At 43.8% G+C, this 115,047-nt stretch overlaps 7 protein-coding genes, 7 long non-coding RNA genes, 1 other non-coding gene and 2 pseudogenes across 16 annotated transcripts; 5 read left to right on the top strand and 12 right to left on the bottom strand.

Moving 5' to 3' along the window:
* The first annotated feature begins 1,026 nt into the window (after positions 1-1,026).
* On the top strand, positions 1,027-13,203 carry LOC120718432 (annotated as a pseudogene).
* Positions 13,204-15,261: 2,058 nt separating this feature from the next.
* On the bottom strand, positions 15,262-18,208 carry LOC120718495. The gene is made up of 2 exons (XR_005692506.1): positions 16,435-18,208; positions 15,262-15,480 (listed from the first exon to the last, which is right to left on the bottom strand). It is a non-coding gene; the product is annotated as an uncharacterized LOC120718495 (long non-coding RNA).
* Positions 18,209-18,271: 63 nt separating this feature from the next.
* LOC120718440 lies at positions 18,272-22,220 on the bottom strand (annotated as a pseudogene).
* A 6,251-nt stretch (positions 22,221-28,471) lies between these two features.
* On the bottom strand, positions 28,472-30,531 carry LOC120718443 (E3 SUMO-protein ligase ZBED1-like). The gene is made up of 2 exons (XM_040006994.1): positions 29,548-30,531; positions 28,472-28,999 (listed from the first exon to the last, which is right to left on the bottom strand). Exons 1-2 carry the CDS (start codon positions 30,389-30,391, stop codon positions 28,818-28,820), a joined length of 1,026 nt encoding a protein of 341 aa, XP_039862928.1. The 5' UTR covers positions 30,392-30,531; the 3' UTR covers positions 28,472-28,817.
* Positions 30,532-30,967: 436 nt separating this feature from the next.
* LOC120718448 lies at positions 30,968-39,117 on the bottom strand. The gene is made up of 2 exons (XR_005692495.1): positions 38,464-39,117; positions 30,968-31,413 (listed from the first exon to the last, which is right to left on the bottom strand). It is a non-coding gene; the product is annotated as an uncharacterized LOC120718448 (long non-coding RNA).
* LOC120718438 lies at positions 31,308-35,418 on the top strand. The gene is made up of 4 exons (XM_040006989.1): positions 31,308-31,419; positions 31,511-31,675; positions 32,184-32,279; positions 32,361-35,418. The coding sequence occupies exons 3-4, from the start codon at positions 32,190-32,192 to the stop codon at positions 34,299-34,301; spliced, it is 2,031 nt and encodes a 676-aa protein (XP_039862923.1). The 5' UTR covers positions 31,308-31,419; positions 31,511-31,675; positions 32,184-32,189; the 3' UTR covers positions 34,302-35,418.
* Positions 38,967-39,039, bottom strand: trnak-uuu. The gene has a single exon. It is a non-coding gene; the product is annotated as a tRNA-Lys (tRNA).
* A 969-nt stretch (positions 39,118-40,086) lies between the features above and the next one.
* LOC120718446 lies at positions 40,087-42,946 on the bottom strand. The gene is made up of 2 exons (XR_005692493.1): positions 41,259-42,946; positions 40,087-40,305 (listed from the first exon to the last, which is right to left on the bottom strand). It is a non-coding gene; the product is annotated as an uncharacterized LOC120718446 (long non-coding RNA).
* Positions 42,947-43,109: 163 nt separating this feature from the next.
* LOC120718439 (tripartite motif-containing protein 16-like) lies at positions 43,110-46,709 on the bottom strand. The gene is made up of 2 exons (XM_040006990.1): positions 45,974-46,709; positions 43,110-45,476 (listed from the first exon to the last, which is right to left on the bottom strand). Exon 2 carries the CDS (start codon positions 45,274-45,276, stop codon positions 43,579-43,581), a length of 1,698 nt encoding a protein of 565 aa, XP_039862924.1. The 5' UTR covers positions 45,277-45,476; positions 45,974-46,709; the 3' UTR covers positions 43,110-43,578.
* A 3,109-nt stretch (positions 46,710-49,818) lies between these two features.
* LOC120718444 lies at positions 49,819-53,954 on the bottom strand. Its single transcript, XR_005692491.1, has 2 exons — positions 53,685-53,954; positions 49,819-52,861 (listed from the first exon to the last, which is right to left on the bottom strand). It is a non-coding gene; the product is annotated as an uncharacterized LOC120718444 (long non-coding RNA).
* Positions 53,955-58,046: 4,092 nt separating this feature from the next.
* Positions 58,047-86,678, top strand: LOC120718436 (mucin-5AC-like). Of its 2 annotated transcripts, XM_040006988.1 has the most exons (7): positions 58,047-58,452; positions 58,721-58,838; positions 58,930-59,094; positions 59,599-59,694; positions 59,776-60,360; positions 82,923-84,151; positions 84,923-86,678. In XM_040006988.1, the coding sequence occupies exons 4-7, from the start codon at positions 59,605-59,607 to the stop codon at positions 85,500-85,502; spliced, it is 2,484 nt and encodes an 827-aa protein (XP_039862922.1). In that variant the 5' UTR covers positions 58,047-58,452; positions 58,721-58,838; positions 58,930-59,094; positions 59,599-59,604; the 3' UTR covers positions 85,503-86,678. The 2 variants fall into 2 exon arrangements, with proteins under 2 accessions (XP_039862922.1, XP_039862921.1); XM_040006987.1 differs by lacking the exons at positions 82,923-84,151; positions 84,923-86,678 and having other exon boundaries at positions 59,776-63,405.
* LOC120718447 lies at positions 64,423-67,809 on the bottom strand. The gene is made up of 2 exons (XR_005692494.1): positions 65,587-67,809; positions 64,423-64,640 (listed from the first exon to the last, which is right to left on the bottom strand). It is a non-coding gene; the product is annotated as an uncharacterized LOC120718447 (long non-coding RNA).
* Positions 67,872-70,702, bottom strand: LOC120718441 (tripartite motif-containing protein 16-like). Its single transcript, XM_040006992.1, has one exon. The coding sequence runs from the start codon at positions 70,032-70,034 to the stop codon at positions 68,364-68,366; it is 1,671 nt and encodes a 556-aa protein (XP_039862926.1). The 5' UTR covers positions 70,035-70,702; the 3' UTR covers positions 67,872-68,363.
* On the bottom strand, positions 76,266-79,030 carry LOC120718442 (E3 SUMO-protein ligase ZBED1-like). Its single transcript, XM_040006993.1, has 2 exons — positions 78,090-79,030; positions 76,266-77,541 (listed from the first exon to the last, which is right to left on the bottom strand). The coding sequence occupies exons 1-2, from the start codon at positions 78,931-78,933 to the stop codon at positions 76,910-76,912; spliced, it is 1,476 nt and encodes a 491-aa protein (XP_039862927.1). The 5' UTR covers positions 78,934-79,030; the 3' UTR covers positions 76,266-76,909.
* Positions 79,447-80,108, top strand: LOC120718445. Its single transcript, XR_005692492.1, has 3 exons — positions 79,447-79,575; positions 79,846-79,963; positions 80,055-80,108. It is a non-coding gene; the product is annotated as an uncharacterized LOC120718445 (long non-coding RNA).
* Positions 86,679-87,754: 1,076 nt separating the features above from the next.
* LOC120718475 lies at positions 87,755-90,632 on the bottom strand. The gene is made up of 2 exons (XR_005692501.1): positions 88,925-90,632; positions 87,755-87,972 (listed from the first exon to the last, which is right to left on the bottom strand). It is a non-coding gene; the product is annotated as an uncharacterized LOC120718475 (long non-coding RNA).
* A 13,470-nt stretch (positions 90,633-104,102) lies between these two features.
* Positions 104,103-112,211, top strand: LOC120718450. Its single transcript, XM_040006995.1, has 6 exons — positions 104,103-106,762; positions 107,659-107,729; positions 108,001-108,118; positions 108,210-108,374; positions 108,874-108,969; positions 109,051-112,211. The coding sequence occupies exons 1-6, from the start codon at positions 104,609-104,611 to the stop codon at positions 111,442-111,444; spliced, it is 4,998 nt and encodes a 1,665-aa protein (XP_039862929.1). The 5' UTR covers positions 104,103-104,608; the 3' UTR covers positions 111,445-112,211.
* The last annotated feature ends 2,836 nt before the right edge of the window (positions 112,212-115,047 follow it).

Here is a 115,047-nt window from a genome sequence, read left to right on the forward strand (position 1 = left end):
CATAAAATTAAGGAAACAAAATTTCAAATGTGGGATTTTTGCTTTCTCGTTTTAGGGCTTGTTGCTTAGAAAATCCCATTTTAAAAGTATGTCCAGAGCATGTTACTAAAACTGTTGTTAATACATCTGCAAACTCTGTGACATCATGTTGCATTTATAACAGAGTGTAAAAATATGTACAAGGAAGTTCTACTGGTGGGATGATCTGACAGAACACGCCTGTCCAGTTTATTCAGCTCACTCAGTCAAGAAACGGTTTTCATGAACTCTGACATCAGAATTTCAGTCTTTTTGTGCTTGGCCTAACTGTGAAAGTGTGCTCTGTACTCATTGAACAAATTGAAGGTTTCAGCGAAAAATACAAAAACTGGATATAAAATAGGAAAATCTCAAGTTTATGGAATTCCTCATGACCTTGAAAGCAGCTTTGCACAATAACTCTGTGCAAGAAAGTTTCTATCTCCTGACAACAGGACAATAAGTTAAATTTTGAGTTTTTGAGTTTCTCTTCATCCACTGTGTAGGTTAAAATAAACTGGATGTGTATCGGCACTGAAGTTAATTACTTAAAGAAGTTATTTTGTCCATTTTATTTTACTTGAAGTAACAGGGAAGGTGCTTCCAGTCAACAGAAAAATAACTATAAATGTCGTCTCAGGCTAATTCCTGAATGAATATATAACATTGTTTCAATGTTGAAAATGAAATTATCATTTAAAAGCAAATGGTTGGAGTTCACAAAGTGATAAAACTGTGTCTTAAATTATTCATTTTCTTGTTTGAATTTTAACCTGACAGAGTGAACTGAGTGTACCTTGTACGTGTGCAGATGGTAATTAAATCTCTGTGGGGGGAAACCCAGATCAGCTTAGTGTAATGTTATTTTGATGCCATTTTAATTCTTAACTTCAGCACAACGAGTGTTGTGTTTGTTTTTTATATCGCTGCTCACACTAAATTTAAACATCTTCTTCCTCCAGGTCCAATGAGACTATAGTAGATGAAATCTGCCATGGCAACAGTGAGGCTTTGGGGTGGAGCGTCTGAGAGAAATGCTGAAACTGCTGCCAGAGTCTGAAGAGGTGACACACACACACACACACACACACACACACACTCTGATGTGTTTTTTTTTATCTGATCCATCTTTTTGCACTCATGAAGGTGAAGAAACTGAAGGCACACCGCGGCGAAGTCTCTCAGCTCTCATTGGCCGATTCCTTCATGTACCGGCTGATTCAGGTGCCCAGGTGAGCGCTGAACTTTACTTAGTTATTCAGTTTTATGCTGCGTTCAACTTTCACTGCAAGTTTCAGAAATTAGAATTAAACCTTTATGTTTTTTTTTTAACATTTCCGATATTCATGCAAGATCCATGAAACAGTTTTACACTGAAAATACTTCCACTGTCTGTACAGTTTCACCGTTGCATTCACTGCAATACTGCACCAAAAAAGTACATTTTTGTTGTACTTGTATATTTACAACATTAAACATAAATACTTTTACTGGCTGTACAGTGGTTACTTTGAATTTTTACAGTGAAAACATGATGCACTGGTGTGAAACAGTGTTGGGTAAAAGTGGCCTGTGTACCAGCTCTAGCTCTAAGTGGGGGAAAATGTTTTTGTATCACTAAACAGGACCTTGTGACAGTTAACAGAGCTGACTCACAGTGACTCAGGAATCATAACCGTTAATGCATCAATTTGTGCTCAACAAAACAAACAAATGTTAGTAAGTAGCTGCTGCTGGAGCGCTGGTAATGTGACATCTGCCTTCAGATCATTTCAAAAACATCAAGCTGAATCAATTGCATGCCTGCAGCTCCCCCACACACCAATAACAACATCTCCTTAATGAGATGCGCTAAAAATAGTCCCACAGTTCAAACTAATTGCCAGCTGCTGGTATACAGTTACTACGAGAGTATGTAAAGTAGTAGCATTAGCTGTATTTAGTGATGTGTACCAGCTTGGACGCAAAATAAAAATGTATTAATCAATTCATTTTCACCTCTCTCTCTCTCGGTCTGCAGTTACACAGTCCGCATTGAATCCATGCTCTTAAAGGAGGATTTTCCGGCAGCGTGCGAGGCCATGAAACGGGACATTAAGATCCTTCGCGCCGCCATCAAAGGTAACACGCTCGCAGCATCAGGCGGCACGGATGAGCTGCTCTCTGCATGCAGCCGCTGTTGGGAGCTCACACAGGCCACAGCTCTGCTTTCTCTTCTCTTACTTATTGTCTCAGTGTCAACGCAGAGCAGAGAAGGACCAGAACCAACACTGAGTGTGTTACAATGTTTTATTCCTTACCACAAGCAAATGTGCTGCAGGAGGCAGGTAGAGATTATGTGGCCAGACTGCTTCTATCTGTGTTGTATGAACTGAAATTACTGAGAGAATGGCATGAACACCAACGATGGTGGTGGAGCTGTAAAACTTTTTAGAGCAAACTCATCAACTTTTTAAAATTAATTTTACATTTTTAAAAAAAGTAACGTTGACTCCTGACACTGGGATCAGGGCACTGAGGTAAAGTGGGGTTTGGTCAAATATACAATAAATAATAGGTGTTAAAAGTTGCATAGAGCATGTTTATAGTTACACTCTGAGATGCAGCTCATTGCTGCTGATGACCTTACTCTGTGTCTCGGCAATGAACAAACAACAAAGAAATCACACCGACTCACATCCATCAAAAACATTAAAAACCTCCAGAAAAGTTATTTTTCTTGACTCCAAACATAAGGTTCTGTTTGGGGTCGTCATCAGTGATGACATCGATCTCAGAGGATTCATTTAGCTTCAGAATCACCACGCAGAGGTGTAACCAAGAAGCTTCTAGAAACACTTTCACAGATTTAGCAGATTCTGTTACACAGATTGTGTTACAGTGTCTCAGAATCAGTACTTTCACCTTTAAGTGAAGGAGTGAGCCGTTTGATTCAGAAGTTGTAAAAAAATAAAGAAAGAAAAGAGATCTGTGTATGAAACTCTGGAATATTTTTAACAAAAATAAAATAATAATAAAAAAGATGAAAAGAAATAAAACACAATAAATCTGGACTGAATGTCGTTGGTGCAGAAATACCTGCAGTAAAGCCTTCTCCTCGTTTACACCCTCCACCCAATACAGACTAACACCTTCAGTATTTTTAGCAGTGTGTGTGTGAACTTGATAACTGCCTGAACTGTTAACTAACCTTCCACATGCTAACACTGCATGTGATAATACAGCAAACCCAGTGGGATTTTAGCACCATAAGCTTATGTTATCTGTATCTTTACTGCACAGGTTTGTGTTTTTTCTCTCTTTACTCTCTTTTTACACAGTTATTTCCAGCAGGTGATGCTTTTGCATTAGTTTATCCTTTATGTACTGACACAAATGAAGACATCATTTCTTTTACTTGTCTCCGTCCTCCAGAATTAATGTGTTGCGAGGAGCTCCATGCTGTTCTCCACCTGGTGCTGCAGGCCGGAAACCTCCTTAACGCTGTGAGTAGGAAAAAAAACATTGTACAGCATCAATGAATAATTAGATGAGGGAGAAAAAAGTGGATAGATGGTGGAAGAAGAAAAAGAAATACAAGAAGGAAGAAGAGGCAACAAAAGGCTTTTTAGTTTACACCCTTTATTTCCGTGACAATAAGTTAATATTAGAATTCTGGTTTATTCCTGTTTTCTGTACATAACCTAAAACTTTGCACGGAAACTTTTTTTTTAGAGTGAGTCAAGATGAAAATCAGACGTAATATACTCTTTTTAAAAACACTCACAATATTAATACGAGTGTCAAGTGGTCACTGGAGGCTGGCTCCAAAATTGAGTCAGTCCCAACAAAAACTCATGTTTTAAATGTTCAACTTTAGATCAGAATTAAACATGTTTACTGTGTGCTACAAATAGATTTAGATTCATATGTACAGTTTAACCATGAGATTAACTGTAACTTTGGCTACGTTCACACTGTAGGTCTTATTAATGCTCAACTCTGATTTTTTTTGATCAAATCTGACTTTTGTGTCTGCTTGTTCACACTGCAGATAAAATCTGACAGCAAACGCGCTCTAGTGTGAACCCTCAAAGCGGCCCGCTGTGCAAAAGAAGACGTCACACACAATGCGCTCTGTTTAGACCCAGACTGAACAGTATTGTTTGACTGTTGGCCCTTAATATAAAGACTTGTTTCAGACTTTACGTTTCCCAATTTTGCTTTAAATTATAAAGTTATTGTGTTATTTACATATGGCCTAATAATGATCCTTATTGCTGTTTTAGAGGAGCGCTGCTTCAAAGGATACTTGCAGATTTCTCTCAGAATCTGCAGGTTATACAGTACAAATAAAATGTTCACGTTTCTCCAACGTTGTCTGCCCAACAGTTTCTCTGGATGGACAGGAAGTGTTCATGATGTCTTCTCTGGCGCTGATAATTGGCGTCTGTCTTGTGTTGGTGACGTAAAAGACGGATTTAATGCGACGTGGCCGTTCAACAGCAGTCGCTTTCTGAAACATCAGATATGTATCGGATTCAGTACCACATACGAAAGTGACCTGGGTCGGATTTGAAAATATTAGATTTGTGCCGTTCACACTGTCATACCATGATCGGATATGGGTCGCAGAGGGTCGGATTTGATGCGCTTTCGCCTGCAGTGTTAACGTAGCCTTAGACTTCAAGTTATCATCCAAATATAGGCTCTTGTTTTAAAAACTGACATGATGGCGGCCAAAACCATGCGTGACAGCATGGTGGCTAAATCCATCATTTAATTACAGTCAGGGTATCACTATGAACAATTTATCACTCACAAATTGATTGGAAATAATATAGTGTCTTCTAAAGGTTTTAAATTTCAAAATGATTTGTTTTTAATTCATAACTGTTGGTTGTCTTATACACAGTGTGGACCAATGACATGCATTCATTGGTGAACAGATGCAGAAATCAGACTCGTGCAAAATGTAACAGTGACTGAAAATGATGAAAGAAAATCATACAAAAACTATTTATGAATCTGAGTAAAAGTTCAAATTGTGGATCTAAATAAAATTTTATGCATAAAACAGGTTGGTGCACTAAATTAAGCAGCCTCCAAAGAGGATATTTAAATCAAGTTATTAAATTTGAACGACATGGAAATAACGATATGACCAACACAGCTACACATTAATTAATAAAATCAGAGTATGCTGTATGTATATGTAGGTATAATTAAAGGCGAAAGAAAATTAGATCCCAAATAACTGCAAATTCATTAATGAGCATAAAAAGCTGCATTTATCAATGTAAAAAACTCAAAGCAAGCTGTTTCTTGAACTGATTGATTATTTCAACAAACACAAATATATGTAAATGTAATGAAAATTGTCTTTGTTCAAACAAAGTCAGTTATTAATTAGACAATAAATGATAAGATATCAAAATAGTATCTGTAAAGTGTGACTGACAGGAAACTGCACAACGATGAGTGCTCTGCAAAAATGTGGAGACCAAAGAAACTGCAAACTAAAACAGACATTTTAACCAACATTGTTTTGTAAGTAAATCAACATTTCACTGCATAATAATGAGAATATGCCCACATGCTATCCACTCTAATAATAATGCCTAAGGGAAGCATGTACATGTACATGGACTAGTGTAGAGATGGATCCCATGTCAGAGGCAACAAAGTGGGCATTAGTGACAATGTGGTCTGAGCAACAATGAGGAGACCAAAGGAAAGTCAAAACTAAATCGCATTTTAATCAACTATCCCTCAGTGACATTTATTTCAGTTTAATGAATTCTGCAGAGACGCCCTCAAAAAATAAAAGTCCAGCATAGAGCGGCTGAGTGAATGTGGTCTGGACTCTGTGGAGGAGAGTCATGGTTTCAGAGACTCTGTAGAAAGACAGAATACCTGCTCTGTGATCCAGGTACACTCCTACTCTGGAGGACCGAGGACCTGAGAGGACAGTTTGGAGATTGTTGTGCCAAAATGTATAACTGCTTGTGTCACAATCTAATGCCCAAGATTTTCATTATATCCAAAAAAACATTCATTGCCAAACCCTGCTCTGCTGATATTCTTGTATGCGACTGCTACATAAACTCCTCCCCCTCTCCACTCCACCTCCCAGTAACAACGTCCAGTCAGACTTTCTCTACTCAGGACCTGATAACATCCAGTGAATCTGTCTGGATGATCAGAATAAGACTGTCGTTGTTCCATAAATGTTGCTTTTCTGTTTCCTTCAGATAATAACAGACGTGTGTTTGCTGTGTTTGGATCCAGTGTGATTTCATGTGAATATTTTAAGAATCCAGCTCTGGTCTTTGGCTCTGCTGGTGACAGTAAAACATCCTCTTCAGTGACTGTCAGTGAGATGTTTGTCCATTCCTCTCTCAGAATGTTCTGTAGTTTATCTCTGGTCTCTGACACAGCTGCTGTCACATCCTCAAAGTAGCTCAGAGGACGAATATTGATGCTGGATGAGTGTGTAGACTCACTGAGTGCTGACAGTGAGGGGTAGTTGTGTAGAAACTGGTTGTGATCCTCTGTGTGTGAGAGCTGCTCCAGCTCGCCGTCTTTCCTCTTCAGCTCAGCGATCTCCTGCTCCAGCTTCTCCTGAAGCTCTTTGACTCGACTCACTTCAGTTTCCTGCTGGGCTGATCTGACCTGCTGCTTCACATCAGAGCTTCTTTTCTGGAGGAGACGGATCAGCTCAGTGAACATCTTCTCACTGTCCTCCACTGCTTTATCAGCAGAGCCATTGATGGCCTCCACCTCCTGTTGAAGCAGCTTCACATCTTTCTCTCGCTCCTGGATTCTCTGCTGGATGTTTAGTCGTCTCACCTCGAGCTCCTTCTGCTTCTCAGTCCTTTCTGCTGCAGCTGGGACTGTTTCATGGCCTTTATGTTCATCCATCAAGCAGAGATAACAGATACTCTGCTGATCAGTACGACAGAAAATCTTCATCACCTCATCATGACGAGAGCAGATGTTGTCCTGGAGCTTCACAGAAGTTTTAACAGCTTATGCGTTCTAAAAGTTTGAGATTCATAGTGAGGTTGGAGGTGTTTCTCACAGTAAGAGGCCAGACAGACTAAACAGGACTTGATGGCTTTCAGCTTCCTCCCAGTGCAGACATCACAGGCCACATCTTCAGGTCCAGCATAGCAGTGATCAGCTGGAGCAGCTTGGAGTCCAGTCTTCTTCAGCTGCTCCACCAAAGCTGCTAACATGGTGTTTTTCTCCAGGACAGGCCTCGGTGTGAAAGTCTTCCTGCACTGAGGGCAGCTGTGGATTCCCTTCCTGTCCTCTTCATCCCAGAAACTTTAATACAGTTCCTGCAGTAGCTGTGTCCACAGGCTGTAGTCACCGGATCCTTCAGTAGATCCAAACAGATGGAACAAGAGAAGGTTTCTCGGTCCAGCTGAACTCCTTTCTGTGCCCATTTCTCCTCTCAGTGTCAGTGACTGTGTGAGTTTCTCTAATACTGATGCAATACAGGAAAAGATTTGGGTGTTTTTCATAAACAGGAAGTGGGAGTGGTTATGAGGCCTTGACTTATTCCAAGAGGAGAAGTGGTTTCAAGCAGACGGCGTGTGGTCATTTTTCACACAGCAGAGCACATTTAAAAATGTTTGTCTGTGTTAAATTGTTCGGAGGTTGATCTGCAGTTTTAATCACAGCCAGTCACTCTGCTGTTGAAGTACTACTTTTATTTCTGACGGTTTAGATTGCTAGTTTGAGCAGAAGTTGTATTTTAGTGTTACATACTAAGATTATGTAAATAAGCTGTCATTTAAAATCTCAGGGTCTGATTGCATGAGCTCATTTGACTGTCATGACACAATGATTGCAGAAAAAGTGTATTTATGTTCATTTAATTGATAAATGTTTAACAGAATGAGCTGATAATTGGGCGATACATGTTAGGTGTACAGTCAAACTGGAGACTTGCTGTCTCTACTCTCTCTTATCAGGTAGACTATGGAGACCAACTGCTTTGTGGGAAATGTATTTTTATAGTTTCAGATTCTGTTGTGCAAGTGTTTGAATGTTCACCACTATGAGTTTAATTTCTGTTCTATGTGCGTTGCAGGGAGGGTATGCAGGAAACGCAGTAGGCTTCAAGCTGTCGTCCCTCCTGTCTCTGGCTGACACCAAAGCTAACAAACCAGGCATGAACCTGCTGCACTTTGTCGCTCTGGTGAGTAACGTCATTGTTCATTTCATTTTTGCACATACACCAGTGTGGCTGAAGTCACAAAAACAGTTAAAGTGCTCTTTGGTTGTCAGGCACCATTGGTGAATGAGATTCATCTGAATTTGATCAAGGTTCTGGATGTAGTCGGCTGTGCTGGTTGGCACTCATTGGCAGGAGGTCAGGGACACTACTTCCGAATGGGTAGGCTGGAGATGTGGTCCCTCTTTCTTTTTTTTTTTTTTTAGGGAGGAAGACCCTAAAGACCCTATTTTTATGGGGAATCACACCTTTAGAGTTTCCAGGGAAGATCTATGCTATGATGTGGTTGTCATCCTGGTGTTGCTTTGGGTGTTTGCCATTGTTACAGGCTACTTGGTACCTGGACAACTGCAACCAGAGCTTGGTTCACATTACAGTCAATAAGTCATAGTTATTCCTGGAGAGTGGTGGACTCCGCCACTGCTGGTTTTGTACAGACTCTTTCAGATCTGGTGGTCTCAGAAACACGTCTCTCCTTTTTGCAGATGATACAATCCTTTTTTGATTAATCTATTAATGAAATCAGCTCTTGAGACAGTTTGAGAGAGTTTGAAGCTCAGTGTGAAGTGGTTACAATGAAAATTAGCAGATCCACGTCTTAATGGTTTGAGTGGTGAAGAGAGACTGAAGCTGAAGGGGAAGCTGTTGAGTAACTAGTTGATATAAATTCGAACCCTCAGAATAAAATTGCAGATACAACAGGTGGAAATTAGTTTATTCTGACAAGTTGTTGGTTCAGCTTCAGAGAGTGAGATGCTCAGTAGTTCAGGGGCTCAGAATAGAGCTGCAGGCAAGTCCTACTGGTAGAAGGCCTAAACATGCTGGTGAGATTGTCTTTAAGGTGATTTCATGCAATGTCTACCAGAAGGGGACCCTGGGGCAGAGAATGGGTCTCTTTATGTGGATTGAGAGCACCTCTGTACCACCAAAATGAGCAAGAGGAGGTAGCTGGAAAGAGGGGGTCTCATGTTTTGTTTTTTTGTTTTTCTATAGGAAGCCCATAAAAAAGATGAGAAGCTCTTGGAGTTTCCTCTCAAGCTGAGTCACATCCAGGCTGCAGCCAGGTCAGACATCACTTCATATTATTCACATTAAATACTACAGTTGTCCACATACACCACTACATTTCTCCATCAACCTGTTGGTGGGGATTTATTTATTATACTCCCTTTCCATCATTTTATTACATCTCTACAGAATCTGAGTGAACACCGCCCCCTGCTGGTTTCTTTTCAGTCCTTCATTTGATACTTAAATTACACCAGACACAAAATGAATGAAACCAAAGCAGAAATGAGGCTACATGGATTTGTTTTCCTTCCTTTGGTAGGATCTCATTGGAAACATTGGATGCTGAGCTGCATTTGCTGACATCTCGCACACACTCAGTGGAGGAGAGCATCCAGAGAGACACAGAGCTGCTGCAGCAACTGGACAGCTTTCTGCAGGTAACACACATAGCAGTATTTTAGTTTTATATAATCTTTAAATAAGTGTGTAGTTTAAAAAATATTTTGTGCCTATTATGTTTGTCTCAGCATGCCACATCATCTCTCTGCTCACTCCGCGGCAGTCGGCAACAGCTAAAGAGGGGGCAGCGAGCTGATCGACTTTTTCTGCGAGGACAGAGACACTTTCAGGCTGGACGACTGTTTCAGCATCTTCCACACCTTCTGCTCCAGGTTCACAAATGCTGTCAAGGTACAACTATGAATGCAAATCCATTACACGAGCTGTACAACAATCCACACAAGATCCAGTAGATGTGGTTAAAACTGTTGGTATACTTCAACTGATACATTAGTCTTCATCCCATATTTCATAACACTTCTGATTTACAGTGAAACATATTAGTTTCTAAACCTTCGTTTTGTGTGATTGCCAACAATTTCACCATTGTTGGCTTTTTGGCTCAAGTGTGTGTCCATTGCCTCTGAGTAGTTTGAATTCCCAAACCCTTCTCTCACGATGAGCTGTTGACAGAGACACAAATACCAGACCATAAATCAGGCATAAGAGGAGAAGCTGCATTTAAGGCCCAAGGGTTCACAGTTTGTTTTATTTTTTTGATTTGTTTTGTTTTTGCTTTGATTGTGCATCAGGATCTGATGCACACAGGAATTTTTTTTCAACATGCATAATATCTGTAGGCTATGGAGGACCAGAAGAGTCACGCGCATCAGGAAAATAACTTCTTTCCTTTTTGAAGGAGAACATGGAGAGGGAGGCGAAGGAGGCGGCTCGTCGTCAGCGGCTACAAGAGCTGGAGGAGAAGAAGAGGGCACTCTGGGGCTGGAGGAGAAAAGGTAGGATGACGTACGCAGACACTGTAAAACAAAGTCAATCAAAGATGTCTAACGATGATCCACTCTCTGTTCCCGTTATAGGTGGATGGAGTCTTTGGGCTGCGCTGCCACAGTGAGCTTGAACTGTCCACTGCTTTGTCGCGGCATGACGAGGCCGGACTGTTGATGGAGCCTCCTGACCCTAGGTCCCACCCTCGCCTCACCAGTGAAACAACTCCACAGTCCTCGGGACGTGCTGTGAGCTTACGTCGTTCCCGAAAGTCTCCATCCTGCTCACCATCTATTGCTGCTGAGCAGGAAATAAGCACTTTCCTGGAAAGGCGACTGATCGCAAAACATTCAGCAAAGAGGCAAAGGGAGCAGTTTTCCATCTCCCTCAAGTCCAGGATTCCCAGTGTCCACCCAGACGGGCACCACAAAAATCCTCATCAACCTTCCAAAAGGAGTCCAAAAAACAAAAACCATGCAACTGCCACTTACCCTCAGCCAAAATGCTACCCAGACGTGTGCAAATGCCACTAATCCTGCAAATGAACTTGCAGTCAAACCTACCTCTGACTCAAACCAGCAATCTGAACACAACAACAAAAGCAGCAGTGATCAACCTGGCATGGGTTTAAGCAGCCATGCAACACTTACAACAAGCAAACCAAAAGATGTTGAACTGGTTTTAACTCAGCAGACTGACTGCACTGATAAGAGCTTTCAGCAGAGCACCACTGCTACAGGAAACATGGTGGTGGTTTTAGACAAATGCACGTTGGTTCTGAGCTAAAAGTGTTTGGCAGTGGCGACACCCTCACAAGTCATAGCGAAAACAGACATGTTGGTCTTCATCAAGATGATGTGACAATCACAGATTTGGAAGAAGGGGATGAATTGCAAGTTGATAAGGTGCATAATAATGGCCAACTGATTGTAAATCCAAAACAATCTGATGAGCAAGTCTGTGAGCTCAGCTCTTCTTCAACACCAAGAGAGGGCGATGAGGGGCAAGAGGATAAGGTGGTTGTATGGTGTGTGACGGGTGTGTGCGAGGCTACAAGTGACACACAAAGCACCTATGCAGAAACTGAAAAAGATCAGCATAAGGGTGACAACCAAGGAGGAAACAAACTAACTTCCTCTGCTTTAGCAATGACATGCCTTCAGAACCTCAACCGGCCAATGAAAAACCAGTGCCTGTACCCATCAGCAGCCAACCAGTGCCTGTCCCCCGCTGTGATGACACATCACTGCTTGTTTCTTCCTCTGTGTGGCACCTGAAAGAACCTCCAACACCTAATGTAGTGCCTGCTCTCACAGCAGATGCTTCTGAGAAGATAAAGAACTGGAGGAAGAAGCAGAAGTGTCCACCAACAGGAACAGTGATGGAGTGACCGTCTCAAAACAATCAACAGAAGAGAAAAGCAAAAACAACATGGCATCTAAAGACTCAACCAGTAAAACTGCAAAAGCAGCTTCCTCCACCAAAGTAAAAGCAGAACCAGCAACTCCATCTAAACTACCCAGCAAGAGCCTTCCTACGTCTAAAGTCCAAACTAATGGGAAGAAACCTACCCCAAACACTATCTCTGCATCTGGCAAATCCACAATCTATCCGGACCCTCACAACCTCCGAGAACAAGGACATGAGGAGGGTTGTGCCAATATCCAGGACCAACAGAAGTCCATCCAGAATCAAACATACAGAGAAGAATCGAGGCTCCTCCAGCACCGCAGTGCCCACCAGTCTGACTCCCTCAAAACGAAGCAGTGCTTCCCCTCGACGAGTAGCGAGGCCTGCAAATGCTCCTTCATCCCGACAATCTGGGATCCCCAAGACTTTGGATCCAAAGGACTCAAAGAACCAGAATGTTTCAGGTACTCAGCCATCTGCCCGAGAACAGAACAAGGACTTTCAAGGAAAGATGTCCAGCCAAAAGCCCTTAATGAAACCTAAAGCCCAGCAGGAGGAGAAGATCTGTCGCTCCACACTGCGGGCACTCTCTCAGGGTGGAAGAAGTGGAGCAGGAGGCAGCGTCAGTGCTCCTGCCACTCCTTTGCGCAAAGCCACTAGCTCTTTGTCATCTGTGTTTCCGGGTTTTGCACGGAGCACAGCCTCTTCTTCTTTCAGACGTACTCACACCAACCTTGCTGTTCCTGCTGCTTCCCACTCCCCCAACATTGGGTCAGACCCCTCCCCCAAACCTTCTTCCAAGACCTCCTCCTCTGTTACCCCATCCAGCACCTCCTTGCCTATTACGCGATCAAGATCACTAAGAGTCCATGCGTCAGCAAGATCCTCAGATGTCCAAAACTCTCCCCCTCCTCACAGAGGAAGTCTCAGAGCGTCAAATCATCTCCTCGTGCATCGCGCCACGACTTGCTGGCTCCCCCTAAAGGCCACAGACGGAATGACAGTGACAGTGACAAGTCCGCTCATTCTCAGGACTCGGTCTTGCCCACAAGGCCGCGCTGGAGATAAACTCTTGGTTGTTTTGTTTTGAGGATTTTTTCCTAATCACTCCTCCTTCAGGAAAGTCAGGAGATACACTCCATTATGAAATGTAGATACCTTTTAAAATGTTCAAGTTTAATTTGAGTAACAAAGGAAGATACAATGAGATTGTCTCGTATGGATTTAAATCTTGTTTGTTACCTTGTTTGTTTGTTATTATAGGTTTAAGTGCAGCGGAGCTGAAAGTTCACTACGTTTTCTTTGTACTATATTGTCCTTGTAATGTACTTTAAACAACCACAGAGGGGAAAACAACTTGTTTTCAAGGTATATTTGTATTCTTTCTAAATCTATTAATTGAGAGTACATTCCAAGATTAATGACAATAATGACCTCTCCTCACGACCTCAGGAAAGCCGATGTCTTATCAGAAATCACAGACCTTTTTGTTTTGGTCAGAGTGAAGCTCTGAGATCTCTGGATGAGTCGGGAAATGACTACAGCCTGTGACGTGATTGCTAACAAGCTTTCAGTCAAAACCACACTAACACTAGCAGTTCTGAATAATTTGGTGGCCGTAGCCATGACTTGATCTCTCCTATTAGGCCTACAGACACTTGAGTCAGTCTGTCTGTTAATCCACAGACTAAAGGCTCCTACTATGAGAGTAAGGGGTACGCCGTATTGTATGAAAGAAACTATTACAACCAACATACAAACTGCAAATTTAAACACTGAATTGAAAAGAGGGGAGCTAAAAAACAGAGTGAATAAAATCTAATTTCATTTTATTTGTACTCCCTTTGATTTATTCCTGTGGTACTTTTTTTCCTTTTTGAAAGAGAAATATCTGCAGCTATAAAGATGTACATCTTTGGAGTATCCTGAAAATTCTGCAGTTTTTAAAGGTCATGTGACTGAATGCCTTTTCGATTCACAAGCACCTTTAACTGCACGAACCGTGCTGCAGAATCTCTTTAATCCAGGCTGGACTTCTATAGAAATAATAATATTACTACAATACTAATTGTGTTTTTATAAAGCCTGACATAACTAATCTTTGAGAGCGGTGGTGTCTTTTTTTAAAAACATGATCAGTTTAAACAAGGAGATATTTATAACTCTGATTAAAAACAGACACTTTCTGACTGACTTGGAAAATTCAAGTTGTGTTTTCATATGAGGACATTTTTATGTTTATCTGTCTTTATTTATGTATGTATGTAATGTTTCCCTACTAATTAATAAAGCATTGTTCCTCAGTCACTCTGCGCACTTCATTCAAAGACTGTATTGCACTTTTTTCCTGCCAGAAGACAATGTTTTAATTGAAATAGACTGAAATATCTCGCTTCAAGTGGATGAATGTCTGGAAACATTCACTTTAAAACCAAGCACATTTGAAACTATATACACATTTCCTATTCTTACAGCTGCATTTTGTATCTAATCTTGAGCAGAACGTCTGTGTGTCTGCACCTCTCATTAATTCTGGTCTTGTATCATATTTAAAACAGAGAAACTAAAGCAGTCGAGACCATCATCAATCTCAAAATCATCCATTTTTATAGTTCTTAGAGTTCAAGAAACAAGCACAAATGTGTTTTTGCTTCTAGGTTTTCTGTAGTGATGTAACAACGCTGAAGCTAAAGTAACTGTAGTGATTTGTGTAGAGGAAAACGTCTCTGTGGTATCACTGCCAACGTGTTCATCTTGAATGTGTTATTAGAGTTAAAAAAAACCTTTACAAGTATCTTTGATTTCTTTTAAACACTGTAATAAGAATTGTGCTTTCAGGCGTTACTGCTGTTCTCTGAATATTTGTCAAGTCTAAAACCTTCTCTGTAACCCCTACAGATGGCTGTGTGTAGAAAATCCCAGTAGTTTCTGAAATACTCAGAGCAGCCTGTGTAATACCAACAACCAAACCTGTTAAACTTCTTTTCCATATCTACGTCCATAAATGCGTGGAGCTACTGCTATGTGATTGGCTAATTAAATATTTGCATCGGTGAGCAGTTGTACATATTTGAGTTAATGTAATTGTGCTTCAGGATCCGTTTAGTCTCCATGCAGGAAATGATTTCTCTTTCACAAACACAGTGTGGTGATCAGCAATAGGTGAAAAGATGGTGTGGAAAGCTGCATCTCATCAAAAAAACACACCAAATGAAATCAAGGGTTACAGCAAGAGGAAGGAAGTAATGAAGTACAAATACTTTGTTACTGTAATGATGTCACCGTTCACTGAGGACTCACACGCAGGACTCTTCACTTTGAGGAGAAATAGTTTATTACAGCAGGTATGTGTACAGACAGTGCAGGGAATTGTGCTATATACAAGTGTGACGGGGTCCAGGCTCCAGGAAATCCAAGGTGGGGAGGACAGGGAAAGCTTCTCTTCGCTCACTCACTGCTCGCTATAGCCACTCTCCAATCATTCAAAACTAAGGATCTGCTCCGGGAAAACAGGGCCACGTCCAGAGGAACTAAACACAGAGTGTACACATTAGAATGAAGGCACAGAAATAGCAAGAGTCTAATGCTAAGAGACCTTTAGGAGACCTTCATTACTTTAGGTTTAACACCTTTAAGGGGAGTTATTATTTTGTCACTGCGAGCCTCAAATCAAACTGCTTTGAGATTAACAGTAACACATGGAATTCATTCCTGTTGGTGTATTAATCACCAGCAATATCACAGAAAAAGAAATAAAAGTGGCAAAACTATGTGTCATAGTCAGGGCTTAAAGTGTTTCCTTTTTCTTGCTTTTGGCCCAACGACTGATTGTAAAGCTCACATGTAAGTCTTCATGTTTTTAAATCAGATATTGGTTCTGTACATGTGACATTATGTTTTTTTCATATCCTGAAACGTGCTGCTAAACAAACTGAGGCAGACTAACTGTGCTATTTAAAGGTTGCAGGTTAGTGCAGGATAAACAGGTTAGTTTGCTGCAGAACAGTGTGTGACTGCTGCACAGTGGCTGTGGTTTCATGCTCAGAGTTTGGTTACATCAAGTGTAGCAGAGATGAATTTGAAGTTAAGATTCACTGAATTTCACCTTCATACCAGCTGGATAGTGTCTAATAAAAAGAGCATAAACAGTTTACAGTCAGTGTAGAGGATGGAAATCAGTTCAACTAATGAAACATCAGCTGACATCTGGTTGAATTCACTTGTGTAAATCCACAAAGAGCAGCAGGTCAGCTGATCACAGCCTGTACATTCAGAAAATCTACTGGAGCTCTCAGCAGTAATTATACTGAGTCGTGAATGTTTTCCCCACACTGAGCCGTTGCAACTGATTTTAGGGTTCCTCCACCTGCTGAATCCACTTTAACCCCTGACTGCCCATTTTACTGTTTAGAGACAAAGTCACCTTCTACAATGTAGGCAACAAAAAATAGAGCCTTTTTCCTAGTGTAAGTCCAGAAACTCACCTCAGGCATGTTGTACTTTTCCTCACTCCACCGCAATCCTGGAGAAACGCCCCTCTCTGTAGCTTTGCTTCAGCATTTAATAGTGAGTGAGTCCTGCTCCCGTGTCATTCCCTCCATGTCTCGCCTCGACCTTCATGATCCCTGCTATAAATCAAGTTTTCATTCAAATCAAACAAACATGTACTGAGTCAGCTTTTGGCTCCAACCTCTTTACACCGGCTGCTCGGCCTTGACAGCACAAGGTCCTGGACCACGTTTATACGTCTTCATAAGTTAACAGATGTGAAGTATTTTCACATACGGCCCTTAAAGCTTCTGTTAAAACGTTCCACAAAACTTGGTTTAATCAATGTGTGATGTTAAACTGAACCATCAGCTGATGGAAATGTTTATTATTAAACTCCTCGCCTTCATCTGTTTGAAGTTTAACAGGTACACATCCTTCACTCAGAACATCCTGAAAAGCAGATGCAACAGATGCTGCTGCCTTGGTTTGAAGACACCTGCATGCATACTTGGAAAATCCATCTGTACATGTCAGTAAGTGTCTCACATTATCATTATCTGCTCAATATTCACCCATATCAGCCAAATCAGCCTCAAACTGTTTGTCAGTTCCACTAATCAAAACTCTGTTTCTGGGGGAAAAGTCTTCTTGCTGGTTAATAACAAAGAAATAAACTGTTGGTAGATCCACTTTTTACAACGAATCATCCATCAATAAAAATCTAACTCAGTTCCAAAACAACAAATTCAACATTCATATAAAAAATCCAACCCTGCAGGGATCAAACATCTGATCAAACACCAGGGTTGGACACAGACTTTCTAATCTGACATCACAAAGTTATTCTGAAGCTGTAAATCTAATTAAAAACTCCCCAAAACTACTAAGAGAAAACCCTTAAAAGGTTCAGTGATAGAAGGAAAATCCTTTACATGTAAAATCAACAGAGGTTCCTGATAAACAGACTAATAAATGAAGAATAACTGAACAGTTTCTGTGTCATGAGTGAAATTTTCAGTGAGTATGAATCATCTCCAGGAGGTAAAAAGGGTTGGAGCTCAGCATCAGTCAGAAGAGGAAGATGAGGTGATGAAGAAGAGAGTGTTCAGTGGAAAAAGGCCAGTGAGTTCATGTAAATGCTGCTTCTGCTGTAAGACAGACGTAAAAATGCATAAATGCTTCATGATTCTCATTTCTATCCATCATCTTGAACACTGACTATAAATGTGTTCACTTCATTATTGTGTGATTTGGTTTCTTCACGTGTCTCCTTCAGTGCAAATAAAGGACTGTTAGAGTGTGTGCTGTGTGTTTGTCTGAAGCATGACAATCCTTTCCAACAAGTATTTCCAGCTGTTTGTCTCCACTCTGCACTTTAGTCTTTCTTCCTGTCATGTCTGTGTTTGTCCACCAGGTGTCTCCCTCAGCTCATTTTCTCCAAATCAGAAGCTTCAGATTTGTGGAGACGCTCTGCCTGCCAGACACAGCTCAGGGCAAGAAACATGTCTATCCTCCACAATATACAGGCCTGTGTCATTTAGTTCAACAGTCCCCAACCTTTTTGTGTGTCACCGACCGGCTATTAAGGTGTTGTTGATAAATACAACAAAATAAAACCAGTATCGGTACAAAAAAATGTTTTCTTCTCTTGCTGCCTGGTCTGTCTGGGGCCCGGGGGTTGGGGAACACTGATTTGGTTTTTTATATTTAAATGTAGAAATAAGTGAGTGTGATCAAGCTTTTCATCTCAAAAAGACATTAAATGTCATCACACATACAATAATCATACAATAATAATAATAATAATAATGATGATATAATATGAAAAACCTCAAGGATTAATTTTTTTGTTTCATTTTAAAAGTTCAAACCTCAAAGACATTAAGTTTACAGTCATATATGATCAAGAAAATCAACAATCTTCACATTTCAGAAACTGGAAGCAGTTTTAAATGTGACTAAAATAATGATAAAACAATCAATTCTCTAATCATTGACTAACTGATGAATCACTGCAGCTCCAATATATTGTTGCATTTGACAACCCACTACAGCAACTACAGAATAAAACCACTAACCAGACTGATGACAGATTTCAAACATGCTGAATATGAAGAGTAGTATCATTTAAACTCACATGATTATCAGCCATAAGAACAAATTCAGATTTATATTGATGTAAGGTATATAAATGTAAGTACAGTTTGAATCAGTACAATATTATTTTCACACATCAATGGACCACTGAACTTCTCAGCTTCTAAAATGTAAAGCCTCATTTAGAAACTACACAAGTACATATAATGGTCAGGGATCAACATGAACCTGTCTTCTCTAGTTGACTTTAATCAACTCTGCAGTGGCTCCATCAGAGTAATAAGGAAAAAGTCCAGCATAGAGCGGCTGAGTGAATGTGGTCTGGACTCTGTGGAGGAGAGTCATGGTTTCAGAGACGCTGTAGAAAGACAGAATACCTGCTCTGTGATCCAGGTACACTCCTACTCTGGAGGACCGAGGACCTGAGAGGACAGTTTGGACAAAGTTGTGCCAAAATTTATAACTGTTTGTGTTACAGTTTAATGCCCAAGATTTGTCATTGAATCCAAATACACATTCATCGCCCCCCCCCCTGCTCTGCTGATATTCTTGTATGCGACTACTACACGAACTCCTCCCCCTCTCCACTCCACCTCCCAGTAACAACGTCCAGTCAGACTCTCTCTACTCAGGACCTGAGACCATACAGTGAATCTGTCTGGATGATCAGAATAAGACTGTTGTTGGTTCATCAATGTTGCTTTTCTGTTCCCCTCAGATAATAACAATTCTCTGTTTGCTGTGTTTGGATCCAGTGTGATTTCACATGAACATTTTAAGAATCCAGCTCTGGTCTTTGGCTCTGCTGGTGACAGCAAAACATCCTCTTCAGTGACTGTCAGTGAGATGTTTGTCCATTCCTCTCTCAGAATGTCCTGTAGTTTATCTCTGGTCTCTGACACAGCTGCTGTCACATCCTCAAAGTAGCTCAGAGGACGAATATTGATGCTGGATGAGTGTGTAGACTCACTGAGTGCTGACAGTGAGGGGTAGTTGTGTAGAAACTGGTTGTGATCCTCTGTGTGTGAGAGCTGCTCCAGCTCGCCGTCTTTCCTCTTCAGCTCAGCGATCTCCTGCTCCAGCTTCTCCTGAAGCTCTTTGACTCGACTCACTTCAGTTTCCTGCTGGGATCTGACCTGCTGCTTCACATCAGAGCTTCTTTTCTGGAGGAGACGGATCAGCTCAGTGAACATCTTCTCACTGTCCTCCACTGCTTTATCAGCAGAGCCATTGATGGCCTCCACCTCCTGTTGAAGCAGCTTCACATCTTTCTCTTGCTCCTGGATTCTCTGCTGGATGTTTAGTCGTCTCACCTCGAGCTCCTTCTGCTTCTCAGTCCTTTCTGCTGCAGCTGGGACTGTTTCATGGCCTTTATGTTCATCCATTGTGCAGAGATAACAGATACTCTGCTGATCAGTACGACAGAAAATCTTCATCACCTCATCATGACGAGAGCAGATGTTCTCCTGGAGCTTCTTGGAGGGGGCCACCAGCTTGTGTTTCTTTAATGGAGCTGCATCATAGTGAGGTTGGAGGTGTTTCTCACAGTAAGAGGCCGGACAGACTAAACAGGACTTGATGGCTTTCAGCTTCCTCCCAGTGCAGACATCACAGGCCACATCTTCAGGTCCAGCATAGCAGTGATCAGCTGGAGCAGCTTGGAGTCCAGTCTTCTTCAGCTGCTCCACTAAAGCTGCTAACATGGTGTTTTTCTCCAGGACAGGCCTCGGTATGAAAGTCTTCCTGCACTGAGGGCAGCTGTGGATTCCCTTCCTGTCCTCTTCATCCCAGAAACTTTTAATACAGTTCCTGCAGTAGCTGTGTCCACAGGTTGTAGTCACCGGATCCTTCAGTAGATCCAAACAGATGGAACAAGAGAAGGTTTCTCGGTCCAGCTGAACTCCTTTCTGCGCCATTTCTCCTCTCAGTGTCAGTGACTGTGTGAGTTTCTCTTCCTTATAACTGAAACTAGTCTGAGCTCTGATCTCAACAACATGTTTCTGCAGTGAATGGAGCCTGTCAGCTCTTACACGTCACCACATGTTGGTTACACCCATCTTCAAAGTGCAGATCTGAAGGGGAGGGAACGAGGAAACATGTGCACAGAGAGGAGGTGCTGTGTTTAAGAGCAGGAAGAAGAGGGAGGGTTATCAGGCTGTGCTTCACTCCAGGAAGAGGAGCAGTTAGAGAGTGAAACTGTGTGTTTAACCCTTTTATTTACTGCTTCTTCTATATAAATAATTTTTAAAAATCCAGCTTTAATGATCACTGGACAGAAATGTCTCAGGTAACAATAACCGTCAGAACAGCAGAGGCTGCTGACCTAATCAAAGCATATGTAGAGAGCAGGGTTAGGTTAGCAGACATATGCTGGTTGCTTTTATTTATTTATTTATTGCTTTTATAGGCAGTAATCGATGTTGCTGTAACAGGATGAGAACTAGATAAATGCCACTGCATTGCTTTGAACAGTCAGCAGAGTCTGCACATATAATTACAGATATTCCTGCAAAAAGTTAATTACTCAAAAGAATCTTGCATTTTAGTTTTGCATTTATAACAGCTGCTGCAACAGAAATAACCATGTTCTTTACATTAAAATAGCAACAAACCTTTCTGGAACAACTTTCAAGGTTCACGGCGAAGACAAAGATCTAATGACATGAAGACTCCAGTGAAACTTAAAGTATTAGGAACCAGTTTTAATGCGTGACCAACACATTTCCCCTTGTGGCCTTCACCAGGGTCATTGCTAAATACCCTTGTGATTGTGAAAAGACTACTGGTCAAGTCAAAAAGGAGTGTATGGTAAAATGACCAATGACCATGTGACAAGATCAAGCAAGCATTTTTCTGATCTCTTCACCGCTCAATGGTTTGTTGTCATATTGAACAAAATATTAGGTTCTCTTTGTATATTACACTCAGGCATCAGGAAAGAGTGGTAACTAGTTTATAGTTTTTAGCTAATGACATGTCAATCACAAGACATTGCTCAGAAAACGTGCAGATTCTCAGCTAGATCCACCTTCCACTCTTTACTTACAGTTTCAAAACAGCAAACAAACACAAATAAGTTGAAGTAATTGTTTCCTGTATGACTTCACTGGTCTCGCATCAGTAAGGACTTTTGCTCCTTGTTGCTTGAGTTCATTGAGGTGGTGAGCATACATTTATCCCCAGACATGTCCATGTACACAAACATTAAACAACTTCTTTCTGACTTGTTTCACACTTTTGCACCACTTCAGAGGAATCCCCTTAACCTCAAATCACTGTTTTCTTAAGGTATGACTTACCTTCACAGCTGTGTGGATTACGCATCATGTCACAGAAGGTCCACAAGCATAGATGCACGTGTGTGTTCATGTCTGTAAGCTATTATTGTTTCATCTCACTGAAAGCACAAATGCCATCCTCTCTCTCTCTATTTTTATATGAGGATGGGGTGGACAAAATAACAGGAACACCTCACAACAGTGATGGCGCTGAGTTGCAAAGCTGCCTGAGCTGCATTAGAGACTGCGCTGGTGTTATTCACCTATAACGTGCTACAGTTCGTGCTTCCCTGTGTGTGTCGCTTACAAGAAGGTCAACAAACACACCGCAGTGCTGCAGGCAGAACATACATAATCAATCAGCCCTCAGTGCAAGCTACAAAAATAAAATATGGGTCACACACACACACACACACACACACACACACACACACACACACACACACACACACACACACACACACACACACACACAGAGTCATGTTTTCATATCCTTCCCTAGATGTTTATCCTAACACTAACCCAGTGCTTCCCAAAAACGGTGCCGTGGCACATAGGTGTGCCGTAGAAGATTATCTGGTTTCACCTGATTAGTACTCCAAGTGACCGCAGTGAGTAACGGCCAGAACAATTACATTCTCTTCCACTAGAGGGCGGTACAACCACCTGTTCTAATTAAGTTGGTTGTCAAACAGAAGAAGATATTACATAATAGTCATGCTGTGAGAACACAGCACGTAATAGCAATAGATAAATATTTGAAGAGACAAAGCAGTCAGTCTGGGTCGTGGAGAAAATTCCAGCCCACATGAAGGCCCTCATGAGTGGTGGTCAGAAGAAAGCAAAAAGGTATACTGGGGACAAACTGAGCCTATTTTACTAAGATAAATGATCAAAATGCTTTTTGAGACATTTTGTTTGGTGGTGCGCTGTTTGATTTTTCTAATGTGAAATATGTGCTGTGGCTCCAAAAGGTTGGGAAACACTGGTCTAACCTATTTTCTGTGCCCATAAGGGCTGTTGGTCCCCACAAGTATGGTAAACTTCCAATTTTTGTGTCATGGTCCGGGTGAGTACGGGGTTTTTCCACTCCGCTGGGCTCCACCTTCAGGCAGAGACTCCAATCAGCTTCCACACCTGGTTCCAATCAAGTCACCAGCATATAAGACCAGCATTCACAACAGACCTCTGCCAGATCTTCTGCTAACTCATGTTAGTGCTAGGCCGCCAAGCCCTTGTGAGAACCCTTAACTACTGCTTTTCTCCTCACCGTGTTTTCTTTGTCATAGGACCCACCTGGCTGTCGCGATTCCCAACCCAGACTACTCACATCTCCGCCTGGACGCTGGTTCCATCATCTGGTTGCTCCCTTTCCATCGTCGGACTACACCTGCCTGCCTCTCTGCCAAGCCCCTCACTCCAAGCATATTCTGGATCCTCTCTGGACACTCCTCACCCGGAACCCCCTGGACACCCCCTCCTCGCATGACACTTTAAACCTGCAACGCGTAAGCCCTAACCACCATAGTCTAATCCTCCAGCTGTGATTCACTAAGACTACCACTGACTACTTTTCTCCTCTCATCATAGTGACTGCACACCTCCATCCAAGCCGCTGCCCCCTTTTTCCATTCCCCGGATCCATCCGTGAAATCTAGCACTCAGAGTTTCATGTTCACAGTTTTGCCTCACAGTTCTCAGTTCCTAGCTTCCACAGTTTTCTGCTCTGTAACTTCACTAGGCTCTGTAAATAAAGCACTGTGTTCACGCCCGTTTTGCCTCCCTCTGTGTCTGCATTTGAGTCCACACCCACAGCCTGGCCCTCCCGGCCGTAACATTTTGGTCCCCACACAGGTATGTAAACATGGTGTACACACACACACTTTTTCCTAGGGGTACATGTGTGTGCATTTAGCCGTATTACTATTTTAGTGGGGACGTTTCTATGTCGTCACCCTTTGGGGACAGAAAAACAGGCCCCTGTAATATAAATCATTAAATCATAGGATGGAGTCTGAGTTTAACTCTGTCTTTTAGTAGATCTCCAACTTTAATTTGTCATGTAAATATCACAGAATTCAATCTTAAGGCGATTAATTAGTTACTTTAATTATCTGGATACAAATTATAGCACTATGTTGGGCTGGTGTTCTGACTCCAGAGTGGATAAGCAGAAGATGGATAGATGACTTCTTCAGTCTCAGCTGAAGCCTCCACGGCTTTTCATTTGCTTTCTTTTATTTACCTTTTCCTTACTTTGCATCCTATTCTGTGTTTTATAACCTCTTTGTCCTTATTTACTTTATTTTTCTTCTTTCCTCTTTTGTTTCTTTTTATCCTTCACATTAATGTACTTTTGTTTCTTCATCTTATTCCACTTTCCTTTGTCTTCGGTGTTTCCATCATTCCTTTTTTTTTTTTTTTTTTTTTTTTGGCCTGTCCCATTTGGCTCTTTTGCCATCAGAATTGTTGTCTAAAGGCAAAGAAAGATGCCCAACGGATTTACTTTACCAAACTGACCATCCCAGCCTTGCCGTAATGGTCCATTTGATTCATCTTTTATTGTTTATTTTATTTTCACTTACTGAATACGGGACAGACTTGACTGGGGGAAAGAAGGGGAGAAAGAAAGAGGGAAAGAGAAACAGCTGAGAAGAGGGACGGGGGAGAAGGGCAAAAAACAAAAACCAACAGAATGAGCAGAAAAAAAAAAAAAAGAAATAAAAAATCCATATATCAATCACCTGGATCACCTGCTGAGAAAGAAAAAAGAAAACAAGCAGAAGAGAACAAGAGTAATAGAATAAACAACATCACAATCATATATGGGAATATGACAGTAAATACTAAATATTAAACATTATTGTGCAGCACATAAGATCAACAGAACACAGTGTGCTTTGAGGTAGGAGCCAAAAAGGGTGTAGTTTGTGGGTGTGATCACCCGTGTGTACACCTGTGAGCATGGACGCGCTTGATTTTTTTTTTTTTAAAGGTTCCTTCATGTAATGATCTGCTAGAGGGTGTGGGGGGGCCACAGCCCCGTCCTCCAGGGCATGAAGCAGGTATGGAGGAGATCAAAACTCCAGACATCCAGAGGCCCCCAGAACACAAGAGACCAAGGAAGACCAACAGAGGGGCAGCCGCGCCACTGTCCCAGAAAGAGCTGAGGAGAGTCCCAGATGAGGGCTCACTCAGCAGCCGCGGAGCAGAAGCCAGGGGGAGTTGCAGTGACGCGCCCGTGAGCTCCGCCGGCAGCCAGCTGTGCCAGAGTGACCGAGTCTCAGGCCGAGAGGCCGGGGGCACCCCACCTCCGAAGTGGCCCGAGCGAGCCCCGGGCTCCAGGCCCCGATAAGCGGCCGCCAAGGAGTGAGCCGGTGTGTACCTGGACGCCCACCCCCGGACACAAAGAACCACCAACGCACCGACACCTGAGGGAGTCTGCCACTGGCAGGGGAAGTGGTGCTGGGTGGAGATAGGCCTCCAAACCTTGGAGGGCCTGAGATGTCCCCAGATAGGTGGCGCCTGACACCCAACCTGACATATAGACACAGACATACAGGCACACACAGACACAAACATCCATTCCCACCCTCATGCTCTCATATGCACTTACTCCACACTCAACCAACGTGGAGACAGACATAAAGAGACGCTGTACACACGATCACACTCCCCAAGCGTATGTAGCCGCTAAGACTGGTGGACCTAAATCTTCACCACCACCACCACGTCTGGTATACATACAAGCGAAAAAGGGGAGTGGGTGGGTCAGCGCTCGGGGCACAGAAACTAAGCTGGCTTCAAACATCATTTATTTCCATAATAAAAAATAAAACACAGCCAGAGTCACAAATACAAGACAAAATTCCCTGTATACAATAAAAGTAGTGTTGCAACGCGCTAAAAACCCTGCCGGCAGAAATAACTATACACTGTTAAAACAAGGCTAGAACATGTTTTCCATATACTAAAATTACCCTCCCATAGTCCCATAATCCCACAGTCCAGCCACACATGGGCGAATGGTCCTTATATGAAAGAGACAGGAGAGGAACTTCTCTTCCAGTATGATAAAACTCGTCAGCAGCAGACCATGGAGGAGGCTCCTATCGCAGACCTGTCTCCTCCTGACAGCGCGTCGCCGCACAGTCCCGCCCCACTCCACACCTGAACACGGCCTCCCTCGTCTCACCGTCAGATGCAGGCAGAGGGGCATCCCTGCCCTGTCGTGCATTGCAGCCATCTCCACCCACTGTTGCTGTTCCTGCCGTTAGAACTGGATCGCCGAACAACTCGCGGTGCCCCACAGTTAGGCAGCAGTTCGTTCCACACACGTGCGGGGTTGCACGCATTCCTTTTTCGCCTCCTCACCCTTCGTGCGTCACTCCTCTCTCTCTTTGTCTCTGCGCTCACCATCCCCTTTAACAGGTCAACCTGGTGGCTGATAGGCCACCTTGGGGAACGCCCCCACCTCACAGGTGCCTACAATTATCTGTTTAGTCCACAGTGGGTTAAAAGGAACATGGTACAACATTAACACAAATATAAATATGAGGATAAAACCATGCAGTATAAATATAAATAAACAAACATGCAATATAAATATCACAATAAAATCATGCAAATAAAATCAACACTATGTACCAATACACAGATTGATAAAACATAAAAACACAAATTTCCACTGTGTGACACGTACTCTACAAACCGGGTCTAGGTACCCTTACCCCTGGAGGGGGAACTGCACCCAGACCCAGGTGGTGTTACCCTTTTCCCTGCGGTGGGGAGAGGCAGACCGCCCCGACTCCGCAGCAGCAGGGAGGCCCCACACTCCAGACCGCAGTCGGACGGCCAACTCCTCCTCCTAGCCCCCCCGCTCCAGCAGGTCGCAGAGAACGGGGGTGAGAGAAGACTCCAAACCTCCCTCCACCCGCTCATTGTAGTGTTGATGCATGTGTGTTCTAAGGTGCATTTAAAACCCAGGAGGGCATGGAGCTACCTGCCAGAGAGCAGCAGGTAAGCGCATAGTCCCTCCTGCTAGCCCTCAATGTCTACGTGTATTTAACATTGAGAGGTGGGCAACGATGCCAGGGGTGAGGTGTACACCCTGATGGTACTTTGGATTCCGTGTATCGTGCCCACCCCCAAGATCCTATATGTATGTGTAATGAGAGTGTGAGTAATGTGAATGTCTAAGTTGTGGGATAAAATTGAGGCAGAGGCAGCCAGAAGGGGACAGAGGGGGGGGTAGCCTCCTCTGCACCCTGGTGACATACCCCTACTCCAAGGTCCTGCATGTGTGGGTGGTTGTGGTGGAGCGGGAAGAGGGAGGCAGCTGGAGATGGGGAGGGAAGGAAGGGAGGGGCAGGTGACCCCTCCCTGGGGCCAGCTCCCCCGCTGACCCCAGTAGGCACCCCCATACTCTGCAACCCGCCAGGGAAAGGGGGCCCAGGCCCATCTAGACCGGGGCCCAGTGCAGCAGCGCCTCCCGGCCCCACAGAGCCCGGGACAGTCCACCCAACCCCACCACAGAGAAAACTGCACCCACCCCACCATCCACTCATCTTCCAGACTACATAAGACAATAAACACCCAGGCTGAGATCTTCCTCCACCTCTCCTGTATCTCCCCCTCCTGCAGAGAGAGCTCCCGAGGAGAGGAAAGCTCCTGCAAGGTGTGACAATGTTTCCATCATTCCTGCTTCCACCTTCATTTACTTAGCTTGTCTTCATGTGTTTTTCTCTTTGCTTTATTTCCTTCCTCACTTGTCCTTCCCTATATTTCATTTGTTTCTCCTCTTTGAATTGTTTTTCTTTCCTTCATCTTTCTTTTGTATCCTAATCAATGTTTTCATTCCTTCCTTCCATTTCTGCCTCTTCTGTTTCCTCTTCCCCTCTGCCACTTTCTTCCCTTCATTTCCTTCGTCTTTTCTTCTTTCCCATCTTTGGTCTTTCTGGTTCAGTTTTTTTCACTCTTCAGCTGGTTTTGCTCTCTTTGTTTGTGATTTTGCAGTCGTCTGCCTGTTGTTGTGTCGGCTGGCGGTACGTTATCAGGCTACTACAAACACACATCAAACCTGCTGCACAGCTTAGATTTAATTCATTAGTTTTATCAATGAAGCTCAGAGAAAAGGAAAAAAAACACCTACATGCTTCAGTTTTCCTCGTACGGGGTGTTGCAGCCAGTTCTGGTTGCATAATATTATCTGCTCTCCTACAAACTCCCACATACTGAAGCAGAAAGCTCGGTGCGAGGCTCAGACAGGAGATGTGTGGGAAGACAGAGATTCAAAGTCAGAGTTCGTCTCATCCTGGTTGAGAATAAATAAGCTTCCTTTAAACGGATTCTGAGTGTAGTAGAGTCTACTCCAAGACGCTGCTAAAATAAACTCGACTCATTAAAGTCTGGGTTTCCGCTGCTTTAATGAAGCGCAGTTTCTACATTCCTCCACGGAGATCAGATTCAGTCTCGTACCAGTGAAGTTGGTCCAAAAAACCTCAAGCTGACGTTAGAGCTCGCTACATTTCCAAGTTCAACGTGGCTTTACGTTCACTTCCATCTGTCAGAGCTGAGCAGAGACTCTGCCTCCAAAATGAGTTTATGTTTTAGTGCATTAATCTTCTCACTAGGGATGTATTTCGCCCTGAACCGTGGACCCACAAAAGAAGCCATGTCCAACAGGTCACTGGTGGATGGATCTGCATATTTATTGTTGAGGTAATCCACAATGCGGGTCTTGATGGATTTACACAGCTCACTATCCTCCTCTCCAGGTGCCAGGAGACTAGTGTTAAACAGGTGTAGCACAGGTCTGACATAGGACAGGGTCACATACTTCTCTCCTGAAAGTGCATCAGTGAAGTCCTGACAGGGTTTGAGAGCTTTCTGAACTGCATCCAGGACCTCTATGTCCTGCCAAGTAGGGACTAGAGGTCTGGCTTTCATGTCAACAGAGAGGACTTTAGAAAGTGCTCTTTCCTGCTCCAGAACTCTCTCTATCATGAGAAGCCTTGATCCCCAGCGAGTTGTTGCCTCTGTGAGTAGCTGGTGACTTGGAAGACCCAGCTGTATTTGCACTTCAGCCAGCTCTCTTCTCTTCCTCCAGCTGTAGGAGAAGCTGCTGATGACTTTCTTACAGGAGAAATAGCCCGGGTAATGCGGGCATCATCCATAGCATGTCCTGTGACACACAAAATACAAACTTTTAAAATCACTTTAATTGTTATGTTAAGATGCAAATCACTCAAAGGCAAATTAACATCCATCTCAGTTGTATAGAATGTGATGCATAAGACTTAACAATATTTGCAAAATGTGTCGTGTATTGTATAACCTAGAAATTAAACTATCTTGGTAAAATCACCAGATCACCAAATGATTAGAACATGTGGGGTTTTTTTTTGTTTTTTTTACACCTTTTAATCTCACTATGTATTTAAAAATGTATCCCTGTCTTGTCTCAGCTGTGGTCCTTATTTAGTGTCACAACTCAATCTAATACAAAGACAAATACACCCCAATACGTTTATTGGATTTAATAGGGATAGTTTATTTATTTATTCAACTAACTTTCGATTTCTAAGTGATAGATGTATATGCTGGCTATGACTTATAAAAATATTTGTCTTGTGGTCCATAGGCATGTTTAGCTCTACAAGAGACTCTATACACTTTTCATTTATTAGCGTTTTTTTTTTTCCAAATCAAAAAATTCAGTATTGCACTCACCAATGGCCAGATGAAGCCTGTGACCAAAACACTGGATCCTCGACCACTTGTTCAGTTGAACCGCCTTGACAATATTAGCCCCGTTGTCAGTTGTTATAGCAACCAGTCCTGTCGGGTTGAGCTTCCAGGTTTTGAGCACATCCTGCAGGGCTTCAGCTATATGCTCTCCGGTGTAGTCTTGAGGAAAGTAGCTGGTCTGGAGACAGGCAGTTTTCAGTTCCCAGTCTTCCATGAAATGTATAGTCACACTCATATATGGCTCGCATGTCCTGCTGGACCACATGTCGGTTGTCAGTGTGAAGTGAGACACTTTGGTGAGCTGGGCAGCGAGACTCTGTCTAACATCAGTATACATTTTTGGCAGTGCTTCTCTGGTGAAGTATTTCCGGCTAGGTAACTGGTATCTTCGGTCAAGAGTTTTTAGCAGCTGTATAAAGCCCTCTTGTTCCACAGTTGAGATGGGGACCATGTCTTTAGCAATATGATAGGCCACTGCTTTAGTAATTTCCCCCCACTTCTCACTTTTTGTATCATATGGCACAGCACGAGTATATGAGTGTTGTAAGGTGGTCTGTTTCACGGCAGGAACCTCGGAAGACTTTGCGGTCTGGGCTACAGCACGCAATTTCACACACTCTTCATACTGCACTTCATGGCGCAGTTGTAAATGGTGGTAAAGATTAGTGGTGCTCGAACCTTTCGTTGCGACGCTTTTTCGACATTCTCTACAGAATACATTATTCTGCTGCTCATCTGACACTTTGAACCCGAACCATCTCCAAATAATTGAGCCATTGGTTTTCTTTTTTCCGACGAGCTCCTCTTCGCTAGCTCCTGTGTCCATCTTGTTGCCAACTGGAGGTGTAGCGATGGGGGAGGGGGTTTGTGTTCAGTGAGGGTGAGAGGCGGGGCAAACAAACCCAGACGAGAGAGAGGCAAAATAGCGGCTCCACAAGTGTAATTATAACGCAACATAGACTATATCGATATAAACGATGTCACAGCTTATGTCTTGTATAAAAATATATCGATATTTTTAAAAAAATCGATATATCGCCCAGCACTAATGCAAACTAATAAATTCGAACCCTCAGAATAAAATTGCAGATACAACAGGTGGAAATTAGTTTATTCTGACAAGTTGTTGGTTCAGCTTCAGAGAGTGAGATGCTCAGTAGTTCAGGAGCGGCTCAGAATAGAGCTGCAGGCAAGTCCTGCTGGTAGAAGGCCTAAACATGCTGGTGAGATTATGTCTTTAAGGTGATTTCATGCAATGTCTACCAGAAGGGGACCCTGGGACAGAGAATGGGTCTCTTTATGTGGATTGAGAGCACCTCTGTACCACCAAAATGAGCAAGAGGAGGTAGCTGGAAAGAGGGGGTCTCATGTTTTGTTTTTTTGTTTTTCTATAGGAAGCCCATAAAAAAGATGAGAAGCTCTTGGAGTTTCCTCTCAAGCTGAGTCACATCCAGGCTGCAGCCAGGTCAGACATCACTTCATATTATTCACATATTAAATACTACAGTTGTCCACATACACCACTACATTTCTCCATCAACCTGTGTGGGTTAGATTTATTTATTATACTCCTGCTTTCCATCATTTTATTACATCTCTACAGAATCTGAGTGAACACCGCCCCCTGCTGGTTTCTTTTCAGTCCTTCATTTGATACTTAAATTACACCAGACACAAAATGAATGAAACCAAAGCAGAAATGAGGCTACATGGATTTGTTTTCCTTCCTTTGGTAGGATCTCATTGGAAACATTGGATGCTGAGCTGCATTTGCTGACATCTCGCACACACTCAGTGGAGGAGAGCATCCAGAGAGACACAGAGCTGCTGCAGCAACTGGACAGCTTTCTGCAGGTAACACACATAGCAGTATTTTAGTTTTATATAATCTTTAAATAAGTGTGTAGTTTAAAAAATAATTTTGTGCCTATTATGTTTGTCTCAGCATGCCACATCATCTCTCTGCTCACTCCGCGGCAGTCGGCAACAGCTAAAGAGGGAAGGCAGCGAGCTGATCGACTTTTTCTGCGAGGACAGAGACACTTTCAGGCTGGACGACTGTTTCAGCATCTTCCACACCTTCTGCTCCAGGTTCACAAATGCTGTCAAGGTACAACTATGAATGCAAATCCATTACACGAGCTGTACAACAATCCACACAAGATCCAGTAGATGTGGTTAAAACTGTTGGTATACTTCAACTGATACATTAGTCTTCATCCCATATTTCATAACACTTCTGATTTACAGTGAAACATATTATTTTCTAAACCTTCTGTTTTATGTGATTGCCAACAATTTCACCATTGTTGGCTTTTTGGCTCAAGTGTGTGTCCATTGCCTCTGAGTAGTTTCAATTCCCAAACCCTTCTCTCACGATGAGCTGTTGACAGAGACACAAATACCAGACCATAAATCAGGCATAAGAGGAGAAGCTGCATTTAAGGCCCAAGGGTTCACAGTTTGTTTTATTTTTTTATTTGTTTTGTTTGCTTTGATTTGTCCATCAGGATCTGATGCACACAGGAATTTTTTTTCAACATGCATAATATCTGTAGGCTATGGAGGACCAGAAGAGTCACGCGCATCAGGAAAATAACTTCTTTCTCTTTTTGAAGGAGAACATGGAGAGGGAGGCGAAGGAGGCAGCTCGTCGTCAGCGGATACAAGAGCTGGAGGAGAAGAAGAGGCACTCCTGGGCTGGAGGAGAAAAGGTAGGATGACGTACGCAGACACTGTAAAACAAAGTCAATCAAAGATGTCTAATGATGATCCACTCTCTGTTCCCGTTATAGGTGGATGGAGTCTTTGGGCTGCGCTGCCACAGTGAGCTTGACATGTCCACTGCTTTGTCGCGGCATGACGAGGCCGGACTGTTGATGGAGCTCCTGACCCCTAGGTCCCACCCTCGCTCACCAGTGAACAACTCCCACAGTCCTCTGGGACGTGCTGTGAGCTTACGTCGTTCCCGGAAGTCTCCATCCTGCTCACCATCTATTGCTGCTGAGCAGGAACTAAGCACTTTCCTGGAAAAGGCGACTGATCGCAAAAACATTCAGCAAAGAGGCAAAGGGAGCAGTTTTCCATCTCCCTCAAGTCCAGGATTCCCAGTGTCCACCCAGACGGCACCACAAAACTCCTCATCACCTTCCAAAAGGAGTCCAAAAAACAAAAACCATGCAACTGCCACTTACCTCAGCCAAAATGCTACCCAGACGTGTGCAAATGCCACTAATCCTGCAAATGAACTTGCAGTCAAACCTACCTCTGACTCAAACCAGCAATCTGAACACAACAACAAAAGCAGCAGTGATCAACCTGGCATGGGTTTAAGCAGCCATGCAACACTTACAACAAGCAAACCAAAAGATGTTGAACTGGTTTTAACTCAGCAGACTGACTGCACTGATAAGAGCTTTCAGCAGAGCACCACTGCTACAGGAAACATGGTGGTGGTTTTAGACAAATGCATGTTGGTTCCTGAGCTAAAAGTGTTTGGCAGTGGCGACACCCTCACAAGTCATAGCGAAAACAGACATGTCGGTCTTCATCAAGATGATGTGACAATCACAGATTTGGAAGAAGAGAAAGGGGATGACTTGCAAGTTGATAAGGTGCATAATAATGGCCAACTGATTGTAAATCCAAAACAATCTGATGAGCAAGTCTGTGAGCTCAGCTCTTCTTCAACACCAAGAGAGGGCGATGAGGGGCAAGAGGATAAGGTGGTTGTATGGTGTGTGACGGGTGTGTGCGAGGCTACAAGTGACACACAAAGCACCTATGCAGAAACTGAAAAAGATCAGCATAAGGGTGACAACCAAGGAGGAAACAAACAAACTTCCTCTGCTTTAGCCAATGACATGCCTTCAGAACCTCAACCGGCCAATGAAAAACCAGTGCCTGTACCCATCAGCAGCCAACCAGTGCCTGTCCCCCGCTGTGTTAACACATCACTGCTTGTTTCTTCCTCTGTGTGGCGCCCGAAAGATCCTCCAACACCTAATGTAGTGCCTGCTCTCACAGCAGATGCTTCTGAGAAAGATAAAGAACTGGAGGAAGAGGAAGAAGTGTCCACCAACAGGAACAGTGATGGAGTGACCGTCTCAAAACAATCAACAGAAGAGAAAAGCAAAAACAACATGGCATCTAAAGACTCAACCAGTAAAACTGCAAAAGCAGCTTCTTCCACCAAAGTAAAAGCAGAACCAGCAACTCCATCTAAACTACCCAGCAAGAGCCTTCCTACGTCTAACGTCCAAACTAATGGGAAGAAACCTACCCCAAACACTATCTCTGCATCTGGCAAATCCAAATCTATCCGGACCCTCACAACCTCCGAGAACAAGGACATGAGGAGGGTTGTGCCAATATCCAGGACCAACAGAAGTCCATCCAGAATCAAACATACAGAGAAGAATCGAGGCTCCTCCAGCACCGCAGTGCCCACCAGTCTGACTCCCTCAAAACGAAGCAGTGCTTCCCCTCGACGAGTAGCGAGGCCTGCAAATGCTCCTTCATCCCGACAATCTGGGCTCCCCAAGACTTTGGATCCAAAGGACTCAAAGAACCAGAATGTTTCAGGTACTCAGCCATCTGCCCGAGAACAGAACAAGGACTTTCAAGGAAAGATGTCCAGCCAAAAGCCCTTAATGAAACCTAAAGCCCAGCAGGAGGAGAAGATCTGTCGCTCCACACTGCGGGCACTCTCTCAGGGTGGAAGAAGTGGAGCATGAGGCAGCGTCAGTGCTCCTGCCACTCCTTTGCGCAAAGCCACTAGCTCTTCATCATCTGTGTTTCCGGGTTTTGCACGGAGCACAGCCTCTTCTTCTTTCAGACGTACTCACACCAACCTTGCTGTTCCTGCTGCTTCCCACTCCCCCAACATTGAGTCAGACCCCTCCCCCAAACCTTCTTCCAAGACCTCCTCCCCTGTTACCCCATCCAGCACCTCCTTGCCTATTACGCGATCAAGATCACTAAGAGTCCATGCGTCAGCAAGATCCTCAGATGTCCAAAAACTCTCCCCCTCCTCACAGAGGAAGTCTCAGAGCGTCAAATCATCTCCTCGTGCATCGCGCCACGACTTGCTGGCTCCCCCTAAAGGCCACAGACGGAATGACAGTGACAGTGACAAGTCCGCTCATTCTCAGGACTCGGTCTTGCCCACAAGGCCGCGCTGGAGATAAACTCTTGGTTGTTTTGTTTTGAGGATTTTTTCCTAATCACTCCTCCTTCAGGAAAGTCAGGAGATACACTCCATTATGAAATGTAGATACCTTTTAAAATGTTCAAGTTTAGTTTGAGTAACAAAGGAAGATACAATGAGATTGTCTCGTATGGATTTAAATCTTGTTTGTTACCTTGTTTGTTTGTTATTATAAGGTTTAAGTGCAGCGGAGCTGAAAAGTTCACTACGTTTTCTTTGTACTATATTGTCCTTGTAATGTACTTTAAACAACCACAGAGGGAAAAACAACTTGTTTTCAAGGTATATTTGTATTCTTTCTAAATCTATTAATTGAGAGTACATTCCAAGATTAATGACAATAATGACCTCTCCTCACGACCTCAGGAAAGCCGATGTCTTATCAGAAATCACAGACCTTTTTGTTTTGGTCAGAGTGAAGCTCTGAGATCTCTGGATGAGTCGGGAAATGACTACAGCCTGTGACGTGATTGCTAACAAGCTTTCAGTCAAAACCACACTAACACTAGCAGTTCTGAATACTTTGGTGGCCGTAGCCATGACTTGATCTCTCCTATTAGGCCTACAGACACTTGAGTCAGTCTGTCCGTTAATCCACAGACTAAAGGCTCCTACTATGAGAGTAAGGGGTACGCCGTATTGTATGAAAGAAACTATTACAACCAACATACAAACTGCAAATTTAAACACTGAATTGAAAAGAGGGGAGCTAAAAAACGGAGTGAATAAAATCTAATTTCATTTTATTTGTACTCCCTTTGAGTTATTCCTGTGGTACTTTTTTTCCTTTTTGAAAGAGAAATATCTGCAGCTATAAAGATGTACATCTTTGGAGTATCCTGAAAATTCTGCAGTTTTTAAAGGTCATGTGACTGAATGCCTTTTCGATTCACAAGCACCTTTAACTGCACGAACCGTGCTGCAGAATCTCTTTAATCCAGGCTGGACTTCTATAGAAATAATAATATTACTACAATACTAATTGTGTTTTTATAAAGCCTGACATAACTAATCTTTGAGAGCGGTGGTGTCTTTTTTAAAAAACACGATCAGTTTAAACAAGGAGATATTTATAACTCTGATTAAAAACAGACACTTTCTGACTTACTTGGAAAATTCAAGTTGTGTTTTCATATGAGGACATTTTTATGTTTATCTGTCTTTATTTATGTATGTATGTAATGTTTCCCTACTAATTAATAAAGCATTGTTCCTCAGTCACTCTGTGCACTTCATTCAAAGACTGTATTGCACTTTTTCCTGCCAGAAGACAATGTTTTAATTGAAATAGACTGACATATCTCGCTTCAAGTGGATGAATGTCTGGAAACATTCACTTTAAAACCAAGAACATTTGAAACTATATACACATTTCCTATTCTTACAGCTGCATTTTGTATCTAATCTTGAGCAGAACGTCTGTGTGTCTGCACCTCTCATTAATTCTGGTCTTGTATCATATTTAAAACAGAGAAACTAAAGCAATCGAGACCATCATCAATCTCAAAATCATCCATTTTTATAGTTCTTAGAGTTCAAGAAACAAGCACAAATGTGTTTTTGCTTCTAGGTTTTCTGTAGTGATGTAACAACGCTGAAGCTAAAGTAACTGTAGTGATTTGTGTAGAGGAAAACGTCTCTGTGGCAACATCACTGCCAACGTGTTCATCTTGAATGTGTTATTAGACTTAAAAAAAACCTTTACAAGTATCTTTGATTTCTTTAAACACTGTAATAAGAATTGTGCTTTCAGGCGTTACTGCTGTTCTCTGAATATTTGTCAAGTCTAAAACCTTCTCTGTAACCCCTACAGATGGCTGTGTGTAGAAAATCCCAGTAGTTTCTGAAATACTCAGAGCAGCCTGTGTAATACCAACAACCAAACCTGTTAAACTTCTTTTCCATATCTACGTCCATAAATGCGTGGAGCTACTGCTATGTGATTGGCTAATTAAATATTTGCATCGGTGAGTAGTTGTACAGGTTTACCTAATATAATCTTTCATTATCTCGTTTACAAACCCATCAATCTACATCATGTGTGTCAAACCCGAGGCCTGCGGGCCACATCTGGCCCAACGTACGTTTATATCCGGCCCGCGAGATCATTTCTATATAGATTCAGAGTCGACTGCAGAGGTGCCCATTGTGTCCCAGTCAAACAGTGCTCAGCAGTTATTAGGTAAGATGACGTCTTTCTGTAGTTCATTATTCTAACAAGCAAAAAGTATTAAAGTGATGTTTACGTTGTGTATTTCAGACAGTGAGATGCAGAAACTGCAGGCCACAGGAGAAATGTAGTTTTCTGTAGTATACACTGAGATGTTATGCTTGGAGAAAACTCTCCTGAGTTTTTCTGATACACCGGCTACATAGGGGATGACAATGTTGTTGCGTCTGTCCGTCTTATCCTCCCTCGCTGGTGTCTGGTCTTCTTTTCTGTGCCTCTTTGCTGACTTTAAGAACGCCCATTTAGGATAGCCGCACGTTTTGAGTGCTTCCTTTACATGTGTGTGTTCCTTCTTTTTTCCTTCAGGCTTAGAGGGAGCATGACATCCCAGTGTATTTCAGACCCAGCAACACGCTCAGACAAAAACTGGTTCACCCGAAAGACAAAACGCCAAAACACAAACTTAACAATGTGGTGTATGCTGTACAGTGCAGAGAGGAATGCTCGGACCTCTACATTGGAGAGACCAAACAGCCACTTCACAAGTGCATGGCACAACACAGAAGAGCCACCTCCACAGGACAAGACTCAGCAGTCCATCTGCATCTTAAGGATAAAGGACACTCTTTCGAGGATGCCAATGTTCACATTTTGGACAGAGAGGACAGATGGTTTGAAAGAGGAGTGAAAGAAGCCATCTATGTCCACTGTGAGCGACCATCTTTGAACAGAGGCGGGGGTTTACGACACCAACTCTCTGCCATCTATAATCCAGTTTTGAGATCCCTTCCCAGACGCCTTAACGCCCACTCACATCCTGGGCCATCTGATCTCAGGAATTCGCATGATAAGGTGGGGCCAGGTTTCACAATGAACACACCCAAAACTCTGGCTGATTGGGACCCACACCCAGTTTCCCACCTTGGCTCAGGCGATTAGAGGATCATCAGGGGGTCCTTTTGTCCCTCTGTGGGGGGAAACTCCCACTAGGTTTATATCTGGGACTCTCCACCATTTGACCTTAGAACTGAAGAAGCTTCTCGGATGAGAGGTGAAACGTCTTCAAGCAACTTAAAGAAGTCCAGACGCTTTTCTTTGCAAGCTCCTTTGACTACGATGACCTGGATGACTGAGAACCTTCACAGACACGTGAGCTTGAGTAGAAATACGGTTGCTGATCGGGTTTGTGAGATGGCCACTGATTTAAGAACACAGTCGTGTGAAAGAAGCAAATACTTTATAGCTTACTGTCTTGCTGTGGATAAAAGTACAGACATGATGGACATTACACAGCTGGCCATCTTCATCCGTGAAGTGAACTCCAATATGCCCGTTTCAGAGGAAATATTGGACATTAAATCGATGCAACGACAGGAAAAGACATGTTTGAAAACTTATGACAGTTATTAGAAGTTATTCTTTATTCTAAGTGTATTTATTCTGAAACAATATTCCTGTCTGTTTTTATTCATATTTATGTTCAAAAAACATTGTTTTAGTGTTTTCAATAAATGCTTACCCTGTTTGGCACCTCTGATCTACAGCAGCTGCATCCTTCACAGCCTTTGTGATACTGACTCTCCCTGGTGACCAGAAACAAGAGTCCTTCACCAGTCCTGTAAACCAATTGCAAATCATTTTGGATCCACCTCCACCAGAAAATCAACAACTGCAAATCATAGCATACTGGGGGGAAAGCAAAAAGAAGTCAACTAGTACTGCATTGCCAGTGGCACATATTCAGACTTCAGTGGCAAAAGCACCATTTTCCATTTTAGTTCATCAACTAATACAACATGCATGTGTTTAGACAGATTTGAAAGAAACAACAAGGCATGTTTAGTCCAGCAGGAAGCTGAAAGGGCATTACAGTTTTCAAAGACCTGACACGGTGCTTTGACAACTTGGCAATCATGTCAAATATTTGTCACTATAAGAATTTCCCCCCTACATTACACAAGATAAGATAAAACTTTATTAATCTCTCGGGTGGGTTCCTCTGCGAAATTCAGTAAAGATTGGCACCCAAACAGGGACTTGAACCCTGGACCCTTAGATTAAAAGTCTGATGCTCTAGCGACTGAGCTATCCAGGCTCAATAATTGCTTATTAATGTAATAGTCTGAGTCTGCAATGTATAAGCAGCCATAGTCAGCCAAGTCATAATGAAAGCAACAAACAACTCGTGTTTTGATGAAACTGCAAACCCTCCTGGTCAATAATCACATAAGCTGTACATGCAGGAAACAAAGGCTGATAAAGGAGCAGGCACAACATTCAGACAAATCCAAGACATAATGAAATGAACCACAATAACTGTGTATGCATAAATCAGGTGTCAGTGAACACGTAACGATCACAGATCTTTAGAACCACAGCCAATTTTTCCCCAAATAAATGTATAGATTTTAGCTAAATATATATTATAGAATCAACACCATGGGCATTTCAGATTTCACACAGGTGGTTGTTACACTCTGAAAATGTGAGTGTTATGGACCCTCTGTGTGTGCGTGGGGTTAAAATGATGCCACCTTAAAATGAAACTGAGAATAATTAACACGAAAATGTTGTATCGAAAGGGGAAAAAATGAAACTGAAAAAAAGGTGAATTGAAACCGTAAAATGTGTGAATAAATTATTTTTTCTATTATTAACTAAGTTTTGAAACCTACAGCTTTGTGTTTTTTTTGCTTACATCTTTTTTTCCAATTTCAGTTTGCTGGCAATGTTGCTGTACGAATGAGTATTACGGCCACATTAAGAGAAACTATTATAGATAAGATTGAAAATAAAGTTTCAATTTTGAGATTAAAATCATAATTCAATTGAGAAAAAAGTCCAGATGTGGAGATTACAGTTGTTTCAAGACAAACTGCAACAGTTGCTGTACCCTCTGAGTTAATGTAATTGTGCTTCAGGATCCGTTTAGTCTCCATGCAGGAAATGATTTCTCTTTTAGCACACAAACACAGTGTGGTGATCAGCAATAGGTGAAAAGATGGTGTGGAAAGCTGCATCTCATCAAAAAAACACACCAAATGAAATCGAGGGTTACAGCATGAGGAAGGAAGTAATGAAGTACAAATACTTTGTTACTGTAATGATGTCACCGTTCACTGAGGACTCACGCGCAGGACTCTTCACTTTGAGGAGAAATAGTTTATTACACCAGGTATGTGTACAGACAGTGCAGGGAATTGTGCTATATACAAGTGTGACGGGGTCCAGGCTCCAGGAAATCCAAGGTGGGGAGGACAGGGAAAGCTTCTCTTCGCTCACTCACTGCTCGCTATAGCCACTCTCCAATCATTCAAAACTAAGGATCTGCTCCGGGAAAACAGGGCCACGTCCAGAGGAACTAAACACAGAGTGTACACATTAGAATGAAGGCACAGAAATAGCAAGAGTCTAATGCTAAGAGACCTTTAGGAGACCTTCATTACTTTATGTTTAACACCTTTAAGGGGGTTATTATTTTGTCACTGCGAGCCTCAAATCAAACTGCTTTGAGATTAAACAGTAACACATGGAATTCATTCCTGTTGGTGTATTAATCACCAGCAATATCACAGAAAAAGAAATAAAAGTGGCAAAACTATGTGTCATAGTCAGGGCTTAAAGTGTTTCCTTTTTCTTGCTTTTGGCCCAACGACTGATTGTAAAGCTCACATGTAAGTCTTCATGTTTTTAAATCAGATATTGGTTCTGTACATGTGACATTATGTTTTTTCATATCCTGAAACGTGCTGCTAAACAAACTGAGGCAGACTAACTGTGCTATTTAAAGGTTGCAGGTTAGTGCAGGATAAACAGGTTAGTTTGCTGCAGAACAGTGTGTGACTGCTGCACAGTGGCTGTGGTTTCATGCTCAGAGTTTGGTTACATCAAGTGTAGCAGAGATGAATTTGAAGTTAAGATTCACTGAATTTCACCTTCATACCAGCTGGATAGTGTCTAATAAAAAGAGCATGAACAGTTTACTGTCAGTGTAGAGGATGGAAATCAGTTCAACTAATGAAACATCAGCTGACATCTGGTTGAATTCACTTGTGTAAATCCACAAAGAGCAGCAGGTCAGCTGATCACAGCCTGTACATTCAGAAAATCTACTGGAGCTCTCAGCAGTAATTATACTGAGTCGTGAATGTTTTCCCCACACTGAGCCGTTGCAACTGATTTTAGGGTTCCTCCACCTGCTGAATCCACTTTAACCCCTGACTGCCCATTTTACTGTTTAGAGGAAAAGTCACCTTCTACAATGTAGGCAACAAAAAATAGAGCCTTTTTCCTAGTGTAAGTCCAGAAACTCACCTCAGACATGTTGTTCTTTTCCTCACTCCACTGCAATCCTGGAGAAACGCCCCTCTCTGTAGCTTTGCTTCAGCATTTAATAGTGAGTGAGTCCTGCTCCCATGTCATTCCCTCCATGTCTCGCCTCGACCTTCATGATCCCTGCTATAAATCAAGTTTTCATTCAAATCAAACAAACATGTACTGAGTCAGCTTTTGGCTCCAACCTCTTTACACCGGCTGCTTGGCCTTGACAGCACAAGGTCCTGGACCACGTTTACACGTCTTCATAAGTTAACAGATGTGAAGTATTTTCACATACGGCCCTTAAAGCTTCTGTTAAAACGTTCCACAAAACTTGGTTTAATCAATGTGTGATGTTAAACTGAACCATCAGCTGATGGAAATGTTTATTATTAAACTCCTCGCCTTCATCTGTTTGAAGTTTAACAGGTACACGTCCTTCACTCAGAACATCCTGAAAAGCAGATGCAACAGATGCTGCTGCCTTGGTTTGAAGACACCTGCATGCATACTTGGAAAATCCATCTGTACATGTCAGTAAGTGTCTCACATTATCATTATCTGCTCAATATTCACCCATATCAGCCAAATCAGCCTCAAACTGTTTGTCAGTTCCACTAATCAAAACTCTGTTTCTGGGGAAAAGTCTTCTTGCTGGTTAATAACAAAGAAATAAACTGTTGGTAGATCCACTTTTTACAACGAATCATCCATCAATAAAAATCTAACTCAGTTCCAAAACAACAAATTCAACATTCATATAAAAAATCCAACCCTGCAGGGATCAAACATCTGATCAAACACCAGGGTTGGACACAGACTTTCTAATCTGACATCACAAAGTTATTCTGAAGCTGTAAATCTAATTAAAAACTCCCCAAAACTACTAAGAGAAAACCCTTAAAAGGTTCAGTGATAGAAGGAAAATCCTTTACATATAAAATCAACAGAGGTTCCTGATAAACAGACTAATAAATGAAGAATAACTGAACAGTTTCTGTGTCATGAGTAAAATTTCAGTGAGTATGAATCATCTCCAGGAAGTAAAAAGGGTTGGAGCTCAGCATCAGTCAGAAGAGGAAGATGAGGTGATGAAGAAGAGAGTGTTCAGTGGGAAAAGGCCAGTGAGTTCATGTAAATGCTGCTTCTGCTGTAAGACAGACGTAAAAATGCATAAATGCTCCATGATTCTCATTTCTATCCACCATCTTGAACACTGACTATAAATGTGTTCACTTCATTATTGTGTGATTTGGTTTCTTCACGTGTCTCCTTCAGTGCAAATAAAGGACTGTTAGAGTGTGTGCTGTGTGTTTGTCTGAAGCATGACAATCCTTTCCAACAAGTATTTCCAGCTGTTTGTCTCCACTCTGCACTTTAGTCTTTCTTCCTGTCATGTCTGTGTTTGTCCACCAGGTGTCTCCCTCAGCTCATTTTCTCCAAATCAGAAGCTTCAAATTTGTGGAGACGCTCTGCCTGCCAGACACAGCTCAGGGCAAAGAAACATGTCTATCCTCCACAATATACAGACCTGTGTTATTTAGTTGAACAGTCCCCAACCTTTTTGTGTGTCACCGACCGGCTATTAAGGTGTTGTTGATAAATACAACAAAATAAAACCAGTATCGGTACAAAAAAATGTTTTCTTCTCTTGCTGCCTGGTCTGTCTGGGGCCCGGGGGTTGGGGAACAATGATTTGGTTTTTTATATTTAAATGTATAAATAAGTGAGTGTGATCAAGCTTCTTATCTCAAAAAGACATTAAATGTCATCACTGTAGATACAATAATAATAATAATAATAATAATAATAATGATGATGATAATATAATATCAAAAACCTCAAGGATTAATTTTTTTGTTGCATTTTAAAAGTTCAAACCTCAAAGACATTAAGTTTACAGTCATATATGATCAAGAAAATCAACAATCTTCACATTTCAGAAACTGGAAGCAGCTTTAAATGTGACTAAAATAATGATAAAACAATCAATTCTCTAATCATTGACTAACTGATGAATCACTGCAGCTCCAATATATTGTTGCGTTTGACAACCCACTACAGCAACTACAGAATAAAACCACTAACCAGACTGATGACAGATTTCAAACATGCTGAATATGAAGAGTAGTATCATTTAAACTCACATGATTATCAGCCATAAGAACAAATTCAGATTTATATTGATGTAAGGTATATAAATGTAAGTACAGTTTGAATCAGTGCAATATTATTTTCACACATCAATGGACCACTGAACTTCTCAGCTTCTAAAATGTAAAGCCTCATTTAGAAACTACACAAGTACATATAATGGTCAGGGATCAACATGAACCTGTCTTCTCTGTTTGACTTTAATCAGCTCTGCAGTGGCTCCAGGTCCAAGCCAAAGTCCAGCATAGAGCGGCTGAGTGAATGTGGTCTGGACTCTGTGGAGGAGAGTCATGGTTTCAGAGACGCTGTAGAAAGACAGAATACCTGCTCTGTGATCCAGGTACACTCCTACTCTGGAGGACCGAGGACCTGAGAGGACAGTTTGGACAAAGTTGTGCCAAAATCTATAACCGTTTGTGTCACAATATAATGACCAAGACTTGTCATTGAATCCAAATAAACATTCATAGTCCCCCCCTGCTCTGCTGATATTCTTGTATGCGACTGCTACACAAACTATTCCCCCTCTCCACTCCACCTCCCAGTAACAACGTCCAGTCAGACTCTCTCTACTCAGGACCTGAGAATAATCAGTGAATCTGTCTGGATGATCAGAATAAGACTGTTGTTGGTTCATCAATGTTGCTTTTCTGTTCCCCTCAGATAATAACAGATGCGTGTATGCTGTGTTTGGATCCAGTGTGATTTCATGTGAATATTTTAAGAATCCAGCTCTGGTCTTTGGCTCTGGTGGTGACAGTAAAACATCCTCTTCAGTGACTGTCAGTGAGATGTTTGTCCATTCCTCTCTCAGAATGTCCTGTAGTTTATCTCTGGTCTCTGACACAGCTGCTGTCACATCCTCAAAGTAGCTCAGAGGACGAATATTGATGCTGGATGAGTGTGTAGACTCACTGAGTGCTGACAGTGAGGGGTAGTTGTGTAGAAACTGGTTGTGATCCTCTGTGTGTGAGAGCTGCTCCAGCTCGCCGTCTTTCCTCTTCAGCTCAGCGATCTCCTGCTCCAGCTTCTCCTGAAGCTCTTTGACTCGACTCACTTCAGTTTCCTGCTGGGATCTGACCTGCTGCTCCACATCAGAGCTTCTTTTCTGGAGGAGACGGATCAGCTCAGTGAACATCTTCTCACTGTCCTCCACTGCTTTATCAGCAGAGCCATTGATGGCCTCCACCTCCTGTTGAAGCAGCTTCACATCTTTCTCTCGCTCCTGGATTCTCTGCTGGATGTTTAGTCGTCTCACCTCGAGCTCCTTCTGCTTCTCAGTCCTTTCTGCTGCAGCTGGGACTGTTTCATGGCCTTTATGTTCATCCATCAAGCAGAGATAACAGATACTCTGCTGATCAGTACGACAGAAAATCTTCATCACCTCATCATGACGAGAGCAGATGTTCTCCTGGAGCTTCTTGGAGGGGGCCACCAGCTTGTGTTTCTTTAATGGAGCTGCATCATAGTGATGTTGGAGGTGTTTCTCACAGTAAGAGGCCAGACAGACTAAACAGGACTTGATGGCTTTCAGCTTCCTCCCAGTGCAGACATCACAGGCCACATCTTCAGGTCCAGCATAGCAGTGATCAGCTGGAGCAGCTTGGAGTCCAGTCTTCTTCAGCTGCTCCACTAAAGCTGCTAACATGGTGTTTTTCTCCAGGACAGGCCTCGGTGTGAAAGTCTTCCTGCACTGAGGGCAGCTGTGGATTCCCTTCCTGTCCTCTTCATCCCAGAAACTTTTAATACAGTTCCTGCAGTAGCTGTGTCCACAGGTTGTAGTCACCGGATCCTTCAGTAGATCCAAACAGATGGAACAAGAGAAGGTTTCTCGGTCCAGCTGAACTCCTTTCTGCGCCATTTCTCCTCTCAGTGTCAGTGACTGTGTGAGTTTCTCTTCCTCATAACTGAAACTAGTCTGAGCTCTGATCTCAACAACATGTTTCTGCAGTGAATGGAGCCTGTCAGCTCTTACACGTCACCACATGTTGGTTACACCCATCTTCAAAGTGCAGATCTGAAGGGGAGGGAACGAGGAAACACGTGGACAGAGAGGAGGTGCTGTGTTTAAGAGCAGGAAGAAGAGGGAAGGTTATCAGGCTGTGCTTCACTCCAGGAAGAGGAGCAGTTAGAGAGCGAAACTGTGTGTTTAACCCTTTTTATTTACTGCTTCTTCTATATAAATAATTTTTAAAAATCCAGCTTTAATGAACACTGGACAGAAATGTCTCAGGTAACAATAACCGTCAGAACAGCAGAGGCTGCTGACCTAATCAAAGCATATATAGAGAGCAGGGTTAGGTTAGCAGACATATGCTGGTTGCTTTTATTTATTTATTTATTGCTTTTATAGGCAGTAATCGATGTTGCTGTAACAGGATGAGAACTAGATAAATGCCACTGCATTGCTTTGAACAGTCAGCAGAGTCTGCACATATAATTACAGATATTCCTGCAAAAAGTTAATTACTCAAAAGAATCTTGCATTTTATTTTTGCATTTATAACAGCTGCTGCAACAGAAATAACCATGTTCTTTACATTAAAATAGCAACAAACCTTTCTGGAACAACTTTCAAGGTTCACGGCGAAGACAAAGATCTAATGACATGAAGACTCCAGTGAAACTTAAAGTATTAGGAACCAGTTTTAATGCGTGACCAACACATTTCCCCTTGTGGCCTTCACCAGGGTCATTGCTAAATACCCTTGTGATTGTGAAAAGACTACTGGTCAAGTCAAAAAGGAATGTATGGTAAAATGACCAATGACCATGTGACATGATCAAGCAAGCATTTTTCTGATCTCTTCACCGCTCAATGGTTTGTTGTCATATTGAACAAAATATTAGGTTCTCTTTGTATATTACACTCAGGCATCAGGAAAGAGTGGTAACTAGTTTATAGTTTTTAGCTAATGACATGTCAATCACAAGACATTGCTCAGAAAACGTGCAGATTCTCAGCTAGATCCACCTTCCACTCTTTACTTACAGTTTCAAAACAGCAAACAAACACACAAATAAGTTGAAGTAATTGTTTCCTGTATGACTTCACTGGTCTCGCATCAGTAAGGACTTTTGCTCCTTGTTGCTTGAGTTCATTGAGGTGGTGAGCATACATTTATCCCCAGACATGTCCATGTACACAAACATTAAACAACTTCTTTCTGACTTGTTTCACACTTTTGCACCACTTCAGAGGAATCCCCTTAACCTCAAATCACTGTTTTCTTAAGGTATGACTTACCTTCACAGCTGTGTGGATTACGCATCATGTCACAGAAGGTCAACAAACACACCGCAGTGCTGCAGGCAGAACATACATAATCAATCAGCCCTCAGTGCAAGCTACAAAAATAAAATATGGGTTACACACACACACACACACACACACACACACACACACACACACACACACACACGCACAGAGTCATGTTTTCATATCCTTCCCTAGATGTTTATCCTAACACTAACCCAGTGCTTCCCAAAAACGGTGCCGTGGCACATAGGTGTGCCGTAGAAGATTATCTGGTTTCACCTGATTAGTGCTCCAAGTGACCACAGTGAGTAACGGGCAGAACAATTACTTTCTCTTCCACTAGAGGGCGGTACAACCACCTGCTCTAATTAAGTTGGTTGTCAAACAGAAGAAGATATTACATAATAGTCATGCTGTGAGAACACAGCACGTAATAGCAATAGATAAATATTTGAAGAGAAAAAGCAGTCAGTCTGGGTCCTGGAGAAAATTCCAGCCCACATGAAGGCCCTCATGAGTGGTGGTCAGAAGAAAGCAAAAAAGGTATACTGGGGACAAACTGAGCCTATTTTGCTAAGATAAATGATCAAAATGCTTTTTGAGACATTTTTGTTTGGTGGTGCGCTGTTTGATTTTTCTAATGTGAAATATGTGCTGTGGCTCCAAAAGGTTGGGAAACACTGGTCTAACCTATTTTCTGTGCCCATAAGGGCTGTTGGTCCCCACAAGTATGGTAAACTTCCAATTCTTGGTCCCCACACAGGTATGTAAACATGGTACACACACACACACTTTTTCCTAGGGGTACATGTGTGTGCATTCAGCCGTATTACTATTTTATTGGGGACGTTTCTATGTCGTCACCCTTTGGGGACAGAAAAACAGGCCCCTGTAATATAAATCATTAAATCATAGGATGGAGTCTGAGTTTAACTCTGTCTTTTAGTAGATCTCCAACTTTAATTTGTCATGTAAATATCACAGAATTCAGTCTTAAGGCGATTAATTAGTTACTTTAATTATCTGGATACAAATGATAGCACTATGTTGGGCTGGTGTTTTGACTCCAGAGTGGATAAGCAGAAGATGGATAGATGACTTCTTCAGTCTCAGCTGAAGCCTCCACAGCTTTTCATTTGCTTTCTTTTATTTACCTTTTCCTTACTTTGCATCCTATTCTGTTTTATAACCTCTTTGTCCTTATTTACTTTATTTTTCTTCTTTCGTCTTTTGTTTCTTTTTATCCTTCACATTAATGTACTTTTGTTTCTTCATCTTATTCCACTTTCCTTTGTCTTCAGTGTTTCCATCATTCCTGCTTCCACCTTCATTTACTTAGCTTGTCTTCATGTGTTTTTCTCTTTGCTTTATTTCCTTCCTCACTTGTCCTTCCCTATATTTCATTTGTTTCTCCTCTTTGAATTGTTTTTCTTTCCTTCATCTTTCTTTTGTATCCTAATCAATGTTTTCATTCCTTCCTTCCATTTCTGCCTCTTCTGTTTCCTCTTCCCCTCTGCCACTTTCTTCCCTTCATTTCCTTCGTCTTTTCTTCTTTCCCATCTTTGGTCTTTCTGGTTCATTTTTTTCACTCTTCAGCTGGTTTTGCTCTCTTTGTTTGGGATTTTGCAGTCGTCTGCCTGTTGTTGTGTCGGCTGGCGGTACGTTATCAGGCTACTACAAACACACATTAAACTCTACACACACTTTCACGCTGCACCTTTCATTTCCAGCAGGTTGTAAAAATAGAAAGCCCATAAAATCTGACTCTTTCATGTCGGAGCATTAGGCAGGAAGAAAACCATCCACATGTGCAGAGCACTGATGAGCAGCAGCACGGACCTGCTGCACAGCTTAGATTTAATTCATTAATTTTACCAATGAAGCTCAGAGAAAAGGAAAAAAAAAACACCTACATGCTTCAGTTTTCCTCGTACGGGGTGTTGCAGCCAGTTCTGGTTGCATAATATTATCTGCTCTCCTACAAACTCCCACATACTGAAGCAGAAAGCTCGGTGCGAGGCTCAGACAGGAGATGTGTGGGAAGACAGAGATTCAAAGTCAGAGTTCGTCTCATCCTGGTTGAGAATAAATAAGCTTCCTTTAAACGGATTCTGAGTGTAGTAGAGTCTACTCCAAGACGCTGCTAAAATAAACTCGACTCATTAAAGTCTGGGTTTCCGCTGCTTTAATGAAGCGCAGTTTCTACATTCCTCCACGGAGATCAGATTCAGTCTCGTACCAGTGAAGTTGGTCCAAAAACCTCAAGCTGACGTTAGAGCTCGCTACATTTCCAAGTTCAACGTGGCTTTACGTTCACTTACATCTGTCAGTCTCTTCTCCTTCCTTTCTCATATTTTTCCTTTTACTCTCTTCTTTCATCATTTCCTTCCTTTTTCCCTCCTCTTCCATTTTTCCTTCCTTTTCCCTCTCCCATCTTTTCCTTCCTACTTTCCTTCTCTCCCTCCTCTCCTTGTCCCCCTTCTAGCCAGTTTCTTTTCCTCTTGTTGAATATGAGCGTTTGCAGTAAACAAACATTAAAAGGACCAAGGAAGGAAGGAAGAGAACGATGTGTGCTTGTCAGCATTCAGCTCACCTGTAAATTTCAAGTGACGACTTCATTGAGGTCGTATGAGCCATTCTTTTACTTTGGTAAACCAGAGTTTACCTCAAAGCAGCTCTGTGTACACGGCATTTGGCCGTCTTTGTGAGGACATTCATCAACATCAGTGGGTTTCCCCGTGTATTTAGGAAGTACTACTAAGTGCTTAACTAAAACTCTGACCACAGCCTCATTTAAAGTGGGTTTTTTTATTGTTTTTTAAAAATAAATTATTTGGTTTCAGTGGCAGACACCTTCAGCTCACTCATGTTTGGACATTTGGTGCTCTCCTCTTTATGATCAGCTGCAGGTGAAACGTTTAGAGGACATCTGTAAATTGCAGACACATAACCTGCAGTGTTAATACAACACAGGTGTGCATCAAGACTGAAATCCAACTACCATAAAACTGAGTTACAAATTCTTCTGGGTCACTTTGGTTTGAGTTTTTCATAATAAAAGTCAGAGGAGCTGTAAGAAAAGCAGCAGAAAACTCCCATCACATTTCAAAAGCAATGTTTAAAACACAAAAGACAAGCAGTCAGCACTTTATAAAACTCATCTTTATTGATTCAGAGTCATCCCTCCATCCTCGACAATATTTTCTCTGCTGTGTTCTTATAAAAAGCTGAATATGTACATCCTCTTTGTATTTACATTATTTTACATAATTACATCGTCAGAGAGCCTCACACCTGCAAAAAGGTCAACTCTCCTGCCTGAAACGTATCACCTGTTGTCAGGGGAAATGAACAATAGAGCAACTTGCTCGTGGGTTGTTGCCTGGCAACAGCAGCTTATCGGATTAATATCGGTAAAGAGGAATTGTTTTTAATTATTTATCTTATTTTTCTAAATATTTCACAAGCTTAGAAAAACATGCGGAGTGACCCCATGTGCTGCGGCAGGGGGTGGGGAAAAAACACAACTTAAAAAAAGTAATGGAACATATAATGTAGTGCAATGCAAGTTTCTAATGTGAAGTCGTGACGAAAGTACAAACTAATGACAATAAAGTCGATGCACGTGAAAGAGTTTTTGTGCACTTTACATAAACACACAGTCTGAGGAAAGTTTAACAACAAAAACTGTAGCTAACACTAGGCTGCTAAACATCTCCTCATCAATCAGCTTAGTCCTGCACAAGAAGGTGAGAGGGGAAAATGATACAAAATACAGGGTGGAAAAATGTCCTAAAAAATATACACAAACCACTGATCAGACTTAATGCTGATTATCTGATAAATCATAGAAAGACATCAAAAGGTGGCTGGAAAACATAATGTGGAGCGCAGACTCAGAGCATAAATGTGGCTCTTTAAAACCTGCTTTGCTTCTCTAATGAGAAACAAAACAGGTTTTATTTTATGTCGGTAATATGACTTAAAGTAAAAGCACATAATTACTTAGGTATAAAAAATTTTATCCATGGAGGCAGAAAATGTTCACCGAGGTCATGTGAAGTGTTCAAGGGTTGTTTTCACTTTTCTCTTCTTTATTTTAAAAACTGTGTTAATGCTAATGTTAGCAGCTATGTGTAAAGGCGGGAGAGGCCCCAGTCATTCAGGTCTTAGAGAGTGGTGTGCGATTCCGTGGCAATTACTGGTCGCTATGGAAAAATGTGTATTCCCAGACTCGTTGGAGAGTAGTTTCTAGCAACTGCCTGTAGTTTGCAAGGAAGGCGTCGCCTTGTCTGCAAACATCACCAACTATGCAGCTGTTAAACTGAGAAGCACAACACAAACTGGAAACAGAGATAGTTCACCTTCAAAATAAAAGTTGAACCTTTTGAAATGTACGTAGTAAGAAGCAAATTTTCTGTTTTGTGTTGGGGAGCAGTTGGCTAGTGTTTGCAGACAAGTTGGCAACTTCCAAGCGAACTACGGGTGACCACAACAATTTGCTAGCAACACAGTCACAAGGTGGTGCAGCTCAGCCTTCGCGATCAATTTCACAACAGGTAAGTGGTTCATAACCTCTGCACACCTGAATGAATGACAGGTGTGCAGAAGGAAGAAAAATGATACATATAATAAAATAGTACCTAGCAGCAGTCAGCAATCACTTAGCAACCGGTCAGGGGAATATGCAATTTCCCCTAGCAACCAGAGGTTTCCATAGTATCAACAACTGCTCTCTAAGCCTGCGTGACCGAAGCCTAAGCTTTTAAAACATTCAAGACACTCTCATTAATACTGAGCAGAAAAAAGGCCTCTCTCACACACAGAATGAGTTTAACAGCAACAATAACTCCGTACTTACAAAAGCTCGTGTGTGCAGCCCCCACCCCCTTCAGCCCTGACGGCGAGTAAATAACCACAACCCTGAAACTGAAGGCGCTAAATGGAAGTCAGCCACCTTTTGAACTGTTAACTCCTGTGCTTTCCCCACTTTAATACTTCAGTGTCTCAACAGAAACAGGCTAATGCCAGAGCTGAGCAGCAGCCGGTGCCACCCCTTTGAAAATGTTTAGGTTTTTGGCAGAAAGTTGTTGCACTACAAGTAAAACTGCGGCATAAATCATTTGGACATGTGCGTCTGCGAGTGATTTAGCGTGCAGTAAACCAGAGTAATCGCCTTTCTCTCTTTAAAAATAATGTTTCTGTAAAGCTTGACAAAGTTTCCAGTGTTACAACCATTGCAGATGTGAGGCTCTGCCTGTGGCCAACATGTTTCGAGGGTTTAGTCTTCCCTCTTTTTAATGATGGGAAAAGAAGCTTTAATTCCCGAATTTCACCGTTTCCAACAAATTCCAAGCACCAAGCATGTAACTCTACCGCAGGATCAAAACACGCTGTTTAGAGGCAACAGAGATGAAGAATTTGGCTCAGCTGCTGAGAATAAATGTGAAACAATGTGATGGTTTAAAAAAAATACTGACTAAATGTGAGGTTTGGTTTATATGCTGTGACATCGCTCATCGCTGTTGCCTCTAAAAGTTGCCCGTGTCTCTCCAGCTGCCAAGATTTGGTACATTTGCATTGGTTAAACAGAATCTTTGATCTCCTTGTTGGTTCAGCAGCAAAACAAACAAACAAACAAAAACAAATTGTTTGCCCTCGTTCTTCCTCTCATTGGATACATTCAAGAAATCCAACACTTCTCTTACAAGCCGTCCTCTCTGGGCCATTTTGATTGAAATAAATGCACTTGTTTGTCCATTTACATCCATGTTTTTTTGTCCTTGTGGATTTATCAGTCACACTGTTTGAATTATCCACACTGGGTTCATCCACCCGCCTCTGCCAGCCAATCAGGGACGAGCTGTAACATTCACATCAGTTTGACTGACGAGAAGAGTCGGATCCAGTCAGGACTTTGGTCAAAAAAGTCAAAGTGTGATGAGTTTCTGTTACTTTTCTTTAAAAAAAATGAAATAAAATAGCCGACCCCCAAATCCTTAAAAAAAAAAAAAATCTGGGCTTTAACCGCGTTTGATGATGTCACTTCCTCCTCAGTCCGTCTCTTTCTTCTTTTCGTCCAGGTCAAAGTCCAGCACGAGAAGTTTGGTCTCCTCAGTGCCGTTTCTGCTGCCGGCGGCGCACACCAGGCGAGTGTCGGACGCTCTGATTCGCCACACGACTCCACCTGGATCAAAGACGTGATTGGTTTAGCCACAGACATGTGATAACAGGTGAGGACATAAATAAAGTTCAGGTACTTATATATTTATTCTTAATATTTAATAACAGAGTGAATACTGCATCTACCTGCACCATTACTGTTCATTTAGCGTCTTTTCTACTGAAATGTGAATGTATTTAATCTGTTTGTTAGTTCTACATTAAAATGTTGACACTACAAAAAACCACATAATATATAATTGAGTCAGTTACTAAAAATATCTTCTTTGTATCATTTTATATGATGATGAAGTTGAGAATTTATTCATTTTTAATTTGTATATTTTTTGGACTGGGAAACACCGGTTGCTATAGAAACGTGTACTTTCTGACAAGATTGGGTGAAACTGATCCCAAAGAGGTGTATGAGCTACACCGAACACCACACTGTGACTTTAGTTGCTAGCAGACCGCCACGGTAACCTGTAATCTGCATGGAAGGCAAACCACTCACCAATCACGAGTGAAATTGTGAAAAGTGCAGTGCGAATGGGATACAGGCTGCTTGCTTACAAATTAAACGTTGTGCTGTCATGCACATTTCCAGCTGTGCAGGATGGAAGAAGTGACTGACTGCCTTCAAAGTGAAAGAAACCCCTGTGTTTGCAGTTTGTGCATTTTCAAAATTTCACTACAATTCAGTGAATGGCAATCACAGCAGTCTTCAGGCAAAAAAACAACAAACAGAAAAGCAAGCACCACATACCTCTTTGCAAATGAATTGACTCAGTAACAGCCAGAAAAATACATTTTTCCCCTAGCGACCTAAGGTGGCGCGAACTCTTCACCTGATCCTCGGCTCTGCAGCGCCACCACGTCCCGCAGCCAAGCTCCGGTCCGCAGGTCCCACAGTTTGACCGTCCCATCGTCAGAGCTGGACAGGACCAAGCCACGACAGAACTGCAGGCACGTCACCGCCGACTGGTGCTTGTTGGGACCTGAAAAGTACGCATCATTACACCGTGACCCTTGACCTCAACCAGTTGTCTTTACATGAGCAGCCTTTCTTCTCAGCGGTATCACTTTATGCATCCTTTCTTATATGCGCGTCAGCATGTGCATCTCAAATCAAATCAAATCAAATCACTTTTATTGTCACATCACATGTGCAGGTACATTGGTACAGCACATGTGAGTGAAATTCTTGTGTGCGAGCTTCACAAGCAACAGAGTTGTGCAAAATACAATAATGTAAACAAGCAAAATACAAGAATGGCTACATCTGAAACTAATAAATATATGTACAATATATAATAGTATATGCATTTCTGGATGTGTATACTAAATATTTTTCTACGTGTGTGTGTGTGTGTGTGTGTGTGTGTGTGTGTGTGTGTGTGTGTGTGTGTGTGTGTGTGTGTGTGTGTGTGTGTGTGTACACATATTTTCCAAATTAAATAGAGTAAACAATAAATAAAATATATAAAAATATACAGAGTTGAGACATGTGCAAAACAGTGGCATTACTGTACAGTGTGGAGTGCATAATGTTAAAGTTCCAGTAGTGAAGCTGAGGTGTCTATGACGTGTTCAGCAGTCTGATGGCCTGGTGGAAGAAGCTGTCTCTCAGTCTGCTGGTTCGGGACCGGATGCTGCAGAACCTCCTTCCTGATGGAAGTAGTCTGAAGAGTTTATGGCTGGGGTGACTGGAGTCCTTGATGATCCTCCCCGCTTTCCTCAGGCACCGCTTCCTGTAGATGTCTTGGAGGGAGGGAAGCTCACCTCCAATTATCCGTTCAGAGCACCGCACTACTCGCTGGAGAGCTTTGCAGTTGTAGGCGGTGCTGTTGCCATACCAGGTGGTGATGCATCCAGTGAGGATGCTCTCAATGGCACAGTGATAGAAGGTCCTGAGGATGCGGGGGCCCATGCCGAATCTTTTCAGTCTCCTGAGAAAGAAGAGGCGCTGCTGCGCCTTCTTCACTGTTTTGTTTGTGTGTACTGACTATGTAAGATCCTCAGCCAGGTGTACGCCAAGGAACCGGAAGCTGCTCACTCTCTCCACAGCAGCGCCGTTGATGGTGATGGGGGTGTGTACATCTCTGCACCTCCGGAAGTCCACTATCAACTCCTTTGTCTTTGCGACGTTGAGGGTGAGATGGTTGTCTTGACACCAGTGGGTCAGGGCGCTGACCTCCTCCCTGTAAGCCGTCTCATCACCATTGGTGATAAGACCCACCACTGTAGTGTCGTCCGCAAACTTCACAATGATGTTGGAGTTGTCGGTGGCTGTGCAGTCGTAGGTGTAGAGTGAGTACAGGAGAGGGCTCAGTACACACCCCTGTGGAGCACCAGTGTTCAGTGTGATGGGGGATGAGGTGATGCTGCCCAGTCTGACCACTTGGCGTCTGTCAGACAGGAAGCTAAGGATCCAGCTGCAGAGGGAGCTGCTCAGTCCTAGATCCTGCAGTTTCCTGTCCAGCTTCGAGGGAACGATGGTATTGAATGCTGAGCTGTAATCTACAAACAGCATTCTCACATACGTGTCTCTCTTCTCCAGGTGTGACAGGGCAGTGTGTAGTGTCAGGGCTATGGCATCATCAGTGGACCTGTTGTGGCGGTATGCGAACTGTAGAGGATCCAGTGAGTCGGGTAGTGCAGAGCAGATGAAGTCCCTGACCAGCTTCTCGAAGCATTTGCTTACGATGGGGGTCAGGGCTACAGGTCGCCAGTCGTTCAATGAGGAGATGGTGGAGGATTTGGGTACAGGGACGATGGTGGCCATTTTGAAGCAGGCTGGGACTACAGACAGAGAGAGGGAAAGGTTGAAGATGTGCGTGAACACTCCAGCCAGCTGAGCCGCGCATGACTTGAGGACGCGGCCGGGAATCCCGTCCGGACCAGTAGCTTTGCGTGCGTTCACCTTCCTGAAGCACCTCCGCACATCCTCCTCAGACACAGTGTGCGCACTGACGTCATCCGCGGTGCGCACACTGTCCGGTCTCATGGTGTTCGCTGTGTCGAATCTAGCGTAGAATACGTTTAGATCCTCACACAGAGAGGCCGTGGTCTGCGGTGTGCTGGTTTTCCCTCTAAAGTCTGTGATCGTGTTTAGTCCCTGCCACATACTCCGAGGGTTGTCAAACTGTTGCTCCACCCTGTCCCTGTACTCACGTTTGGCTGCTTTGATCGTCTTCCGGAGTTGGTAATGTGCGTGTTTGTAGTCCGATGTGTTCGCGGAGGCAAAGGCGGTGTTCCGTGCCGCGCGAACATCTCCGTTAATCCAGGGTTTTTGATTTGGGAAGGATTTAACTGTTCTGGATGGGACGACATCTTCCACGCATTTCCTGATAAATCCGCAGACTGAGTCTGTGTACTCGTCAATGTCCCTAGCAGCCACGTGAAACATTTCCCAGTCCGCGTGATCAAAACAGTTCCGCAGCGCAGACTCCGATTGGTCCGTCCAACAGTGCACCGCCCTCCGGGTTGGAGCTTCCTGTTTCAGCTTCTGCCTGTAGGCGGGCAGGAGCAGGATGGAGCGGTGATCTGATTGGCCGAATGGGGCGCGGGGGAGGGCTTTGTACGCATCCCGGAAAGAGGTGTAGCAGTGGTCGAGTAGCCGATCTCCACGGGTGTTAAAGTGGATGTGTTGGTGGAGTTTGGGTGAGACTTTCTTCAGGTTTCCCTTATTAAAGTCCCCGGTCGTGATAAACGCTGCCTCTGGGTGTGCGGTTTCCTCGCTGCTGATCGCGCTGTACAGTTCCCTGAGTGCTCGGTCAGTGTCAGCTTGTGGGGGAATGTAAACAGCCGTAATAATCACTGCTGTAAATTCCCTCGGTAGCCAGAATGGCCGGCACTTAATCATCAGGTACTCCAGGTCCGGTGAGCAGAAGGATTTGACCGGGTGCACGTTCGCATAATCACACCAGCTGTTGTTGATCATGAAACATACACCACCGCCTCTGCTTTTCCCAGTAAATCTTCATATAACACCTGATTTCACTGAGTTGTAAATTCTCATATTGAATCATTTCCTCCTCCTTTGGCTCTAAAATATTTGCTGCTTAAAATATTCACTGCTGGACAGATTTCCAAAAAGAAAAAAAGAGAGAAAGTACATGGACATTTACAGTCCCTGAAAATAAAGTTCAGTACCACTGGCAGCGAGTCCAACTTTTCATCCAGTCACCAAAAACCCTTGAAACCACTCACATTCCCTTTAGCTGTACTTTCTGGCTAAATCCATGTGGCTCGAATTGCCCGCACATGTGAGCTTAACAGATGAAAAGCAAACGCTGTGAAATCCACAACTCGTTAAACCAACCATAAAAGACTAAACAGGCCGTCACAGACTTTGCATGAAAGTATCCTCAGAACTCGTAGCAACAAACACCCTGTGGTTTGTTTTATTTCTCACGAGTCTGACCACAGCTCAGGTTCACTTTCTGCCTCAGACCTTAATGTAGCCTGGGAAATGGTTAGCCACGCAGGACACAGTTACTGGGGTTCTAAATGTGCAGTTTTATTGTCAATGATGACTGAACAAACCAAAAAAATGTCCTTTGACCTTCACTTTTGTCAAACAGCGGCCATATGGACTTGTACTGAACATCTACAGCACGAGAGGCAACGTGGCAAAGTAACAGAATAACCTATTAAACAAAGATGCGCCACTACAATACGAGGAATAAAAGAAATGAAATGAAATACAAAACACAAAAATACGGCAGTGGCCTCTGTATTCCACAGAAATCTCAGCTCACTTGCAATACTGGAGCACACAGACGATCTCGCAGCTTATCCCTAAAATGGCCGCTCCACGCTGCACATACAGGTCCAACAATTTAACTCCTTCACAACATTCCCGTTTCTTTTTTGGAAAACTGCAGTTAACCCTTAAGCACTGCCCCCCCCCCCCCAGTTTGATGTCTGTGTTTGCTCTCCTGCATGCAGTAATTTCAGTAGCTTGGCCACAGCTGATTGTGTTGCAGATTTTATTAACAGAAAATTCCACCACAGATGAAATTTTAGTTAATGCTTCAGAGCAGGGAGCAGAAAAACATCTACTATCACACAACATTGTGTTTAACTTAGACATGAAAACATAACAGTCTTAATCGTTTGAATACATTTCACTGAAAGCACAACTTATAAACACTGTGAAGAGAGACCTGAAGCTGCAGGGGAAGCTGTTGAGAAACTAGTCGATATAAATTCGAACCCTCAGAATAAAATTGCAGATACAACAGGTGGAAATTAGTTTATTCTGACAAGTTGTTGGTTCAGCTTCAGAGAGTGAGATGCTCAGTAGTTCAGGAGGGGCTCAGAATAGAGCTGCAGGCAAGTCCTACTGGTAGAAGGCCTAAACATGCTGGTGAGATTATGTCTTTAAGGTGATTTCATGCAATGTCTACCAGAAGGGGACCCTGGGGCAGAGAATGGGTCTCTTTATGTGGATTGAGAGCACCTCTGTACCACCAAAATGAGCAAGAGGAGGTAGCTGGAAAGAGGGGGTCTCATGTTTTGTTTTTTTGTTTTTCTATAGGAAGCCCATAAAAAAGATGAGAAGCTCTTGGAGTTTCCTCTCAAGCTGAGTCACATCCAGGCTGCAGCCAGGTCAGACATCACTTCATATTATTCACATGTTAAATACTACAGTTGTCCACATACACCACTACATTTCTCCATCAACCTGTTTGGTGGGGATTTATTTATTATAGTCCTTCCCATCATTTTATTACTTCTCTACAGAATCTGAGTGAACACCGCCCCCTGCTGGTTTCTTTTCAGTCCTTCATTTGATACTTAAATTACACCAGACACAAAATGAATGAAACCAAAGCAGAAATGAGGCTACATGGATTTGTTTTCCTTCCTTTGGTAGGATCTCATTGGAAACATTGGATGCTGAGCTGCATTTGCTGACATCTCGCACACACTCAGTGGAGGAGAGCATCCAGAGAGACACAGAGCTGCTGCAGCAACTGGACAGCTTTCTGCAGGTAACACACATAGCAGTATTTTAGTTTTATATAATCTTTAAATAAGTGTGTAGTTTAAAAAATTATTTTGTGCCTATTATGTTTGTCTCAGCATGCCACATCATCTCTCTGCTCACTCCGCGGCAGTCGGCAACAGCTAAAGAGGGAAGGCAGCGAGCTGATCGACTTTTTCTGCGAGGACAGAGACACTTTCAGGCTGGACGACTGTTTCAGCATCTTCCACACCTTCTGCTCCAGGTTCACAAATGCTGTCAAGGTACAACTATGAATGCAAATCCATTACACGAGCTGTACAACAATCCACACAAGATCCAGTAGATGTGGTTAAAACTGTTGGTATACTTCAACTGATACATTAGTCTTCATCCCATATTTAATAACACTTCTGATTTACAGTGAAACATATTAGTTTCTAAACCTTCTGTTTTGTGTGATTGCCAACAATTTCACCATTGTTGGCTTTTTGGCTCAAGTGTGTCTCTATTGCCTCTGAGTAGTTTGAATTCCCAAACCCTTCTCTCACGATGAGCTGTTGACAGAGACACAAATACCAGACCATAAATCAGGCATAAGAGGAGATGTTGTATTTAAGGCCCAAGGGTTCACAGTTTGTTTTATTTTTTTGATTTGTTTTGTTTGCTTTGCTTTGATTTGTGCATCAGGATCTGAATTTTTTTTTCAACATGCATAATATCTGTAGGCTATGGAGGACCAGAAGAGTCACGCGCATCAGGAAAATAACTTCTTTCTCTTTTTGAAGGAGAACATGGAGAGGGAGGCGAAGGAGGCGGCTCGTCGTCAGCGGATACAAGAGCTGGAGGAGAAGAAGAGGCACTCCTGGGCTGGAGGAGAAAAGGTAGGATGATGTACGCAGACACTGTAAAACAAAGTCAATCAAAGATGTCTAACGATGATCCACTCTCTGTTCCCGTTATAGGTGGATGGAGTCTTTGGGCTGCGCTGCCACAGTGAGCTTGACATGTCCACTGCTTTGTCGCGGCATGACGAGGCCGGACTGTTGATGGAGCTCCTGACCCCTAGGTCCCACCCTCGCTCACCAGTGAACAACTCCCACAGTCCTCTGGGACGTGCTGTGAGCTTACGTCGTTCCCGAAAGTCTCCATCCTGCTCACCATCTATTGCTGCTGAGCAGGAACTAAGCACTTTCCTGGAAAAGGCGACTGATCGCAAAAACATTCAGCAAAGAGGCAAAGGGAGCAGTTTTCCATCTCCCTCAAGTCCAGGATTCCCAGTGTCCACCCAGGCAGCACCACAAAACTCCTCATCACCTTCCAAAAGGAGTCCAAAAAACAAAAACCATGCAACTGCCACTTACCTCAGCCAAAATGCTACCCAGACGTGTGCAAATGCCACTAATCCTGCAAATGAACTTGCAGTCAAACCTACCTCTGACTCAAACCAGCAATCTGAACACAACAACAAAAGCAGCAGTGATCAACCTGGCATGGGTTTAAGCAGCCATGCAACACTTACAACAAGCAAACCAAAAGATGTTGAACTGGTTTTAACTCAGCAGACTGACTGCACTGATAAGAGCTTTCAGCAGAGCACCACTGCTACAGGAAACATGGTGGTGGTTTTAGACAAATGCACGTTGGTTCCTGAGCTAAAAGTGTTTGGCAGTGGCGACACCCTCACAAGTCATAGCGAAAACAGACATGTCGGTCTTCATCAAGATGATGTGACAATCACAGATTTGGAAGAAGAGAAAGGGGATGAATTGCAAGTTGATAAGGTGCAGAATAATGGCCAACTGATTGTAAATACAAAACAATCTGATGAGCAAGTCTGTGAGCTCAGCTCTTCTTCAACACCAAGAGAGGGCGATGAGGGGCAAGAGGATAAGGTGGTTGTATGGTGTGTCACGGGTGTGTGCGAGGCTACAAGTGACACACAAAGCACCTATGCAGAAACTGAAAAAGATCAGCATAAGGGTGACAACCAAGGAGGAAACAAACAAACTTCCTCTGCTTTAGCCAATGACATGCCTTCAGAACCTCAACCGGCCAATGAAAAACCAGTGCCTGTACCCATCAGCAGCCAACCAGTGCCTGTCCCCCGCTGTGATGACACATCACTGCTAGTTTCTTCCTCTGTGTGGCGCCCGAAAGAACCTCCAACACCTAATGTAGTGCCTGCTCTCACAGCAGATGCTTCTGAGAAAGATAAAGAACTGGAGGAAGAGGAAGAAGTGTCCACCAACGGGAACAGTGATGGAGTGACCGTCTCAAAACAATCAACAGAAGAGAAAAGCAAAAACAACATGGCATCTAAAGACTCAACCAGTAAAACTGCAAAAGCAGCTTCCTCCACCAAAGTAAAAGCAGAACCAGCAACTCCATCTAAACTACCCAGCAAGAGCCTTCCTACGTCTAAAGTCCAAACTAATGGGAAGAAACCTACCCCAAACACTATCTCTGCATCTGGCAAATCCAAATCTATCCGGACCCTCACAACCTCCGAGAACAAGGACATGAGGAGGGTTGTGCCAATATCCAGGACCAACAGAAGTCCATCCAGAATCAAACATACAGAGAAGAATCGAGGCTCCTCCAGCACCGCAGTGCCCACCAGTCTGACTCCCTCAAAACGAAGCAGTGCTTCCCCTCGACGAGTAGCGAGGCCTGCAAATGCTCCTTCATCCCGACAATCTGGGATCCCCAAGACTTTGGATCCAAAGGACTCAAAGAACCAGAATGTTTCAGGTACTCAGCCATCTGCCCGAGAACAGAACAAGGACTTTCAAGGAAAGATGTCCAGCCAAAAGCCCTTAATGAAACCTAAAGCCCAGCAGGAGGAGAAGATCTGTCGCTCCACACTGCGGGCACTCTCTCAGGGTGGAAGAAGTGGAGCAGGAGGCAGCGTCAGTGCTCCTGCCACTCCTTTGCGCAAAGCCACTAGCTCTTCATCATCTGTGTTTCCGGGTTTTGCACGGAGCACAGCCTCTTCTTCTTTCAGACGTACTCACACCAACCTTGCTGTTCCTGCTGCTTCCCACTCCCCCAACATTGAGTCAGACCCCTCCCCCAAACCTTCTTCCAAGACCTCCTCCCCTGTTACCCCATCCAGCACCTCCTTGCCTATTACGCGATCAAGATCACTAAGAGTCCATGCGTCAGCAAGATCCTCAGATGTCCAAAAACTCTCCCCCTCCTCACAGAGGAAGTCTCAGAGCGTCAAATCATCTCCTCGTGCATTGCGCCACGACTTGCTGGCTCCCCCTAAAGGCCACAGACGGAATGACAGTGACAGTGACAAGTCCGCTCATTCTCAGGACTCGGTCTTGCCCACAAGGCCGCGCTGGAGATAAACTCTTGGTTGTTTTGCTTTGAGGATTTTTTCCTAATCACTCCTCCTTCAGGAAAGTCAGGAGATACACTCCATTATGAAATGTAGATACCTTTTAAAATGTTCAAGTTTAATTTGAGTAACAAAGGAAGATACAATGAGATTGTCTCGTATGGATTTAAATCTTGTTTGTTACCTTGTTTGTTTGTTATTATAAGGTTTAAGTGCAGCGGAGCTGAAAAGTTCACTACGTTTTCTTTGTACTATATAGTCCTTGTAATGTACTTTAAACAACCACAGAGGGGAAAAAAAACTTGTTTTCAAGGTATATTTGTATTCTTTCTAAATCTATTAATTGAGAGTACATTCCAAGATTAATGACAATAATGACCTCTCCTCACGACCTCAGGAAAGCCGATGTCTTATCAGAAATCACAGACCTTTTTGTTTTGGTCAGAGTGAAGCTCTGAGATCTCTGGATGAGTCGGGAAATGACTACAGCCTGTGACGTGATTGCTAACAAGCTTTCAGTCAAAACCACACTAACACTAGCAGTTCTGAATACTTTGGTGGCCGTAGCCATGACTTGATCTCTCCTATTAGGCCTACAGACACTTGAGTCAGTCTGTCCGTTAATCCACAGACTAAAGGCTCCTACTATGAGAGTAAGGGGTACGCCGTATTGTATGAAAGAAACTATTACAACCAACATACAAACTGCAAATTTGAACACTGAATTGAAAGGAGGGGAGCTAAAAAACAGAGTGAATAAAATCTAATTTCATTTTATTTGTACTCCCTTTGAGTTATTCCTGTGGTACTTTTTCCTTTTTGAAAGAGAAATATCTGCAGCTATAAAGATGTACATCTTTGGAGTATCCTGAAAATTCTGCAGTTTTTAAAGGTCATGTGACTGAATGCCTTTTCGATTCACAAGCACCTTTAACTGCATGAACCGTGCTGCAGAATCTCTTTAATCCAGGCTGGACTTCTGTAGAAATAATAATATTACTACAATACTAATTGTGTTTTTATAAAGCCTGACATAACTAATCTTTGAGAGCGGTGGGGTCTTTTTTAAAAAACACGATCAGTTTAAACAAGGAGATATTTATAACTCTGATTAAAAACAGACACTTTCTGTCTGACTTGGAAAATTCAAGTTGTGTTTTCATATGAGGACATTTTTATGTTTATCTGTCTTTATTTATGTATGTATGTGATGTTTCCCTACTAATTAATAAAGCATTGTTCCTCAGTCACTCTGCGCACTTCATTCAAAGACTGTATTGCACTTTTTCCTGCCAGAAGACAATGTTTTAATTGAAATAGACTGAAATATCTCGCTTCAAGTGGATGAATGTCTGGAAACATTCACTTTAAAACCAAGCACATTTGAAACTATATACACATTTCCTATTCTTACAGCTGCATTTTGTATCTAATCTTGAGCAGAACGTCTGTGTGTCTGCACCTCTCATTAATTCTGGTCTTGTATCATATTTAAAACAGAGAAACTAAAGCAATCGAGACCATCATCAATCTCAAAATCATCCATTTTTATAGTTCTTAGAGTTCAAGAAACAAGCACAAATGTGTTTTTGCTTCTAGGTTTTCTGTAGTGATGTAACAACGCTGAAGCTAAAGTAACTGTAGTGATTTGTGTAGAGGAAAACGTCTCTGTGGCAACATCACTGCCAACGTGTTCATCTTGAATGTGTTATTAGACTTAAAAAAAACAACCTTTACAAGTATCTTTGATTTCTTTAAACACTGTAATAAGAATTGTGCTTTCAGGCGTTACTGCTGTTCTCTGAATATTTGTCAAGTCTAAAACCTTCTCTGTAACCCCTACAGATGGCTGTGTGTAGAAAATCCCAGTAGTTTCTGAAATACTCAGAGCAGCCTGTGTAATACCAACAACCAAACCTGTTAAACTTCTTTTCCATATCTACGTCCATAAATGCGTGGAGCTACTGCTATGTGATTGGCTAATTAAATATTTGCATTGGTGAGCAGTTGTACATATTTGAGTTAATGTAATTGTGCTTCAGGATCCGTTTAGTCTCCATGCAGGAAATGATTTCTCTTTTAGCACACAAACACAGTGTGGTGATCAGCAATAGGTGAAAAGATGGTGTGGAAAGCTGCATCTCATCAAAAAAACACACCAAATGAAATCGAGGGTTACAGCAAGAGGAAGGAAGTAATGAAGTACAAATACTTTGTTACTGTAATGATGTCACCGTTCACTGAGGACTCACACGCAGGACTCTTCACTTTGAGGAGAAATAGTTTATTACAGCAGGTATGTGTACAGACAGTGCAGGGAATTGTGCTATATACAAGTGTGACGGGGTCCAGGCTCCAGGAAATCCAAGGTGGGGAGGACAGGGAAAGCTTCTCTTCGCTCACTCACTGCTCGCTATAGCCACTCTCCAATCATTCAAAACTAAGGATCTGCTCAGGAAAACAGGGCCACGTCCAGAGGAACTAAACACAGAGTGTACACATTAGAATGAAGGCACAGAAATAGCAAGAGTCTAATGCTAAGAGACCTTTAGGAGACCTTCATTACTTTAGGTTTAACACCTTTAAGGGGAGTTATTATTTTGTCACTGCGAGCCTCAAATCAAACTGCTTTGAGATTAAACAGTAACACATGGAATTCATTCCTGTTGGTGTATTAATCACCAGCAATATCACAGAAAAAGAAATAAAAGTGGCAAAACTATGTGTCATAGTCAGGGCTTAAAGTGTTCTTGCTTTTGGCCCAACGACTGATTGTAAAGCTCACATGTAAGTCTTCATGTTTTTAAATCAGATATTGGTTCTGTACATGTGACATTATGTTTTTTCATATCCTGAAACGTGCTGCTAAACAAACTGAGGCAGACTAACTGTGCTATTTAAAGGTTGCAGGTTAGTGCAGGATAAACAGGTTAGTTTGCTGCAGAACAGTGTGTGACTGCTGCACAGTGGCTGTGGTTTCATGCTCAGAGTTTGGTTACATCAAGTGTAGCAGAGATGAGTTTGAAGTTAAGATTCACTGAATTTCACCTTCATACCAGCTGAATAGTGTCTAATAAAAAGAGCATAAACAGTTTACTGTCAGTGTAGAGGATGGAAATCAGTTCAACTAATGAAACATCTGCTGACATCTGGTTGAATTCACTTGTGTAAATCCACAAAGAGCAGCAGGTCAGCTGATCACAGCCTGTACATTCAGAAAATCTACTGGAGCTCTCAGCAGTAATTATACTGAGTCGTGAATGTTTTCCCCACACTGAGCCGTTGCAACTGATTTTAGGGTTCCTCCACCTGCTGAATCCACTTTAACCCCTGACTGCCCATTTTACTGTTTAGAGACAAAGTCACCTTCTACAATGTAGGCAACAAAAAATAGAGCCTTTTTCCTAGTGTAAGTCCAGAAACTCACCTCAGACATGTTGTTCTTTTCCTCACTCCACCGCAATCCTGGAGAAACGCCCCTCTCTGTAGCTTTGCTTCAGCATTTAATAGTGAGTGAGTCCTGCTCCCGTGTCATTCCCTCCATGTCTCGCCTCGACCTTCATGATCCCTGCTATAAATCAAGTTTTCATTCAAATCAAACAAACATGTACTGAGTCAGCTTTTGGCTCCAACCTCTTTACACCGGCTGCTCGGCCTTGACAGCACAAGGTCCTGGACCACGTTTACACGTCTTCATAAGTTAACAGATGTGAAGTATTTTCACATACGGCCCTTAAAGCTTCTGTTAAAACGTTCCACAAAACTTGGTTTAATCAATGTGTGATGTTAAACTGAACCATCAGCTGATGGAAATGTTTATTATTAAACTCCTCGCCTTCATCTGTTTGAAGTTTAACAGGTACACGTCCTTCACTCAGAACATCCTCAAAAGCAGATGCAACAGATGCTGCTGCCTTGGTTTGAAGACACCTGCATGCATACTTGGAAAATCCATCTGTACATGTCAGTAAGTGTCTCACATTATCATTATCTGCACAATATTCACCCATATCAGCCAAATCAGCCTCAAACTGTTTGTCAGTTCCACTAATCAAAACTCTGTTTCTGGGGAAAAGTCTTCTTGCTGGTTAATAACAAAGAAATAAACTGTTGGTAGATCCACTTTTTACAACGAATCATCCATCAATAAAAATCTAACTCAGTTCCAAAACAACAAATTCAACATTCATATAAAAAATCCAACCCTGCAGGGATCAAACATCTGATCAAACACCAGGGTTGGACACAGACTTTCTAATCTGACATCACAAAGTTATTCTGAAGCTGTAAATCTAATTAAAAACTCCCCAAAACTACTAAGAGAAAACCCTTAAAAGGTTCAGTGATAGAAGGAAAATCCTTTACATGTAAAATCAACAGAGGTTCCTGATAAACAGACTAATAAATGAAGAATAACTGAACAGTTTCTGTGTCATGAGTAAAATTTCAGTGAGTATGAATCATCTCCAGGAAGTAAAAAGGGTTGGAGCTCAGCATCAGTCAGAAGAGGAAGATGAGGTGATGAAGAAGAGAGTGTTCAGTGGAAAAAGGCCAGTGAGTTCATGTAAATGCTGCTTCTGTCACGATCTGGTACAGGGATTCAAACGCAGAGCGGTAAGGTATCTCCAAGGTGTAGTTTATTTACAGTGCCAGTGCAATATATGTACAGTGAAGGGATCCAAAACTCCGGGGGAATCACAGGGTAACTCGCTCACGTCTTCTTCGCTCACACTCACACACGTTCCCGCAGCAGGGAGGTCGCAGGTCCCGGGGGGGAGATGTTAGGGGTACAATCATCCAGCGACGAGAGGATCTGTGTTCCAGCCTCAAATAGTGCTCCCGGTGATGATGGGTGAGTGTTGTCAGGTGTGTGTGTGGGCCAAGGGCAGGAGCCCACAGTGAGCTCCGCCCAGGCAGAGAGGGAAAGAACAGAAACAGCAATTGTAGCCTTGTAGGGCCGACCGGGCAGGCACGGATACCATGACAGCTTCTGCTGTAAGAAACAGACCTAAAAGTGAACAAATGCTTCATGATTCTCATTTCTATCCATCATCTTGAACACTGACTATAAATGTGTTCACTTCATTATTGTGTGATTTGGTTTCTTCACGTGTCTCCTTCAGTGCAAATAAAGGACTGTTAGAGTGTGTGCTGTGTGTTTGTCTGAAGCATGACAATCCTTTCCAACAAGTATTTCCAGCTGTTTGTCTCCACTCTGCACTTTAGTCTTTCTTCCTGTCATGTCTGTGTTTGTCCACCAGGTGTCTCCCTCAGCTCATTTTCTCCAAATCAGAAGCTTCAGATTTGTGGAGACGCTCTGCCTGCCAGACACAGCTCAGGGCAAAGGAACATGTCTATCCTCCACAATATACAGACCTGTGTTATTTAGTTCAACAGTCCCCAACCTTTTTGTGTGTCACCGACCGGCTATTAAGGTGTTGTTGATAAATACAACAAAATAAAACCAGTATCGGTACAAAAAAATGTTTTCTTCTCTTGCTGCCTGGTCTGTCTGGGGCCCGGGGGTTGGGGAACACTGATTTGGTTTTTTATATTTAAATGTATAAATAAGTGAGTGTGATCAAGCTTTTCATCTCAAAAAGACATTAAATGTCATCACTGTAGATACAATAATAATAATAATAATAATAATAATAATAATAATAATAATAATAATAATGATAATATAATATGAAAAACCTCAAGGATAAATTTTTTTGTTGCATTTTAAAGGTTCAAACCTCAAAGACATTAAGTTTACAGTCATATATGATCAAGAAAATCAACAATCTTCACATTTCAGAAACTGGAAGCAGCTTTAAATGTGACTAAAATAATGATAAAACAATCAATTCTCTAATCATTGACTAACTGATGAATCACTGCAGCTCCAATATATTGTTGCATTTGACAACCCACTACAGCAACTACAGAATAAAACCACTAACCAGACTGATGACAGATTTCAAACATGCTGAATATGAAGAGTAGTATCATTTAAACTCACATGATTATCAGCCATAAGAACAAATTCAGGTTTATATTGATGTAAGGTATATAAATGTAAGTACAGTTTGAATCAGTGCAATATTATTTTCACACATCAATGGACCACTGAACTTCTCAGCTTCTAAAATGTAAAGCCTCATTTAGAAACTACACAAGTACATATAATGGTCAGGGATCAACATGAACCTGTCTTCTCTATTTGACTTTAATCAACTCTGCAGTGGCTCCATCTTTGCAAAGAAAAAGTCCAGCATAGAGCGGCTGAGTGAATGTGGTCTGGACTCTGTGGAGGAGAGTCATGGTTTCAGAGACGCTGTAGAAAGACAGAATACCTGCTCTGTGATCCAGGTACACTCCTACTCTGGAGGACCGAGGACCTGAGAGGACAGTTTGGACTTTGTTGTGCAGAAATATATAACTGTTTGTGTAACAATATAATGCCCAAGATTTGTCATTGTATCCAAATAAACATTCATAGCTCCCTGCTCTGCTGATATTCTTGTATGCGACTGCTACATAAACTCCTCCCCCTCTCCACTCCACCTCCCAGTAACAACGTCCAGTCAGACTCTCTCTACTCAGGACCTGACAATATACAGTGAATCTGTCTGGATGATCAGAATAAGACTGTTGTTGTTTCATTCTTGTTACTTTTCTGTTCCCCTCAGATAATAACAGACATCTGTTTGCTGTGTTTGGATCCAGTGTGATTTCATGTGAATATTTTAAGAATCCAGTTCTGGTCTTTGGCTCTGCTGGTGACAGTAAAACATCCACTTCAGTGACTGTCAGTGAGATGTTTGTCCATTCCTCTCTCAGAATGTCCTGTAGTTTATCTCTGGTCTCTGACACAGCTGCTGTCACATCCTCAAAGTAGCTCAGAGGACGAATATTGATGCTGGATGAGTGTGTAGACTCACTGAGTGCTGACAGTGAGGGGTAGTTGTGTAGAAACTGGTTGTGATCCTCTGTGTGTGAGAGCTGCTCCAGCTCGCCGTCTTTCCTCTTCAGCTCAGCGATCTCCTGCTCCAGCTTCTCCTGAAGCTCTTTGACTCGACTCACTTCAGTTTCCTGCTGGGATCTGACCTGCTGCTTCACATCAGAGCTTCTTTTCTGGAGGAGACGGATCAGCTCAGTGAACATCTTCTCACTGTCCTCCACTGCTTTATCAGCAGAGCCATTGATGGCCTCCACCTCCTGTTGAAGCAGCTTCACATCTTTCTCTCGCTCCTGAATTCTCTGCTGGATGTTTAGTCGTCTCACCTCGAGCTCCTTCTGCTTCTCAGTCCTTTCTGCTGCAGCTGGGACTGTTTCATGGCCTTTATGTTCATCCATTGTGCAGAGATAACAGATACTCTGCTGATCAGTACGACAGAAAATCTTCATCACCTCATCATGACGAGAGCAGATGTTGTCCTGGAGCTTCTTGGAGGGGGCCACCAGCTTGTGTTTTTCAAAGGCAGGAGACTCCAGATGAAGCTGTATGTGTTTCTCACAGTAGGAGATCAGACAGACCAAACAGGACTTGATGGCTTTCAGCTTCCTCCCAGTGCAGACATCACAGGCCACATCTTCAGGTCCAGCATAGCAGTGATCAGCTGGAGCAGCTTGGAGTCCAGTCTTCTTCAGCTGCTCCACTAAAGCTGCTAACATGGTGTTTTTCTCCAGGACAGGCCTCGGTGTGAAAGTCTTCCTGCACTGAGGGCAGCTGTGGATTCCCTTCCTGTCCTCTTCATCCCAGAAACCTTTAATACAGTTCCTGCAGTAGCTGTGTCCACAGGTTGTAGCCACCGGATCCTTCAGTAGATCCAAACAGATGGAACAAGAGAAGGTTTCTCGGTCCAGCTGAACTCCTTTCTGCGCCATTTCTCCTCTCAGTGTCAGTGACTGTGTGAGTTTCTCTTCCTTATAACTGAAACTAGTCTGAGCTCTGATCTCAACAACATGTTTCTGCAGTGAATGGAGCCTGTCAGCTCTTACACGTCACCACATGTTGGTTACACCCATCTTCAAAGTGCAGATCTGAAGGGGAGGGAACGAGGAAACACGTGGACAGAGAGGAGGTGCTGTGTTTAAGAGCAGGAAGAAGAGGGAGGGTTATCAGGCTGTGCTTCACTCCAGGAAGAGGAGCAGTTAGAGAGTGAAACTGTGTGTTTAACCCTTTTATTTACTGCTTCTTCTATATAAATAATTTTTAAAATCCAGCTTTAATGAACACTGGACAGAAATGTCTCAGGTAACAATAACCGTCAGAACAGCAGAGGCTGCTGACCAAATCAAAGCATATGTAGAGAGCAGGGTTAGGTTAGCAGACATATGCTGGTTGCTTTTATTTATTTATTTATTGCTTTTATAGGCAGTAATCGATGTTGCTGTAACAGGATGAGAACTAGATAAATGCCACTGCATTGCTTTGAACAGTCAGCAGAGTCTGCACATATAATTACAGATATTCCTGCAAAAAGTTAATTACTCAAAAGAATCTTGCATTTTATTTTAGTTTTGCATTTATAACAGCTGTTGCAACAGAAATAACCATGTTCATTACATTAAAATAGCAACAAACCTTTCTGGAACAACTTTCAAGGTTCATGGCGAAGACAAAGATCTAACGACATGAAGACTCCAGTGAAACTTAAAGTATTAGGAACCAGTTTTAATGCGTGACCAACACATTTCCCCTTGTGGCCTTCACCAGGGTCATTGCTAAATACCCTTGTGATTGTGAAAAGACTACTGGTCAAGTCAAAAAGGAGTGTATGGTAAAATGACCAATGACCATGTGACAAGATCAAGCAAGCATTTTTCTGATCTCTTCACCGCTCAATGGTTTGTTGTCATATTGAACAAAATATTAGGTTCTCTTTGTATATTACACTCAGGCATCAGGAAAGAGTGGTAACTAGTTTATAGTTTTTAGCTAATGACATGTCAATCACAAGACATTGCTCAGAAAACGTGCAGATTCTCAGCTAGATCCACCTTCCACTCTTTACTTACAGTTTCAAAACAGCAAACAAACACACAAATAAGTTGAAGTAATTGTTTCCTGTATGACTTCACTGGTCTCGCATCAGTAAGGACTTTTGCTCCTTGTTGCTTGAGTTCATTGAGGTGGTGAGCATACATTTATCCCCAGACATGTCCATGTACACAAACATTAAACAACTTCTTTCTGACTTGTTTCACACTTTTGCACCACTTCAGAGGAATCCCCTTAACCTCAAATCACTGTTTTCTTAAGGTATGACTTACCTTCACAGCTGTGTGGATTACGCATCATGTCACAGAAGGTCCACAAGCATAGATGCACGTGTGTGTTCATGTCTGTAAGCTATTATTGTTTCATCTCACTGAAAGCACAAATGCCATCCTCTCTCTCTCTATTTTTATATGAGGATGGGGTGGACAAAATAACAGGAACACCTCACAACAGTGATGGCGCTGAGTTGCAAAGCTGCCTGAGCTGCATTAGAGACTGCGCTGGTGTTATTCACCTACAACGTGCTACAGTTCGTGCTTCCCTGTGTGTGTCGCTTACAAGAAGGTCAACAAACACACCGCAGTGCTGCAGGCAGAACATACATAATCAATCAGCCCTCAGTGCAAGCTACAAAAATAAAATATGGGTTACACACACACACACACACACACACACACACACACACACACACACACACACACACACACACACAGTCATGTTTTCATATCCTTCCCTAGATGTTTATCCTAACACTAACCCAGTGCTTCCCAAAAACGGTGCCGTGGCACATAGGTGTGCCGTAGAAGATTATCTGGTTTCACCTGATTAGTACTCCAAGTGACTGCAGCGAGTAACGGGCAGAACAATTACATTCTCTTCCACTAGAGGGCGGTACAACCACCTGCTCTAATTAAGTTGGTTGTCAAACAGAAGAAGATATTACATAATAGTCATGCTGTGAGAACACAGCACATAATAGCAATAGATAAATATTTGAAGAGAAAAAGCAGTCAGTCTGGGTCGTGGAGAAAATTCCAGCCCACATGAAGGCCGTCATGAGTGATGGTCAGAAGAAAGCAAAAAGGTATACTGGGGACAAACTGAGCCTATTTTACTAAGATAAATGATCAAAATGCTTTTTGAGACATTTTGTTTGGTGGTGCGCTGTTTGATTTTTCTAATGTGAAATATGTGCTGTGGCTCCAAAAGGTTGGGAAACACTGGTCTAACCTATTTTCTGTGCCCATAAGGGCTGTTGGTCCCCACAAGTATGGTAAACTTCCAATTTTTGTGTCATGGTCCGGGTGAGTACGGGGTTTTTCCACTCCGCTGGGCTCCACCTTCAGGCAGAGACTCCAATCAGCTTCCACACCTGGTTCCAATCAAGTCACCAGCATATAAGACCAGCATTCACAACAGACCTCTGCCAGATCTTCTGCTAACTCATGTTAGTGCTAGGCCGCCAAGCCCTTGTGAGAACCCTTAACTACTGCTTTTCTCCTCACCGTGTTTTCTTTGTCATAGGACCCACCTGGCCGTCGCGATTCCCAACCCAGACTACTCACATCTCCGCCTGGACGCTGGTTCCATCATCTGGTTGCTCCCTTTCCATCGTCGGACTACACCTGCCTGCCTCTCTGCCAAGCCCCTCACTCCAAGCATATTCTGGATCCTCTCTGGACACTCCTCACCCAGAACCCCCTGGACACCCCCTCCTCGCATGACACTTTAAACCTGCAACGCGTAAGCCCTAACCACCATAGTCTAATCCTCCAGCTGTGATTCACTAAGACTACCACTGACTACTTTTCTCCTCTCATCATAGTGACTGCACACCTTCATCCAAGCCGCTGCCCCCTTTTTCCATTCCCCGGATCCATCCGTGAAATCTAGCACTCAGAGTTTCATGTTCACAGTTTTGCCTCACAGTTCTCAGTTCCTAGCTTCCACAGTTCCTAGCTTCCACAGTTTTCTGCTCTGTAACTTCACTAGGCTCTGTAAATAAAGCACTGTGTTCACGCCCGTTTTGCCTCCCTCTGTGTCTGCATTTGAGTCCACACCCACAGCCTGGCCCTCTCGGCCGTAACATTTTGGTCCTCACACAGGTATGTAAACATGGTACACACACACTTTTTCCTAGGGGTACAGATGTGTGTGCATTTAGCCGTATTACTATTTTAGTGGGGACGTTTCTATGTCGTCACCCTTTGGGGACAGAAAAACAGGCCCCTGTAATATAAATCATTAAATCATAGGATGGAGTCTGAGTTTAACTCTGTCTTTTAGTAGATCTCCAACTTTAATTTGTCATGTAAATATCACAGAATTCAGTCTTAAGGCGATTAATTAGTTACTTTAATTATCTGGATACAAATTATAGCACTATGTTGGGCTGGTGTTTTGACTCCAGAGTGGATAAGCAGAAGATGGATAGATGACTTCTTCAGTCTCAGCTGAAGCCTCCACGGCTTTTCATTTGCTTTCTTTTATTTACCTTTTCCTTACTTTGCATCCTATTCTGTGTTTTATAACCTCTTTGTCCTTATTTACTTTATTTTTCTTCTTTCCTCTTTTGTTTCTTTTTATCCTTCACATTAATGTACTTTTGTTTCTTCATCTTATTCCACTTTCCTTTGTCTTCGGTGTTTCCATCATTCCTTTTTTTTTTTTTTTTTTTTTTTTGCCTGTCCCGTTTGGCTCTATTGCCATCAGAATTGTTGTCTAAAGGCAAAGAAAGATGCCCAACGGATTTACTTTACCAAACTGACCATCCCAGCCTTGCCGTAATGGTCCATTTGATTCATCTTTTATTGTTTATTTTATTTTCACTTACTGAATACGGGACAGACTTGACTGGGGGAAAGAAGGGGAGAAAGAAAGAGGGAAAGAGAAACAGCTGAGAAGAGGGACGGGGGAGAAGGGCAAAAACCAAAAACCAACAGAATGAGCAGAAAAAAAAAAAGAAAAAAAATGCATATATCAATCACCTGGATCACCTGCTGAGAAAGAAAAAAGAAAACAAGCAGAAGAGAACAAGAGTAATAGAATAAACAACATCACAATGATATATGGGAATATGACAGTAAATACTAAATATTAAACACTATTGTGCAGCACATAAGATCAACATAACACAGTGTGCTTTGAGGTAGGAGCCAAAAAGGGTGTAGTTTGTGTGTGTGATCACCCGTGTGTACACCTGTGAGCATGGACGCGCTTGTTTTTAAAAGGTTCCTTCATGTAATGATCTGCTAGGGAGTGTGGGGGGGGCCACAGCCCCGTCCTCCAGGGCATGAAGCAGGTATGGAGGAGATCAAAACTCCAGACATCCAGAGGCCCCCAGAACACAAGAGACCAAGGAAGACCAACAGAGGGGCAGCCGCGCCACTGCCCCAGAAAGAGCTGAGGAGAGTCCCAGATGAGGGCTCACTCAGCAGCTGCGGAGCAGAAGCCAGGGGGAGTTGTAGTGACGCGCCCGTGAGCTCCGCCGGCAGCCAGCCGTGCCTGAGTGACTGAGCCCCAGGCCGGGCACCCCACCTCCGAAGTGGCCCGAGCGAGCCCCAGGCTCCAGGCCCCGATAAGCGGCCGCCAAGGAGTGAGCCGGTGTGTACCTGGACGCCCACCCCCGGACACAAAGAACCACCAACGCACCGATGTCTGAGGGAGTCCGCCACTGGCAGGGGAAGTGGTGGTAGGGGGAGATAGGCCTCCAAACCTTGGAGGGCCTGAGATGTCCCCAGATAGGTGGCGCCTGACACCCAACCTGACATATAGACACAGACATACAGGCACACACAGACACAAACATCCATTCCCACCCTCATGCTCTCATATGCACTTACTCCACACTCACTCAACGTGGAGACAGACATAAAGAGACGCTGTACACACGATCACACTCCCCAAGCGTACTCTACAAACCGGGTCTAGGTACCCTTACCCCTGGAGGGGGAACTGCACCCAGACCCAGGTGGTGTTACCCTTTTCCCTGCGGTGGGGGGAGGCAGACCGCCCCGACTCCGCAGCAGCAGGGAGGCCCCACACTCCAGACCGCAGTCGGACGGCCAACTCCTCCTCCTAGCCCCCCCGCTCCAGCAGGTCGCAGAGAACGGGGGTGAGAGAAGACTCCAAACCTCCCTCCACCTGCTCATTGTAGTGTTGATGCATGTGTGTTCTAAGGTGCATTTAAAACCCAGGAGGGCATGGAGCTACCTGCCAGAGAGCAGCAGGTAAGCGCATGGTCCCTCCTGCTAGCCCTCAATGTCTACGTGTATTTAACATTGAGAGGTGGGCAACGATGCCAGGGGTGGGGTGTACACCCTGATGGTACTTTGGATTCCGTGTATTGTGCCCACCCCCAAGATCCTATATGTATGTGTAATGAGAGTGTGAGTAATGTGAATGTCTAAGTTGTGGAATAAAATTGAGGCAGAGGCAGCCAGAAGGGGACCGGGGGGTGGCCTCCTCTGCACCCTGGTGACATACCCCTACTCCAAGGTCCTGCATGTGTGGGTGGTTGTGGTGGAGCGGGAAGAGGGAGGCAGCTGGAGATGGGGAGGGAAGGAAGGGAAGGGCAGGTGACCCCTCCCTGGGGCCAGCTCCCCCGCTGACCCCAGTAGGCACCCCCATACTCTGCAACCCGCCAGGGAAAGGGGGCCCAGGCCCATCCAGACCGGGGCCCAGTGCAGCAGCGCCTCCCGGCCCCACAGAGCCCGGGACAGTCCACCCAACCCCACCACAGAGAAAACTGCACCCGCCCCACCATCCACTCATCTTCCAGACTACATAAGACAATAAACACCCAGGCTGAGATCTTCCTCCACCTCTCCTGTATCTCCCCCTCCTGCAGAGAGAGCTCCCGAGGAGAGGAAAGCTCCTGCAAGGTGTGACAATGTTTCCATCATTCCTGCTTCCACCTTCATTTACTTAGCTTGTCTTCATGTGTTTTTCTCTTTGCTTTATTTCCTTCCTCACTTGTCCTTCCCTATATTTCATTTTTTTCTCCTCTTTGGATTGTTTTTCTTTCCTTCATCTTTCTTTTGTATCCTAATCAATGTTTTCATTCCTTCCTTCCATTTCTGCCTCTTCTGTTTCCTCTTCCCCTCTGCCACTTTCTTCCCTTCATTTCCTTCGTCTTTTCTTCTTTCCCATCTTTGGTCTTTCTGGTTCAGTTTTTTTCACTCTTCAGCTGGTTTTGCTCTCTTTGTTTGTGATTTTGCAGTCGTCTGCCTGTTGTTGTGTCGGCTGGCGGTACGTTATCAGGCTACTACAAACACACATCAAACCTGCTGCACAGCTTAGATTTAATTCATTAGTTTTATCAATGAAGCTCAGAGAAAAGGAAAAAAAACACCTACATGCTTCAGTTTTCCTCGTACGGGGTGTTGCAGCCAGTTCTGGTTGCATAATATTATCTGCTCTCCTACAAACTCCCACATACTGAAGCAGAAAGCTCGGTGCGAGGCTCAGACAGGAGATGTGTGGGAAGACAGAGATTCAAAGTCAGAGTTCGTCTCATCCTGGTTGAGAATAAATAAGCTTCCTTTAAACGGATTCTGAGTGTAGTAGAGTCTACTCCAAGACGCTGCTAAAATAAACTCGACTCATTAAAGTCTGGGTTTCTGCTGCTTTAATGAAGCGCAGTTTCTACATTCCTCCACGGAGATCAGATTCAGTCTCGTACCAGTGAAGTTGGTCCAAAAAACCTCAAGCTGACGTTAGAGCTCGCTACATTTCCAAGTTCAACGTGGCTTTACGTTCACTTCCATCTGTCAGAGCTGAGCAGAGACTCTGCCTCCAAGATGAGTTTATGTTTTAGTGCATTAATCTTCTCACTAGGGATGTATTTCGCCCTGAACCGTGGATCCACAAAAGAAGCCATGTCCAACAGGTCACTGGTGGATGGATCTGCATATTTATTGTTGAGGTAATCCACAATGCGGGTCTTGATGGATTTACACAGCTCACTATCCTCCTCTCCAGGTGCCAGGAGACTAGTGTTAAACAGGTGTAGCACAGGTCTGACATAGGACAGGGTCACATACTTCTCTCCTGAAAGTGCATCAGTGAAGTCCTGACAGGGTTTGAGAGCTTTCTGAACTACTTCCAGGACCTCTATGTCCTGCCAAGTAGGGACTAGAGGTCTGGTTTTCATGTCGACAGAGAGGACTTTAGAAAGTGCTCTTTCCTGCTCCAGAACTCTCTCTATCATGAGAAGCCTTGATCCCCAGCGAGTTGTTGCCTCTGTGAGTAGCTGGTGACTTGGAAGACCCAGCTGTATTTGCACTTCAGCCAGCTCTCTTCTCTTCCTCCAGCTGTAGGAGAAGCTGCTGACGACTTTCTTACACAGAGAAATAGCCCGGGTAATGCGGGCATCATCCATAGCATGTCCTGTGACACACAAAATACAAACTTTTAAAATCACTTTAATTGTTATGTTAAGATGCAAATCACTCAAAGGCAAATTAACATCCATCTCAGTTGTATAGAATGTGATGCATAAGACTTAACAATATTTGCAAAATGTGTCGTGTATTGTATAACCTAGAAATGGTTCTAGTTAAACTATCTTGGTAAAATCACCAGATCACCAAATGATTAGAACATGTTTTTTTTTTGTTCTTTTTACACCTTTTAATCTCACTATGTATTTAAAAATGTATCCCTGTCTTGTCTCAGCTGTGGTCCTCATTTAGTGTCACAACTCAAATACAAAGACAAATACACCCCAATACGTTTATTGGATTTAATAGGGATAGTTTATTTATTTATTCAACTAACTTTCGATTTCTAAGTGATAGATGTATATGCTGTCTATGACTTATAAAAATATTTGTCTTGTGGTCCATAGGCATGTTTAGCTCTACAAGAGACTCTATACACTTTTCATTTATTAGCGTTTTTTTTTTCCAAATCAAAAAATTCAGTATTGCACTCACCAATGGCCAGATGAAGCCTGTGACCAAAACACTGGATCCTCGACCACTTGTTCAGTTGAACTGCCTTGACAATATTAGCCCCGTTGTCAGTTGTTATAGCAACCAGTCCCGTCGGGTTGAGCTTCCAGGTTTTGAGCACATCCTGCACGGCTTCAGCTATATGCTCTCCGGTGTGGTCTTGAGGAAAGTAGCTGGTCTGGAGACAGGCAGTTTTCAGTTCCCAGTCTTCCATGAAATGTATAGTCACACTCATATATGGCTCGCATGTCCTGCTGGACCACATGTCGGTTGTCAGTGTGAAGTGAGACACTTTGGTGAGCTGGGCAGCGAGACTCTGTCTAACATCAGTATACATTTTTGGCAGTGCTTCTCTGGTGAAGTATTTCCGGCTAGGTAACTGGTATCTTCGGCCAAGAGTTTTTAGCAGCTGTATAAAGCCCTCTTGTTCCACAGTTGAGATGGGGACCATGTCTTTAGCAATATGATAGGCCACTGCTTTAGTAATTTCCCCCCACTTCTCACTTTTTGTATCATATGGCACAGCACGAGTATATGAGTGTTGTAAGGTGGTCTGTTTCACGGCAGGAACCTCGGAAGACTTTGCAGTCTGGGCTACAGCACGCAATTTCACACACTCTTCATACTGCACTTCATGGCGCAGTTGTAAATGGTGGTAAAGATTAGTGGTGCTCGAACCTTTCGTTGCGACGCTTTTTCGACATTCTCTACAGAATACATTATTCTGCTGCTCATCTGACACTTTGAACCCGAACCATCTCCAAATAATTGAGCCATTGGTTTTCTTTTTTCCGACGAGCTCCTCTTCGCTAGCTCCTGTGTCCATCTTGTTGCCAACTGGAGGTGTAGCGATGGGGGAGGGGGTTTGTGTTCAGTGAGGGTGAGAGGCGGGGCAAACAAACCCAGACGAGAGAGAGGCAAAATAGTGGCTCCACAAGTGTAATTATAACGCAACATAGACTATATCGATATAAACGATATTGTCACAGCTTATGTCTTGTATGAAAATATATCGATATTTTAAAAAAAATCAATATATCGCCCAGCACTAATGCAAACTAATAAATTCGAACCCTCAGAATAAAATTGCAGATACAACAGGTGGAAATTAGTTTATTCTGACAAGTTGTTGGTTCAGCTTCAGAGAGTGAGATGCTCAGTAGTTCAGGAGGGGCTCAGAATAGAGCTGCAGGCAAGTCCTACTGGTAGAAGGCCTAAACATGCTGGTGAGATGATGTCTTTAAGGTGATTTCATGCAATGTCTACCAGAGGGGGACCCTGGGACAGAGAATGGGTCTCTTTATGTGGATTGAGAGCACCTCTGTACCACCAAAATGAGCAAGAGGAGGTAGCTAGAAAGAGGGGGTCTCATGTTTTGTTTTTTTGTTTTTCTATAGGAAGCCCATAAAAAAGATGAGAAGCTCTTGGAGTTTCCTCTCAAGCTGAGTCACATCCAGGCTGCAGCCAGGTCAGACATCACTTCATATTATTCACATATTAAATACTACAGTTGTCCACATACACCACTACATTTCTCCATCAACCTGTTTGGTGGGATTTATTTATTATACTCCTTCTTTCCATCATTTTATTACATCTCTACAGAATCTGAGTGAACACCGCCCCCTGCTGGTTTCTTTTCAGTCCTTCATTTGATACTTAAATTACACCAGACACAAAATGAATGAAACCAAAGCAGAAATGAGGCTACATGGATTTGTTTTCCTTCCTTTGGTAGGATCTCATTGGAAACATTGGATGCTGAGCTGCATTTGCTGACATCTCGCACACACTCAGTGGAGGAGAGCATCCAGAGAGACACAGAGCTGCTGCAGCAACTGGACAGCTTTCTGCAGGTAACACACATAACAGTATTTTAGTTTTATATAATCTTTAAATAAGTGTGTAGTTTAAAAAATAATTTTGTGCCTATTATGTTTGTCTCAGCATGCCACATCATCTCTCTGCTCACTCCGTGGCAGTCGGCAGCAGCTAAAGAGGGAAGGCAGCGAGCTGATCGACTTTTTCTGCGAGGACAGAGACACTTTCAGGCTGGACGACTGTTTCAGCATCTTCCACACCTTCTGCTCCAGGTTCACAAATGCTGTCAAGGTACAACTATGAATGCAAATCCATTACACGAGCTGTACAACAATCCACACAAGATCCAGTAGATGTGGTTAAAACTGTTGGTATACTTCAACTGATACATTAGTCTTCATCCCATATTTAATAACACTTCTGATTTACAGTGAAACATATTATTTTCTAAACCTTCTGTTTTATGTGATTGCCAACAATTTGACCATTCTTTTTGGCTCAAGTGTGTCTCTATTGCCTCTGAGTAGTTTGAATTCCCAAACCCCTCTCACACGATGAGCTGTTGACAGAGACACAAATACCAGACCATAAATCAGGCATAAGAGGATAAGCTGCATTTAAGGCCCAAGGGTTCACAGTTTGTTTTATTTTTTGATTTGTTTTGTTTGCTTTGATCTGTGCATCAGGATCTGATGCACACAGGAATTTTTTTCAACATGCATAATATCTGTAGGCTATGGAGGACCAGAAGAGTCACGCGCATCAGGAAAATAACTTCTTTCTCTTTTTGAAGGAGAACATGGAGAGGGAGGCGAAGGAGGCGGCTCGTCGTCAGCGCATACAAGAGCTGGAGGAGAAGAAGAGGCACTCCTGGGCTGGAGGAGAAAAGGTAGGATGACGTACGCAGACACTGTAAAACAAAGTCAATCAAAGATGTCTAACGATGATCCACTCTCTGTTCCCGTTATAGGTGGATGGAGTCTTTGGGCTGCGCTGCCACAGTGAGCTTGACATGTCCACTGCTTTGTCGCGGCATGACGAGGCCGGACTGTTAATGGAGCTCCTGACCCCTAGGTCCCACCCTCGCTCACTAGTGAACAACTCCCACAGTCCTCTGGGACGTGCTGTGAGCTTACGTCGTTCCCGGAAGTCTCCATCCTGCTCACCATCTATTGCTGCTGAGCAGGAACTAAGCACTTTCCTGGAAAAGGCGACTGATCGCAAAAACATTCAGCAAAGAGGCAAAGGGAGCAGTTTTCCATCTCCCTCAAGTCCAGGATTCCCAGTGTCCACCCAGACGGCACCACAAAACTCCTCATCACCTTCCAAAAGGAGTCCAAAAAACAAAAACCATGCAACTGCCACTTAACTCAGCCTAAATGCTACCCAGACGTGTGCAAATGCCACTAATCCTGCAAATGAACTTGCAGTCAAACCTACCTCTGACTCAAACCAGCAATCTGAACACAACAACAAAAGCAGCAGTGACAGTGGCGGCTGGCCCATAGGGGGCGCTCGGGCTCCGCCCCCCCAAATGTGGAGGAGTAAAAATATATATTTTTAAAAAATTCATCAATGATAGTTTTACTATGTGTGTGCCCATATGCAGCCAGGCGTATTTTAACATTTTCACCAGCTGACTCATTAAAGTTCAACCAACAAACGGTGTTTTTCTTCTTCTGGGGCGCTCGTCAAAGCGCCCTTGATATGCAGCGAAATAGCCTATCATTAAATGGTTGCCAGGGGAAAATAATAAATATTTGACCTATCAGCGTCGCTGAATTAAATGGTTTGGGGGCGCTTAAAATTGCGCCCCTGCAGAAAACGCGCGAAGATTTGCTGTTCTAGAATTTTACCTCAGTCAGTAGCCTAAGTGAGCTATAAGGTCAGAGAGAGACGATGGCAGCGGTATTGTTAACGGTTGAGGCACAGCCTCCCCCAAATTCGGTTAGATCGCTTCTAACCTACCCTTTTGCCAGAAGGACAATGGCAGAAAAACTGCAAGTTAAAGAGTTGGGACCTGACAAGCCCGAAATTCAACTAACCCAGGCAACGAAGGAGAAGTCAAAAGCATACAACAGGACTTTTTGTCGGAGTTGGTTCCAGCGCAAGTCGTGGCTGACAGGCTGTGGAACAGCTAATGCACTTTTTTGTTTCCCATGCATACTGTTCAAAAGTGACAAGTGTGATTTGACGTGGACACAATCTGGACAAACCGACTTAAAGCACCTCTCCGAACGAATCAAGAAACATGAAAGCTCACGAGTTCATATGGACAACAGTGTAAAGCTAGCTGTGCTAGGGAAAACTAGCATAGCGGCGCAGCTAGATGATGGACATCGGATTGCTTTAAGAAGGCACAACGAAGAGGTAGATAAAAACCGTCATATTTTATCTAAAATCATCGTTCATATTTACAAAACCATACAAATAGCTGTGTTAACCTCTCTAGAATTATTTTCAAATGCTGTTTTCAGGCAAAATGTCTACCACTCTATTTTCATTTTCACAAATCTATACAAGGCAGAATATGGGAGTCTATACAAATTGCTTATTACCAATAACTTTCATCAATGTTTTCAGTAGCCTCTATCAAAAGCTCCTGCTTACTTGTTTTGAATTATGCTCTGGTGCACAGTCCAACCATGTGCACATTTAATTTTGAAGTAATTAAATTTGTATATCAGAATTAAACTTCATCATTCTGGTTTGTGTAAAGCCAAGATGCACAGACCACACTAGGTCAAGCCAAGCTTTCTGTTGTGTGTTGCCATCTAGTGGGCATGAGGTATCACTGTATGAGTTAATCACCTAGCAACAAATTAAAATTGTGTTGTTTGATGTACTCATTAAATGGGTCATTTTAGTCGATATCATAAAAATTGCCCCCCCTGAGATTTTTTTCAGGAGCCGCCACTGAGCAGTGATCAACCTGGCATGGGTTTAAGCAGCCATGCAACACTTACAACAAGCAAACCAAAAGATGTTGAACTGGTTTTAACTCAGCAGACTGACTGCACTGATAAGAGCTTTCAGCAGAGCACCACTGCTACAGGAAACATGGTGGTGGTTTTAGACAAATGCACGTTGGTTCCTGAGCTAAAAGTGTTTGGCAGTGGCGACACCCTCACAAGTCATAGCGAAAACAGACATGTCGGTCTTCATCAAGATGATGTGACAATCACAGATTTGGAAGAAGAGAAAGGGGATGAATTGCAAGTTGATAAGGTGCAGAATAATGGCCAACTGATTGTAAATACAAAACAATCTGATGAGCAAGTCTGTGAGCTCAGCTCTTCTTCAACACCAAGAGAGGGCGATGAGGGGCAAGAGGATAAGGTGGTTGTATGGTGTGTGACGGGTGTGTGCGAGGCTACAAGTGACACACAAAGCACCTATGCAGAAACTGAAAAAGATCAGCATAAGGGTGACAACCAAGGAGGAAACAAACAAACTTCCTCTGCTTTAGCCAATGACATGCCTTCAGAACCTCAACCGGCCAATGAAAAACCAGTGCCTGTACCCATCAGTAGCCAACCAGTGCCTGTCCCCCGCTGTGATGACACATCACTGCTTGTTTCTTCCTCTGTGTGGCGCCCGAAAGAACCTCCAACACCTAATGTAGTGCCTGCTCTCACAGCAGATGCTTCTGAGAAAGATAAAGAACTGGAGGAAGAGGAAGAAGTGTCCACCAACAGGAACAGTGATGGAGCGACCGTCTCAAAACAATCAACAGAAGAGAAAAGCAAAAACAACATGGCATCTAAAGACTCAACCAGTAAAACTGCAAAAGCAGCTTCTTCCACCAAAGTAAAAGCAGAACCAGCAACTCCATCTAAACTACCCAGCAAGAGCCTTCCTACGTCTAAAGTCCAAACTAATGGGAAGAAACCTACCCCAAACACTATCTCTGCATCTGGCAAATCCAAATCTATCCGGACCCTCACAACCTCCGAGAACAAGGACATGAGGAGGGTTGTGCCAATATCCAGGACCAACAGAAGTCCATCCAGAATCAAGCATACAGAGAAGAATCGAGGCTCCTCCAGCACCGCAGTGCCCACCAGTCTGACTCCCTCAAAACGAAGCAGTGCTTCCCCTCGACGAGTAGCGAGGCCTGCAAATGCTCCTTCATCCCGACAATCTGGGACCCCCAAGACTTTGGATCCAAAGGACTCAAAGAACCAGAATGTTTCAGGTACTCAGCCATCTGCCCGAGAACAGAAGTTCAAGTTCAAGTTCAAGTTCAAGGTTCTTTATTTGTCACATGCATAGTTATACAAGTATAACACACAGTGAAATGTAGCCTGACACGCTCCTCGACATGTGCAAAAATTGGGGGGGGGGGGGTGTAGAGGCAGAACATTATATATATATATATACACATATAGTATATACACTGGGTGAATGTGCAGTAGTAGCAGCAAGCAGGTGAATTCTGTATATTAATATGAATAGACATCTGACTATTTTACAGGATAGACAATATAAACATATTTAAAATTAAAGGAATTGAAATGTACATTGTGCCTTGGTTTAGTGTCTGGAAGAGTCCTGTCTCAGTCAATTATAGATGATGTGAGAGGGCGGGTGTGTGTGTTTAGGGCACGGATGGCTTGGGGATAGAAGCTCCTCTTGAGTCTCTCTGTCCTTGCCCGGAAGATGCGGAACCTTCTACCAGATTGCAGAAGTTGGAACAGTTTGTTGCCAGGATGGGACGGGTCCTTCAGTATCTGCGCTGCTCTAGTCCAGCATCTCCTGGTGTAGGTGTCCTGAAGCGGGGGGAGAGCAATCCTGCAGCAGCGTTCTGCTGTACGGATCACTCTCTGGAGAGCTTTTTGGTCCTTCACACAGCTGTTCCCAAACCACGATGTCATGTTCTGTGTGAGGATGCTCTCCACAGCGCCTGTATAGAAAATCCTGAGGATCTTTGGAGAGACCCTGAACTTCCTCAGTTGTCGCAGGTGATACAGGCGCTGCCTAGCCTACACAAGGAACAAGGACTTTCAAGGAAAGATGTCCAGCCAAAAGCCCTTAATGAAACCTAAAGCCCAGCAGGAGGAGAAGATCTGTCGCTCCACACTGCGGGCACTCTCTCAGGGTGGAAGAAGTGGAGCAGGAGGCAGCGTCAGTGCTCCTGCCACTCCTTTGCGCAAAGCCACTAGCTCTTCATCATCTGTGTTTCCGGGTTTTGCACGGAGCACAGCCTCTTCTTCTTTCAGACGTACTCACACCAACCTTGCTGTTCCTGCTGCTTCCCACTCCCCCAACATTGGGTCAGACCCCTCCCCCAAACCTTCTTCCAAGACCTCCTCCCCTGTTACCCCATCCAGCACCTCCTTGCCTATTACGCGATCAAGATCACTAAGAGTCCATGCGTCAGCAAGATCCTCAGATGTCCAAAAACTCTCCCCCTCCTCACAGAGAAAGTCTCAGAGCGTCAAATCATCTCCTCGTGCATCGCGCCACGACTTGCTGGCTCCCCCTAAAGGCCACAGACGGAATGACAGTGACAGTGACAAGTCCGCTCATTCTCAGGACTCGGTCTTGCCCACAAGGCCGCGCTGGAGATAAACTCTTGGTTGTTTTGTTTTGAGGATTTTTTCCTAATCACTCCTCCTTCAGGAAAGTCAGGAGATACACTCCATTATGAAATGTAGATACCTTTTAAAATGTTCAAGTTTAATTTGAGTAACAAAGGAAGATACAATGAGATTGTCTCGTATGGATTTAAATCTTGTTTGTTACCTTGTTTGTTTGTTATTATAAGGTTTAAGTGCAGCGGAGCTGAAAAGTTCACTACGTTTTCTTTGTACTATATTGTCCTTGTAATGTACTTTAAACAACCACAGAGGGAAAAACAACTTGTTTTCAAGGTATATTTGTATTCTTTCTAAATCTATTAATTGAGAGTACATTCCAAGATTAATGACAATAATGACCTCTCCTCACGACCTCGGGAAAGCCGATGTCTTATCAGAAATCACAGACCTTTTTGTTTTGGTCAGAGTGAAGCTCTGAGATCTCTGGATGAGTCGGGAAATGACTACAGCCTGTGACATGATTGCTAACAAGCTTTCAGTCAAAACCACACTAACACTAGCAGTTCTGAATAATTTGGTGGCCGTAGCCATGACTTGATCTCTCCTATTAGGCCTACAGACACTTGAGTCAGTCTGTCTGTTAATCCACAGACTAAAGGCTCCTACTATGAGAGTAAGGGGTACGCCGTATTGTATGAAAGAAACTATTACAACCAACATACAAACTGCAAATTTAAACACTGAATTGAAAAGAGGGGAGCTAAAAAACGGAGTGAATAAAATCTAATTTCATTTTATTTGTACTCCCTTTGATTTATTCCTGTGGTACTTTTTTTCCCTTTTGAAAGAGAAATATCTGCAGCTATAAAGATGTACATCTTTGGAGTATCCTGAAAATTCTGCAGTTTTTAAAGGTCATGTGACTGAATGCCTTTTCGATTCACAAGCACCTTTAACTGCATGAACCGTGCTGCAGAATCTCTTTAATCCAGGCTGGACTTCTATAGAAATAATAATATTACTACAATACTAATTGTGTTTTTATAAAGCCTGACATAACTAATCTTTGAGAGCGGTGGGGTCTTTTTTAAAAAACATGATCAGTTTAAACAAGGAGATATTTATAACTCTGATTAAAAACAGACACTTTCTGTCTGACTTGGAAAATTCAAGTTGTGTTTTCATATGAGGACATTTTTATGTTTACCTGTCTTTATTTATGTATGTATATAATGTTTCCCTACTAATTAATAAAGCATTGTTCCTCAGTCACTCTGTGCACTTCATTCAAAGACTGTATTGCACTTTTTCCTGCCAGAAGACAATGTTTTAATTGAAATAGACTGAAATATCTCGCTTCAAGTGGATGAATGTCTGGAAACATTCACTTTAAAACCAAGCACATTTGAAACTATATACACATTTCCTATTCTTACAGCTGCATTTTGTATCTAATCTTGAGCAGAACGTCTGTGTGTCTGCACCTCTCATTAATTCTGGTCTTGTATCATATTTAAAACAGAGAAACTAAAGCAATCGAGACCATCATCAATCTCAAAATCATCCATTTTTATAGTTCTTCGAGTTCAAGAAACAAGCACAAATGTGTTTTTGCTTCTAGGTTTTCTGTAGTGATGTAACAACGCTGAAGCTAAAGTAACTGTAGTGATTTGTGTAGAGGAAAACGTCTCTGTGGTAACATCACTGCCAACGTGTTCATCTTGAATGTGTTATTAGACTTAAAAAAAAACCTTTACAAGTATCTTTGATTTCTTTAAACACTGTAATAAGAATTGTGCTTTCAGGCGTTACTACTGTTCTCTGAATATTTGTCAAGTCTAAAACCTTCTCTGTAACCCCTACAGATGGCTGTGTGTAGAAAATCCCAGTAGTTTCTGAAATACTCAGAGCAGCCTGTGTAATACCAACAACCAAAGCTGTTAAACTTCTTTTCCATATCTACGTCCATAAATGCGTGGAGCTACTGCTATGTGATTGGCTAATTAAATATTTGCATCGGTGAGCAGTTGTACATATTTGAGTTAATGTAATTGTGCTTCAGGATCCGTTTAGTCTCCATGCAGGAAATGATTTCTCTTTTAGCACACAAACACAGTGTGGTGATCAGCAATAGGTGAAAAGATGGTGTGGAAAGCTGCATCTCATCAAAAAAACACACCAAATGAAATCGAGGGTTACAGCATGAGGAAGGAAGTAATGAAGTACAAATACTTTGTTACTGTAATGATGTCACCGTTCACTGAGGACTCACGCGCAGGACTCTTCACTTTGAGGAGAAATAGTTTATTACAGCAGGTATGTGTACAGACAGTGCAGGGAATTGTGCTATATACAAGTGTGACGGGGTCCAGGCTCCAGGAAATCCAAGGTGGGGAGGACAGGGAAAGCTTCTCTTCGCTCACTCACTGCTCGCTATAGCCACTCTCCAATCATTCAAAACTAAGGATCTGCTCAGGAAAACAGGGCCACGTCCAGAGGAACTAAACACAGAGTGTACACATTAGAATGAAGGCACAGAAATAGCAAGAGTCTAATGCTAAGAGACCTTTAGGAGACCTTCATTACTTTAGGTTTAACACCTTTAAGGGGAGTTATTATTTTGTCACTGCGAGCCTCAAATCAAACTGCTTTGAGATTAAACAGTAACACATGGAATTCATTCCTGTTGGTGTATTAATCACCAGCAATATCACAGAAAAAGAAATAAAAGTGGCAAAACTATGTGTCATAGTCAGGGCTTAAAGTGTTTCCTTTTTCTTGCTTTTGGCCCAACGACTGATTGTAAAGCTCACATGTAAGTCTTCATGTTTTTAAATCAGATATTGGTTCTGTACATGTGACATTATGTTTTTTCATATCCTGAAACGTGCTGCTAAACAAACTGAGGCAGACTAACTGTGCTATTTAAAGGTTGCAGGTTAGTGCAGGATAAACAGGTTAGTTTGCTGCAGAACAGTGTGTGACTGCTGCACAGTGGCTGTGGTTTCATGCTCAGTTTGGTTACATCAAGTGTAGCAGAGATGAGTTTGAAGTTAAGATTCACTGAATTTCACCTTCATACCAGCTGGATAGTGTCTAATAAAAAGAGCATAAACAGTTTACTGTCAGTGTAGAGGATGGAAATCAGTTCAACTAATGAAACATCTGCTGACATCTGGTTGAATTCACTTGTGTAAATCCACAAAGAGCAGCAGGTCAGCTGATCACAGCCTGTACATTCAGAAAATCTACTGGAGCTCTCAGCAGTAATTATACTGAGTCGTGAATGTTTTCCCCACACTGAGCCGTTGCAACTGATTTTAGGGTTCCTCCACCTGCTGAATCCACTTTAACCCCTGACTGCCCATTTTACTGTTTAGAGACAAAGTCACCTTCTACAATGTAGGCAACAAAAAATAGAGCCTTTTTCCTAGTGTAAGTCCAGAAACTCACCTCAGACATGTTGTTCTTTTCCTCACTCCACTGCAATCCTGGAGAAACGCCCCTCTCTGTAGCTTTGCTTCAGCATTTAATAGTGAGTGAGTCCTGCTCCCGTGTCATTCCCTCCATGTCTCGCCTCGACCTTCATGATCCCTGCTATAAATCAAGTTTTCATTCAAATCAAACAAACATGTACTGAGTCAGCTTTTGGCTCCAACCTCTTTACACCGGCTGCTCGGCCTTGACAGCACAAGGTCCTGGACCACGTTTACACGTCTTCATAAGTTAACAGATGTGAAGTATTTTCACATACGGCCCTTAAAGCTTCTGTTAAAACGTTCCACAAAACTTGGTTTAATCAATGTGTGATGTTAAACTGAACCATCAGCTGATGGAAATGTTTATTATTAAACTCCTCGCCTTCATCTGTTTGAAGTTTAACAGGTACACGTCCTTCACTCAGAACATCCTGAAAAGCAGATGCAACAGATGCTGCTGCCTTGGTTTGAAGACACCTGCATGCATACTTGGAAAATCCATCTGTACATGTCAGTAAGTGTCTCACATTATCATTATCTGCTCAATATTCACCCATATCAGCCAAATCAGCCTCAAACTGTTTGTCAGTTCCACTAATCAAAACTCTGTTTCTGGGGGAAAGTCTTCTTGCTGGTTAATAACAAAGAAATAAACTGTTGGTAGATCCACTTTTTACAACGAATCATCCATCAATAAAAATCTAACTCAGTTCCAAAACAACAAATTCAACATTCATATAAAAAATCCAACCCTGCAGGGATCAAACATCTGATCAAACACCAGGGTTGGACACAGACTTTCTAATCTGACATCACAAAGTTATTCTGAAGCTGTAAATCTAATTAAAAACTCCCCAAAACTACTAAGAGAAAACCCTTAAAAGGTTCAGTGATAGAAGGAAAATCCTTTACATGTAAAATCAACAGAGGTTCCTGATAAACAGACTAATAAATGAAGGATAACTGAACAGTTTCTGTGTCATGAGTAAAATTTCAGTGAGTATGAATCATCTGCAGGAAGTAAAAAGGGTTGGAGCTCAGCATCAGTCAGAAGAGGAAGATGAGGTGATGAAGAAGAGAGCGTTCAGTGGAAAAAGGCCAGTGAGTTCATGTAAATGCTGCTTCTGCTGTAAGACACAGACGTAAAAATGCATAAATGCTTCATGATTTTCATTTCTATCCATCATCTTGAACACTGACTATAAATGTGTTCACTTCATTATTGTGTGATTTGGTTTCTTCACGTGTCTCCTTCAGTGCAAATAAAGGACTGTTAGAGTGTGTGCTGTGTGTTTGTCTGAAGCATGACAATCCTTTCCAACAAGTATTTCCAGCTGTTTGTCTCCACTCTGCACTTTAGTCTTTCTTCCTGTCATGTCTGTGTTTGTCCACCAGGTGTCTCCCTCAGCTCATTTTCTCCAAATCAGAAGCTTCAGATTTGTGGAGACGCTCTGCCTGCCAGACACAGCTCAGGGCAAAGCAAAATGTCTATCCTCCACAAGGTGTTGTTGATAAATACAACAAAATAAAACCAGTATCGGTACAAAAAAATGTTTTCTTCTCTTGCTGCCTGGTCTGTCTGGGGGTTGGGGAACACTGATTTGGTTTTTTATATTTAAATGTATAAATAAGTGAGTGTGATCAAGCTTTTCATCTCAAAAAGACATTAAATGTCATCACTGTAGATACAACAATAATAATAATGATGATGATAATATAATATCAAAAAGCTCAAGGATTAATTTTTTTGTTGCATTTTAAAAGTTCAAACCTCAAAGACATTAAGTTTACAGTCATATATGATCAAAGAAAATCAACAATCTTCACATTTCAGAAACTGGAAGCAGCTTTAAATGTGACTAAAATAATGATAAACAATCAATTCTCTAATCATTGACTAACTGATGAATCACTGCAGCTCCAATATATTGTTGCATTTGACAACCCACTACAGCAACTACAGAATAAAACCACTAACCAGACTGATGACAGATTTCAAACATGCTGAATATGAAGAGTAGTATCATTTAAACTCACATGATTATCAGCCATAAGAACAAATTCAGATTTATATTGATGTCAGGTATATAAATGTAAGTACAGTTTGAATCAGTGCAATATTATTTTCACACATCAATGGACCACTGAACTTCTCAGCTTCTAAAATAAATGTAAAGCCTCATTTAGAAACTACACAAGTACATATAATGGTCAGGGATCAACATGAACCTGTCTTCTCTATTTGACTTTAATCAACTCTGCAGTGGCTCCATCTCCATAAAGAAAAAGTCCAGCATAGAGCGGCTGAGTGAATGTGGTCTGGACTCTGTGGAGGAGAGTCATGGTTTCAGAGACGCTGTAGAAAGACAGAATACCTGCTCTGTGATCCAGGTACACTCCTACTCTGGAGGACCGAGGACCTGAGAGGTGAGTTTGGACATTGTTGTGCCAGAAATTTATAACTGTTTGTGTCACAAGTTTAATGCCCAAGATTTGTCATTGTATCCAAATACACATTCATAGGCTCCCCCCTGCTCTGCTGATATTCTTGTATGCGACTACTACACGAACTCCTCCCCCTCTCCACTCCCCCTCCCAGTAACAACGTCCAGTCAGACTCTCTCTACTCAGGACCTGAGAATAATCAGTGAATCTGTCTGGATGATCAGAATAAGACTGTTGTTGTTCCATTCTTGTTACTTTTCTGTTCCCCTCAGATAATAACAGATGTCTGTTTGCTGTGTTTGGATCCAGTGTGATTTCACGTGAATATTTTAAGAATCCAGCTCTGGTCTTTGGCTCTGCTGGTGACAGTAAAACATCCACTTCAGTGACTGTCAGTGAGATGTTTGTCCATTCCTCTCTCAGAATGTCCTGTAGTTTATCTCTGGTCTCTGACACAGCTGCTGTCACATCCTCAAAGTACCTCAGAGGACGAATATTGATGCTGGATGAGTGTGTAGACTCACTGAGTGCTGACAGTGAGGGGTAGTTGTGTAGAAACTGGTTGTGATCCTCTGTGTGTGAGAGCTGCTCCAGCTCGCCGTCTTTCCTCTTCAGCTCAGCGATCTCCTGCTCCAGCTTCTCCTGAAGCTCTTTGACTCGACTCACTTCAGTTTCCTGCTGGGATCTGACCTGCTGCTTCACATCAGAGCTTCTTTTCTGGAGGAGACGGATCAGCTCAGTGAACATCTTCTCACTGTCCTCCACTGCTTTATCAGCAGAGCCATTGATGGCCTCCACCTCCTGTTGAAGCAGCTTCACATCTTTCTCTCGCTCCTGGATTCTCTGCTGGATGTTTAGTCGTCTCCCCTCAAGCTCCTTCTGCTTCTCAGTCCTTTCTGCTGCAGCTGGGACTGTTTCATGGCCTTTATGTTCATCCATTGTGCAGAGATAACAGATACTCTGCTGATCAGTACGACAGAAAATCTTCATCACCTCATCATGACGAGAGCAGATGTTCTCCTGGAGCTTCTTGGAGGGGGCCACCAACTTGTGTTTCTTTAATGGAGCTGCATCATAGTGAGGTTCAAGGTGTTTCTCACAGTAAGAGGCTGGACAAGATAAACAGGACTTGATGGCTTTCAGCTTCCTCCCAGTGCAGACATCACAGGCCACATCTTCAGGTCCAGCATAGCAGTGATCAGCTGGAGCAGCTTGGAGTCCAGTCTTCTTCAGCTGCTCCACTAAAGCTGCTAACATGGTGTTTTTCTCCAGGACAGGCCTCGGTGTGAAAGTCTTCCTGCACTGAGGGCAGCTGTGGATTCCCTTCCTGTCCTCTTCATCCCAGAAACTTTTAATACAGTTCCTGCAGTAGCTGTGTCCACAGGGAATAGTCACCGGATCCTTCAGTAGATCCAAACACATGGAACAAGAGAATGGTTTCACTCGTCCAGCTGAACTCCTTTCTGTGCCATTTCTCCTCTCAGTGTCAGTGACTGTGTGAGTTTCTCTTCCTTATAACTGAAACTAGTCTGAGCTCTGATCTCAACAACATGTTTCTGCAGTGAATGGAGCCTGTCAGCTCTTACATGTCACCACATGTTGGTTACACCCATCTTCAAAGTGCAGATCTGAAGGGGAGGGAACGAGGAAACACGTGGACAGAGAGGAGGTGATGTGTTTAAGAGCAGGAAGAAGAGGGAGGGTTATCAGGCTGTGCTTCACTCCAGGAAGAGGAGCAGTTAGAGAGTGAAACTGTGTGTTTAATCATTTTTATTTACTGCTTCTTCTATATAAATAATTTTTAAAAATCCAGCTTTAATGAACACTGGACAGAAATGTCTCAGGTAACAATAACTGTCAGAACAGCAGAGGCTGCTGACCAAATCAAAGCATATGTAGAGAGCAGGGTTAGGTTAGCAGACATATGCTGGTTGCTTTTATTTATTTATTTATTGCTTTTATAGGCAGCAATCGATGTTGCTGTAACAGGATGAGAACTAGATAAATGCCACTGCATTGCTTTGAACAGTCAGCAGAGTCTGCACATATAATTACAGATATTCCTGCAAAAAGTTAATTACTCAAAAGAATCTTGCATTTTAGTTTTGCATTTATAACAGCTGCTGCAACAGAAATAACCATGTTCTTTACATTCAAATAGCAACAAACCTTTCTGGAACAACTTTCAAGGTTCATGGCGAAGACAAAGATCTAATGACATGAAGACTCCAGTGAAACTTAAAGTATTAGGAACCAGTTTTAATGCGTGACCAACACATTTCCCCTTGTGGCCTTCACCAGGGTCATTGCTAAATACCCTTGTGATTGTGAGAAGACTACTGGTCAAGTCAAAAAGGAATGTATGGTAAAATGACCAATGACCATGTGACATGATCAAGCAAGCATTTTTCTGATCTCTTCACCGCTCAATGGTTTGTTGTCATATTGAACAAAATATTAGGTTCTCTTTGTATATTACACTCAGGCATCAGGAAAGAGTGGTAACTAGTTTATAGTTTTTAGCTAATGACATGTCAATCACAAGACATTGCTCAGAAAACGTGCAGATTCTCAGCTAGATCCACCTTCCACTCTTTACTTACAGTTTCAAAACAGCAAACAAACACACAAATAAGTTGAAGTAATTGTTTCCTGTATGACTTCACTGGTCTCGCATCAGTAAGGACTTTTGCTCCTTGTTGCTTGAGTTAATTGAGGTGGTGAGCATACATTTATCCCCAGACATGTCCATGTACACAAACATTAAACAACTTCTTTCTGACTTTTTTCACACTTTTGCACCACTTCAGAGGAATCCCCTTAACCTCAAATCACTGTTTTCTTAAGGTATGACTTACCTTCACAGCTGTGTGGATTACGCATCATGTCACAGAAGGTCCACAAGCATAGATGCACGTGTGTGTTCATGTCTGTAAGCTATTATTGTTTCATCTCACTGAAAGCACAAATGCCATCCTCTCTCTCTCTATTTTTATATGAGGATGGGGTGGACAAAATAACAGGAACACCTCACAACAGTGATGGCGCTGAGTTGCAAAGCTGCCTGAGCTGCATTAGAGACTGCGCTGGTGTTATTCACCTATAACGTGCTACAGTTCGTGCTTCCCTGTGTGTGTCGCTTACAAGAAGGCCTTTCTTCCTCCTCTCCCATCTTTTCCTTCCTCCTTTTCCCCTCCTCTTCCATTTTTCCTTCCTTTTCCCTCTCCCATCTTTTCCCTTCCTACCTTCCTCCATACCTCCTCCCCCATCTTTTCCTTCCTCATTTCCTTCTCTCCCTCCTCTCCTTGTCCCCCTTCTAGCCCGTTTCTTTTCCTCTTGTTGAATATGAGCGTTTGCAGTAAACAAACATTAAAATGACCAAGGAATGAAGGAAGAGAACGATGTGTGCTTGTCAGCATTCAGCTCACCTGTAAATTTCAAGTGACGACTTCATTGAGGTCGTATGAGCCATTCTTTTACTTTGGTAAACCAGAGTGTTATAGACAGTGTTGTTGTTAATGTATTGTAACGTTCACAAGAACCAGACGGTTGGGGTCTCAGTTTGTCCGTTTATTTGGCACATAAGCCAGCGGGTTGTTAACTCAGGGGGAAGCGCTCTCGAACTACACCTCTCTTCAGCCTGGCCCACACACAGAACAACCAGGTCCCCCCACCCCTTCCTGTACACCACAACCAAACATGAACCTTAAAGGAACAACAACAGTGTGCAGGATCACCAACATGTCACTGTACAATAACATTTAACCATCGTTACACTGCCCCCCCAGCAATAAGTTCCTCGTCCCCGAGGGAACGACACAGTCTCTGAGGCGGGGTGGTAGCCTACGTTCCCTCCTTGACCTCCTGAGCCCCTGAGGTGGACGCGGAGCTTCGGGGCTTTGGGGTGGAGAGTCCGAGGGAGGGGAACGCAGCCCCGGTCGGGGGTCCCTCTGAGCAGGGTCACGGACGCTCTGTACACGTCCCTCTGGAAAGGAGGGGAGGGACTGCCCTCTGTAGGGGGCCATCCGGTCTCTGTGCAGCGCTACTATCCTCCCCCTAGGAGGCAACTGCACCCTGTAAACAACCTCCCCTACTCGCTCTAGGACGCTGCAAGGCCCCACCCAGCTGCTATCCAGTTTAGGACACCGTCCCTTCTTCCTCTTTGGGCTGTAGACCCACACCAGCTCCCCAGCATGGAAGTGCCTCCCCTTAGTGGTGATGTCGTAATTCCTCTTTTGGCGCAGGCCTGCCTTCGCCAGCTGCTCTCGGGCGTAGGAATGTGCAGAATCCAGCCGGTCCTGCAGCTTCCTTGCGTAGTCCCGGCCCGGTGGTGCCTCTGGCGCGTCCGGGGGCTTCCCAAAAGCCAAGTCTGCAGGAGTTCTCAGCTCTCTCCCTAACATGAGCAGGGCAGGCGTACATTGGGTGGAGTCCTGTACTGCCGACCTGTAGGCCATGAGGGTAAGGGGAAGATGGTAATCCCAGTCCCGTTGGTGTTCTGAGGTAAGGATGGCTAGCTGCTGGGCCAGCGTCCTGTTAAACCTTTCCACCAGCCCATCGCTTTGGGGGTGAAGTGGGGTGGTGCGGGTTTTCTTAGTCCCAAGGCGTTCACACATGGCAGCAAATACCTTGGACTCAAAGTTACGCCCCTGGTCACTGTGGAGGGTCTCTGCTGTTCCAAAGCGGCTGAACATCCCCTCCACTAATACATCAGCGACCGTCTCAGCCTCCTGATCTGGGATGGCGTATGCTTCCGGCCACTTGGTAAAATAGTCCATGGCCACAAGAACATAGCGGTTTCCTCTGTCTGTGCAAGGAAATGGGCCCATGACGTCCACAGCTACTCGCTCCATTGGGGCTCCTGCTGGTTGCTGCTGAAGCTGAGCCCGGGACTGGTCCTGTGGCCCTTTGTGTGAGGAACATGCATCACAGCTGCGGCAAAAGTCCTCCACGTCCCTCCGCTGTTGACCCCAGTAATAGCCCTGGCGGAGGCGGCGGAGAGTCTTGGAGACCCCAAAGTGGCCGGAGCCAGTGCTCCCATGGCAGGCTTCCAGCACAGCTGACCTCAGCGACCTTGGCACCACAACCTGCCACCTCTCCTCCCCCGTGGCAGGATCCTTCCAGGCACGCTCCAACACCCCCTCCTTCAGCCTGAGAGCTGCAAACTTGGCCCATAGCCCCCTGGTACAGATGGAAAACCCAGTGACCTCATCCCAAAGGGGTTGCTCCCCCTTCTCCAGCCACTGCAGGACCGGCAGCAGGTCCGTGTCTTGTTCCTGCCGTGCCCTCCACTCCGCTGCATCCACCACCAGAAGAGCCCTGCAGGCGAGCTGTGCTGCTCCGTCTATTGTCGTGAGTTCCCGCTCTATTTCCTCTCGCTTCTCACAGTAACGGCAGCCAGCTGCAGCACATGGGCGGCGAGAGAGGGCGTCTGCGTTAGAATGGTGCGTCCCTGCTCTGTGCTCCACAGTGAAATTGAAGGCTTGGAGCTCCTCCAGCCAGCGAGCCACCTGTCCCTCTGGCTCCCTGAAAGACATCAGCCACTGAAGGGCAGCATGATCAGTTCTGATAACAAATGCTGTGCCGCACAGGTAGTACTTAAAGTGTCTCACCCCCGCCACCACAGCCAACAGCTCTCGTCGTGTGACACAGTAGCGCCGCTCACTCCTGTTCAGGACCCGGCTGAAGTACGCCACCACCTTCTCCCCTTCCGGCCCAACCTGCGACAACACCACTCCCAGCCCCACATTACTTGCGTCAGTGTCCAGGACAAAAGGCAGGGCGGGGTCAGGGGGGGCAAGGACTGGGGACTCTGTCAGCGATCTGCGGAGGGTGTCGAACGCCTGCTGACAGTCCCGGGTCCAGATGAAGTCACAGTCCTTCTGCAGCAGGTGGAAGAGTGGTGCGGCTATGGAGGAAAAGCCCTTCACAAACCTCCTGTAATAAGACGCCAGTCCTAGGAAGCTTTTGAGCTGTTTCTGATCTGCTGGTGTGGGCCACTCGGTAATGGTGTGAATTTTTTCCTCCAACGTGCTGATGCCCTCACGACCCAGCTTGTGGCCCAGAAACTCCACCTCCCTCCTCATGAAGTGGCACTTGTCAGGGTGCAGCTTCAGGCCTGCAGCTGCCACCCTCTCCAACACTTGTCTCAGGGCATCCAGGGCAGCATCAAAGGAGCTCCCGTGCACTAGAAGGTCATCCAGGTAAACCAGACACCGTTGCCGTGGGACGCCAGCCAGCACACTGTCCATAAGCCTCTCGAAGGTCGCAGGAGCGTTGCAAAGACCAAAGCTCAGGACTTTGAACTGCCATAGTCCCCTGTTAGTGCAGAAGGCTGTCTTCGGTCTGGATTCCGGGGACAGTGGCACCTGCCAGTAGCCACTCCGCAGGTCCAGGGTGGAGAACCAGGAGGACCCGGCTACTAAGTCGAGAGACTCATCAATCCTGGGAAGGGGGTAAGAGTCCTTCTTCGTCACTTTGTTGAGTGGTCTGTAGTCCACACAGAAACGCATCCTAGGACTTTTTTTCTTAGGCACCATCACCACCGCGGAGGCCCACGGGCTATCAGATGGCTCTATGATGCCCGCCTTCATCATTTCACACAACTCTCTGTCCGCAGCCTCCTGATGAGCCAGGGGCAGGCGGCGTGGGCGCACTTTAATAGGCTGGGCATCCCCGGTCTCAATGACGTGCTCTACCAAGTGTGTCAAGCCAACATCACTTTCTTTCAGGGCAAAAATGTCACTAAACTCTTTTAGTACCTGCCATAGACTCTCTTGCTGCTGTGGAGTCAGCCCCTCACAGTTCTTTGACCAGATACTCCTCACTGCTAAGAGCCTCTCCTCCTCCTCCTCCGCTCGCTGTTCCGCTGGCGGGTCTGCAGCGGTCTCTGCGGTGGAGGTGGACGCCGCGGCAGATGCTGTGCAGACCGGGGGAGGAATAAGCGGCACCTTCTTCCCATCAGGGGTTACGAGGAAGCCTTTGCCTAAGTCCAGTACACCGCCAATGGCTCGTAAAAAATCCAGCCCAAGGATGCAGGCGTCCTGCACGTCAGCCACCCAGGCAGCATAAGACACACCGAGGTCCCCCACCTTGAACTGGAACACTCCCCTCCCTCTCATTGGGGCCAGATCACCGGTCACAGTCTTAAGTTGCACATTAGTCGGTTGCACAGCAGCTCCGGTTGGGACAATATCGGGTCGGACCAGCGTTGCATTGGACCCCGTGTCCAGCAGGGCCGTACAGGACACCCCCGCGATCGTCACTGGAACATGGCAAAAGCCGCCAACCTGGGTCCAGCCCACAGCGATGGCCGCACCGGGTGGAGGTGGCGGTGGTGTGGGGATGTCGTTCTCCCAGGCCCGTGTACTCCCGCCTACACGGGCCCGTGGGCGTTTCCCTGAACCGCTGCAAGCTTGGGGCACTGCCTGATGAGGTGTCCGGGTTGTCCACATCCCCAGCAGCTCTGTAGTCGGCGGTGTGGGCCAGCCCGAGGGAAGGCGACTGCAGCGAAGCCGCCTGCACCAAACTGCACAAGCCCGCTGGCGTCTCCATCTGTTCCACAGGTGCTGACACAGCCCTCACCACGTGTGCGTCATCAGCGCCCCCAGAGGATCCTGCAAGCATCTCCCTCTCCAACGCTAGCTCCAGGGCTGCACTGAGTGTGGCTGGCCGAGCAAGCTGAGTTTGCATACGGAGCTCTTTAGGGCTCAGGGCCTGCAGGAACTGGTCCCGAGCTAACTCCGCTTGCACTGATGGTGGCATGCTGTCATACGCCCTCCGGCAAAGGCACTCGATTTCATGGGCCAAAATGCGGAGGGGCTCGCCTGGCAATCTGCGTCTGTTGTGGAACTCCGACCTCAGCAGCACTGGTTGGTTATACTGCCCGAAGCGCCTCTGAAGTGCTCCGACCAGAGCATTATAATCTCCCCTCTGCTCCTCGGTCAGCAGCAGCAGGCATGCAGCTGCATCCTCACACAGACACAAAGCCAGTTGGAGAGCTTTATGTTCCTCAGACCAGCCAGCTGCGACAGCTAACAGCTCGAACTGTGCGATAAACACTTCCCATGGCGTCTTGCCGCTGAACTTAGGCGTTTTTATATTCGCTGCAGCTTGCTGGGCGCCGCCATGTTTGTTTACATCACGTGACGGCGCGCCAAGCGAGGTCGACTCCTTCCCGCCGGAATCGCGGCCGCTGTGCGAACAGTTCCCGAGCCTAGTCAAACCTGGAGAAAATCCAGCCTCGGCAGACAGCCGCAGCGCCGTTTCCCTCACTCCATGGGCGGGCGAGCGCGGACGAACCTCCCTCTCCTTCGTCTCCTTCTTAATCTTGCCCGGCAACATCCTCGTCTCGTAACGGCAAGCGTCGCCAGCAACAGGGTGTCGGGCGTTCTGGGGTTCGTTTTTCTTTCTTCACTTCTGACACCAATGTAACGTTCACAAGAACCAGACGGTTGGGGTCTCAGTTTGTCCGTTTATTTGGCACATAAGCCAGCGGGTTGTTAACTCAGGGGGAAGCGCTCTCGAACTACACCTCTCTTCAGCCTGGCCCACACACAGAACAACCAGGTCCCCCCACCCCTTCCTGTACACCACAACCAAACATGAACCTTAAAGGAACAACAACAGTGTGCAGGATCACCAACATGTCACTGTACAATAACATTTAACCATCGTTACAGTATGTTTGGGGCGTTGCACCCCGGAAACTTCAGAGGTTTTTCAGGGTTCTCCCTGCCGGAATGTTATGTGTGGGACAGTTTCCTGTATGTGTGCGACTAGCTGTGGTTGTTTCTAAAAGTGGTCAGTAAACGTCCTAAAACTGGCACTTGAGTTTCCAAGCCTTTTTATCCTGAGGTTATAACACCTTTTTGGCGACGAGGATAAAAGCCGAACGCGGACAGTTTTGAGTTTTTGCTACGGATTTTGCAGTCGGACTACTGCTTCACAACTATGGCGACGATCGGATCTCTCACGGAGTTCGCCGAGGGAGACGGCGACTGGATTGAATATGTCGAGAGGCTGGAACACTTTTTCTTGGCAAACGACATTTCGGACGAAGGAAAAAAAGGTCAGTTCTTCTCAGTGCGTGTGGAGCGAGGACCTACAAGTTGATACGTAACCTGACGACGCCTCGGAAACCCGGGGACTTCAGTTTCAAAGAACTGGTGACGTTGGTGCAAAATCATAACTGCCCGAAACCCTCCGTGATTGTTCAGCGGTTCAAATTCCACACTCACTCACGCAAGCCGGGAGTATCGGTGGCGGCGTATGTGACGGAGCTGAGACAGCTATCAGAGCACTGTGAGTTTGGAGGCGTGCTGGATGACATGCTCCGCGACAGGTTGGTGTGTGGTATAAACGATGATGGCATGCAGCGTCGGTTGTTGGGGGAGCCCACACTGGACTTTAAGAAAGCTTTGGAAATTGCTCAGGCAATAGAAACGGCAGCTAATAACACTAAAGACATTCGGAAAGCTAACAACAATATGCACTCAACCGAGGTGCATCATGTATCTCGGAGTGTGAGGGGCAAACCGAGGGAGCTTTTGGAGTGTAATGCTGGGCTTACACTGTGCGATTTTTTCAGTCGCGCGATTCAGCTCCTGCTCAAACTGCACGATTGACTCGCAGAGGTTAGAAGTTGGTAGGTCACGATGCAGGGTCTCACACTATACGACCCGATGCTCTGATGCGAGCCGAGTGCTCACACTGTGAGTCCATAAAATGAAGGTTATAACAGAAATTCTGTCGCTCGCTCTCCCTCTCTGTCTTTCACTCACACAGACACGCACACCACCGCCATCAACTTTGCTAAATTGCTAATGAAAAACATGATCAGGCAGCTGTGATTGAGCAGCAGTGTAGATCCAACTATTTTCAAGGTTGTTGTGGTCGTGACAATTTTGTGAGGCCACATCGAAAAGGCTCGGATGAGCTTTCCAAAGTTCTACAAGTTGCCTCCATCGCTTGTGTCCAGATCACACGTTGCACTGCCGTGCTGCGCCGTCTTTTTCGCTGACATTTGTGTTTGCGCGTGCGCAGTGTGACAAACTGCGGTGACACCCTCACGACGGTCGCGAGGATTTCAAACAGGTTTGAAATCCTCACGACCAAGCGATTGATGATCGGGAGCTGGTCGTGAGGTGTTAATCGCGTCTCGTTACCCCACGTATACTACACGATGCACGATGCACGATGAAGGCCAAAATCGGGCCGATCGCCAAAACGGTCGCACGACTCAAAAATCGGCTCAAAATGGGCCAAAAATCGCACAGTGTAAGCCCAGCATTACCGGTGTGGGGGGGCACACTTTGCCAAGGACTGTGTTTTCAAAGACAGTACCTGCCATAACTGCAAGAAAAAGGGGCACTTAGCCAAGAAATGCAGGGGCACTAAGCAGTGCTTTAAGTGGCCCAAAAGAGGTGCCGGTACCCTATTTTTTTTCCGCCTCCCCTGAGGTAACAACAACTATATTGAATGGGTTTTATATACAACAGTCAACAGACAACCTTATACAAAATAATAAATCATTTTATTAGTTTGTGGATTTGCTTGACCTAGAAAGAGCTACTGAACATAAATAAAATGTACAAAAAGGTATTAAATTTTTTTTAACAAAATGTACATAAAATAAATTATAAACTAATTTGTATTTTGCTCTCTCTTGAGTCCCTGCTGGTATCAGCAGCAGCACTTGTAAAGTGTACCTGCTGAGCTTGGTAGTTCTCCCATACTGCTTTCACTGTTCTCTCACTTGAAGCAACCCAACGCACTGATAAAACACGGCCTATGACAAGGTGACGTTGTCCAACATTGTGAGCACTCTCGGTTAACTCCCTTTGGTTTTTTGGTGATGCATGGTAGAGGGAGTAAAGCTGATCTAAGAATATTTTAAAGTGGTTGATTCCTCCTACCTCCTTCAAAACATCACAAACTGCCAGTTCCAGTCTGTGATTGGAACAATGCCAGACAAACAGGTAAGGGAATTTGGAACAAAGCTGTGCAGCAACTCCTGCTTTCCTCCCAAGCATCACTGAGGCTCCATCACAAGCAAATGCCAACAAATGTTCCTGTAGGTAGTGAGGGTCAAAGCCATTATTATGAAGACATCCTAACAGTGCTTCAGTGATGTCCTTTGCTGTGGTCCCCTGCAGCTCAATCAGTTCAAAAAATATTGTGTCTGGATTTTCACTGGAAATAGCTGACCGCAGGCACACGACAAGCACAGACTTTCCACTTATTGTAGTGGATTCATCAATGAGCACACACAATTTTCTTTCATTCATCACTATGTCATTGACTACCTTCTTTTTCATTTCAGCTGCAATGTGATCCAGTATATTTGCACATGAGTTATTAGAGTGCAAAACTCTGCCCATCTTGACACCATTTAAGACTTGCAACTGGACATCTATTGGCATGTCTGTAAAGGGACGCCCATGCTTGCCAATCTTATAAGCTGTTCTAAACACATTGCAAGTTGAAGCGTAGTCAGCCTTTCTCATATCTTCATTGTGTTTTTGCATTGTATTTTGTGTTGCCTTCTCTTTTATTTCAACTGCTTTCTTGTGATAAATTGAGTCTCTGTGCTTTTTTATTTTCTTTCGTAGTGAGTTTTGTTGTGCAGCCTTGTCCCTTCCAAAAGACGAGATTAAGCACCCACTCCACTCCTGCGACACTCTCTGCCCTTGCTGCATGTCCACGCGAGCACAAACTTGACTACACACACTACAACCCAACTTTTGATTTCTGCTGATCAGCCACTTGTAATTTGTGGAGAAATACTGGACTTGTGCTTGGGACCAACATTCTGGCCACTCATGCTCGCTAACGCGGCTGTTGTCATCGGTAGAAATGGTGTCATTCTCGTCCTCGTCGTCGCAAAAAGTGCCGTCGTCCGCGGCTGCGGCACTAGTGCAGCTTTCATTAGCTTGCGTCTGACCTGCAGCGATATCATTCTGGCTTGGTGGGGTGTCAGCCAGCGAGTCCTCTGATTCTGACCTTTGTTCTTTTACTACTCAGAGGCTACGTTCACACTGCAGGCGAAAGCACATCAAATCCGACTTTTTTGACCCTATGCGACCCATATCCGATCATGGTATGACAGTGTGAACGACACAAATCGGATATTTTCAAATCCGATCTGGGTCACTTTCGTATGTGGTACTGAATCCGATACACATCTGATGTTTCAGAAAGCGACTGCTGTGTGAACGGTCATGTCGCATTAAATCCGTCTTTTATGTCACTGACACAAGACAGACGCCAATTATCAGCGCCAGAGAAGCGCCCGAGAAGACATCGCGAACGCTTCCTGGCCATCCGGTGAGACTGCTGGGAAGACAACGTTGGAGAAACGTGAACATTTTATTTGTACTGTATAACCTGCAGATTCTGACAGAAATTTGCAACTATCCTTTGAAGCACCGCTCCTCTAAAACAGCAATAAGGATCATTATTAGGTTATCTACATTATTATGTAAATAACAAAATAACTTAAAGCAAAAATTGGGAAACATGAAGTCCGAAGTCTTTATATTAAGGGCCATCAGTCAAACAATATAGTTTGTTCTGGGTCTAAACAGAGCGCGTTGTGTGTGACGTCTTCTTTTGCGCATGCGGGCCGCTTTGAGCGTTCACACTAGAGCGCGTTTGCTGTCACATTTTATTTGTAGTGTGAACGAGCAGACAAAAAAATCGGATTTGATCAAAAAATCGAAATTGAGCATTAAGATCTGCAGTGTGAACGTAGCCAGAGTCTGAAGCCAGGAGAGCATATTAAGTGTTCATTGTTTTTGTATTTTAACCGAGCAGCTGTTTGCGCGTTTTACACACCCTCTCCGGACCACGTTGAGTTGTTGACATGACAACGGCAAAAGCGACGCATGCGCTTTTCACTTGTAAAACACATTGGTGTATGGGTAATGTAGTCTCTGCTCTCGGTGGGACGAATTAGGAAGCGTGCTTGTGAAGGGCGCTCTGAAAAGCGGCAGCGCAGCCAAACGATTATAACAGATGTGCAAATGAGAGTACCGGTACGCTAAAAGCATGTTCTGGGCGCATGGAGAGGTGGCGGTACTCTCAAGAGCTATATTTAGAAGTGGCGGTACTGAGTACCGGCGCGTACCGGCCCACTTAAAGCACTGGCACTAAGGAGAAATCAAAGAAGGAATGGAAGACAAAACACAAACTAAACACGCATCACCTGCAGGGCATGGCGCCTGAGGAGGATGAGTGTGTTTTCAACATGTTTAATCTGGTTGGCTTTAATAAGTGCTGTGCGGAGCCCATCTATGCCACTATCCAGGTAAATGGGAAGGAGCTACAAATGGAGGTGGATACAGGGGCTTCAGCTTCGGTGATCAGCCAAGCCACCTACCACAGCTTGTGGCACTCGGGCGGGGCACCAGCTCTCCAAGCGACTGAGATAAGCCTGAGACAGTACACGGGTGAATGCATTCCCCTGCTTGGTGCTATAGAGGCGCATGCAGCATATCAGGGTCAAGAAGCGGCAGCAACACTACTGGTGGTGAAAGGGGAGGGGCCTAGTCTGCTGGGTCGTGACCTTCTGCAGAAAAGCCGCCTGAACTGGAGAGAAATCAGGTATGTAACGGTAATAGCAGAGTTACTGGGAAAGTATGCAGATGTGTTCAAGAATGAATCGGGCACTCTCCGGGGCACCACTGTGAAGCTGTGTGTGGACCCTTTTGCCCGGCCACGCTTTTTCAAACCACGCACTGTACCATACGCCATGAAGGCCAAGGTGGAAGCAGAGTTGGAGAGACTACAACAGATAGGGGTCATTGAGCCAATAGAGTTCTCGGACTGGGCAGCCCCGATTGTACCAGTGTTGAAAGAGGACGGAGGGGTGCGTATATGCGGTGATTACAAACTGACAGTGAACCAAGCCTCTCAGCTCGACGCCTACCCTCTGCCTCGAGTGGATGACCTGTTTGCCACACTGGCGGGTGGTCGGACATTCACAAAGTTGGATATGAGTCATGCTTACCAGCAGTTGCTGCTGGATGAAGAATCAAAAAAATATGTGACAATAAACACACACAAGGGGCTGTTCAAGTACAACCGCCTGGTGTTTGGCGTTGCATCCAGTCCAGCTATCTTTCAGCGCACCATGGACAATCTTCTGCAAAACATTCCTGGTGTTGCTGTTTACTTGGATGACATTTTAGTTACAGGTAAAACAGAAGAGGAGCATCTGCGTAACCTTGAGCAGGTGTTGAAGAAGCTCTCGGAAGCTGGGTTGCGTTTGAAGCACAGTAAGTGTGTTTTCCAAGCCCCTAGCGTGACATACCTGGGTCATCGCATCTCTGCACAGGGCCTGTCCCCACTGGAAGAGAAAGTGAGGGCAGTAAAAGAAGCCCCGAGTCCAAAGAATGTAGCTGAACTAAGATCATTCTTGGGCTTAGTGAACTATTATGGGAAGTTTTTGCCTGACCTCTCCAGCATGCTTGCTCCCCTGGATGGGCTACTGCACAAAGACAGTCAGTGGAGGTGGTCCCAAGCACAGGAGAAGGCCTTCAGACAGGTAAAAGAACTGTTACAATCGGCACCGCTCCTGGTGCATTTTGATCCGGAGAAGGAGGTGCTCCTGTCCTGTGATGCCTCCCCGTATGGCATAGGAGCTGTTCTTTCCCATCGCATGGAAGAGGGGGAAGAGAAACCGGTCGGATATGCGTCACGCACGCTCACAGCAGCAGAAAAGGGCTATTCACAGCTTGAGAAGGAAGGCTTAGCAATAGTTTTTGCTGTGAAACGATTTCATCAGTACCTGTATGGCCGCCCATTTACTGTTGTTACAGACCATAAGCCCCTCCTGAGTCTCTTTAGTGAAACAAAAGGCATCCCACCCATGGCTTCAGCCCGGGTTCAGCGCTGGGCATTAACACTGTCGGCATACCAGTATCGCATTGTTTATAAGGCGGGACCTGAAAATGCGAATGCAGATGCTTTCAGCCGCCTCCCCCTCCCGGAGGTCCCCGACCAGTCGAACTTGCCCCCAGAAACTGTGTTTTTGCTGGACAGGTTGGCGAACTCTCCGGTCTGTGCTAAAAACATCAAAGCATGGACTGAACAGGATCCAGAGTTATCTCAGGTTAAACAGTGGCTGTTGCAGGGCTGGCCAGCAACAGTGGAGCAGGATCAGCTCAAACCGTATGCCAAGCGTCAGCAGGAGCTCAGTGTTCAAGATGGCTGCATCCTGTGGGGTTCCCGAGTCATTGTTCCGCCTCCAGGTCAGTCACAGATCATTGAAGTGTTGCGTGAGGCTCATCCAGGGATTTCTCGAATGAAAAGTCTGGCAAGGTCATTCGTGTGGTGGCCGGGAATGGACAGTGCCTTGGAAGACAAGGTAAAAGCCTGTTCTCAATGTCAGTCAAACCAAAAAATGCCGCCACCTGCCCCACTCCACCCATGGGAGTGGCCTGGCCGTTGTTGAAAATCTCCCAATTCTTTTAATCTTTGGGCTGAAGGAAGGACAGTACTCGGTGTATAAATGCTCAATCAACAATCATTTATTTCCATACAATTCAATACTTATGAGCATTAGAACCATCATGATGGGGAGACCTGCCTGCAGAGGGTCACAGCAAGTCTCAAAATGGTGACGGGTTACTCAGCTTCTTATAGTCTCTCGTGGCCCCCACCTAGTCGTAAAAGCCTAAACATTCACATTCTTTCTCTCTTACGGCGCCTAAGTTATGACCTCGGCTCCCCGTCTTTCTGCTCTTCTGAAAAGGTTGGGGTCTGTCTCTTCTATTATCTGCACAAGGTCCTCTGCACACAACATTTTCTTCATGATTCAGCAGTATGAAATGTCAAGAAACAGTGTAACACATTCAACAGTGTCGAGTAATACAGGTCAATCCAATAGATCTAATGATTTTCACACTCTTAGTATAATGCAAACTAATAAATTCGAACCCTCAGAATAAAATTGCAGATACAACAGGTGGAAATTAGTTTATTCTGACAAGTTGTTGGTTCAGCTTCAGAGAGTGAGATGCTCAGTAGTTCAGGAGGGGCTCAGAATAGAGCTGCAGGCAAGTCCTGCTGGTAGAAGGCCTAAACATGCTGGTGAGATTATGTCTTTAAGGTGATTTCATGCAATGTCTACCAGAAGGGGACCCTGGGGCAGAGAATGGGTCTCTTTATGTGGATTGAGAGCACCTCTGTACCACCAAAATGAGCAAGAGGAGGTAGCTGGAAAGAGGGGGTCTCATGTTTTGTTTTTTTGTTTTTCTATAGGAAGCCCATAAAAAAGATGAGAAGCTCTTGGAGTTTCCTCTCAAGCTGAGTCACATCCAGGCTGCAGCCAGGTCAGACATCACTTCATATTATTCACATATTAAATACTACAGTTGTCCACATACACCACTACATTTCTCCATCAACCTGTTTGGGTTAGATTTATTTATTATACTCCTTCTTTCCATCATTTTATTACATCTCTACAGAATCTGAGTGAACACCGCCCCCTGCTGGTTTCTTTTCAGTCCTTCATTTGATACTTAAATTACACCAGACACAAAATGAATGAAACCAAAGCAGAAATGAGGCTACATGGATTTGTTTTCCTTCCTTTGGTAGGATCTCATTGGAAACATTGGATGCTGAGCTGCATTTGCTGACATCTCGCACACACTCAGTGGAGGAGAGCATCCAGAGAGACACAGAGCTGCTGCAGCAACTGGACAGCTTTCTGCAGGTAACACACATAGCAGTATTTTAGTTTTATATAATCTTTAAATGAGTGTGTAGTTTAAAAAATTATTTTGTGCCTATTATGTTTGTCTCAGCATGCCACATCATCTCTCTGCTCACTCCGTGGCAGTCGGCAACAGCTAAAGAGGGAAGGCAGCGAGCTGATCGACTTTTTCTGCGAGGACAGAGACACTTTCAGGCTGGACGACTGTTTCAGCATCTTCCACACCTTCTGCTCCAGGTTCACAAATGCTGTCAAGGTACAACTATGAATGCAAATCCATTACACGAGTTGTACAACAATCCACACAAGATCCAGTAGATGTGGTTAAAACTGTTGGTATACTTCAACTGATACATTAGTCTTCATCCCATATTTCATAACACTTCTGATTTACAGTGAAACATATTAGTTTCTAAACCTTCCGTTTTGTGTGATTGCCAACAATTTGACCATTGTTGGCTTTTTGGCTCAAGTGTGTGTCCATTGCCTCTGATTACTTTGAATTCCCAAACCCTTCTCTCACGATGAGCTGTTGACAGAGACACAAATACCAGACCATAAATCAGGCATAAGAGGAGAAGCTGTATTTAAGGCCCAAGGGTTCACAGTTTGTTTTATTTTTTTGTTTTGTTTTGTTTGCTTTGATTTGTCCATCAGGATCTGAATTTTTTTTTCGACATGCATAATATCTGTAGGCTATGGAGGACCAGAAGAGTCACACGCATCAGGAAAATAACTTCTTTCTCTTTCTGAAGGAGAACATGGAGAGGGAGGCGAAGGAGGCAACTCGTCGTCAGCGGATACAAGAGCTGGAGGAAAAGAAGAGGCACTCCTGGGCTGGAGGAGAAAAGGTAGGATGATGTACGCAGACACTGTAAAACAAAGTCAATCAAAGATGTCTAACGATGATCCACTCTCTGTTTCCGTTATAGGTGGATGGAGTCTTTGGGCTGCGCTGCCACAGTGAGCTTGACATGTCCACTGCTTTGTCGCGGCATGACGAGGCCGGACTGTTGATGGAGCTCCTGACCCCTAGGTCCCACCCTCGCTCACCAGTGAACAACTCCCACAGTCCTCTGGGACGTGCTGTGAGCTTACGTCGTTCCCGGAAGTCTCCATCCTGCTCACCATCTATTGCTGCTGAGCAGGAACTAAGCACTTTCCTGGAAAAGGCGACTGATCGCAAAAACATTCAGCAAAGAGGCAAAGGGAGCAGTTTTCCATCTCCCTCAAGTCCAGGATTCCCAGTGTCCACCCAGACGGCACCACAAAACTCCTCATCACCTTCCAAAAGGAGTCCAAAAAACAAAAACCATGCAACTGCCACTTACCTCAGCCAAAATGCTACCCAGACGTGTGCAAATGCCACTAATCCTGCAAATGAACTTGCAGTCAAACCTACCTCTGACTCAAACCAGCAATCTGAACACAACAACAAAAGCAGCAGTGATCAACCTGGCATGGGTTTAAGCAGCCATGCAACACTTACAACAAGCAAACCAAAAGATGTTGAACTGGTTTTAACTCAGCAGACTGACTGCACTGATAAGAGCTTTCAGCAGAGCACCACTGCTACAAGAAACATGGTGGTGGTTTTAGACAAATGCACGTTGGTTCCTGAGCTAAAAGTGTTTGGCAGTGGCAACACCCTCACAAGTCATAGCGAAAACAGACATGTCGGTCTTCATCAAGATGATGTGACAATCACAGATTTGGAAGAAGAGAAAGGGGATGACTTGCAAGTTGATAAGGTGCATAATAATGGCCAACTGATTGTAAATCCAAAACAATCTGATGAGCAAGTCTGTGAGCTCAGCTCTTCTTCAACACCAAGAGAGGGCGATGAGGGGCAAGAGGATAAGGTGGTTGTATGGTGTGTGACGGGTGTGTGCGAGGCTACAAGTGACACACAAAGCACCTATGCAGAAACTGAAAAAGATCAGCATAAGGGTGACAACCAAGGAGGAAACAAACAAACTTCCTCTGCTTTAGCCAATGACATGCCTTCAGAACCTCAACCGGCCAATGAAAAACCAGTGCCTGTACCCATCAGCAGCCAACCAGTGCCTGTCCCCCGCTGTGATGACACATCACTGCTTGTTTCTTCCTCTGTGTGGCGCCTGAAAGAACCTCCAACACCTAATGTAGTGCCTGCTCTCACAGCAGATGCTTCTGAGAAAGATAAAGAACTGGAGGAAGAGGAAGAAGTGTCCACCAACAGGAACAGTGATGGAGCGACCGTCTCAAAACAATCAACAGAAGAGAAAAGCAAAAACAACATGGCATCTAAAGACTCAACCAGTAAAACTGCAAAAGCAGCTTCTTCCACCAAAGTAAAAGCAGAACCAGCAACTCCATCTAAACTACCCAGCAAGAGCCTTCCTACGTCTAACGTCCAAACTAATGGGAAGAAACCTACCCCAAACACTATCTCTGCATCTGGCAAATCCAAATCTATCCGGACCTTCACAACCTCCGAGAACAAGGACATGAGGAGGGTTGTGCCAATATCCAGGACCAACAGAAGTCCATCCAGAATCAAACATACAGAGAAGAATCGAGGCTCCTCCAGCACCGCAGTGCCCACCAGTCTGACTCCCTCAAAACGAAGCAGTGCTTCCCCTCGACGAGTAGCGAGGCCTGCAAATGCTCCTTCATCCCGACAATCTGGGACCCCCAAGACTTTGGGTCCAAAGGACTCAAAGAACCAGAATGTTTCAGGTACTCAGCCATCTGCCCGAGAACAGAACAAGGACTTTCAAGGAAAGATGTCCAGCCAAAAGCCCTTAATGAAACCTAAAGCCCAGCAGGAGGAGAAGATCTGTCGCTCCACACTGCGGGCACTCTCTCAGGGTGGAAGAAGTGGAGCAGGAGGCAGCGTCAGTGCTCCTGCCACTCCTTTGCGCAAAGCCACTAGCTCTTCATCATCTGTGTTTCCGGGTTTTGCACGGAGCACAGCCTCTTCTTCTTTCAGACGTACTCACACCAACCTTGCTGTTCCTGCTGCTTCCCACTCCCCCAACATTGGGTCAGACCCCTCCCCCAAACCTTCTTCCAAGACCTCCTCCCCTGTTACCCCATCCAGCACCTCCTTGCCTATTACGCTATCAAGATCACTAAGAGTCCATGCGTCAGCAAGATCCTCAGATGTCCAAAAACTCTCCCCCTCCTCACAGAGGAAGTCTCAGAGCGTCAAATCATCTCCTCGTGCATCGCGCCACGACTTGCTGGCTCCCCCTAAAGGCCACAGACGGAATGACAGTGACAGTGACAAGTCCGCTCATTCTCAGGACTCGGTCTTGCCCACAAGGCCGCGCTGGAGATAAACTCTTGGTTGTTTTGTTTTGAGGATTTTTTCCTAATCACTCCTCCTTCAGGAAAGTCAGGAGATACACTCCATTATGAAATGTAGATACCTTTTAAAATGTTCAAGTTTAATTTGAGTAACAAAGGAAGATACAATGAGATTGTCTCGTATGGATTTAAATCTTGTTTGTTACCTTGTTTGTTTGTTATTATAAGGTTTAAGTGCAGCGGAGCTGAAAAGTTCACTACGTTTTCTTTGTACTATATTGTCCTTGTAATGTACTTTAAACAACCACAGAGGGGAAAAACAACTTGTTTTCAAGGTATATTTGTATTCTTTCTAAATCTATTAATTGAGAGTACATTCCAAGATTAATGACAACAATGACCTCTCCTCACGACCTCGGGAAAGCCGATGTCTTATCAGAAATCACAGACCTTTTTGTTTTGGTCAGAGTGAAGCTCTGAGATCTCTGGATGAGTCGGGAAATGACTACAGCCTGTGACGTGATTGCTAACAAGCTTTCAGTCAAAACCACACTAACACTAGCAGTTCTGAATACTTTGGTGGCCGTAGCCATGACTTGATCTCTCCTATTAGGCCTACAGACACTTGAGTCAGTCTGTCCGTTAATCCACAGACTAAAGGCTCCTACTATGAGAGTAAGGGGTACGCCGTATTGTATGAAAGAAACTATTACAACCAACATACAAACTGCAAATTTAAACACTGAATTGAAAGGAGGGGAGCTAAAAAACGGAGTGAATAAAATCTAATTTCATTTTATTTGTACTCCCTTTGATTTATTCCTGTGGTACTTTTTTCCTTTTTGAAAGAGAAGTATCTGCAGCTATAAAGATGTACATCTTTGGAGTATCCTGAAAATTCTGCAGTTTTTAAAGGTCATGTGACTGAATGCCTTTTCGATTCACAAGCACCTTTAACTGCACGAACCGTGCTGCAGAATCTCTTTAATCCAGGCTGGACTTCTATAGAAATAATAATATTACTACAATACTAATTGTGTTTTTATAAAGCCTGACATAACTAATCTTTGAGAGCGGTGGTGTCTTTTTTTTAAAAAACACGATCAGTTTAAACAAGGAGATATTTATAACTCTGATTAAAAACAGACACTTTCTGTCTGACTTGGAAAATTCAAGTTGTGTTTTCATATGAGGACATTTTTATGTTTATCTGTCTTTATTTATGTATGTATGTGATGTTTCCCTACTAATTAATAAAGCATTGTTCCTCAGTCACTCTGCGCACTTCATTCAAAGACTGTATTGCACTTTTTCCTGCCAGAAGACAATGTTTTAATTGAAATAGACTGAAATATCTCGCTTCAAGTGGATGAATGTCTGGAAACATTCACTTTAAAACCAAGAACATTTGAAACTATATACACATTTCCTATTCTTACAGCTGCATTTTGTATCTAATCTTGAGCAGAACGTCTGTGTGTCTGCACCTCTCATTAATTCTGGTCTTGTATCATATTTAAAACAGAGAAACTAAAGCAGTCGAGACCATCATCAATCTCAAAATCATCCATTTTTATAGTTCTTAGAGTTCAAGAAACAAGCACAAATGTGTTTTTGCTTCTAGGTTTTCTGTAGTGATGTAACAACGCTGAAGCTAAAGTAACTGTAGTGATTTGTGTAGAGGAAAACGTCTCTGTGGCAACATCACTGCCAACGTGTTCATCTTGAATGTGTTATTAGACTTAAAAATAAAACCTTTACAAGTATCTTTGATTTCTTTAAACACTGTAATAAGAATTGTGCTTTCAGGCGTTACTGCTGTTCTCTGAATATTTGTCAAGTCTAAAACCTTCTCTGTAACCCCTACAGATGGCTGTGTGTAGAAAATCCCAGTAGTTTCTGAAATACTCAGAGCAGCCTGTGTAATACCAACAACCAAACCTGTTAAACTTCTTTTCCATATCTACGTCCATAAATGCGTGGAGCTACTGCTATGTGATTGGCTAATTAAATATTTGCATCGGTGAGCAGTTGTACATATTTGAGTTAATGTAATTGTGCTTCAGGATCCGTTTAGTCTCCATGCAGGAAATGATTTCTCTTTCACAAACACAGTGTGGTGATCAGCAATAGGTGAAAAGATGGTGTGGAAAGCTGCATCTCATCAAAAAAACACACCAAATGAAATCGAGGGTTACAGCAAGAGGAAGGAAGTAATGAAGTACAAATACTTTGTTACTGTAATGATGTCACCGTTCACTGAGGACTCACGCGCAGGACTCTTCACTTTGAGGAGAAATAGTTTATTACAGCAGGTATGTGTACAGACAGTGCAGGGAATTGTGCTATATACAAGTGTGACGGGGTCCAGGCTCCAGGAAATCCAAGGTGGGGAGGACAGGGAAAGCTTCTCTTCGCTCACTCACTGCTCGCTATAGCCACTCTCCAATCATTCAAAACTAAGGATCTGCTCCGGGAAAACAGGGCCACGTCCAGAGGAACTAAACACAGAGTGTACACATTAGAATTTATAATGTTTATTATTAAACTCCTCGCCTTCATCTGTTTGAAGTTTAACAGGTACACGTCCTTCACTCAGAACATCCTGAAAAGCAGATGCAACAGATGCTGCTGCCTTGGTTTGAAGACACCTGCATGCATACTTGGAAAATCCATCTGTACATGTCAGTAAGTGTCTCACATTATCATTATCTGCTCAATATTCACCCATATCAGCCAAATCAGCCTCAAACTGTTTGTCAGTTCCACTAATCAAAACTCTGTTTCTGGGGAAAAGTCTTCTTGCTGGTTAATAACAAAGAAATAAACTGTTGGTAGATCCACTTTTTACAACGAATCATCCATCAATAAAAATCTAACTTAGTTCCAAAACAACAAATTCAACATTCATATAAAAAATCCAACCCTGCAGGGATCAAACATCTGATCAAACACCAGGGTTGGACACAGACTTTCTAATCTGACATCACAAAGTTATTCTGAAGCTGTAAATCTAATTAAAAACTCCCCAAAACTACTAAGAGAAAACCCTTAAAAGGTTCAGTGACAGAAGGAAAATCCTTTACATGTAAAATCAACAGAGGTTCCTGATAAACAGACTAATAAATGAAGAATAACTGAACAGTTTCTGTGTCATGAGTAAAATTTCAGTGAGTATGAATCATCTCCAGGAAGTAAAAAGGGTTGGAGCTCAGCATCAGTCAGAAGAGGAAGATGAGGTGATGAAGAAGAGAGCGTTCAGTGGAAAAAGGCCAGTGAGTTCATGTAAATGCTGCTTCTGCTGTAAGACAGATGTAAAAATGCATAAATGCTCCATGATTCTCATTTCTATCCATCATCTTGAACACTGACTATAAATGTGTTCACTTCATTATTGTGTGATTTGGTTTCTTCACGTGTCTCCTTCGGTGCAAATAAAGGACTGTTAGAGTGTGTGCTGTGTGTTTGTCTGAAGCATGACAATCCTTTCCAACAAGTATTTCCAGCTGTTTGTCTCCACTCTGCACTTTAGTCTTTCTTCCTGTCATGTCTGTGTTTGTCCACCAGGTGTCTCCCTCAGCTCATTTTCTCCAAATCAGAAGCTTCAGATTTGTGGAGACGCTCTGCCTGCCAGA

The sequence above is a fragment of the Simochromis diagramma genome, unplaced genomic scaffold (assembly GCF_900408965.1).
Source record: "Simochromis diagramma unplaced genomic scaffold, fSimDia1.1 OVJJ01000141.1, whole genome shotgun sequence".
NCBI lineage: Eukaryota > Metazoa > Chordata > Actinopteri > Cichliformes > Cichlidae > Simochromis > Simochromis diagramma.

Bases quoted from the DNA above. Each gene is read 5' to 3' on its own strand.
- LOC120718443 (XM_040006994.1), bottom strand. From the start codon at position 30,391: ATGGACACAGGAGCTAGCGAAGAGGAGCTCGTCGGAAAAAAGAAAACC. The intron at 29,000-29,547 runs GTGAGTGCAATA...TGTGTGTCACAG, and splicing joins CAGGCTTCATCTGGCCATTG to GACATGCTATGGATGATGCC.
- LOC120718441 (XM_040006992.1), bottom strand. From the start codon at position 70,034: ATGGCGCAGAAAGGAGTTCAGCTGGACCGAGAAACCTTCTCTTGTTCC.
- LOC120718442 (XM_040006993.1), bottom strand. From the start codon at position 78,933: ATGGACACAGGAGCTAGCGAAGAGGAGCTCGTCGGAAAAAAGAAAACC. The intron at 77,542-78,089 runs GTGAGTGCAATA...TGTGTGTCACAG, and splicing joins CAGGCTTCATCTGGCCATTG to GACATGCTATGGATGATGCC.
- LOC120718438 (XM_040006989.1), top strand. From the start codon at position 32,190: ATGGAGAGGGAGGCGAAGGAGGCAGCTCGTCGTCAGCGGATACAAGAG. The intron at 32,280-32,360 runs GTAGGATGACGT...TTCCCGTTATAG, and splicing joins CCTGGGCTGGAGGAGAAAAG to GTGGATGGAGTCTTTGGGCT.
- LOC120718436 (XM_040006988.1), top strand. From the start codon at position 59,605: ATGGAGAGGGAGGCGAAGGAGGCGGCTCGTCGTCAGCGGATACAAGAG. The intron at 59,695-59,775 runs GTAGGATGATGT...TTCCCGTTATAG, and splicing joins CCTGGGCTGGAGGAGAAAAG to GTGGATGGAGTCTTTGGGCT. The intron at 60,361-82,922 runs GTTTTAACTCAG...GATGTTGAACTG, and splicing joins AACCAAAAGATGTTGAACTG to GTTTTAACTCAGCAGACTGA.
- LOC120718439 (XM_040006990.1), bottom strand. From the start codon at position 45,276: ATGGCGCAGAAAGGAGTTCAGCTGGACCGAGAAACCTTCTCTTGTTCC.
- LOC120718450 (XM_040006995.1), top strand. From the start codon at position 104,609: ATGGCGCCTGAGGAGGATGAGTGTGTTTTCAACATGTTTAATCTGGTT. The intron at 106,763-107,658 runs GTAAAAGCCTGT...GTTTTTCTATAG, and splicing joins ACAGTGCCTTGGAAGACAAG to GAAGCCCATAAAAAAGATGA. The intron at 107,730-108,000 runs GTCAGACATCAC...TTCCTTTGGTAG, and splicing joins CACATCCAGGCTGCAGCCAG to GATCTCATTGGAAACATTGG.